At 42.6% G+C, this 126,393-nt stretch overlaps 3 protein-coding genes and 1 pseudogene across 11 annotated transcripts; 3 read left to right on the top strand and 1 right to left on the bottom strand.

The window, feature by feature from the left end:
- Nucleotides 1–5,502: 5,502 nt before the first annotated feature.
- RHOT1 (ras homolog family member T1) lies at nt 5,503–117,569 on the bottom strand. 9 transcript variants are annotated; one of them, XM_058445177.1, is made up of 22 exons: nt 117,441–117,455; nt 96,574–96,809; nt 85,774–85,832; nt 82,804–82,885; nt 81,360–81,403; nt 80,406–80,459; nt 80,208–80,260; nt 76,559–76,667; nt 76,146–76,247; nt 67,502–67,600; nt 66,577–66,685; nt 65,714–65,834; nt 60,472–60,556; nt 59,955–60,100; nt 57,279–57,379; nt 55,445–55,575; nt 54,354–54,437; nt 51,327–51,446; nt 50,053–50,255; nt 48,912–49,007; nt 47,098–47,220; nt 32,647–33,759 (listed from the first exon to the last, which is right to left on the bottom strand). In XM_058445177.1, exons 3-22 carry the CDS (start codon nt 85,804–85,806, stop codon nt 33,642–33,644), a joined length of 2,013 nt encoding a protein of 670 aa, XP_058301160.1. In that variant the 5' UTR covers nt 85,807–85,832; nt 96,574–96,809; nt 117,441–117,455; the 3' UTR covers nt 32,647–33,641. The 9 variants fall into 9 exon arrangements, 8 of the variants coding, with proteins under 8 accessions (XP_032018814.1, XP_032018817.1, XP_032018819.1 ...); XR_004249689.2 differs by lacking the exon at nt 96,574–96,809 and adding an exon at nt 45,505–45,618 and having other exon boundaries at nt 33,730–33,759; nt 117,441–117,569; XM_032162923.2 differs by lacking the exons at nt 32,647–33,759; nt 96,574–96,809 and adding an exon at nt 5,503–5,784 and having other exon boundaries at nt 117,441–117,569.
- Nucleotides 29,963–30,683, top strand: LOC116474464 (ubiquitin-like protein 5; annotated as a pseudogene).
- On the top strand, nt 103,948–105,529 carry LOC116474465 (arginine-fifty homeobox-like). Its single transcript, XM_032162932.2, is given in 3 exon segments — nt 103,948–104,769; nt 104,888–104,962; nt 104,964–105,529. Coding segments are annotated over 3 exon segments (951 nt in total). The 5' UTR covers nt 103,948–104,394; the 3' UTR covers nt 105,465–105,529.
- Nucleotides 113,088–118,225, top strand: LOC131384404 (uncharacterized). The gene is made up of 3 exons (XM_058445367.1): nt 113,088–113,092; nt 117,023–117,054; nt 117,457–118,225. The coding sequence occupies exons 1-3, from the start codon at nt 113,088–113,090 to the stop codon at nt 118,104–118,106; spliced, it is 687 nt and encodes a 228-aa protein (XP_058301350.1). The 3' UTR covers nt 118,107–118,225.
- The last annotated feature ends 8,168 nt before the right edge of the window (nt 118,226–126,393 follow it).

Genomic DNA, 126,393 nt, shown 5'->3' with positions numbered 1-126,393 from the left:
CCTCAGACTCCCAAAGTGCTGGGATTACAGGCGTGAGCATTGCGCCCGCCCTGCAGTAGCATATTTGACTCCTAGAATGATTCTTGGCACATAGAAGGTTCACAAAAAGTGTTTGTTCATTGAATGAACCTGTCCTATTTATACTTCTTCAGGCCTAGAGAAGGCCTCCCCGAGGCCAGAATCCCTGGGAAGTCTGCCCAGCGTCTAGTCTCTTAGGACTTCTTTGGCCTCCTCTGGGGAAGAACATCAATTCAGCCCAGCACCTGCTCCAGTGAGGGGCTGCAGCGAAGAACGACATGGGGTCCACGAGGCAGGTTTTTTGATGATGAGGCCGCGGCAGCAGCAGCAGCAGCAGCAGCAGCAAGACATCCTGGAGCTCCATATTCAGTATGGCAAGAGGCAACGGGCGTGAGGGAAGCAGTCCCGCACAGAAATGCAGGAGCAGCAGTAACAGCAGCCGCCGCTGCCTGCGAGCATCAGGCAGGGGAGTGAGACAGTGGGCACTCAAATCCGTTTCCTCCATCTCTCAGCCACACAGCCCAAGCGAGGCTGTGTGAGAACTTCTCAGTGCACATTGTAAATACCATCTGTCACACTGCCTGCCCAGACGCGGCCTCTCTCCCTGCAAAGGAAGCATTCTTTATTATTTATGCAGAATGCACCCTACTTAAGTATTGTACCACCAGCAGAGAGAAGAAAAAGCCTGGAAGAGTCAAGGACTCCAGGGATCTGCCCTTCGGATAGCAGCTGGTTGGGAGGGGCTTGGTCATCCATCTTTCTGGGGTGGGAGGTTAATTCAGTCGGGCAAGAGCACATCCCTAGGAATTAGGAGGCCTGCATTCTCAGCTTAGTTCTCTCACCAGCTTGCTGTGTGACCTTGGGCAGGCACCTCACCCCCATGGGCCCCCCTTTTTTTTTTTTTCATCTATAAATGCAGGGGTCAGACTAGATGATCCATGATATCCCTTCCAGCTCTAAATTCAATTGGTGTCCCTCTAACCCTTCTCCATCCTGTGCGGGCCCAGAAGCCTGTTCATTACCGTCAGCTCTCCTTCCCAGCTGGCAGGGGAAATACAGTTCAGGATCTGATTTCTTTTTCTTTTTCTTTTCTTTCTTTTTTTTGAGACAGAGTTTTGCTCTTGTTGCCCAGGCGCTGGAGTGTAATGGCGCAATCTTAGCTCACCGCAACCTCCACCTCCTGCAACCTCTGCCTCCCGGGTTCAAGCAATTCTCCTGCCTCAGCCTCCTGAGGCATGCGCCACCATGCCCGGCTAATTTTGTATTTTTAATAGAGACGGGGGTTTCTCCATGTTGGTCAGGCTGGTCTCGAACTCCCGACCTCAGGTGATCTTCGCGCCTTGGCCTCCCGAAGTGCTGGGATTACAGGCGTGAACCACTGCACCCGGCAGGATCTGATTTCTTAGTACCTGAGAGCAGGACAAGGGGCCAGCAGACCTAGGACCTAGGCTCTTGTCCAAGCTCTGTCACTGTTTAGCCTTGTGGCCCTGGGGAAGGCAGTTTCCTAATCTCAGTTTTGTCTTTTGTGAAAGCAGTGGGATGGACTAAGAGATTTCTGGAGGAGAATCCATCTCTAAATTCCATAATCCCCGATTTTGCCTTCCAAAACACTGCTGATAAACATGCTTACAGACCGAGTCTCTAGACATGGAGGTTAGTGAGACATAGTTCTCTGCCCTCAGTGAACTCCAACTCAGGTGGAAAAGGCATGCTAAAAACAACTGCAGCTGCAATGTGACAGGTACTAAGTAGAGATGGGTGCAAAGGATGTGGTGGCATTAAGGGATCCAAGTAGGTGATGCTGGAGCTGGATCTTAAAAGATTGAGTAAGAGTTCACCAGGTGGATGGGGCCTGATGTGTTCAAGACAGAAGGAACTGCATGTACTAAGGCAGGAAGGTGTGAATCTGCATTGGAACTGCCCACTTGTCCACCGTTAGGCTGACAGTGACATTCTGGGAGTCTTTGCATTGACTGCTTCCTCTCCCACCCCTTTAGAACAATCCAGTACTCCCTGGGTTGGGATGAGGGGACTTATGGTTGATGGCTCCATATGGCTTCCTTGCCCATGAAACGCATCACCAAGGAGATGAGTGACTTGAGTAAGTCTCCCTTTCCACATGCCTGTATCTGTTCTCTGAATGAAAATCAGTGAAGCAGACTGAAACTGGGGGGCTGGCTCAAAGGGTCCGAAGGTGACCCATAACTCTTCAGCCTCGCCCACCATCAGGCCAGGTCAGAGGAGGAATGTGGCACTGTGCAAAATGGGGCCCAGTGGCTGACATGGGCAGTCTCGGTTTGTTGGGCATCCTCCCCTGTGCAGCCAAAGCACGTGATCTGTCCTACAGCTGGGGTGGCCTGTTGTGGCTCCTTGGGGAGCTGTCCAAGTCCTCTGCAGAGAGATGGAGTTAACCTGTCCCTTCTCCGTGAAGGACATCCTGCAACAGAAATGCACTTCCCCCAACCCCAGCTTCTCAATGTGGTCACTGTAGCTCTGGTCTGCAGCTCTGGGCTGCAGCTCACTTGCCTGGCTCTGCATACTCCAAAATACACAAGAACGGCAGAGGGGAGACGCATGTATCCGAGACATCGTTAGCTGTGAGCAGCCTCATAGGCTGTGAGCCATGGGGTTAACCAGGCGCAGAGAAGGCCTGTGAAGTGGCAGTAAATATTCTGCTGGCTTGGCTTGCTGCAACAATTTATATCCCAGGAAAAAAGGGGGCCAGAAGTCACGGAAATAACAGAAATGCTGAAGGAAGTGGCACATTTGCCAGATGGTTCCTGGGGCACAATCGTATTTGCAGAGGGACAGTCTGCAGCAGAGGTCCTTTCATCAGAGAGCAAAGACTCTGGCTGACCGCTTATTCATTATCCCAGGACTCATTTGGGGGAGGGTGGTGGGCTGGAGCACACCCACGCTTGTCCTTCCTTCCCGGAACCTTGAAGCTGTGGTTGCCTGAAGCTGAAGTGGCATTCGGGATTGGGCCTCTCCAAACACCCACAGCTCTGCTTCTTTAGACACCTGCCACCTGTGTCTCTTTTTCCCAACTTACACCAGCCAGTCCATTCTCCCAACTGCCAGCTGTCATTTTCTCCTTAGTGCAACTGGTCAGATTTTAGTAAATAACACAGCTTGGGCTCCGATAATATGAATTCAGTTGTGCTGCCAGGGCTGAACTATGAGGCAGTAGGGACAAGGCTGGGACAGGCTAAGTGGGCTTGAAAATATGAGTAACTGGAAGGGCACTTAAAATTATTTGCTGCATTACCACAGAATTTTCAAGAACTCATTGCTTTGTCCTGGTATTGCATATGTCTGTGCTTATCTTCCTCCATTAAACTAGAGACTTTTTTTTTTTTTTTTTTTTTTGAGACAGACTCTCGCTCTGTCACCCAGGCTGGAGTGCAGTGGTGCAATCTCAGCTCCCTGCAACCTCCACCTCCCAGGTTCAAGCAATTCTCCTGCCTCAACCTCCCAAGTAGCTGGAACTACAGGAGCATGCTACCACATCTGGCTAATTTTTTTGTATTTTTAGTACAGATGGGGATTTACCATGTTGGCCAGGCTGATCTTGAACTCCTGGTCTCAAATGATCTACCTGCTTCAGCCTCCCAAAGCTGGGATTCCAGGCATGAGCCACTGCGCCCAGCCTAAACTAGAGATTTTGAGCAGTAGGGAAGATGTCTGTCTTGGCTTTGCTACATTCTTCCAGCAGATTGGTGGTTATAGCCTGAATCATGCTGATGCCCCCAGTAACCTTGGTCACGGGGGTGATGGGGTGAGGGTGAGTGGACAGTCAACACAAAGGCATCACTACAAGCAGAGGCCCTATTCTTGGTGGTCAGCGTCTGCCTCTGCATAAGGACAGTGTCATAGCAGCAGAGGGAGGCTGTGCGTGGTCAGCTACGTATTGAAAGGGTGCCCACCTATTAGAAGTTCTATAATTGTCCGTTTATTGTAACTTGTGTTATATCATGACCTCCTTAAGGAAAGGATGTCTCTGTAATCATCTTACTTTCTCTACAACCTAGTACCATGCTTGTCAGTGCGGCATTGAGAGATTTGGTGGAAAACGTACATATTTATCCATTTAGACTTCCATTTGCATCTGGCAGGATAACCTTCAGCAGGCTGGTTAACCTCAATGAGCCTCAGTTTCCTTGGATTTAAATGAGGTTAATATTACCCATCTTGTGAGGATGTAGGTAAAAAGGATGGGACAGTACTTGGCACAGAGTAGCTCTCAGTAAGCATCCGTTCCCCATTCCTTCCCCGCCCAGTATACTCAATACATGGAGTTGAATAAATGAATAAATTATTTCAGAGATGAATACACTTTGGCATCTTTCTTGGATATATTCACACTCCCCAAAGCCCAAATATTGCAGTTAAAAAAAAACATCCAGTGGCCGGGTGCGGTGGCTCACGCCTGTAATCTCAGCACTTTGGGAGGCCAAGGCGTGTGGATCATTTGAGGTCAGGAGTTTGAGATCAGCCTGGCCGAGATGGTGAAGCCCCGTCTCTACTAAAAATAAAAAAGTTAGCCAGGCGTAGTGGTGAGCGCCTGTAATCCCAGCTACTTGGGGAGGCTGAGGCAGGAGAATCGCTTGAGCCTGGGAGGTACAGGTTGCAATGAGCCAAGACTGCACCACTGTACTCCGGTTTGGGCAACAGAGTGAGACCCTGTCTAAAAAAAAAAATCAACTAGGTAACCAAATTTGCAGGAGGCAGCCATCCTATAGCAGGGGCTAGAATGGTTTCCAGCAGATGGAGAAGCACCTCTGTTGTTTTCTAAAGGGAAATACATGCCTGTAATCCCAGCACTTTGGGAGGCTGAGGTGGGAGGATCATTTGTGCCCAGGAGTTTGAGACCAGCCTGGGCAACATAGTGATACTCCATCCTGACAAATAAAAAATTTAAAAATTAGCTGGGCACAGTGGCAGGCACCTGTAGTCCCAGCTACTCGGAAGGTGGAGATGGGAGGATTTTCTGAGCCCAGGAGTTCAAGGCTGTAGTGAGCTGTGTTTGTACCACGGCACTCCAGCCTGGGTAATACAGTAAGACCTTGTCTCAAAAAATAAACAAATACATAAAATAAAATAATGCAAAGAAACTACATCAGGAAACACGACCGGACACGGTGGGTCACGCCTGTAATCCCAGCACTTTGAGAGGCTGAGGCGGGTGGATCACCTGAGGTAAGGAGTTCAAGACCAGCCTGGCCAACATGGGGAAACCCTGTCTCTACTAAAAATATTATCAGCCAGGTGTGGTCGCGGGCGCCTGTAATCCCAGCCACTTGGGAGGCTGAGTAATGAGAATTGCTTGAACCCGGGAGGCAGATGTTGCTGTGAGCCGAGATCGCGCCACTGCACTCCTGCCTGGGCGACAAGAGTGAGACTCCATCTCAAAAAAAAAAAAAAAAAAAAAGAAAAAAGAAAGAAACTACATCAGGAAACAATGCCACAGGACCTTGTGTTTGACCTCTTTTATTTCTCTCCTTGATACAGAAAGCATCCAGTTAGTGCCTAATAAATGCACACTAAAGGCTTTGCCTCCTTAGAGGTGCTGGAGTAGCAAGACTGGCTGGGAGCCACAGGAAGTCCTGGAGCCACAGTGTCCTCTAGTGGGAAAGTGAGGCCATAGCACCTCACAGAGCTGACTGAGACACACAGTGCGGTGCCAGAGCTGGGCAGTTTCCCTAAAGTGACCTGGATTAGTCTCAGTGCAGGCGCCAGGGCAGACTTCCAGGGCTGTTTTCATGCCTAGGAAACAAAAAACAAACAAACAATACACTTTACAGGACGTGTTTTTCTGCACGTATTACTCAGAAAGCCATTGCAGCCACATTTGTTCCTTAAAAGTCATTGTCAGTCAATTTACGGGTCTAGGCGATGATCATAGGCTAGCATCACAGAAAGAAACCAGATATTTGCTGCCTCTGATGGAAGTATACAGCACCCCTTAAGTATTTTTGCTACAGAATTGAACCTGAATCTGTTCAAGTCTCTAGATCCAATTCACAGGAAATACATTGGTCATTAATGAATAAATATATTTAGAAGAGTATGTTGAATGACACCACAGGGATATGATCAGGAAAATCCATACCATAAGAAACTACAGGACAAATCACCTGGTTTCATCAGGAATATATATATATATATATATTTGATCCTGAGTTAAAAAAATCAAGTGGAAAAAAAAAACTTGTTTAAAGAGTTGGGGCGATACACTGTATATTTGATCTTAAGGAATGGTGGTTTTTTTGAGACAGGGTCTTGTTCTGTCGCCAAGGTTGGAGTGCAATGGTGCCATCAGGTCTCACTGCAGCCTCGACATCCCAGGCTCAATCAATCCTCCTACCTCAGCCTTCTGGGTATCTGGCACTACAGGCCTACACCACCATGCCCGGCTAATTTCTGTATTTCTTTGTTGACATGGGGTCTTGCCATGTTGCCCAGGCAACTCCTGAGCTTTAACTCCTGAGCTTAAGCGATCTGCCCACCTTGACCTCCCAAAGTGCCGGGATTACAGGCATGAACCAACATGCTTGGCCAATAGTTCATTTTTAAAGTGTGAAGATGGTATTGTGGTTTTGTTTTGTTTTGTTTTAAGATTCTTTATACTTTGGAGGTACACACTGAAGTATTTTCAGATGAAATAATGGGCTATCTGGGATTTGTTCAGCATAATTCCAAAATGGGTGGGGGAACAATGAAACAGATTGTCCATGCTGGTAAGTGTTGAAGTTCAGTGGTGGGTACATGTACGTGAGAGCTCATTATACTATTTACTCTACTTTTGTTTTTATTTGGACGTTTTAAAAAATATTTTAAAAAATCCTTACTAAGTTTAAGTTTTACCTTAATTCTCTCTGAGACCCCATAGGTAACTCCTTTAAAAGGCTTATTTTGCTGCCTCTGTGAGAAAACTATTTGACAGCTTCTGTAGGATGGGGTGTTATAGATTGCTTTCACCAAGCACATCTGAGAAGCATGGTGAGAATCGGGTGAACCTCTGTGCTTTAAAACTTGAGGGTCAGGTGCAGTGGCTCACGCCCATAATCCCAGGACTTTGAGAGGCAGAGGTGGGAGGATCGCCTGAGCTTAGGATGTTTGAGACCAGCTTGGGCAATATAAGGAGACTTCACCTCTACAAAAAAATTTAAAAAGCTGGGGCGGGGGGGGGGGGCGTGGGCCTCTAGTCCCAGCTACTCAGGAGGCTGAGGCAGGAAGATTGCTTGAGCCCAGGAGATGGAGGCTGCAGTGAGCCGTGATGGCGCTTCTGAACTCCAGCTTGGGCGACAGAGACCCTGTCTCAAACAAATAAATAAAACAGCACCATTTGAAAGAGCTTCTGTTCTTTTATTTACCCCTGGGTAATAGGGTGGGAAGAGGCCAAGAACCAGTGGACAGATGGTTTAAGGGCGGCTTTGACAAATGCTCTGACTCAAGGAAGCCAGTCGCACATATGCTCTCGGCAATCTCCAGACTGTCTGCATGACCCTCTCTCCTGAGCAGTAACTCCTGACCAGAACTTCCCAGGAAAACCTCAACAAGTGTATAGGTGGATTAAGCCCCTCCTGCCTCCTTTGCAACCATCATTCTCCCCTCTGCAGCAGCTTATATAAACACAGCTGTATCAGCAGCCCGCCAGCTGCCAACTCTCTTAGAAGATATTTGGCATTTTCCTATTCTGGCTAAAAATAAGTCTCAGGCTCTCCTGGGCATCTGCAGGTGGAGTGCTCATTCTGCCATGCTGGAGTTTTCTTAAGATGCTGTAAGTAAGAAACATGGAATTACTTGTATCATGTTCATGGCAGAAGCTCTGCTCCTTCCCTTGGGAAATGGTCACAAGCATAATCAAAGCTGAAAGGAGCCCTTCTGCCTGTCCCTAAAGGTCTTCACTCACTGGGTACTAACCTCGAACATGGCATCTGCAGACAGAGGACATGGGTTCAAGTCCCAGTCCTGCTGCTTAGCTAGGTCTGGGACAGGTTCCTTAAACTCCTTTAGTCTTAGTTCTCTTATAATGGGCATGATAGTAATATCTACACCTCTTGGTTATGACAATTAAATGATATGTGAAAAGGGCTTTGGAAACAGCTCTATAAATGTGCTAATTTTTTTCCTTCTTCTTTTTTTTTTTTGAGATGGAGTTCCACTCTTATTGGCTAGGCTGGAGTACAATGGTGCAATCTAGGCTCATCGCAACCTCCACCTCCCAGGTTCAAGTGATTCTCCTGCCTCAGCCTCCCGAGTAGCTGGGATTACAGACATGCGCCACTAAACCTGGCAAATTTTGTATTTTTAGTAGAGACGGGGGTTTCTCTATGTCAGTCAGGCTGGTCTCAAACTCCCGACCTCAGGTGATCAGCTGGCCTCAGCCTCCCAAAGTGCTAGGATTACAGGCGTGAGCCACCGCACCCTTTTTAGGGATCCCATCTAAAACAAAACCAAACCAAAAACGATGTGATTTACCATATTAACAGACTGAAGAAGGAAAACCATACGATAATTTCAATAGATGCAGAAAATCATCTGACAAAATTCAACATTTATTTATGATAGGAACTCTGAGGTGGTTGCTGTCCCAGGAGCAGCCTGAAGGTGGGCAAAAGGGGAAGGAGGGAGACCAATTAGAAGCCTAGTCCATCAATCCCAGCTAGAGAAAGACTGGGGAGATAATTAGATCATGACGGTGGTGAGAGGTGGCCACTCTGATTATCTTGAAGGTAGGCCCAACAGGATTTGCTAATAGAATGACCGTAGGGAGTGAGGGAAAGAAAGTATCCAATAAGGCTGACTTCGATATTTTTGGACTGATCAACTGAAAAGCTAAAGTTGTAGTTAATAATGATGGGGAAGATGGTGGGCCCAGCAAATTTTGGTGGAATAGATCTAAAGTTTAATTTTGGACATGTTAAGTTTGAGATATACATTCAGCATCCAAGGTAAGATGTCTAATAGGCAGAGGATATATAAATCCAAAGATAAAGAGAGAGACCATATTTGGGCTCTAAATTTGGAGGCTTCAGCATATAGTTGGTGTTTAAATGTAGGAGAGAAATAAAATTACCAAAAATCTGAGAAAAGGCAGAAAAAAGGTGTCAAGGACTCAGCCCTGTGTCCCTTCACCATTAAGATATCTGATAGAGGAAGACAATCCAGCAAAGAAGCCCGGAAAATAGTGGCCAGCGAGGCAGAAAGAAAACCAGAAGATTGTGGAGGCCAGAAGCAGACAGTGTTCCAAGGAGAAAGGAAATGTGTCAGATGCTGTTGCTGAGGATAAGACAATGGCTGAGATCAGATGCTGTTGTTGAGGGTAAGATGATGGCTGAGATCAGATGCTGTTGCTGAGGGTAAGACAATGGCTGAGATCAGATGCTGTTGTTGAGGGTAAGATGATGGCTGAGATCAGATGCTGTTGCTGAGTGGTAAGATGATGGCTGAGATCAGATGCTGTTGTTGAGGGTAAGACAATGGCTGAGATCAGATGCTGTTGTTGAGGGTAAGACGATGGCTGAGATCAGATGCTGTTGCTGAGGGTAAGATGATGGCTGAGATCAGATGCTGTTGTTGAGGGTAAGACGATGGCTGAGATCAGATGCTGTTGTTGAGGGTAAGATGATGGCTGAGATCAGATGCTGTTGTTGAGGGTAAGACGATGGCTGAGATCAGATGCCCTTGCTGAGTGGTAAGGCGATGGCTGAGAACTGATCGTTGGATTTGGCAATGTGGAGGACATTGGAGACCTTTACAAGAGCAGTTTTGGTATGGTAGGGGAGGTAACAAGCTGGGAGGAGTGGCTCAAGACCGAATAGGAACATCAATCTCTTCAAAAATTCTTCCAAAAAATAGAAAAGGAGAGAACACTTCCCAACTCATTCTGTGAGGCCAGTATTACCATGAAAAGTATTACTTGGGGCCCGGCGCGGTGGCTCACGCCTGTAATCCCAGCATCTTGGGAGGCCGAGGTGGGTGGATCACGAGGTTAGGAGATCGAGACCATCCTGGCTAACACAGTGAAACCCCATCTCTACTAAAAATACAAAAAATTAGCCGGACATGGTGGCAGGTGCCTGTAGTCCCAGTTACTCGAGAGGCTGAGGCAGAAGAATGGTGTGAACCTGGGAGTTGGAGCTTGCACTGAGCCGAGATCACGCCACTGCACTCCATCCTGGGAGACAGAGTGAGACTCCATCTCAGAAAAAAAAAAAAAAGAAAAGTGTTACTTGGATAACAAAACTAGACACAGACATCACAGGAAAACTATACAATGATACACTTTATGCTATACATGCAAACATCCTCAACAAAATACTAGCAAACTGAATCCAACAATATATAAAAAGGAGTATATACCATGACCAAACGTGATTTTCCCAGAAATGCAAGATTGGTTCATCATACAAAAATCAATGTAATACACACACTGTATGAATGGAATAAAGGACAAAAAACAAATGATCATTTCAGCAAACAAAAAAAAGCACTTGATAAAATCCAATGTTGCTTCATTATAAAAACACTCAACAAACTAGGAAGAGAATTGGTTTAATCTGATAAAAGACATCTATGAAAGACCCACAGCTCAGCCTGGGCAACATGGCGAAACCCTACTAAAAAATACAAACATTAGCTGGAGGCCGGGTGTGGTGGCTCGCCCCTATAGTCCCAACACTTTGGGAGGCTGAGGCGGGCGGATCACTTGAAGTCAGGAGTTCGAGACCAGCCTGGCCAACATAGCAAAACCCCGTCTCTACTAAAAATACAAAAATTAGCTGGGCATGGTGGCACGTGCCTGTAATCCCAGCTATTTGGGAGGCTGAGACAAGAGAATTGCTTGAACCCGGGAGGCGGAGGTTGCAGTGAGCCGAGATTGCACCACTGTACTCTAGCCTGGGCGACACAGCCAAGACTTCATCTCCGGGAAAAAACAAAACAAAACAAAAAAAACAAACAGAATTAGCCGGGCGTGGTGGTGTGTGCCTGTGATCCCAGACACTTGGGGGCTGGGAGGCTTGCTTGAGCCCAGGAGGAGGAGGTTGCAGTGAACCAAGATCACGCCACTGCACTCCAGGCTGGATGACAGAGCAAGACCCTATCTCAAAAAAAAAAAAAAAAAAAAAAAAAAGAGAGAGAAAACCCACAGCTAACCCATAACTTACTACTGAAAAGAATGAATGTTTTCCCCCCTAAGATCAAGAACAAAACAAGGATGTCTGCTCTTGTCATTTGTACTTAACAAATGACATGGGGGGTCTAGGCCGGGCAATTAAGAAAGAAATATAAATAAAATAAATAAAAGACATATACTTTGGAAAGGAAGGAATAAAACTATCTCTAATTGCAGATGACATGATCTTATGTATAGAAAATCCTAGGCCTGCTGTGGTGGCCCACGCCTCATCCCAGCACTTTGGAAGACCAAGGAGGGAGGATCGCTTGAGCCCAGGAGTTGGAGACTAGCCTGGGCAACATGGCAAGACTGTGTTCCCACCAAAAAAAAAAAAAAGGACAGGAAAGAAAGACTAGCCGGGCACAGTGGCTCACACCTGTAATCCCAACACTTTGGGAGGCTGAGGCGGGCCGATCACCTGAGGTCGGGAGTTCGAGACCAGCCTGACCAACATGGAGAAACCCTGTCTTTACTAAAAATACAAAAAAATTAGCCAGGCATGGTGGCAAATGCCTGTAATCCCAGCATTTGCTGGGAGAATCACTTGAACCTGGGAGGTGGAGGTTGCCATGAGCCGAGATTGCACCATTGCACTCCAGCCTGGGTAACAAGAGCAAAACTCCAAAAAAAAAAAAAAAAAGAAAGAAAGAAAGAATAAAAAAGCTGGGTGTGGTGGCCTGTGCCTGTGGTCCCAGTTACTGGGGAGGCTGAACTGGGAGGATCACGTGAGCCTGGGAGGCAGAGGTTGCAGTGAGCCGAGATCATGCCACTGTACTGTAGCCTGGGCAACAGAGTGAAACCCTGTCATAAAAAAAGAAAAGAAAATTGAAAACATATGCCCATACAAAAACTTGTATATGAATGTTTGTAGCAGCATTATTGATAATAACGAAAAGGTGGAAACAACCCAAAATATCCATAATTTTTTTTTTTTTTTTGAGACAGAGTCTTGTTCTGTTGCCCAGGTGATCTCGGCTCACTGCAACCTCCACCTCCTGGGTTCAAGTGATTCTCATGCCTCAGCTTCCCCAGTAGCTAGAATCACAGGCATGCACCACCACACCTGGCTAATTTTGTATTTTTAGTAGAGACAGGGTTTTGCCATGTTGGCCAGGCTGGTCTCGAACTCCAGCCACAAGTGATCCGCCTGCCCCGGCCTCCCAAAGTGCTGGGATTACAGGCGTGAGCCACCGTGCCTGGCCCAAATATCCATAAATTGATGAATGATAAACAAAATGTGATATTTCCATACAATGAAACATTACTCATCCATGAAAAGGAATGGAATGTTGATACATGCTGATACAAGGTTCGTACGGATGAACCTTGAAAACGTCATGCAATCTGAAAGGAGCTAGTCACAAAGATCCACATATTGTATGATTCCATTTATATAAAATATTTAGAAGAAGCAAATCCGTAGACAGAAAGTAGATTAGTGATTACCAGGGGTTCGGAGAAAGGATTGGGGAGTGACTGCTAATGGGTACAGAGTTTCTTTCGGGAGTGATGAAATGAGATAGTGGTGATGGTTGCACAAGTCTGTGACTATACTAAAAGCTACTGACTTGTACATGCTAAAAAGGCAAATTTTATGGAGTGTGAGCTATATCTCAGGTTCTGAAAAGAGACAGAATAGGAGACACTGAGGAAACTCTTTCAAGCAAGCTATAAAGGGAACAGAGAAATGCAGACGAAGAGATTTTTTTTTTCAGATGGGAGAAGTAATGTTTGTTTGTTTGTTTGTTAATAAATCCAGAGGAAAACAAATCAAAGATCCAAGAAAGGCAGGGGGAATTGTTGGAGGATGCAGACGACAGAGGCCAGACTCTAATGTGCAAGGGAAGGAGCTGCCTGTGGACAGTGTCTCTGTAGTCACAGAAGGGAAAATATAGCAGATATGTTCAAGTCCAGGTAGGTGGGCACACACGGGATGAGAACTGGACGAGATTCTCTTCCAAGTGCTCTCCTTCAGAGAGCTTGGTCTGTTTTCCTTCAACATCTTGCTTATAGCCTCCTGTCTCAAAACGTGCCTGCCAAGAAAGTACACTTGCTTCCAAGACAACAAGCAAGAAAGCAAGCAAACCAATCTCCTAAAATCATCTACCCTGATAGCTTTATTCTTTTCTTTTCCTCAAGACAGGGTCTTGCTCTGTCACCCAGGCACAATCATAGCTCACTGCTGGCCCCAATAGCTTTACAAAGTGAATTCCAGCCAGGCGCACAGTGGCTTATGCCTGTAATCCCAGCACTTTGGGAGGCCAAGGCAGGAGGACTGCTTTAGCTCAGGAATTTGAGCCTGGGCAATCTAGCAAGACCTCACCTCTTCTAAAAATTTTTTAAAATTCGTCAGGTGTGGTGGCATGTGCCTGTAGTCCCAGCTTCTTGGGAGGCTGAGGTGGGAGGAGTGTTTGAGCCGGAGAGGGCGAGGCTGCAGTGAACTATGATCGTGTCACTGTACTCCCTGCTGAGGGGCAAGAGTGAAACCCCAACTCAAAAAAAAAAAAAAAAAAAATGCCATCTCAAACTGGTCATTCTGAGTTCTTTCAACAGTGTTATTTATTTCTATGTTATTTTAATCTATCTTTGAAATTAAATTTTATTATCAAAGAGTAATACTTGCTCAAGTAAAATCCAAAAGGTACAGAAAGCAAATCTCTCTCCCACCTGTCCCAGCCCTCCTCCTTGAGGCCAGTTTATTGTATATCCTCTGAGAGGTAGTCTACACATAATTGCATATTTATCCCTCCTCCTTTTTTTATTAATTAATTAATTAATTAATTTTTGAAACGGAGTCTCACTCTGCTGCCCAGGCTGGAGTGCAGTGTTGCGATCTTGGCTCACTGCAAGCTCCACCTCCCGGGTTCAGGCCATTCTCCTGCCTCAGCCTCCCAAGTAGCTGGGACTACAGGTGCCCGCCACCACATCTGGCTAATTTTTTGTGTTTCTTTAGTAGAGACGGAGTTTCACCGTGTGAGTCAGGATGGTCTCAATCTCCTGACCTTGTGATCTGCCCGCCTCGGCCTCCCAAAGTGCTGGGATTACAGGCGTGAGCCACCGCACCTGGCTCCCTCCTCCCTTTTTAAAATCACAAATAGTATCCAGACTTACCTAGCGTTCTGCATCATGCTGTTGTCACTGAAGATACATCTTGGAGATTGCTTCATATCAGTACATACAGCACTGATACATTCGCTTTCATAACTGTCATGACATCATGGTCCTAAAACATGTTCACAGAGTCCTTGATACTTCTCCTTTCAAGAAGTGGCTCAATTCCCCTCCCCAAACATGTATGCTGGACTTAGTGACATGCTTCTATAGAACAGAATATGGCAGAAACAATGATGTGTGCCCTCTGAGACTAGGTCAAACAAGACAGTGCAGCTTCCTCCTGTTTTCTATCTTTTGGGTCACTTGCTCCAGGGTCAGCCAACTTGCCATGTCATTCAAGTAGCCCTGTGAAGAGAGGCCCATGTGGTGAGGAGCTGAGGCCTCCTGCCAATGGCTAATGTGCTATCTTGGAAAGGGATCTCCCAGCCCCAGTCAAGCCTTCAGGTGACTGCAGCCCTGGTGGACAGTCTGAATACAATCTAATTAGTGACCTGGAGCCAGAATCACCCAGCTAAATTGCTCCCAAATTCCTGACCGACAGAGACTGTGAGATAACATGTTTATTTTAAGCTGCCAAGTTTTGGAATAATTTGTTATGCAGCTATATATATATTTTATATATATTATATATATAAAATATATATATTTTTTGAGATAGGGTCTTGCTGTGTCACTCAGGCTAGAGAGCAGTGGCACAATCTCAACTCACTGCAACCTCTGCTTCCTTGGCTTATGAGATCCTCTCACCTCAGCCCCGAGTAGCTGGGACTACAGGCGTGCAGTCCCACACCCAGCTAATTTTTAAATTTTTTGTAGAGATGGGTAGAGACCATGTTCATCAGGCTGGTCTCGAACTCCTGGGCTCAAGCGATCCGTCCGCCTTGGCCTCCCAAAGTGCTGGGATTCCAGGTGTGACCCACCACACCCCGCCAGCAATAGATAATTAAGAGGCATGTTTAAGATAAATGTGTCCTATCTCCTCCATCATCCCATTTCAATAGGAAAAGCCCTTGGCCAGCCATAAAGCGTGCATGAATATGAGGTACAATGCTTCCTATCCCATTTTCTCTCCCCAGCTTTCTGATGGCGACCAGCACATACCTCTGGGTTTGTTCAAACCTGTTGCTCTCCAGTAACACAGTGTGGTCTGTGGGTCTTTGAGCCGAGTCTGTGCTGGCCCATCTCATATGCTCCCAGTTGATGACTTCCCCCAGAGATGTTGGTGTTTTCATCAGTACTTCCACCAGCAATTCTCTGGGTCGGTGTCAGAACCATGTAATAATAAGTTTTTGAAATGTTCAGGAAGTGAAGTCAGCTAAGAAACAAATTTGGCTTTCTGAGCCCTTTCCCATCTCCGCTGATCTGGGCAGGCCTCCCTGCAGTGTGCAGAGGACCTGTCAACTATATACTCTGAGAATAAAGATTTCTTTTTTTAAAAAAAATCTCATCTTTTCCCTGGAGTGGAAAGGCAGCTAATAGCATTCAGATATTTTGAGATGAAACTGTTACCATGGGAATGTTTCCATATCTCTCCCTTAATAATGATGGGTAGAAACAATGAACAGTACAGCTCTTAGAATTCTAGAGATAAAGGAAACAAGAGGAGAAAAATGAAAGCTGGAAAAACAGATCCCCCTGAAGGACTGATTATCTCACTCGAAACTCTGCTCTGGCTGCATTCTGGGTGAATGTGGGGAGTTTGTAGGTCAGCAGTTTTTCTCTGCTCTGGCTGCATTCTAGGTGAACGTGGGGAGTTTGTAGGTCAGCAGTTTTTCCTCCAAGGTTCAGGGTTCCCATATAGGAGGGAGATCAGTGATCCTGCGGTGGGTGGGGGCTGATTCTTCAGTAATTGCTGGTAAGGGGGTGAAGCTGGTCTCTCCTTCTGAGGCTCTGTGTGCAGGGTGGGGAGTGGAGGAGGAAAACTGAAGAGCTAACAAATCCAGATGCTTCTAAATACTTCTCCATCTTTGTCCTGGCAAGAGGTCAAAGCACTTGAGGAACTGCTCCTCCCTAGGGCCTCAGACTGTACCCTGAAAGTAGAAGCATGCTGGCACACATTTTCATCTTGTAGTTCCAGAATTTCCTATGCTGGACTGTCCTCTACAAGGGCTCAGGGATAATTTCTTAACCAGGAAGGCTCCTCCTCCTCCATCCACTGCTTGAAGCACTGTAGGGGTCCCCTCAGGTCATTGTCAGCTGAGCTCCTGTTTCTCCAGGACTTTGAGAAATCAAAGGACAGATGACTCATTAATGAGCAAAATAATTTATCTCCTGTGACAGGCATTTCACCTTGTCTGCCATAGCCTCATACTCTCTCTCAGAAGGATTTATTTGCATTGGTTGTTTTTACTTTTTGAGAAGGGTCATCCAAATAGAGCCATCCTGCCTATAAAATGAATGGGAATCCAACCCATTAGCTGGGAATTTAAGAACTCATGTTGAATGTGTCAAGATAGGCAGATTGGGTATCCCCTTATTGTAAGCACCCCTTAAATATCTCAAAGATGAAAGAAATGGGTACCATCCCACCAAGCACCCCTGCACACTGTGAACTCACCTAAGGTGAGAACTGCCTGTTCACCGAAATCTTTATCTGTCAATTCCCCGCCTCCACCCCTGACCTAAGTTTGCTTGGAATGTCAGCATCTAGGGATTTCTTTTCTGTTCTTGAGATCGTTAGCTAAAATACAACATAAGCAGCACTTGAACTGTTTCTTGGTGGTAGCAGCTGAAAGCTAATCTTTATAGGAATGTAGCTTAAGGAGCAGAAACCGTATTGGGTTGGGTGAACAACTAGAGAACTAAGTGTCTTCTTTCTCTGAAGCATCTACTAAAGCAATACATATGGTTGTCCCTGTCTCTCCCACCCTCCGGAACCCACATTTTCTGTTCTAAAATTTGTGATCCACAAAGAGAAAAGCAGTTTAAACATTTGATCTAGCATAAATATAAGCTCAGCAGAGGGAGCGCGGCAAGAGGTTCTAAACATAGGTGGCTCCACAGCACAGAGAAACCAGCCAGGAGACACCCAGGCAAGCGTCCTTGGCTGACTTCCCAGGTCCTTTGGCTTTGGGCTTTCCATGGTCCTGACCACATAAGGAAGGCTCTCTCTGCAGGTGACAGGCATCTCCCAATTCTTTCTTGCTGACTGCTGTGCTGGTAGGGCCTCTTCATTTGGGCTTGGGAGGTCATTTTTGGCAAACAGTAACTCTCACTCCCAAAATGTGGATCCTAAAATGTGGAAGAATCCTGATGACAATGTAAGATGCTACAGCTGCACCTGGCTAGTGGCAGAGTTATAATCTGGTACATGTTTCAGCTGCCACTTATACATAACAGGTGAGCACAGCGTTCATGTTGCTTGAAATGAACAACTATTCTGTTCCAAGCACATTATTACACAGCATATTTTTTCGAATTCAGCTCTACTTGACAGTTTTTGTAGAAAGTATGTGTCTCAATTTTTACATACCAAACTGGAGGAAATTTATCCAGTGAAGTGATTACTGATCTTTAGCCCCAGAAGTGTGAGGCACACAGGCACCTGAATTCTTTCAGGCCAAATGAAACCAACTAAATATTCTTTATGTATGAATTGTTATGGTGCAAGGTGAACACTACCTCCTCCATAAAAGCTTTCTGGGAGCTCCTCAACAGGAGGAAATCTCCCCTCTGCTCGAATTCCCATTGCACTTGATTTTTTTTTTTTTTTTTTGAGATGGAGTCTCGCTCTTTCGCCCAGGCTATAGTGCAATGGCACGATCTTGACTCACTGCAACCTCCACCTCCCAGGTTCAAGCGATTCTCCTGCCTCAGCCTCCCGAGTAGCTGGGATTACAGGCATCTGCCATCATGCCCGGCTAATTTTTGTATTTTTGTAGAGATGGGGTTTCACCATGTTGGCCAGGCTGGTCTTTAACTCCAGACCTCAGGTGATCCACCTGCCTCGGCCTCCCAAGGTGCTGGGATTACAGGCGTGAGCCACTGCGCCTGGCCTGCACTTGATTTTATCTCTTATAGTTCTTATTTTTCTACCTATAGTAGATACTTATTTACATATTACCTCTCCCTATTGTATTGGAAGATCTTTGAATCAGGCACCTCCCCCATAACTATTTCATCTCTATTTCTCACAACATACAGCCCAGCACTTTATACAAAGGAGGCTCCAAGTACATGTTTTTGAAGGAAAGAATGACCAAGCAGAACAGAATCCCTCGTGATAAACTAAGTGTAGCAGTAGAAGAGAGATCACTGAGCCCCGGCCAAGAGGCCTAGTTGACCAGACGACTTGAAGAAAGGCTCAGACCCCAAGTCTGAGGCCTGTGACCCCTGGTTCTGAATTGTGCGAGTCCCTGACATTCTGTCATTGATTTTGTGGATGCCCTTCCCCACAGCTCAGTTGTTGGAGCCAGCTCTGTAGGAAATATTTTGGTTGTCCTTTAGCTTTATTTCCTCACTCAGTCCAATAAGCTGCACTGACTTTCATAGAGTTTTAAGGCAAATGGCTTAAAGTTCATTTATTTGTCCATTTACTCATTGATTCAAAACATATTTACTGAGCATCAACTATCTACCAAGTATTGTTCTAGGCCCTGAATATAAAGTGGTGATTAAGACAGTCAAAGACCTACTCTTTTTTTTTTTTTTTTTTTTTTTTTTGAGACGGAGTTTTGCTCTTTTATGCCCAGGCTGGAGTGCACTGGCACGATCTTGGCTCACCGCAACCTCTGCCTCCAGGTTCAAGCAATTCTCCTGCCTCAGCCTCCTGAGTAGCTGGGATTACAGGCATGCACCACCACGCCTGGCTAATTTTGTATTTTTATTAGAGACAGGGTTTCTCCATGTTGGTCAGGCTGGTCTCGAATTCCTGACCTTAGGTGATCCATCCACCTCAGCCTCCCAAAGTGCTGGGATTACAGGCGTGAGCCACTGCGCCCGGCCCAAAGCCCTACTCTTACAGAGTCTACATTGAAGCAGAGGGAGACCCTCAACAAATGAAGGAGCACACGTGGATAAGGAAGGGAGGGAGGGAGGATGGAACAGAGGAAGGGAGGAAGGAAGGGAGTAAGGGAGGGAGGGAGGATGGAAGGGAGGGAGGTAGGGAGAGGGAACGAGAGAGGGAGGGAGGAAGGGAGGGAGGGAGAGAGGGAACGAGAGAGGGAGGGAGGGAGGGTGGAAGGGAGGGAGGTAGGGAGAGGGAACGAGAGAGGGAGGGAGGAAGGGAGGGAGGGAGAGAGGGAACGAGAGAGGGAGGGAGGGAGGGTGGAAGGGAGGTAACGAGATAGGATGAAAGGGAGGGAGGGAGGATGGCTGGTGGTGAGATGCTGACAATCAGGGTGATGTCAGATAGAGTTTTTGTTTGTTTGTTTGTTTTGAGACAGAGTCTCGCTTTGTCGCCCAGGCTGGAGTTCAGTGGTGTGATCTCAGTTCACTGCAACCTCTGCCACCTGGGTTCAAGTGATTCTCCTGCTTCAGCCTCCCGAGTGGCTGGGATTACAGGCACCCGCCATCATGCCCAGCTAATTTTTGTATTTTTAGTAGAGATGGGGTTTCACCATGTTGGTCAGGCTGGTCTTGAACTCCTGGCCTCAAGTGATCCACCCGCCTCAGCCTCCCAAAGTGCTGGGATTACAGGTGTGAACCACCACGCCCGACTGTCAGATTGAGTTTCTAGATGGTTTCTTTACATGATCTGGAAAGGCTCCACTTTGAGGAGGTAACATTTAAACTGAGATGTAAGTGACAAGCATGAGACAGCTTTTCAAAAAAAGAGGGAAGAGCGTTTCAAGCAGAGAATAGCCAGTGCAAAGGCTCTGAAGGAAGCAGGCAATGGGTCCGGAAACAGGTCAGAGAAGCAGGCAAGGAACAGCGCGGTCAGGCTTTAAAAAGCAGGACAAGGGCCAGGCGTGGTGGCTCACGCCTGCAATCCCAGCACTTTGGGAGGCCGAGGCAGGCAGATCACGAGGTCAGGAGATCGAGACCATCCTGGCTAACATGGTGAAACCCCGTCTCTACTAAAAATAGAAAAAATTAGCCAGGTGTGGTGGTGGGCGCCAGTAGTCCCAGCTACTCGGGAGGCTGAAGCAGGAGAATGGCGTGAACCTGGGAGGTGGAGCTTGCAGTGAGCCGAGATCACACTACTGCACTCCAGCCTGGGCGACAGAGCGAGACTCTGTCTCAAAAATAAATAAATAAATAAAATAAAAAATAAAAAAGCAGGACAAGGAAACTGGGTTTTATTTAAGTGTGACAAGAAGACAATGAAAGAATTTAAGTGTAGGAGTGGCAAGATGGCTGCTTAAAGAGAATGGATTTTGGAAGGAAAAGAAGAAACTGGGAAACTGCTGCAGCCATTAGGAGGTTACCCTGCATTTATTCCAGGTGAGAAGTCGTGATGGGCTGGCCCTGGGTGGTAGGAGTGGAGATGGAGATAAGTGGACAGATACATGTTTTGGAAGTAGAGTCAACAGGACGGGGACGATTGGGAAAGGGGCAGTTACTGCTGGGTATGAAGGGTTCTGTTTAAGGTGCTTCAGATATCCATGAAGAAACAGCAGGCAAGAAACTAGAATCAGTTGGTTGGGGGCAGTGGCTCACGCCTGTAATCCCAGTACTTTGGGAAGCTGAGGTGGGCAGATCACCTAAGGTCAAGAGTTTGAGACTAGCCTGGCCAACATGGCAAAACTCCATCTCTACTAAAAATACAAAAAATTAGCTGGACGTGGTAGCGGGCATCTGTAATCCCAGCTACTTGGGAGGCTGAGACAGGAGAATTGCTTGAACCTGGGAGGTGGAGGTTACAGTGAGCCAAGATCGCGCCATTGCACTCTAGCCTGGGTGACAGAGCAAGATTATGTCTCAAAAAGAAAAAGAAAAAGAAAAAAATAAACTAGAAGCAGAGTGTGGATTTCTGGAATGAGGTCAGGGCTGGTGATAGCAATTTAGGAGTTGCAGCTGGATTGTATTTAAAGTCCAGGGGCTGCTAGTAGCAATGAGCTACACCTAATGCCAGAATCTCTGTTTCTAAATAACCATTCTCTAATCAAAGGAACCAGAGTTCCTTGGAGAAATGGTTGATGTTGGGACAAGGGCAAGTAAAGTACAGGATGAGGATGGGAAGTAAACAAGTTGCTTGGAACATCTTGTGATGCCTACAAGTAAGGAAGTGCTCAGAAATAATGGGGTACATGTTGACGAGTGCAGGGGCCAGCGTGAAGGAGCTCCCGATGGCCCAATCTGGGATAAGAACAGGATGAGCAAAACTGAACAACAAAATAAAAAACAATAGTAATGTGTTATGGAGGCCGGGCGCAGTGGCTCACACCTGTAATCCTAGCACTTTGGGAGGCCGAGGTGGGCGGATCACGAGGTCAGGAGATCAAGACCAGCCTGACCAACATGGTGAAACCTCATCTCTACTAAAAATATAAAAATTAGCTGGGCGTGGTGGCACACGCCTGTAGTCCCAGCTACTCAGGAGGCTGAGGCAGGAGAATCGCTTGAACCCGGGAGGCAGAGGTTGCAGTGAGCCGAGATCATGCCACTGCACTCCTGCCTGGGTGACAGAGTGAAACTCCATCTCGGAAAAAAAAAAAAAAAAAAAGAAAAGAGTAATGTGTTATGACCTATAGGAGAAAGTAAATATCCATCATATAAATAAATATCAAATAAATAAATAAGTCAATGGGGGACGGACACTCTTTTACTGTATAACTCCAATTAATAAATACAGGGGGAATAACTGAAGTAGAAAATTGGGAAATACTGCAGTAATAAATGTTCTGGGCAAGATCAGCAATTGTCAAAACCACAGCGACACCATTTCACACTCACTAGAATATTAAATAGTTACAAAAACCAAGACAGGTAAGTGTTGGTGAGGAGGTGGAGGAACTAGAACCCTCACATATTGCTGGTGAAAATGTGAAATGTGCAGCCACTTTGGAAAACAGTTTGGCTTTTCCTCAAAATATTAAACACAGAGTTACTCAATGACCCAGCCATTCCATTCCCAGGTATATACCCTAGGGAAATGAAAATATACATCCACACCAAAACTTGTACACAGAAAAACAAAACACAAAATGAAAATGAAAAAACCAACTTGTGCACAAATGTTCATAGCAGCATTATTCATAACAGTAAAAAATTAGAAATAATCCCAATGTGCATCAACTGAAGATAAAAATATGACATATCCATACAACAGAATATTATTCAGCAGTAAAAAGGAGTAAAGTACTGGTATATGCTACAAAACGGATGAATCTTGAAAACTTTATGCTAAGTGAAATAAGCCAGTCACAAAAGGCCACAGGCTGTACGATTCCATTTATAAGAAATACCCCAAAGGAGTGAGTCCTGTGATTACTTTTGTAACTTTGTTTTGAATGTTTCAAATTATTTCAACACAAAAAGTTTAAAAATCAGGGCCGGGGCGTGGTGGCTCACACCTGTAATCCCAGAACTTTGGGAGGCCAAGGTGGGCTGATTGCTTAAGCCCAGGAGTTGGACACCAGCCTGGGCAACATGGCAAAACCCTGTCTCTACAAAACAATATTGAAAGTTAGCCTGGCATGGTGGTGCACATCTGTAGTCCCAGCTACTAGGAGGAGGAGGTGGGAGAATGGCTTGAACTCAGGGGGCGGAGGTTGCAGTGAGCTGAGATTGAGCCACTGCATTCCAGCCTAGGCAACAGAGTGGAACGCTGTCAAAAAAAAAAAAGGTTAAAAAATCAAAATCAAGGTGCTGAATGAGATCACCTAGAGACAAAGTCTAGATAGGAAAGATAAGGAAACTCAGGACAGAACCTTGGGGTACTCGAGTATCCTAGAGGTTGAGCAGAGGTCGGGCAGCCCACAAGACTGAGAAAGGAGCCAGTGAAATAAGGAAACTCAACTGTTTGTGCTGCCTGCCGAGACAATAAGGGTGAGGGACATTTTATTGGCCCCTGCTATGGTCTGAATATATCCCCCCCACCCCAGTTTCTTATGTTGAAATCCTAACCTCCAAGGTGACAGTATTAGGTGAGGCCTTTTGGGAGGTGATTAGGCCATGAGGGTAAAGCCCTCATGAATGGGATTAGTTGCCCTTATAAAATAGGCCCAAGGGAACTTTTTGCCCCTTCTACCATGTAAGGACACAGTGAGAAGGTGACATCTGTGAACCAGGAATCGAGCCCTCACAAGACACTGCATCTGCTGGTACCTTAATCTTGGACCTCCCAGCCTCCAGAACTGTGAGAAATAAATTAGTGTTGTTTATAAGCTGCCCAGTTTATGGTATTTTGTTACATTGTTATGGCAGCCTGAATAGGCTAAGACAGCTCCAATACTCAAGAGAATCAAGACATTTCTCAGATACATTTAGGAAAAAAAAACTGGCTGCCATCCATGCCTCTCCCACTCCCCAGATGCAGTGGTGCAGCTCTGCTCAAGTGCAGGAGGAAGGGCAGAGGGCTGCCGTCCTGTGGGCCTTGATGTGGGATGCAGACCTCCTATTCTCCTGACAAGGGGAAGGGGAAATAACACCCCCCAGGAACAGATCTCAGTAAATGTGCACAATCCCAATCTTCATTGTTTAGGAGAGAAACAGAAAGTTCAAGTAACTTGCACATGGAATGTGGAAAAGTTGGGATTTAAACTCAGATCTTAGCTCTTAACTCAATCCTTTACTACTGCCCGACCCATAATCTAGTGAATTTCCACTACCACTAAGAGATCATTTAGCTTCCAGGGCTGCTAGTCAGTTCTTTCCACATGGACTCAGTGACTGAGTAAAGCTGCTTCTCAAGAAAGGGTTGTGTAAATCAAGAAAATGAAATTACAGGCCAGATGCGGTGGCTCACGCCTGTAATCCCAGCACTTTGGGAGGCCAGCGTGGGCAGATCGCGAGGTCAAGAGATCGAGACCATCCTGGCCAACATGGTGAAACCCCATCTCTACTAAAAATACAAAAATTACCCAGGTGTGGTGGCACGCACCTGTAGTCCCAGCTACTTGGGAGCCTGAGGCAGGAGAAAGGCTTGAATCCAGGAGGCAGAGGTTGCAGTGAGCCGAGATCGCGCCACTGCACTCCAGCCTGCCAATACAGCGAGACTCCATCTCAAAAAAAAAAAAATGAAATTACAAATAAACAGATTGATATACATACCCCTGGGTACTCTAAGAGTAGGCAAGTGCGTGACAGGCAGGTGCAAAGGTCCAGTACTTAGTTCAGTACTGGGCAGGATGGAGACAGGTTAGCTTCCCCACGTTCAGTTCCTTGGGGTCAGGGAAAAGGACATTTGCCGAGACCTGACTAGTATATCCCTCCCCTGCTTAACACTCTTTAACGGAATCTCTAGAGAGGGCAAGAGAGGATCTTTGGACAAAGCACAGGTGAGGGCAGAGGTGCCATACTGTGCACAGGGGGATGAAGTGGATAGATGAGCACTAAATGCCAGGACTCAGCTCCTGGATGCTGACAGCCAGGCCTTGGCCCTCCTTGAGACCTAAAGGATGAAGAGCTGGGAGGACAGGGTTCTAGAGAGAAAGCATCTGCAAAGGGCTCAAGAGAATGAGTAAGGTGCATTCTTAGAACTGAAGGAAGTTCTCTGTGGTTAGACTGTAGTAGGATAGGGAGAGTGGAGATTTGGCTGCAAAGAAGGTCTGGGTCTGGGTCTGCAGGGCCTTGAGATTTGAATTGGAATTTTCCTAGGGGAAAGGGGGAGACATAGAAGGGGTTGTTCTATTGTTTTATCAAAATTATTCAGATGTATAATTTATCTTAAAAATTTTAACCACTGCACTGCTAGCAAACTTATAGTTTTGTTGCCCCCAAAGATTGGGGGCAAACCTCTTTGACTTCTTCAATGTCTACTGCAGCAGTTCTCAAACCTTCACATGCATCTGAATTGTGGGGCAGGGTCGGGGGCGGGTAGTGGTGATGGTTGTTAACACAGATTTTGCTGGGTCCCATCCTCCAAGTTTCTGAGGCCTCAGGGTCTTGGAGGTCTGGGGTGGCGGTGGGGAAGGGCTGTTGAAAATCATATTTCTTACAAATTCCCAGGTGATGTGATCACACTTTGAGAATCTGGGGGAAAAGTAAGAGATGTAAGAGGGGTTGGGCGCAGTGGCTCACACCTGTAATCCCAGCACTTTTGGGAGGTCAAGGAGGGCGGATCATCCGAGGTTAGGAGTTTGAGACCAGCCTGGCCAACATGGTGAAACCCTGTCTCTACTAAAAATACAAAAATTAGACGGGTGTGGTGGGCGGGCACCTGTAATCCCAGCTACTCGGGAGGCTGAGGCAGGAGAATCGCTTGAACCCAGGAGGCAGAGGTTGCAGTGAGCTGAGATCGTGCCATTGCACTCCAGCCTGGGCGACAAGACTGAGACTCCATTTCAAAAAAAAAAAAAAAAAAAGAAAAGAAAAAAAAGATGTAAGAGGAAGTCAGTAAAAAGTGTGGTGAATGTGTGAAGACATATTCAGCCACTCATTCTCTAGATGGTATATAGAAGTGGCTGGATGCCACTGGAATTACAGAAATCCTGGAGGCAGATTACAGAAGCAGAGATGAAAAATGTTAGTGACAAAACTTTATTCTAGGAGTTCTCCCCCATTAAAGCCCCTGACACAAGTACTTTTCCATTTATAAAATGTGAATAAATTTTAAGAGTATTTTTTCAAAATTAACAACTTAAGAACAATTAAAAATCATAAAGAGTGCTTTTCAAAGAGTAGTTATATCCTTACTTCTCCTCAGTTATCTGTACCTGAAATAAACCTAACCACGTGTCCGCACTCCTCTCAATAGACACATCAATTACCTAGTGACAGCTAGCAGAAATGAAGGCAGAATGCCTCGGAGGAAATGAAAGGCTTCCAGAAAATTTGCTTTGCCAACTTTAACCCTTTTTAGTTATAGAGATGTCAAAACTGTTTAGTGGGGTTTTTCTTTCTTTCTCTTTTTCCCCTTAGGCCTGTTTTTTGTTGTTGTTGTTGTTTTTCACAGACTATATTGCAAATTTACCAAAGGTAGGAACAAAAGCCCAGTCGTTAGGTTGGCTCCTACAGTGGAAGGAGTACCAAACTGGGAATCAAGATACCTGGGTTCCAGTCCTAGCTCGAGGACAAACTAATACTGTGGCTTTGAGCAAGTCACTTCTTGCTGTCACCCAGGCTGGAGTTCAGCGATTTAGGCACACTGCAACCTCCGCCTCCTGGGTTCAAGCAATTCTCCTGCTTCAGCCTCCCGAGTAGCTGGGACTACAGGCACCTGCCACCATGCTTGGCTAATTTTTTGCATTTTTAGTAGAGACGGGGGTTCACTATGTTAGCCAGGATGGTCTCAATATCCTGACCTCGTGATCCTCTTGCCTCGGCCTCCCAAAGTGCTGGGATTACAGGCGTGAGCCTCTGCACCCAGCCGTCACTTCTCGCCTTTTTGCGCTCCCTGTACGCTACGAAAGTATGGAGTTGGACAGATGACCTTTATACTATGTAAGCTATTTAAGCTCTGAAATTTTGGCTTTAAAATTTAAAGAAATAAGAAGCATGATCACATGTTCATGCACACAGGGGGTAAGTTCCCCAGATAACTAGAGTTCAAACTGAACATTCTCGTGGGATTCCTTTACTTTCCACGTATGCCAATTATACAACTGGACAACTGAAAACAAGCATGGATAAAGTGCCAAAAGAACAGTTCCATGTGAGTCCTCAGAAGAAGTGGAATTGATGCTCCCTTTACCTTCTAAGCATCAAACTGCTCTTTGAGGTTAACCCCACATTGGCCGGCGCACCGTGCTCTTATAAACAATATGATCAGTAAAAGTGAAAAAAATCAAACAACTCCTACATTCACTCTTAGTTTTCATACAAACAAAACATGATTACAGTATTTTTAAGTTCTTCCTAGTATTGAACCTTTTCACATTCCAAAACAATCAGGTAATTTTTTTTAATCATTAGTAAATGCTGCTGTGCATTTACTACTATATTTTCATCCATTACAGGGGGCGTTTATGAAATCTGGCTCACTGTCAGTTTCTGTACAGCATGTGAATGGTTTCCACTTTTTTTTTTTTGAGATGGAGTCTTGCTCTGTCACCCAGGCTGGAGTGCAGTGGTGTGATCTCGGCTAACTGCAACCTCTGCCTCCTGGAGTCAAGTGATTCTCCTGCCTCAGGCTCCCGAGTAGCTGGGATTACAGGCATGCACCACCACATCTGGCTAATTTTTGTATTTTTACTAGAGAAGGGGTTTCATCATGTTGGACCGGCTAGTCTCAAACTCTTGACCTCAGGTGCCCGCCTCAGCCTCCAAAAGTGCTGGGATTACAGGCGTGAGCCACCGTGCCTGGCTAGTTTCCACAATTTTAGATGGTTAAGAAAATAAAAATAAGAATACTTTCTGGTACATAAAAATGATACAAAACTCACATTTCTGTGTCCATAAATAAAGTTTCATTAGAATGAAGTAATTCATTTGCTTATATATTGTCTATGACTGTTTTCATGCTACAACAGAGTTGAGTAGTTGTGAAAGTCTCAAATATTTACTATCTGGCCCTTTGCAGAAAAAGTTTGTGACTTATAACTTAAACTACAGTATATACATTCATGTCATCCTAATAAAACTCCTAAGGGTTGATTATAATACACTTATATGGGCCGGGCATGGTGGCTCCCACCTGTAATCAATCCCAGCACTTTGGGAGGCCGAGGTGGGCGGATCACCTGAGGTCAGGAGTTCGAGACCAGTCTGGCCAACATGGTGATACCACGTCTCTACTAAAAATACAAAAATTAGCTGGGCATGGTGGCAGGCGCCTGTAATCCCAGCTACTCGGGAGGCTGAGGCCTGGGAGGCGGAGGTTGCGGTGAGCTGAGATGGCGCCATTGCACTCCAGCCTGGGCAACAAAAGCAAAATTCCGTCTCAAAAAAATAAAAAACACTATATGTAAACTATAAATAGGAAAATGCTGAAAGAGAAACACAGTGTTCTTATGGAATTTGGAATTTTCAATGTATGAAAACGATACTGTCAATTCCTCCTTGTGTGTACATAGCTGACATTCAGCTTTCAAACCCAGAAGGACTAACAATCTCTCAATTTCGCCATTGGACCTCTGCAACTGTCTATGCTAAAGAAGATAAAATTGGCTGGGCATGGTAACAAAAATTAGCTAGGCATGGTGGCACATGCCTGTAATCCTAGCTACTCAGGAGGCTGAGGCGGGAGAATCACATGAAGCCAGGAGGCAGAGGGTTCAGTGAGCCGAATGGCACCACTGGGAGACTCTGTCTCAAATAAAATAAAATCTTGCCTTCTAGGAAGATACTTTCTGAACCCAAAATATCTGGGACAAATGGTCTGACAAGTCTGACTGCCATGGGAGCAAGAGGACATTTTATGAAACTGAGATGCACTAGAGAAACCTGAGATACACAGCTGTGATACTCACAGGTCAGACTTCCACAGAGCCGAGGGCCAAGCAGGTTAACAGACACTTGCTCTCACTGACGGCGACGTTTGATAAAAAGAGTTAAAAAGACACGAATTACTTGCAACCTTAGGGGTTTAAATAAGTGTGTTATTGGACTGTGAATCTGGGGATAAAGGCATTGGAAAGGTCAAGCTGCCTGCATGGGTCATTCTCATACTGTGAACATTAAATTTAGCATCTTGACGTGGTATTTCTCAAAAAGTATCTAGTCCCAAATCAGTTTCCTAAAAACACGTGGACTGTGAAAGTATGATTTAGGAATCTGGTATGTTGGTTAAAAAAAAAATAAAAAATAAGAAGTATTAAAGTATGAAGTCAAACATGTTAATGGAACTAGATTACATACTTATTTTTAGGATTTGCACATATACTTTAAAGGTATCTTTGTATTGACTTTTACTAGTGCAATTCAGACAAAAGGGGCATCAAAACTAACCTAACAGCCAATGATAGGCAAAAAAAAAAGCCAACCCCCGTTGCATTTTGCGGGCCTGTTTAGGAAAGATTTATGCTTTACCACAGAGGTCGGGCACTTACATCTGCTTCCCTCTCTTTATTCATTATTCAGCTGCCTTCATAGATTGGGAAAGTTCTCATTTCATTCAAGACTGGCTCATCAGTAAGTTCTTTTTTTCTTTTCTTTTTTTTTTTTTTTTTTTTGAGACAGGGTCTCACTCTGTTGCCCAAGCTGGAGTGCAGTGGTGCGATCTCAGCTCACTGCAACCTCCACTTCCTGAGTTCAAGCGATTCTCCTGCCTCAGCCTCCTGGGTAGCTGAGATTATAGGCGTGTGCCACCACGCCTGGCTTTTTTTTTTTTTTTTTTGTTTTTTTAGTAGAGATGGTGTTTCACCATTTTGTATTTTTAGTAGAGATGGTGTTTCACCATGTTGGTCAGGCTGGTCTCAAACTCCTGACCTCAAATGATCCGCCCGCCTTGGCCTCCTAAAGTGCTGGGATTACAGGCGTGAGCCACTGTGCCCGGCCTCATCAGTATATTTCTTCTTTGGTGACTTTCCCTGGCAGGTGATGTGCATATATGCACTGATACCTAAAGTCCTCCTACCACTTTCATAGGCCATTTCAGAATGGTCATGTGCTCCCCCAAATTCCTAACATTAGAGCCCACTCCTATCATAGCACTATCAGTGCCAACAATGCAAGAAATTGCTCATTTTTTGGTCAAATGTGAAAGAGAAAGACATGAATAGCAAGAAGCAACAGATCCCTGACATACTAAGGCTAAGTTACTACATTATGCTAGGACTACAAACCTTCAAAGCAATGCTTCTTCACACAACTGCCTTATTCATTAAGGCACTGCAGCAAACAGCCTCAGAATTGCCCATTTGAAAGACAATGCTGAGGAGCTAGTGGCCTTGCAGATTCCAGGCGATTTGAACTCTAGCTAGGATACAAGGCAATTCAAGCTCCAGCTAGGATGATCGAGGTTGTTTGCAACGACCGTATGGGGAAGAAGGTCCACGTTAAATGCAACACGGATGATAACATCGGAGACCTTAAGAAGCTGATTGCAGCCTAAACTGGCACCCGTTGGAACAAGATTGTCCTGAAGAAGTGGTACACAATTTTTAAGGACCATGTGTCTCTGGGAGACTATGAAATCCACAATGGGATGAACCTGGAGCTTTATCATTAAAAGATGAGAATCCTCATCTTCCTGCTGTCCCACTCTCCTCTCCCATCCTCACCCCACACACTGGGATAGATGCTTGTTTGTAAAAACTCACCTTAATAAAGACTTAGATGTTGAAAAAATAAAAATAAAAAATAAAAGACAATGCTTCGGGAAGCTGAGGCGGGCGGATCACCTGAGGTCAGGAGTTTGAGACCAGCCTGGCCAACATGGTGAAACCCCATCTCTACTAAAAATTAAAAAAAAAAAAAAAAAAAAAAATTAGCCGGGCATGGTGGTGGGCGCCTGTAGTCCCAGCTACTCGGGAGGCTGAGGTTGCAATGAGCCATGATTGTGCCACTGCACTCTAGCCTGGGCGACAGAGCAAGACTCTGTCTCAAAAGAAAAAAAAAAAAAGACAATCCAACTGGTGTAAAGTGAAAGATCTCCTTTCGACTCTCAAGTTCCTATTTTCTTCATTTCTCGTTAGTACTCTTAAAGCTTGCATCTCCTGAGCAAACTGTAAAAGCCAGAAAAAGCCTTTTCTTGTGTTCACATTATTTTCTCACATTCACTAGTCTCTAAAGTGGATGCAAAATGAAGAAAATAGGCCAGGCCTGGTGGCTCATACCTATAATCCCAGCACTTTGGGAAGCTGAGGCAGAAGGATCACTTGAGCTCTGGAGTTTGAGACCAGCCTGTGCAACAGAGTGAGACCTCATCGCTACCAAAAAAATTTTTTTAAAAATTAGCCAGGTGTGGTGGCACATGCCTGTAGTCCCAACTACTTGGAGGCTGAGGAGGGTGGATTGCTTGGGCGCACAAGGTCAAGGTTGCAGTGAGCTGTGATTACGCCCCTGCATTCCAGCCCTGGCAACAGAGCAAGACTCTGTCTCCAAAAGAAAGAAAAAACCCATATGTGCCTGTAGGTTAAAGACGAGAAAACAGTGAGCATTCCCTCTACTAATCCGCCCCACCTGGAGTGATTGACAAGTGAGGAAAGGGGCTAGCTTAGCAAGGGGGTGTGTCCAGAGCAAGTGCAAGATAGGGCAGCTGCCCCCTGCCTTCTTCTGAACCAAAGAAATGTAACGTCCCCAAATGAAAAGATGGAGAGAGAATATCTAAATATATAAACACACCACTTATTAACTCTTGGTAAGCTAGCTTCTTACCTCTGCTTCTCACAAACACAACAATCTATAAAGCATATTCATTTAAAGCAGTATTTCAGACAAACTAGAAAAGAACTTGGAAAAAATTAACTGTCATTGCAAACTACACAACGGACATAAATTTGGTAAGTGGGAAATTCTCAGAAAATAATAAAAAATGAGGAGTCAGGCCGGGTGTGGTGGCTCACACCTGTAATCCCAGCACTGTGGGAGGCTGAGATGGAAGGATCACTTGAGCCCAGGAATTCAAGGATGCAGTGAGCTATGATCATGCCACTGCACTTCAGCCTGAGCAACAGAGTAAGACCTTGTCTTATCAAAAAATAAAAAATAAAAAATGAAGTGTCATGTTATTTTGCAAGCTAGTAAGTTATACTGTTACCAGTTGCTCAAGAAGTGTGATCTTGTAAGAAAATGTCCCTCAGAATGGCAAAGAGGAAAAATCATGTTAAAGGAGAAAATAAACATGCAAACAATAGCAGAAACCACATTAATTAGCTATGTGTAGGAGAAAACAATTGGCCTTTTACCAGAATACATTTCTCTACAACTTTTAAATAAATTTCCTCTTATATATATAAATCATACTTGACCTTTTTCCTAAGGAGTTGTTTTTTTTTTTTTTTTTTTTTTTTGAGGTGTAGTTTCGCTCTTGTTGCCCAGGCTGCAGTGCAATGGCGTGATCTTGGCTCACTGCAATCTCCGCCTCCTCCCAGGTTCAAACGATTCTCCTGCCTCAGCCTCCCAAGTAGCTGGGATTACAGGCATGTGCCACCATGCCCAGCTAATTTTTTGTATTTAGTAGAGACAGGGTTTCACCACGTTGGTCAGGCTGGTCTCAAACTCCTGACCTCAGGTGATCCACCCACCTCGGCCTCCCAAAGTGCTGGGATTACACGACTGAGCCACCACTCCCGGATGAGTATTCCTTTGACACAAAATAATTTTCAATATGAGAGATAGAAACCAGAGGACTTCACTCACATCTGTACAGAAATTTTTACTTTAGATGACAAAAGAACTCAAGATCACAGTACACAGCAGTTATTTATTTAAATACTTGAAAAGGCTGATGATGGAAAAAATAGGTTTATCATGAGAGTTTATATTCATTAGATTTTATCATTTAAAAAATTACTGCCTCTAGGTTATCCTAGCCTGATATAGAACACTTGGTGACACATGCAGTTACTGTAATATACTATAACAGACACAGCCATTATAGAATGATTTACACTTGGGATGAAATTCAACAGTAGTAAGGGTGACTCTTTATTTAAACTAAAAACATTGGTAATATACAAATTGTTTTTTTTTTTCATTTCATTGAAAGGGCTATAAAATTCAACATACTGACAAAGAAGCAACATAATCACATAGATAACATCTCTGCTAATTGCTTTTACCTCACTTCACCCTTAAAGGTGAGCTGCACACTCAGCTACACAATTTTCTAGACTGTGCAATGGCTTCAAGGCTGGCCTACCACAACTGACTGAAAAAATGTCATGTTGGTAAGCTGACACTGACTTGTATGTTTTTAAAAACGGAGAGAGAATGGCAAATTGTGCCTTATGTCCTTATAGAACCCAAAGGGTCATTCTGAGTAAATGTGAAATAAATAAAGTGATCCATGAGTAAATACAATCTCTGGGCTAACTTAAACCTAGGAGAGTGAGCCAAGTGAGCACTAACAATACCATTTAGAAATGTCTAGAAACATCATTTCTAGAACTCAGCTTGGGAGACCATATCTTGCCTGAATATGTACATATATTTACAAAATATTCCCTTTTGGCCTCTGGAATTTAGCCATTTTAGTTTGGCTGTTAGCTGTTTTCTTTCCATATGCTAGCCAATACTGTAGTTATAACTATCATTAAAATACTCTTATGCATGAATTACAAATATTAATAAAGTAACTCTGCATGTATAAATATCTCAATATTTCTAGCAGAACTTAAAGCATTCAGAATGTACGTAAAAGTATTTGTTTTTGGTAGGGACAGTATTTCTTTTTATATCATCGCTGTTTCAATAATGCTTTGTACATAGCAAAGCCCAAAACTGCAAAAACAGTAGCACCAAAACTTGCTCGAAGCCAAAACGTGGAGCTCTTGAGGTCAGCTTGTGTCACGTGCCTGCAGTCAGAAAATGTAATTATTATTTAAAACATGATTAGTAGGAAAACCCTATATCAGTTATTTAGCAGTCTACTTTTAGGGAAGTATTAGCACACTTGTCAAGCTAATTGCATACAGTAATGCTTATCAAAAACATTGATCAATATAGCCATGTATATAATTACTTAATCATTACTTTAAGAAAATGACATAATGTAGACACTAATAAAGATAATTAGCTACTTTGTGGGAGCAGACATCTAAATTTGTAAACTTTTTTTCACACAGGAAATAAAGAAGTTAGACGAATCAATCTAGCATTTTATAATACCATCACGGTCCTTCAAAATGAAAATTAAGGTGGTGTTCCCACAATTTTGAGGATCATATTCATGGTTAAATAATGTGCAATCTCCTATCCCCAGGAACTGAAAGCTATTTTGTAAGCAGTTAAGTGACAAGTGACAATACTTTTCTAAGAGAAATGATTAAAGTCAACTTTGGAAACACTGAGCCTCATAAAAATTTACAAAAAAACCCCCAAAAAACCCGAAGGGGGAGGGGAAGATTTATCAGTTTGCATTAATTTGGTTACTGCTAATTAAAGAGAAAAAAAACCAATCCCTGGTGTTAGTCAGACAGGCAGTGATAATGATACCAACTAACAGACATAATGTTAATGTGATGGATTGAAAGGCAATGACATAAAAGAAGCCATAGTATGCATGACAAGAACAGGGACAGCCTGTACCACAAACTGAGTTGTGAGCATGCTCAGTAAGTACCCTCAAGAGTCTCAAGTATGACAGCTTATCATGAAGAGGATAAAGCTCTAAAGAAAAGGTCGGAACATTTTATTTAAATGTCACTGAAGTCTTAGTTACTAAGTGAACACAATTGAGATGATGTAGAAAACTTAAAAAATTGGCCGGGTGCAGTGGCTCACGCCTGTAATCCCAGCACTTTGGGAGGCTGAGGCGGGTGGATCACCTGAGGTCAGGAGTTCGAGACTGGCCTGGCCAACATGGTGAAACCCCGTCTCTACTAAAAATACAAAAAGTGGCCGGGCATGGTGGTGGGTGTCTGTAATCCCAGCTACTCGGGAGGCTGAGGCAGGAGAATTGCTTGAACCTAGTAGATGGAGGTTGCAGTGAGCCGACATGGTGCCACTGCACTCCAGCCTGGGTGACAGAGTGAGACTCCATCGCAAAGAAAAGAAAAGAAAAGAAAACTTACAAAATTAAGAGCTTAGAGAGACTGTCTAGTTTAGGTTATTTTATAACTAAGTTAAACAGATTTGAAGCAAAAGTCAGATATCATTAAAAGACCAAGGCACTGACATATGCAAAAGAGTTAAGAGCCAAGAATTCAAACTGCACAAAACTACTTTGCCTCAGTAATAGTCAAAGTGAACACATTAGTTATCACAAAATAGAGTCTGTACATCCCTAGAAACAAAAGTCTACAACACAAGCCAGAGTGCTCCATGCTTAGCACCACAACAAAGCAAGACACAACACTCCAATTCTCACCCTCACCAGTTTCTATTTAAAGAAAAAATCACTCCTCACATAATTATTTCTTACAAAGCAAAGTGATATCACAGGTTCATTCCAGCTTGCAAGTTAGTTTTTCCAACAGGCAGTGTTTTATTAAAAAAAAAGTCACAGAAGAAAATGCTTAGGTTTTTCAAGCTGGAAAAATTCCAATGAGGCCAACCCATTGGAAATGTTACCTGGCTTCAAGAAAAAGTGGACCATGAGATGACTCCATGAAGATGGAATCTTCTACAGAGCTGACAGCATGCAACTGGTGAGTAATACTGCCTTCGTCGTCTGCTAACAGCATGGCACCCCACTCAGCTACCCGGGCTCTTAACCTTTTATGCACATGCACACAGTTTGCAGTTCACAGCAGAGCTCACAAAAAAAGGGACTCAAAATAACATCTCTCAATTATGCATCCCACACATAAATTGAGTTGCCACCCTATATGATGGATCTCATGTTTTCTATATTTAAAATAAATGTATTCTATAGCAAATTGCCAAACTTAAAAAAAAAAATCTATCTGTATGTACTCTGTTAACAAACACACACCCACCCACCCCAGACAAGGAAACCTAAAGCTGTTATATACATTCTCTAAACATCCCTATGAGGCCGGTCTTGGTGCATCTGAAATACCAAGTCCTTTAAACCAATACCATAAGCAGTACCTGACAACATGTAGTAACCATAAGTATTCATCAGAAATGAGGTTAACAACTATTAGTCATGAAGTTTACAGATGATTATAACTTTGGGTTATCAAAAACTACAAATATATATCTGTGAAAAAATTGAGTCCAACATCCCAAACTCACAGACCACCGTGGACCTATGATGAGAGTAACAAAAGTTTACAACTCCAAGTCAATGCAGACGTATAGAATTTAAAGTCAGAGCATAGGTAAAGGTGCATTAGAGGTTTCTCTTCATCTTTGGCCTCCCTGTGATTATCATGCATCTGCACTGATGGAGATTTTTTATTTTATTTTAAAATTTTTACATTTATTTTTTAACTTAGGAAAAAAGAATTAGGATTTAAGCTAGCTATAATCACATTAAAATCAAAATGATTTCTCAGAGTCTTCAAATATGGATATCTGTTCCACAGAGCTCCCTTGTGGTTTCTTGTTTGTTTACAGAGATGAAGTCTCACTATGTTGTCCAGGCTGATCTTGAACTCCTGAGCTCAAGCAATCCTTCCACCTTGGCCTCTCTAACTGCTGGAACTACAGGCTGGTCTCCCTTGTGTTTTAAGACACATGAAATAACATATTCTGACTGACCCTATTGCTTAGTTTTCTTTTGCATTTCAAGATTAATATAGATACATGTTCAAGATACAGCTAGTTGAAAACTTAAGGTAACTACTAACTTATAAAATATATTTCGATGGCTCCATCAATGTTACAGTAGCTGTTTAAGACACTTTCAGACATGGAAAGTTACTTACAGAACTATTTTACACCTGTACCACCTGCATTTAAAGGCTGCACTACCAGGCTCTATTTATAAAAGAGAGAAAGCATTTAAAATGGAGGGCACGCTTATCATTGCTTAACTTGAATAGAGAATAATGTGGTCTCACATGTATTCCAAAAGTATCAAAAACTAATTCATGTTTGCCCTTTCAGTTCTCAAACAGAGGCAAGTACAGTTTCATAAAGCTTCTGGCTCATTTCTTTCTCTCTCTTTTTTTTTTTTTTTTTTTGAGACAGACGAAATCTCACTCTGTCGCTAGGCTGGAGTGCAGTGGCGCGATCTCAGCTCACTGTAACCTCCGCCTCCAGGGTTCAAGTGATTCTCCTGCCTCAGCCTTCCGAGTAGCTGGGACTACAGGTGCGTGCCACCACACCCAGCTAATTTTTGTATTTTTAGTAGAGACAGGGATTTACCATGTTGGCCACGATAGTCTCGATCTCCTGATCTCAGGTGATCCACCCACCTCGGCTTCCGAAAGTGCTGAGATTACAGGCGTGAGCCACCACGCCTGGCCGCTTCTGGCTCATTTCTAAACTTAAGCAGAAATAATTCTTCCACAATTCAAAAGCATAATTCTTTCAAAATGACTTATAGAAAATATCATATTAGAATAACTTATAGTATCTTACTGCATAGTTTTTCTCTCTAAAGTTTATTTTCAAATATAAAAAAGTTAATATACACTCATTAGAAAATAAGGCAAAGTAAGAAAAAAAATCATTTATGTTACCCAAGGCAACAAATTAAAAGGTCAGGTATTTCCTCTTAGACTTTTTTTTTTTTTTCTTTTTGAGACAGAGTCTCACAGTCTCAGCTCACTGCAACCTCCGCCTCCCAGCTTCTAGTCATTCTTGTGCCTCAGGCTCCTGAGTAGCTGGGATTACAGGCGTGCACCACCATGCCCAGCTAATTTTTGGTATTTTTAGTAAAGATGGGGTTTCACCATGTTGACCAGGCTGGTCTCAAACTCCTGACCTCAAGTGATCCGTCTGCCTCAGCCTCCCAAAGTGCTGGGATTACAGGAGTGAGCCACTGTGCCCAGCCCCTTTTAGACTTTTTCTATGTATTTTTTACACAGCTGCAAACACAATGTGTGTATAATTCTATATATTTTTCACACGTGTTATAAGGTATGGCCTTCTTCATCAATTATGGAAACATTCTAAATAGCTGGATTATATTCTATTCTCCTATTGCTGGCTATCTCCTTTTATTATTTTACTTTTCAGAGACAGCGTCTTGCTCTGTCCCCCAGGCTGGATAGTGCAGTGGTGCGATCCTAGCTCACTGTAGCCTCGAACTCCTGAGCTCAAGTGATCTTCCTGCTTTAGCCACATAAGTAGCTGGGACTACAGGTGTGTGCCATCATGCCTGGATAATTTTCTTTTTTCTTGTAGAGATGGGGGTCTTGCTATGTTGCACAGGCTAGTCTTGAACTCCTGGCCTCAGCCTCCCAAAGTGCTGGGATTACAGGCATAAGCCACCATGCCCAACCTGGCTATCTCCATTTATTTCTGGCCACAAAAAAAAAGACTATCTTTCTACATAAAATTTTTCTTTATATTTAGGATGTTTTCATTAAGATAGACTTTCCAGCATTAAATGTTACAAGGTCAAAAATGTGTATGTGTGTCTATGTATAAAGGTTTTTTTCTAACCTAGTGATATATCAAACTCACCAAACTTTCCTACTGTATGTGGAATAAGATCATTTAGTGAAGCAGTATCTCTTTTTAGAACATTAGAAATAATGACTAAATGTTGAATATAACCCTAAGTAATCATTCGCAGTTTGTTAGAGCTTTCAACTTCTTAGGTGAAAATTCCTGTGTCTGGGATGTTGGCTTTCTGGCTTAGAAGTGCTGAAGGCCCATGAATGTATCAGATGTCAAGTTCTCCTTGACACAGGTGTAGGAGCCAACCAACACATCTGGACTTGGGTTTTATTAAGGCCACTACTTAATAATGCAGAGAGAAGAAAATGTTACAAAATTCAGATAATAAAGAGTTAAACAAATAACTGTGTGAACTGTGAACAGTCATACAAGGCATATGCAGACTGGCCAAAATTCCTATGTACCTTTGCACTGAATATCTTTAGTGCAAGGGCATACAAAATACTTTTAATTAATTCTGCAACTTAAGGTAAATATAAAAACATGAACTGGTTAGGCACAGAGGCTCACACTGTAATCCCAGATCTTTGGGGGGCTGAAGTTGGAGGACTGCTTGAGGCCAGGAGTTCAAGACCAGCCTGGGCAACATAGAGGAAGGGTAAGAATTCAGAAATTGTTACCCAGATATCAATTAACCTTGTCTTAGACTGTAAGCTATTATGCAGAGGAAAAGAAAAGTTCAGTAGAAAATACTGAAAAGAAGCAAAACAGAGAGATTTTACTCAGAGGAGCTCCACTCAGAGAGTCATTTTTATCAGTCTTTCCACACAATTTCTCAGAAATGTATTTGAATTTCCTATTTTTCACTCCTCTCATCTCCCCATCTTATTCTTTCCAAAATACAACTAAGAGATGTACAAATGCACTAATGTGAATGGTCTTCTAATTTTACAACTCTACCCATATATACATCTCAGGTATAGATTTTTAAGATAATACTCTAAAACAACCAATATAACTGTAATACAAGTGTATCTAAAGTTACCAGGGCACAGAGATACCATATTTAGCTTTTTCTCATTTGTAATTACGTATCTCAAGTTGAAAACTGTACTGAGGTCACCAAACTACAGTAAATTTTTCTGTCTTTATTTATTTATTTATTTAGAGACAGGGTCTCGCTCTGTCACCCAGGCTGGAATGCAATGGCATGAACACAGCTCACTGCAGCCTCAACCTCCTGGGCTCAGGTGATCCTCCTGCCTCAGCCTCCCATGTAGCTGAGACCCCAAGTGCATGCTACCATACCTGGCTAATTTATGATTTTTTGTAGAGATCGGGGTCTTAATACAACTTTGTTGCCCAGGCTGGTCTGGAACTCCTGGGCTCACATAATCCTACTGCCTCGATCTCCAAAAGTGCTGAAATTATGGGTGTGAAACACTGTGCCCAGCTCTGTTTTGTTTTTTTTTTTTTCCAGACAGGATCTCATTGTGTCACCCAGACTAGAGTACACTGGCACAAACACAGCTCACTACAGCTTTGACCTCCTGGGCTCAAGCAAACCTCTCACCTCAATCTCCTATGTAGCTGGGACCACAGGTGTGAGCCATCACACCCAGCTTTTTTTAAAAAATGTTTTCATTTTTTTTTATTTTTTGTAGAAACAGGCTCTCACTTTGTGACCCAGGCTGGTCCTGAACTCCTGAGCTCAAGTGATCCTCCTGTCTTGGCCTCCCAAAGTGCTGGGATTAGAAGCATGAGCCACTGCACTTGGCCCTTTTCTATTTTCAAATACTCCACTTAAAAAAAAAGTCTTCTGAGGAGGGGCATGGTGGCCCATGCCTGTAATCCCAGCACTTTGGGAGGCAGAAGAAGCCAGATCACATGAGGTTAGGAGTTAGAGATCAGCCTCGCCAACATGGTGAAACCCGTCTCTACAAAAAATTAGCCAGGTGTGGTGGTGCATACCTGTAATCCCAGCTACTTGGGGGGCTGAGGCAGGAGAATCGCTTGAACCTGGGAGGTGGGGGTTGCGATGAGCTGAGATAGGGCCACTGCACTGCAGCCTGGGCAACAGAGTGAGACTCTATCTCAAAATAAATAAATAAATAAATAAAATAAAATAAAATATTAAAAATTAAAAAAAAGTCTTCTGGACTCTCTGCTTCTATTTCTCCAAATGTTTCAATCTGGTGAAGTATTTTTTCTTTTTTTTCCTTTTTTTTTTTTTTTGCTCTGTCACCAGGCTGGAGTGCAGTGGTGCGATCTTGGCTCACTGCAACCTCTGCCTCCTGGGTTCAAGCAATTCTCCTGCTTCAGCCTCCCGAGTAGCTGGGACTACAGGTGCGCACCACCACGCCCACCTAATTTTTGTATTTTTACTAGAGACGGGGTTTCACCATGTTGGCCAGGATGGTCTCAATCTCTTGACCTTGTGATCCACCCTCCTCGGCCTCCCAAAGTGCTGGGATTACAGGCGTGAGCCACGGCACCTGGCCATATTTTCTGTACCTACTTTTAAAAATAATGCCACTACTGCTAATAACAATTTTAATAAGGACAATTCTCCTAACTGAGCCAATAGGCATAAAATATTTTAATAGGATATTTATTAGGATAAATATTTAATAGGATAAAATAGGTTAAGGAATCAATATACAGTGTCTAGCAGCTTCAACACAAACCATAAGCAAGCTGTTAACTGAGCACGCCTAAATAGTAACATACTTTGGGAAAGGACACAGGTGTGCACTAATGTCAAGAAATGCTTCACCAAGCATTAGAAGAATCTGAATTCACAGATGACCATGAATACGAAGGAAACGCTCCAATATCTATATGTTAACTAGTTAATACTTAAAGATCAGATAAGGCAAACTTCACCTTGTCATGTCCTTTAATATATTAACCAAATGACAAAAAATTTAAAAATTATAAGCAGCAGCAGCTTACTTAATGAAAATCTATAACATAAACTCTTGTATAACTTTAAATATATGACTATGTATACAAATTCACAAACAGTCTTATAAGGACCTTCATACAAGGAAATAAATAAGTTTCATAAGAAACTAAAGCAGGACTTCTTGGATAAAATATTTTACTATAACGTAATATCCCAAGGACTCTTAGATTTCCAACATTTAACAACATTAGGATTTTTAGACACCTATCCTCTTCGTAAGGCAATCCTATGAAAAAGCAGTTCATTTTTGTCTGACAAAAATAAAATCTTTTCTTCAACAAAGGGCTCCTATATCAAGTAACGAATTCAAACTACATAAAGAAGTTGCATGATTATTAAAGCAATATGGGTAAATGAAGTAAGTCATTAATGAGTGGCTTAAAAGTCACACATATATTTAATCTAAAAATACATTATAAATAGGGTAAAAAATGCAATAGGTATGATGTCTATCCATCATACTTTTGGGTCTCTGTAAATATTCAGTGTGAACTATGCACTTGGTTGTCAAAATAAAATGCTGCTACTGAACTTAAGAAGTAACATGAACCAACAACTTATATGGCTAATGCAAATAATAAAATAGAATGAAAGAAATCCTAAAACCAAAATATGCACAAAGGAAATCACGCCCAAATAATAAACTGTAAAATAAGCAATATTTGATTAAATAACAGGTTAGAAGTGGTGAGATTATACACAAAAACCTAGCTGGGAAGGAAATTGAGAGTATTAAAAAATGACTAAGTGACACAAACAAACAAATGAAAACAAATACCTAAAAAAAAAGGACAAATTAAAGTTCACGACACACTACAATCTAGTAACATTCTCATGCAAAGCAGGAGTGTTCTCAAGTCAGAGTAATAAATACTTAATAAAAATCCTGGGTAGTTCAAACCAACAATCAAGCTCATCTATATATAATCACTTTCAAATTTAAAAGATATTTAAAATTTAAAATATATTCAAAAGGTCTTTTTCTCCAGTAACATAATTTATACCACTTGAAATGAAAGCAGTCCCAAAGATTAAAATCATCTGACCACATGTTAATCATCCTCCACATGTATTTAAATTCAAATAATTCCAGTTATTCATAAATTAGTCTAAAGTAAAACATAAACCTATCCAGATCTGAGTGAGATCATAATTACCAAGAGAAAGATTACATGTGAGATAGATGTGTGTTTAACACTACTCTCACATATCAAAGTTAATATACATTCAATTAAATTGGAAATAAACATTTTTAATTCATTCTTTCTATATTTAAAATATATAGTGTCTAGTAAATAAGTTCAAGAAAAAAGACAATTTTTTTCTCATAAAAGGAAAAACACTTGCAGAAATTAACCTCTTGAAACTGCCTAAATTCATTATCAGGTTATATAGCACTTTCCTTTTTAGCATGAAGGACTAACATCACTGAAAATATAACCAAAGTTAAAAAACGTTTTTCTTAGAGAAATAATATTTAGAAATATGCTTAAAGGCAGGTTCCATATATTCTTCATTTTCAAACTTTGCCCCAGTTCACAGCAGGTTCCTATTCAAAGCAGGTACTTAAGTACTCTGAATGAATAAATCACATCAAGGTGGGGTTAGGGGAGAGTGGGGTAATAAGAGAATGTGGTCTCAAACATGTATCATATCTGGTAGTAATTTCTATTTCAGTGACCAAAATTTTTACAAGCACACTAAAACAATGTGCTGATTTGAGACCAATACTTGTCTACTAATTTAATTATTTGTAGACATTCAATGAAACTTTTTACTTAAATAAAAATGACAGCTGGGTGCGGTGGCTCACACCTGTAATCCCAGCACTTTGGGAGGCTAAGGCGGGCAGACCACCTGAGGTCAGGAGTTCGAGACCAGTTTGAGACATGGCGAAACTAAAAATACAAAAATTAGCCGGGCAAGGTGGCACATGCCTGTGGTCCCAGCTACTCCGGAGGCTGAGGCACGAGAATCACTTGAACCTGGGAGGCAGAGGTTGCAGTGAGCTGAGATCATGCCACTGCACTCCAGCCTGGGTGGCAGGGTGAGACTCCATCTCAAAAAAAAAAAAAAGAAAAAAAAAAAGACAAGCCATTTAGAACTGCTCTTTCACAATTCTAAATCAAACACTAAGCATGGTAGTTCTGATATCTAAAAACAAAGACTTAGGACCTAGTGTTAGGTGAGAACCCTCCCTATGAATAAAGTAAGTGAAAAAATTTTAAATGACTTTTACTTAATTAGTCAATCAATCTTTTTTGTGCCTAACATTAGGATATGTCTAACACAGGAAACCAATAGTGACCAACTAATAACAGCTGCCAAAACCTGAGAAGTAACAGGGAAAGGTGGTTCCATTCTCATTCCACCACCCAATAACTTTTTCAAATTTTTCATGGGAAAGGAGTAAAGTGGTGGTGGTGGTGATGGGACCAGAGACATTTTCATTCTGTAGGTGTCCTTTTCCTTGGCCTCCATTTTCACTAGGCCACACCTTAAGACTGAGGTTGCAAGCTGGTAGACTATAAACATGCGTTGTTCTGATTAGTACTTTAAAAATTTGTTAATTAATTGCTAATCTCTAAATATCTGGAAATTTCACACCAAAGCCTTGATTTCCAGTCTCTTGTAAAACCAGAAAACCTGGCAACACCAGACCTGTACAACAACAAATGGCCAGAGCTGAGTGGTGGCTGCCTCTTTTAGACAGTGCCTGTCACAGTCCCCACCTCTCCTTGTTTCTTATACTTGGCCACCTTCATTCTTTTACATTATCCATCCAGGACTTGTGGGCACTGAGTTTTTGGCCCCCACCTACCTATCTTACTTACCTTTCATAAACTAGAAGAAACTCCAATACACAGCCCCTAAAATTCCACTGTACTTCTCTTAAATGATTGAAATACTAACGGAGATAAGGAAGGAGTGTTTGAAAAGTATACTGGTTCCTCTACTTGTCGTTTTCATTCTTTCCATTCTTGATTACCAGATGTCAGGATGTGTGCTGACATTACCATTAAATTACTACCAGTTTATAAATAGATATGACCAAAACTTACTGATTTCTCTTTGAGGGCCACTGTATAATTTACTATGCGCAATATTATTCATTTAATGCACATCTGTCCTATTTCATTTGAAAGCTAACTAAATCAATTTTATTTGAAAGCTAACTAAACCAATCTAGGAATAAAATTGTCACCAGGGACATAGACAATGAATCAATCTGTAATTACGGACAATCAAGAGTTTCTAGAATAGGTAATAAAATAGGTGGTTTGTGACCAGCAATTACGGGGAGCCAAGGTGAGTTCACCAAAATAAGACATCAAATAGATGTTGCTTGTTAATTAGATAAAATTATGATATTAGTAGATCAGAGGAATATAGAAGAAATTATATACTGATTTTAGAAAAATCCTTCATGAAATATCTGATAAGACGGGAAGATAAAATGTGGGCTGGATAATAACATATTTTTCATTGACTGAAAAATCCTTCCCCAAGAATTTTGAACCTGTCATTGACATAGAGTTCTCTGGTGGAACACTATAGGGCTTGCTCAGTTTAGCACTCTCTCTCTCTCCAACCTCTGGGTATTCAACATCATTTTTTATCAGTAACTTGAAAAACAGTACATATCTACCAAATTTGCAAATAACACAATGCTTAGAGAGATATATAATGGGACAAATGACAGAAATAATGTTTGAAATGACTGAGCTAGAACAAATGGGTCAAAAAGAAGAATATGACATTTAATAGAGATATATATGTATCTGCATTTAGATTTAAAGCATCAACTAAAAAATGTCAAATACACATTAGAAAGGAGGAGACATCTGTCTCTTCATATGAAAAACATCTGACTTTAATTAGCCCCAGGACAATATATGTCAACAGTGGGATGGGACTGCCAAAAAGTTAATTCATGTCCTAGACAGATGCTGTCCTAATTGTGAAACACAGCTGCCCACTGTTCTGGACTAGTCGCACTACAACTGCAACACTGCTTTCTATTCTTGGTGGCACCTTTTAAGAGGTACTGTGAAAACCTAAGGGGCTTTCAGATGAAGACAACCAGGAATGATAAGTTCACTAAACCATCTAATTTAAGAAAAGGCTGAAAGAAATGGGGATGTTCTACCTGGAGAAGAGAAAATTAGGGGAGACATGATGGCCGTCTTCAAATGCCTGAAGGATTGCTATGTTGAAGAGGGAGTAGAATAGTCGTATGTTGTTCTAAAGGGCAGAACTAAAACTAAAGAGAGAAAGTTATAGGGAAAACATTTAGTTAAAAAATAATAAAAGCAAAAGCAAAAATGCTTTCCAATGAGGCAAGCCATCAGCAGATAAACAGCACTCTCTCAGGAAGGCTTGCAGGAAGGCATTCTAACAGGAGGTTAGGCCAGATGAATTCTAGAATCTCTTCCAACTCAAAGATTCCCAACACTGGAGCACCTGAGTGTTGTTTGGTTTGAACTAGCCTTGCATTTTCTGTCAGTCATCATGAGAGAATCTGTCTATGTTACTACTTTACAAGGTGCTAAAGCACAGAAGCAGAACTTTGCCACCAAATGAGTGTGGTGATCCCTTCAAAGCAGTCACCTGAGATGGTTGCATTCTTATTCCAGAGCCGCTAGTGCTCGAAACATCACTGAAACTCTTAGAATGCCTTCAAAATCAGTTTCTGACTCACAGAAGAAATGAACTCACTGTTTCATAGACACATCCGCTATATTGCTGGTGGATACAAACTATGGTCATTTGATACAGTTAAAGTCTAGCCCTCAGTGAGTGTCCACTGGTGAGCCAAATAACTGACCCATTTCTAACCAAAATTGAATATTTAGCTTGATCTTAATCAAGCCCAGCTCCCAATGACTTTTAAATGATTTCAAAAACCTAATGCATACACATATGACATCAGGTACAAATTAGTATTCAGCTCTTAAATGCTCAAAAAATGTAAAACTGATTTGAACAAAGGTAGCATGATCAGAATAAGAATACAACCTTCCAAGATTATTGCTTTGAGGGAATATATGCATCCTTTTTTTTCTCTTTCTTTCTTAAAAGTGTATTACTCCATAGGATTACTTCATGCTTTTGGTTCAATTATAAAGGCCTAGAAAAACAGTACTACAGATCTTTTTCTCTTTTCCATATTCCCTTGAGTTCTTAAAGTTGGTTATTATCCTCATGTCTAGAAACCATGTTCTTTCAAATAAACACTCCAGGTACTTAAAAGCAGATTATAATTATAAATGGTTTCAAGCATAGAATATTTTTTCAAACTCAAAATACTGTTTGCATTACTATGGTTTTAATGAGCTATATTATTTCAATGTAAGCTGAGCACAGTATAATATAATATCTTTCATTTGGATTAATGTGTCTTTTCTTTACTATAAAAGTCCTAATTTATTAACTCACAGCTAAAAAATTTTAATTTCCCTATACATATTATCTTTTAATAGGAAAGATGATTTATCTTCCTTATGAAAAAAACATCCAAAATCTTATTTTATAGTCCTCTAAATATACCTATTAATTTAAAAACATTATTAAGGATTCTTCCAAAACTAAACATTGTCATCACAGTGAGAATTTTAGTGGAAGTTAGTTGGGCATCAGTCAGCTTGTCTTTGTAGTGAGTGTCTGTATAATAAATAGTTATCCGCTTTATTCTTTTGTATTTTAACAGAATGCCTGGTACCCAGTAAATAAAGTTAAGAACCTGTTAAGAACTGCAGTGAAGATTTTGTTCTTTACAGATTGCAGCAAGTCTGAGTTGAGGAAGTTCTGACAGATGCAAAATGTACACCTGTTGCAGGTGCACATACAGCGTAACCGGGCATGGCTGCGAAAACACACAGAAGGACAGGAGTTGAGTTCTTACTTACAAATATGGCACAAGTCAGGGTGTGCCAACTTTAAAAAAAAAAGACTTAGGCATAAGCAACACTCTTTGTAGAAAGGAAAAGGACAGTATGGGGCATGCTAAAGTTGTGCAGAATTCCACATTTACCAAAAACATAATAAATAGTAATAGTTTCCTCCTCCCTCCCTGTAGAAAATCTAGGGAAAATTAGCTGATACTTTTGCTTTTTTTGGAGGGGGGATGGAATTATTATTACATGAATTTTTGTGGAATAAATATGCACAGCAATAGATGGCACCCTCATCTAAATAAATAAAAAGAAAAACTGAGTAAGCCATAAGCACCCACCAAAAGGACAAAGTTTGCTAGCGTTTAAATAACCATTCCCTCCTCCTCCTCCCTCAGCATACACACATGCCTGAAAACCAGGAAGGAGAAGAATGATAAATATACAAATGAGCCAAAAGACAAGTATATTCAACCCTGAGAAGGTGTGAACAACAAGGTCTTTAATTCATCAAGCACCCTGGCTCTCAAAGGAACTAAATCAAGGTGCTTTATAAATTTCTACTCAAATAAAATATAGGGTTGATTTCATCTGCTACTCAAACACAGCAGCTATGTATGACGGTATGAAACTCTGGGTAAGGATGTAAAAATTAACAATGGATCCAGTTGAAATTAGATATGAAATTTAGGGAGGCTTTCTGACTCCTTTCTGGTTGAGGAGAGTTGCACTAGTTGGTGCAGGCACAGGGGGCAACCCATTTCACCTCGGCTCTAACTACCAAAGTAGGGGGTCTCCAATGACTGTTCAGTGGTCAGAGCCACTCATTCATACAAAGCCATCACATCACCCATGAAGAGGTACTGGTTCAGAACCCACTCAGAAGAGCGCCGCCTGATGAATCAATGACATCACTTCCTGTAACACCTGAACATTTTTTTATAGGCTTCTCAGTCAAAAGACTGGCCCAATCTGACTTGGCTTAGCTTATGAGATCTGATGAGACCACAGCACATGGTGGCACGATTGTGACGATTAGCAGCATTCCAATAATGCCTAATTCCCAACATGAAGAAAAACAAGAATTAATTAAAAAAAAAAAAAAAACTTGTATAGGCTCAAGACATTCCTTTTTCTTTTTTTTTTTCATTTTTTTTGACTTGTGATGAGGAACAAATCACTGCTACTAAGTCACCGCCAGCTGTCATACTGGAATCCATCTGTTATTTTATAAATCAAATCTGATTCTTTAACATACACAAGGCTCCACCCACCAAAAAGGAGAGATGCAAAGTATGCTTAGCAACAGGGAGATGCTTCATGAGAAGTAGTTTGGGATTAACCATATAAACAAGTAGTCCATGTATGTACATTTATCATATAACACACACACACACACGCACACACACAACAGAATTACAGTAAAATGTTTTAAAAATGCAGATGTAAAAACACAGTTGCAGTTACTGTAATTACAAGATTAAAGAAGTACATTTATGTAGTAAGGAAGACAACGTAATATACAGCTAGGCAGGAAGCCTGACCAAGCAGTGCGTTTCTACATAATTACTAAATGTTAATTATGGCAGGAAAGGAGATTTGGTCATTCTCTAAGAAAATATCAACAAAATCCCACAGAAGTCATAAAGAAAAAGTAACTTACAAAGCAGTTTTTAGAAAGACCCAGATTTTTCTCAAATTCTCTATTCTATCAGTGTGGCCCATGTCTCGGGAGAGTCTGTCTCTGTAATGATCCTCTCTGTAGATAACATACATGAGAGTTTTAAAGTAAAGGTAAAACATAAATAAGGTTTTGGTTATTCTATAATAATAGGAATGACTTGTCTTCGAATACAAATAGAAATTCAAGGGTTTGTTGCATCTAAAAAAAGTATTAGGTAATAAAATAGCAGTAAAGTTAACTCTGACGTTAAAAATCTGTACAAATCAACACCTTTTTGAAAAATGTCATTCTTGGTTTATAGCAATGTTTGATTATTACTCTATGTTACACTGTAGTTTTCATAAGAAGAAAAATAATTTAGAGACTAACATAAGAATAAGTAGAATAAGCTATAAAGTCCTGAGAAACGCACTGCCTGAAAAACTATTTTGTTACAAAACAGAATTTATACAAACACACTACTTGAGGCGAATGCCATTAAGAACCATGCAATTTTAAGGCAGTTAGTAAACTACAGAGATGACCACAGTTATGTGCTTGTGCATATGCATGTATAGATATATAATAAATGTACATGAAATTTGTGGCTCATAACACTTAATGTAAAACATTTATACGGTAGAAATTCTAATTACAACTACTCTTTACAGCACTTAAAAAAGACATATCCTAACTCAAGCATACCCATAATTTCAACAAAAATTAATAAAAGATTTTAGAAAACTTCATATACCTAACGTCAAAAACAGAAAAATATAAACTTTCTGTTCATATGAAAATGCTTTATAAGCATAAAAACAACATGATGCCAACCCCATTTTATTCCAGTAAAACTATTTTTTAATGCTGGGTAGGGGGTTGTGTTTTATTGTACTATTCTATTAAGATAGTTACAGCCTGCTCAAAAATATACAGATATTGCCAGAAGCACTGTTTATATCATTTTATTATGGCATTCAAATCAAACTTGCATTTACTCAAATTTCTACCTTCTCATTACAAAGTATCTTTCTGTTGCTGAACAATTCCTATGTGACAAAGATATTCCCTTCATGGCTAATAATGGCATGCAATGTTATGAACCATGCAACATGAAAATGAAGACAGAGCAAGTACTTACGGATACATGGCCATTGTTGTCAATTTAACAAAGATATCTTTACTGGGGGCATCAGCAGTATTGCAAGTGAAGGCTTGTGGCGGAGGCATTTTGTGTTTCCTGCAGAAATCAGTAGGTGAAATACTATATTCTTGTTTAACTTCATGCAGGTCTGACTTTGCAGCTACGATTAAGCAAGGTATTCTGCTGTCCATAAAGTGTTGCTATGGAATAAAAAATGAAATCAAAATCTGATAATAACTTCAAAAATTACTATTTAATTAAATGTGAACCAAGCATTTCCTCCAGATGGGCAAAGCAACAGTAGTTTCAAAGTGAAAAAATGAACCAAAAGGCAAAGATTGGCAGTGGTCTAGGTAAATCTCATATAATAAATAAGATCCAGACCACTTTTCCAATGCTGATGACAAAACAGACTATACTGATTCTTTAGATTTATTACAATTAAAAAAAACATGTAATTAAAAACACACATTAAACACACATATTTTGAAATATAAAGAAATCCACCTAAATTCTTTTATAAAAACTACTTTCATTTTTTAATATCACCTCTAGTCCTTGAGCACATGCATTTATATGTGTGTTTGTACAGTTGCAGTCATGCTGGACATAACCACTGAAAAATGTAATACTGTGTCCTCCATATTCTTCAGAATTCAAAACTATTTTTAATTTTACGTTTATTGTTTTTAATTTTTTAATTTAAATATTGCCTGATATTCCACTAGATTATTTTATCTTACTTCAGTAAATCATCGTCCATTGTTAGCCATCTTATTTCCAGTTTTTTCCTATTAAAAACAATGCTAGAATAAACAGCTTTGTACATACAGCATTTTACTCCTATTGAATCTTATTGATAGATCCCTAAGTGACTGACAGACTTTCTAAGCTTCAGGTTTATCCCTTTCCTCTGGCTGTTATTCTTGGTATATTTGGCAATATACAATCCATATGTATTACTCTTTTTTCATCAGAGAGAAGGCAGACATATGTAACTTTAACAGCCAGGAAGACCTTGCATTAATGTAAAAGTTCTCAATCAGGAATGCACCTCAGAATCACATGTCGAAAACTTTTAGAAATATATATGTCTGAGACTCTACCACTTTAGAACAAAACCAGAACCTTTAGGAATAGGGTAAAGATGTATGTATTTTTAAAATACACATGATTTTGTTGCATTTTTGTGGTTAGGAAACACCACACTGCAATTCCATAAAAAGTCCATATGAAGTTACATTCAGTCATAGTCCATAGGAGCAACAAACCTTAAAAATCCTGGCACAGTATTCAAAGGATTTGGGATTGCTGACATCATATACCAGGCACACAACATCACAAATGATCTCAGCTTCAGTTAGAAATTCCGATTCTGAGATATCATGCAACTTGTAAAAGAAAAAGATAATGAAAAATATAAGTTTCATAATATTGATATATTAAGTCATGATAGCTTATCACTTCCTTCCCTGGACTTCCTAACTTTAAAAGTACTGGTTAAGCATAACTTTTCAGGCCATTTTTAAAAGTAGAAAGTATAGAAAAGGCCAGGCGCAGTGGCTCACGCTTGTAATCCCAGCACTTTGGGAGGTCGAGGCGGGCGGATCACGAGGTCAGGAGTTTGAGACCAGCGTGGCCAACATAGTGAAACCCTGCCTATACTAAAAATACAAAACAAATTAGCCAGGTGGGTGTGGTGGTGAGCGCCTGTAGTCCTAGCTACTTGGGAGGCTGAGGCAGGAGAATGGCATGAACCAGGGAGGCGGAGCTTGCAGTGAGCAGAGATTGTGCCACTGCACTCCAGCCTGGGCGACAGAGCAAGACTCCGTCTCAAAAAAAAAAAAAAAAAAGAAAGTATAGACAAATAAGTATATTCTGATTCTGCAGACTAAAAATGGTGATTAAGATTCTGTGGAAGCTTAGCCAGGCACAGTGACGTGTGCCTGTAGTCCCAGCTAGTGGGGAGGCTAAGGCAGGAGAATCACTTGAGCCTGGAAAGCAGAGGTTACAGTGAGCCGAGATCATGCCACTGCACTCCAGCCTGGGTGACAAAAGTGAAACCTTGTCTCAAAAAAAAAAATAGATTCTATGGAAGCTAGTATTAGTGAGGGACTAATGTGTGGGGGCAGGCCCTCTACATGCATTGTTTACATTCTGCAGATAAGGAGACGGGCTAGAAAGATTAAGTCAGCTGCCCATGGTACACATCTAAGAAGTCATCAAATCAAAATTTAAACTCAGATATGATTCTCAAATCTATTTTCTTTCTACCACACCACCTTTTCTCCCCATTAATCAAAAACAAAAAGCAAATGACTCTTTACAGTAAGGTCATTTTTGTTCTGTTTCACTGCCACTCTTCGGTGCTTATTATAAAATTTCTTAAATATTCCATCTATGATATAATGATCTCCAACAAGAGTAAAATTCAGGGGTGGGCACTGTGGCTCACACCTGTAATCCCAGCACTTTGGGAGACTGAGGTGGGCAGATCGCTTGAGCCCAGGAGTTTGAGACCAGCCCGGGACAGCATTTCTCCATGTTGGTCAGGCTAGGGTGATCCACCCGCCTTGGCCTCCCAAAGTGCTGGGATTATAGGCGTGAGCCACCACATCTGGCCCATATAACACTCCTTCTGCTGTATTTCATAGTGTCTTTTCAGCCCTTCTTTTGTACTTTTTTTATTGTTTGTTTGATTTTATTGCTCCTTGCAGAGCAGGGCTAACCCATAGGCAGTGTGCCTAGAGTAGCCTATACATTTTTAAGGCTAACATATTTGTTAAATATTCCCTTCCCTGCTAAATAAACTTGATTCAGATTATAGACAAACTACGAAGCACTAGCAGGGTTTTCATATTAATTTCTAGTCAATAGTACGGGAAATAATTTAAAAAAAAATAGAAGTATGCAGCCATAAATAAAGAATGAGTTCATGTCCTTTGCAGGGACATGAATGAAACTGGAAGCTGTCATTCTCAGCAAACTAACACAGGAACAGAAAACCAAACACTGCATGTTCTCACTCATAAGTGTGGGAGTTGAACAATAAGAACACATGGACACAGGGAGGGGAACATCACACACAGGGGCCTGCCGGGGGGGTGAGGGGCAAGGGGAGGGAGAGCATTAGGACAAATACCTAATGCACGCGGGTCTTAAAACCTAGATGATGGGTTGACCTATGCAACAAACCTGCACATGTATCCCAGAACTTAAAGTAAAATTAAAAAAAAAAAAATAGAAGTAGAAGAAAGTAAAAGGAGAGTTCAGTTTTTTCAACTTCTTTTTTTTTTTTTTTTTTTTTGAGACGGAGTCTCACTTTGTTGTCCAGGCTGGAGTGCAGTGGCACAATCTTGGCTCACTGCAACCTCCGCCTCCCAGGTTCAAGTGATTCTCCTGCCTCAGCCTCCTAAATACCTGGGATTACAGGCACGTGCCACCACGCCCAGCTAATTTTTGTACTTTTAGTAGACAAGGTTTCACTATGTTGGCCAGGCTGGTCTCAAACTCCTGACCTCAGGTGATCCACCTGACTCAGCCTCCCAAAGTGTTGGGATTACAGGCGTGAGCCACCATGCCTGGCCCATTTTTTTCAACTTTCTTATTGTGGTATAGCTAACATACAATTAAGTGTACCAACAGATGAATTTTTATTTATATCTAAACTTATGTAATCATCACATAGATGAAAAGACTTAAAATTCTTTTTTTTTTTTTTTTTTTTCTGGAGATGGAGTTTTGCTCTTGTTGCCCAGGCAGGCGTTATCTTGGCTCACCACACCATCCGCCTCCTGGGTTCAAGCGATTCTCCTGCCTCAGCCTCCCGAGTAGCTGGGATTACAGGCATGAGTCACCACGCCCGGCTAATTTTGTATTTTTAGTAGAGACGGGGTTTCTCCATGTTGGTCAGGCTGGTCTTGAACTCCCGACCTCAGGTGATCCGCCCACCTTGGCCTCCCAAAGTGCTGGGATTACAGGTGTGAGCCACCACGCCCAGCCAAAAGACTTAAAATTCTAATGAAAAAACCAGATGAAAAAAAATAAAATCAAGCTTGGCATGGTGGCACATGCCTGCAGTCCCAGCAACTTGGGAGGCTGAGGTGGGAGATCCCTTGAGCCCAAGAGCTCGCCAGGGTAACATAGTGAGACCGTGTCTCTAAAAAAAATTAAATAAAAAAAAAAATCACACACAAGTTCTACATAGAGTCATTCAATTGAAGCCAATTTGTTTTCAAAGAGCCATTTAAAAATGTACCCAATAATTAGTAATTTTTGTATACCACAGAATTTCTTACCAACAAGTATTTCTCTTGTCCATATACATAAACAGTGTTAATCGCATAGTAGGATTTATGATCTTCACGAATTTTCTTCTGCCTCTGAAAACAGAACCGAAAATCTCAATATCTGCAGTAACTAGTTTTCAACAATACACAAACACCTCTGTGTATATGTGCAGGTGTGTTATAAATAAAAAGGCATTCTTCCCTACACTATGTACTATTTATCAGTACAAAGGAGATATTGATTTTATGTTTCTTAGTTCTTAAGACCTAAAATAAAAGATGTATTTGTTCTGCATAAAGTACAAGCAGTAGCTAAAAAGGAAGGAAACTATCCGTATTACCGAAAGTATATTCTAGAGCCACCTGCTGGCAATCTTCATTATACTATAATTTGGTCTGATCGAGATTAATACCCATCTAGAAATATGTCGGCAGGGTATGGTGGCACATGCCTGTAATCCCAGCACTTTGGGAGGCCAAGGTGGGAGGATCACTTGAGCTCAGGAGTTCAAGACCAGCCTGGGCAACATGGCGAAACCCCATCTCTACTAAAAATACAAAAATTAGCTGGGCCTGGTGGTTCACGTCTGTAGTCCCAGCTGCTCTGGGGGCTGAGATGGGAGGATCACCTAAGCCCAGGTGGTTGAGGCTGCAGTGAGCCATGATCACGTCACTGAACTCCAGCCTGGGCAACAGAGCAACACCTTGCCTCAAAAAAAAAAAAAAAAAAAAAAGAAGAAAAGAAATATGTCTTCTTCTTCTTACTCAAGGGAGTAGTAAGAACTAGATATCAATATTCAATTCAAAATATTACTGTGCATTTACTTCATGCCAAGGACTGTGTTAGGTGCTTTCACATCTGTAGTCATTTAATGCCCATTTAAACACTGGTTAAAAAAAAGACAAATGATAGCTAATATCAACGAAACAAAGATAAAGACAGTTCAACAGGATTATTGTTATATTTAGACTGTACTTGACTAATACAGCCCATTGAGTTCTAATAATTATCTAAAAAGGTCAATGGTTATGAAAACATTATGTAAACTTGTAACTATAAAAATTTGTTGGATAAAATTGTATTTTACGAGAACTCTCACCATTAAGTTTCTTCCAAGAAGAGCCTGAAGAACTCCACTTTTCCCACAGTTTTTCACTCCAATTACATTACATCTGAACACATTTCTTTGAGTTTGTTTTTTCTGCAGGTCTATCTTTTTATCTCTTGTTACTAAAAATAATAATAATAAAAAAACCCACTAAATATGTACCACTTAGCTTCACTGAGCCTCCATTCCACCTTTTGCAAAATAGGGCATTGCTGTTTATTATTTTTATGAAGTAGGTGATCTATAAACAAACATATTGTACAACAGTCAAGCTGTATGTGAATGAAGTACACAGAATGCAGAAGGGCCCCAGTTAGTGGAAAATATGCATTTCTGAAAGTCGACTGGAATGTGAATTTCAAGTAACCAAACATTTATTTCATCATAAAATAGTATATTTTCATAAGGAAAATATCCTACAAATGAATGAAAATTACTAAGAATATGGCCAACATTATATTCCATCTAATTTTTTCTGTGATAAACTGTCACATATTATAAAATAAAAGACGCTATTTCAAATCTGCACTCTCTTGGAGCTGGATCCATAAAACGGAAAGGGACACACACTTTGGGGTTAGCCATCCTTTCAAATGTAAACTGTAAAAGAGGCATGCCAGAAAACAATGCTGTATCATTAGGACAGCAGGCATCCCTTCCTGAGGTAAAGAGACCTCCTTAAAGCCAGGTGCAGTGGCTCACGCCTGTAATCCCAGAACTGTGGGAGGCCAAGGGGGGCAGATCACAACATCAAGAGATTGAGACCATCCTGGCCAACATGGTGAAACCCCGTCTCTACTAAAAATACAAAAATTAGCTGGGCATGGTGGTGCACGCCTGTAGTCCCAGCTACTTGGGAGGCTGAGGCAGGTGAATCCCTTGAACCCAGGAGGTGGAGGTTGCAGTGAGTCGAGATCTCATCACTGCACTCCAGCCTGGTGATAGAGAGAGACTCCATCTCAAACAAACAAACAAACAAACAAACAAACAAACAAAAACAACCTCCTTAGGCTATACCTGAAGACTGAACTACAACAGACCTCACCAGAGATACTAGTGATAGTAGAAAAAAACTGAAAATGATAAAAATATATAATTATGGGATAGTTAAGTTATAGAACATCCATATTGTGACACATTATATATATAAAAGTACACTTATTGATACAGAAAAATGTCCACAACGTGCTGAGTGAAAGAACCTCATGGCTGGCTAGTGACTGTTTTCTTATTCTCTGGTGTTGAATTAAATACTGTCTAATTGGTTAAGTATTTTAAAGGGTACCTGCTCTGTCAATTTAAGAAAGGCTGTCTTCTTGTGCTAGGGCTTCCCGTAAGATATGGCAGATATTCCACCAACAGGGATATAAGAAACTCTTGAAATGATCAGTTCCTTAACTTGCTATTTCCATACATATGGTTTACTTTAAGTGGTGCACATTGCTTGGCAAGAATGCCTGGCTTACAAGATTTGTGAAAGCTGTATTAATACAGAAAACAGTTAATACGCATTATTTTTGATGTTTAAAGAAAATTAAAATGCAAGATCAACTGGTAAATCCTTTAATGCCCACAGCTCTTCCTAATTTTCACCAGTGGAATAACCCCAGGGAGTAGACTTGAAGCAAAGTCTCTACTCTTTCTTTTCATAAACAATAAAATCAAGCACCTCAACACAAAAGAAATGATCTGATCACAAGGAAAACTAATAGAGCGTAGATAGAAGACTAATGAAGATGAGCTTATTCTTACTCTTTGTTACATTTGAAAATGGAGTCTTAAAAAATATCTCTAATCATGAGCTGAACAGTATCTAGATACTTACCTGTAATAGCTGAAGCTTGAGACTCTTGCTCAGTCAATATTGAATAGCCTAGATAGCCCAAATACTCCAGGCACCGCTGTACATCTAAATAAGTCGTGAGCCTATGAAAGAAAAGAGTTTAAAATGTGTAAAGTTCCTAAATGAATATTTATGGGGAAAAAAAGCCAATAGCTAAAAAAACTTTATGCACCAGACCTAGATAATTTTTGTCTAGACTACTTTAATTTCCTATGTGCCCAACCACAGTTTTTCTTACACTGCCATTCTTTTTTTTTGAAAGATAGGGTCTTACTTTGTCGTCCACGCTAGAGTGCAATGGCACAAACACGGCTCGCTGTAGCCTTGACCCCCTGGGTGGAAGTGATCTTCCTGCATCAGCCCCCCAAGTATCTGGGACTACAGGCATGTGCCCCCAAGTCTGGCTAATTTTTTTTTTTAATTTAAAAAAATTTTTTAGTAGAGATAGGGTTTCGCCATGTTGCTTAGGCTGGTCTCGAACTCCTGAGCTCAAGTGATCCATCCACCTTGGCCTCCCAAAGTGCTAGGATTATAGGTATGAGCCACGTTGCCTGGCCCTACACTGCCATTCTTAAGGCAGAGAAGAAAGGGAGAAGAATGCAAGATGGTGGGTAATTCCTCTCTCTACTCCATCTGCCCAGAAACACCAAGGCTACAAACATAAGCGGTGAGTGGCTGGTAAAATCTAGATAGAGTGGGGATATTTTATGTGATCTACCTTCCAAGTTAAAAACAAACCAAAAAAAACAACCTCCCTAGGCTATAGCTGAAGACTGAACTACAACAGACCTCACCAGAATACTAGCAATAGTAGAAAAAAAAACCAAAAATGATAAAAATATATAATTATGGGATAGTTATAGAACACCCATATTGTGACACATTATTTAACATTAAGATATATAAAAGTATAATTATTGATACATAAAAATGTCCACAATGTGCTGAGTGAAAGAACCTCACGGCTGAGGCAGGGGAATGGCTTGAACCCGGGAGGCAGAGTTTGCAGTGAGCCAAGATCGCGCCACTACACTCCAGCCTGGGCGACAGAGTGAGACTCCATCTCAAAAAAAAAAAACTTCTCGCCTCCTCCTTCTCTTTCTTTTGGACTGAGGCCCGTCCCCTCCGGAAAGAGGGACCCTCTGCACGGACTGCCTGCCGGCCGCCCCGTCTGGGAAGAAGTGAGGAGCGCCTCTGCCCGGCCGCCCCGTCTGGGAAGTGAGGAGCGCCTCTGCCCGGCCGCCCCGTCCGGGAAGAAGTGAGGAGCGCCTCTGCCCGGCCGCCCCGTCTGGGAAGTGAGGAGCACCTCTGCCTGGCCGCCCCGTCTGGGAAGAAGTGAGGAGCGCCTCTGCCCGGCCGCCCCGTCTGGGAAGTGAGGAGCGCCTCTGCCCGGCCACCCATCGCCTGGGAAGTGAGGAGCGCCTCTGCCCGGCCACCCCGTCTGGGAAGTGAGGAGCGCCTCTGCCCGGCCACCCATCGTCTGGGAAGTGAGGAGCACCTCTGCCCGGCCACCCATCGTCTGGGAATTGAGGAGCACCTCTGCCCGGCCACCCATCGTCTGGGAAGTGAGGAGCGCCTCTGCCCGGCCGCCCCGTCTGGGAAGAAGTTAGGAGCGCCTCTGCCTGGCCGCCCCGTCTGGGAAGAAGTGAGGAGTGTCTCTGCCCGGCCGCCCCGTCTGGGAAGAAATAAGCAACGCGTCTACCCCGTCGCCCCGTCTGGGAAGTGAGGAGAGCCTCTGCCCGGCCGCCCCGTCTGGGAAGAAATGAGGAGCACCTCTGCCCGGCCGCCCCGTCTGGGAAGAAATGAGGAGCACCTCTGCCCGGCCGCCCCATCTGGGAAGAAGTGAGGAGCGTCTCTGCCTGGCCGCCCCATCTGGGAAGTGAGGAGCGCCTCTGCCCGGCCGCCCCGTCTGGGATGTGGGGAGCGCCTCTGCCCGACCGCCCCGTCTGGGAGGTCTACCACGGAGGCCAGAAGCAATGTGGGGGCTGGACGTGGTGGCTCACGCCTGTGGTCCCGGCACTCTGGGGGGCCGAGGCGGGTTGATCACTTCAGGCTAGGAGTTCGCGACCAGCCTGGCCAACATGGCGAAACATGAAAAATACAACAGACCAACCAACCAACTCAGTGACAACAAAACAGGTCTACCCGGGAGTCATACTCTAATTTTTTCTATTTTCCTCCCTTTCTGATCCTTTATCCCACTTTCTTTTTCTTCCTCTTCCTTCTCCTTCTTCTTTATTAAAAAAAAAACAAAAAACAAAAAACAAAAAAACAAGCAAACAATAACAAAAAAAAGCAGTCTTCAGTGTCAAGTAAAATATGCTTCACCCCATATTCTGAAAGAGTAAGAATTGTGCAATAGCAATGACATTTCCAATTCCCTTAATCAAACAAAAAAGTGCTAAAATGTAGTTCAATTTTCATATAAGACTTACTACTTTTTCCCTGTACATCATCCAAAAGAAAACAATCCCTTCCTGATAAATTTATAGAACATTTATAGTTCATCTTAGAGATATCAGCAGCTAATCTTGCTTAGAGGCAATTATGATTGAAGCATTTCATAAGGCCTCACAAGCTTACAAAGTGACAAATGTAATACACCATAATTTTAAACTATTTGTAACTCTAGAGGAAAGAGGTGAGCTCTATACTCACGTCCACTGGGAAAGGAATCCCTGGTAGGTTATCCAGCCTCTTTCATTGGTACAAACTGTGTTATTCACATCTGGCCCCCAAGGTATGTAAGGGAAAACTTTAAATAAATCTTTAAGCTCATCAGGTGACAAAGCACAGTCTCTATCCTGAAGAAACACAAGGATACAGAATGTTTAGATATCTAATAATTCCCAACTCAAAAGCCCCCCAATCTAGTAAAGCTATGCTTTTTAAAACTACTTAATAAATGACAAGAAATTTTACATTTTATCAAGAAAATTCCTCACATGTATGTAAGAAAACATACTATAAGAAAGTCTATTAGAAATTAGACATTTTCACCTTGAGAAAACAACAAAGGTAAACAGCAGAAAATATTTTTGCGAATTTAACTTAGAGAGGTTAAGCAGTTTTTGGCTATGTAACATACACATCCCATAGCTCAGGGAACAGAGTTATATCATCCATAGAAAAATATTTTACTATATATTATGGAAAATTACAGCTAAAGGCTTACCAAATCATGCTTGTCAAAGGTGCTTTGGAGAAACAAATATGCATGATGATTTAATTCAGTAGTGCAATCAGGAGGTATTTTCAGACTGTTAAAAAAATTCAAGAGTAAAATAAATCATTAATCAAATTTTAAAATTTAAGAAATTAATATAAAATTGCAACAAGTCTTTTGTGAGGTAACACCATTTACAAGAATATCTTCACTTGGTATCATTTAGACTTTCCCAAGGAAACTCTCTGGAGTGATTTTGGCACTCTTTGGAAGAGTCATAATAATGCTCGTTCCAAAGTAACAACATTTTCTCTTTTTCTCTTTTTTAAATTCAGACAGGGTCTCACTCTGTGGCCCAGGCACGATCACAGCTCACTGCAGTCTCGACCTCCTGGGCTCAATCAATCTACCTATCTCAGCCTCTTGAGTAGCTGGGACCACAGGCGCACACTACCATGCCTGGCTAATTTTTTGTATTTTTGTAGAGATGGGGTCTCACCATGTTGCCCAGGCTGGCTCAAACTCCTGGGCTCAAGCAATCCACCCACCTTGGCTTCCCAGTAAGTGTTGGGATTACAGGCATGAGCCACCATACCAGGCCCATTTTCTTAAATATCAGAAAAGCAGGTTAGTATAAAAAATTTACAAATAATACTGATTTACCTGTCATGGGTTTGTTCTTCCTACAAATTGTAAGTCATACGTATGAGCTTCATATTAATTCCAATATTGTAATGAGTGGAAAATGATGCAAAGAGAAGTTATTTCTACCTGACTTGACCTTTTGGACCCACCCTAAATTCGGTTTAATAAAGATTAACCAAATGCACTGAGTGCTGGGCATGGTGACTCATGCCTGTAATCCCAGCAATTTGGGAGACCGAGGCAAGGAGGATCACTTAAGCCCAGGAGTTCAAGACCAGCCTGGGCAACAAAGTGAAATCCATCTCACAAAAAATTTAAAAAATTAACTAGGCATGGTGGCACATACTTGTAGTCCCAGCTACTGGGGAGGCTGAGGCAGGAGGACAGGTTAAGCCCGGGAGGTTAAGGATGCAGTGAGCCGTGTTTGTGCCACTGTACTCTAGCCTGGGTGACAGAATGAGACCCTGTCTCAAACAAACGAACATAAAAACAAACAAAAAACAAATGTACTGGCTGGGCGTGGTAGCTCATGCCTGTAATCCCAGCACTTTGGGAGGCTGTGGCAGGTGGATCATTTGAGGTCAGGAGTTCGAGACCAGCCTGGCCAACATGGTAAAACCCCGTCTCTACTAAAAATATGAAAATTAGCTGAGTGTGGCCAGGCGCGGTGGCTCACGCCTGTAATCCCAGTACTTTGGGAGGCCGAGGCAGGCAGATCACGAGGTCAGGAGATCGAGACTGTCCTGGATAACACGGTGAAACCCCGTCTCTACTAAAAATACAAAAAAAATTAGCTGGGCGTGGTCCCTGTAGTCCCAGCTACTTGGGAGGCTGAGGCAGGAGAATGTCGGTGAACTCGGGAGGTGGAGCTTGCAGTGAGTCGAGATCGCGCCACTGCACTCCAGCCTGGGCGACAGAGAGAGACTCTGTCTCAAAAAGAAAAAAGAAAATTAGCTGGGTGTGGTGGCATGCACCTGTAATCCCAGCTACTTGGGAAGCTGAGGCAGGAGAAGTGATTGAACCCAGAAGACGGAGGTTGCAGTGAGCCAAGACTGTGCCACTGCACTCCAGCCTGGGTGACAGAGTGAGACTCCATCTCAAAAAAAAAGCAAATGTACTGAGCTAGGTACTAGGAAGACAAAAATAAGACAGGCTCCCCACTTCTAAGGAACCACAAACAAGTGGGAGGTGGACCACAAAGACATTTCTTTTTTTTTTTTTTTTGAGATGGAGTCTCACTCTGTCGCCAGGGCTGGAGTGCAATGGCACGATCTCGGCTCACCGCAACCTCCACCTTCCAGGTTCAAGCGATTCTCCTGCCTCAGCCTCCCAAATAGCTGGGATTACAGGTGCCCGCCACTACACCCAGCTAATTTTTTGTATTTTTAGTAGAGATGGGGTTTCACCATGTTGGCCAGGCTGGTCTCGAACTCCTGACCTCGTGATTCACTCACCTCAGCCTCCCAAAGTGCTGGGATTACAGGTGTGAGCCACCGCACCCGGCCCCCAAAGACATTTCAACAGAATGAGGCAGGGGCTAAGTATGTGCAAGCCAAGGATGCTAGGGAGCCACATGAAAGGGAACATCTCTGGCCTGGGAACTGGGAAAACCTCAACACTGCTGGGAAACATTGTCATCTGAATTGAGACTTCAAGGATGAGAGGCATTAATTAGGTTGGGGCAAGAGGGAGAGAGGTGAAAATACCATGGACAAAAGCCTGGTGTAGAAAAGAACATATGCTTGGTGGACAACAAATAGTTTGGTATTGACTTCCAGAATGAAGGCAGGGAGTGTGCATGAGGAGAACAGATCATGAATGACCTTGCAAACCATGTTAAGAAGCTTGGACTTTAGACCAGGTGTGGTGGCTAATGCTTGTAATCCCAGCACTTTAGGAGGTCGAGGCGGGAGGATTTCTTGAGTCTGGAAGACAGAAACCAGCCTGGGCAACACAGGGAGACCTCATCTCTACATAAAATTTAAAAATTATCTGGGAATGGTGGCCATGTGCCTGTAGTCCCAGCTACTTGGCAGGCTGAAGTGGGATGATTGCTTGGGCCCAGGAGGCCGAGGCCGCAGTGAGCTGTGATCATGTCACGCCACTGCATTCTAGCCTGAATGACAGACCGGGCAAGACCCTGTCTCAAAAAAAAAAAAAAAAAAAAAAGCAGCAGCTTGGGTTTTATCCTGTGTCTTGAAGGGAAGTGACAGAGCCAAATTTTTATTTATTTATCAACTATTCTAGCAGCAATGTGAAGGATAGAGGCAGAGGGTTTCATAAGGATAGAGATATTCATGTAGTAGCTCCAGGGAGTTATTTTGCAGAAAATTAAAGGCAAAGAGGATTAAAAAAAACTGAAAGAGATGATTAGTGTAAGCCACAATGCCATAAGACACGGAATTTCCTAACTGTCATACTTAAGAAAGCGATAAGCAACCTCCCATAGAATTCATCTATTCACATAAATGACACAGAAAAGAAAACCTTATGAGAGAGTCCTATAACAAATTCATTCATTTAGTATGTATTTATTGAAAAATCTAGGAAATTAACTTGAGCCAAGATTTAGTAACTCAGTCAAAGGAAGTTTCAATTTAGAACAGATTAATGGACTAGGAATCTAATCAGAAAGAACTTTGCTTCCTCAATAATGGAGAAGTAAAAAACAACAGTCTTTCTGAACCATTACATAGACAGCTGAAGGTGCTATGCTAAAATAAAAGAGCACCATGAAGGTAATGTGCCAATGAAAAAATGAAGAATGACTGAAAACTCTGAGGCCAGATCCTGGGAAGTCACCATCCATGAAAAGCTCGCTTCCCTGGGGTACAGAAGAGGGATCCTGCAACAAGGCAGTCTCTTGTTTGGGGATGGCACTGGGTCCATTTTTAAACAAACAGAACTTAAACACAGCATTATCAAAGGAAAATAACCGGCCAGGCATGGTGGCTCATGCCTGTAATCGCAGCACCTTAGGAGGCTGAGGCAAGAAGATCATTTGAGGCCAGGAGTTCAAGATCAGCCTAGGAAATATAGTGAGACCCCTTTTCTACAAAAAAAAAAAAAAAAAAGAAAAAAAAAAAGCAAGCAAGCAAGCAAGCAAGCAAGCAAGCAAGCCAGGTATTGTGGTGCACACCTATAATCCCAGCTATTTGGGAAGCTCAGGTGGGAGGATTGCTTGAGCCATGGAGTTTGAGGTTGCAGTGAGCTAGCCAAAATGAGACCTTGTCTCTTAGGAAAAAAAAAAAAAAAAAAAAGGCCGGGTGCAGTGGCTCACATCTGTAATCCCCACACTTTGGGAGGCCGAGGCGGGCAGATCATGAGATCAGGAGATGCAGACCATCCTGGCTAATACAGTGAAACCCCGTCTCTAATAAAAATACCAAAAAATGATCGGGCATGGTGGCTCACGCCTGTAATCCCAGCACTTCGGGAGGCCGAGGTGGGTAGATCACGAGGTCAGGAGACCGAGACCATCCTGGTTAACATGGTGAAACTCCTTCCCTACTAAATACACAAAAAATTAGCTGGGCCTAGTGGCGGGTGCCTGTATTCCCAGCTACTCGGGAAGCTGAGACAGAAGAATCGCTTGAACGAGGTGGGGAGGTTGCAGTGAGCCAAGATCGTGCCACTGCACTCCAGTCTGGGCGACAGAGTGAGACTCCGTCTCACAAAAAAAAAAAAAACAAAAACAGAAAATTAGCCGGGCGTGGTGGCAGACGCCTGTAGTCCCAGCTACTCGGGAGGCTGAGGCAGGAGAATGGCCTGAACCTCAGAGGCGGAACTTGCAGTGAGCCGAGATTGCGCCACTGCACTCCAGCCTGGGCAACAGAGCGAGACTCTGTCTCAAAAAAAAAAAAAAAGAAAGAAAAAGAAAAAGAACCACAAATAAGACTAGTCGTTTAGGAAAATACCTACTTCAACTTAAGCTGAGAACAGGCTATAAAACTGAGGGAGAAGAACAATGTAAGAAAAACATTAATCAACATATTTCTGAGATCTCTTGACTCCCAAAACAAGTTTGTGTTGTCTAGCATCTTATTTTTCCTTCCTCAGTAAAATGAACAAAAAAAAGATACTTGTAGTCTCCACAAGAAGAGGAAAAGTTTGAGCCATGAGGGAATCAGTGGTTCTCAACTGGGGATAATTTCCCTTCAGAGGGCACATTTGGCAATTTCTCAACAGTTTTGGTTGTCACAACTGGAAGTGTCACTGACATCTACGGATGTGGTAAACATCCTATACTGCACAGGACATCCACAACAAAAAATTGTCTGGTCCAAAATGCCAATAGTGCTGAGGTTGAGAAATCCTGCTATAAAGCTCTGCTATAACTCTAAAATATTCCCAATTAGCTTGACGCCCACCTCCCCATGTGTGCTAAATCAACCTTAAAAATATTTAGCAAGTAAAATCATTACAAAACCAAAGGTGACTGGGCATGGCTCAATGCCTGTAATCACAGCAATTTGGGAGGCCAAGGTGGGAGGACCACTTGACTCAGGAGTTCAAGACCAGCCTGGGAAACATAGTGGGAGCCTGTATCAATAAAAAACTAAACAACAACAACAAAACAAACAAACAAACAAACAAAGGTACATACAGGGGGAACAAATATTCAGGTGTCAAATCCAGATCATCATCATAACCAAATCGTCGAAGCACAGTCCAAGTAGTTTCGTGTCTCCCTCTCTGGATAAAAAGTGTGTGTAAAAAGAGAAAACCTGAAATAAAGTAAATTAGTAAATAAAGGGTACAGAGTCATATAGGAGAAAAGCATGTAACATAATGGCAAGAACCAGATTCATGAACATAAGGATGCTAGCTTTGCATTGTAAAGCTCAAAACAAAACAAAATTCACAAGTATCTCAACGAAACAGAGCTGATTTCAGAATTGTTTCACATATACACCCAGCTCAGCAAGAGAGAGCACTGGGGGAAATGGCCAACAATGCATCTCAAGGAATATACTGACATGCGCAAAGTTATACGAGAGTAGTGTTCTACAGATCTTTGAGCTTATTTTTGTCATGGAAAATTCTGGATTTCAATCTCATTAACTTCACTGTGCCTCTAGAATATATTCTCCAGGGAACATTCTATACTGGTAAATTTGACTCATAGACAAAATTCCCTAAAAATAATGACTATTTAAAGGCTGTTTATGAGTAGGAAAAATTTTAAGATACTTTTTTTTTGTTCCAGATACCTCCTTCCCTCAGGTGGACCTCTGTATCCTTGAGATCCAACCAATTTCCCTACCTCTAATTTATATTGGTAGTAAAGATGATAATCCCCAACAATGGCCTGTCCCTCCCAACTCGTAAATATCCAAATCAGACTTTAGGCATACTAGTAAATATTAACCTTTCCTTAAAGTATAAATAATGCAATAAAGACCTTCACCTTCTGCCAAATTTTGAAAATATTAAGTTTCAAAAGGGGGGAAAATACCATTTACCCACCTTTCAGGGTCAACCCACTGTCAGCCACACCATCACTTATATGTTTTCTGACTACATTCTTGACATCCTCCAGAGCTTGAGGAGCTAATGGAGTGTTGAAACAAATCCTCTAGCAAAAAACATAAAAATATCTTTAAAAACAAACCAGCATTAAAACCACAAATAATATAAAATGATAATCTACAAAGCAATATTAAATCCAAGAATTGCAACCAAAGAAACATATTCTACATTAGGAATAGTCACCACTTTGTATTATTTAAGTAAAACATGGGCTGGGTGAGGTGGCTCACGCCTGTAATCCCAGAACTTTGGGAGGCTGAGGCAGGTGGATCACGAGGTCAGGAGATCGAGTCTACCCTGGCCAACATGGTGAAACCCCATCTCTACTAAAAATACAAAAATTAGCTGGGTATGGTGGTGCATGCCTGTAGTCCCAGCTACTTGGGAGGCTGAGGCAGGAGAATCGCTTGAACCCGGGAGGCGGAGGTTGCAGTGAGCTAAGATCGCGCCATTGCACTACAGCCTGGGTGACAGAGCGAGACTCTATCTCAAAAAAAAAAAAAAAAGTAAAACATGTCATACTTAGAAACATTCCCAATTCCCTCCATCCTGTTTCTAAAACATAGGGCTCTTTGTGTAGCTATGTTATTCAAAACCATGAAAGCAAAACGATTAAGAGTTCAGCCTCCAAGTCATCCTTAACACACCTACTTTATACCATAAAATGAAGCTATCAAAATCCCCTCAATTCCTGGACATAAGAGAGTTTAGGCATATATAGGTTGATGTGAAAGATAGTTTTATGAGAAAGAAACTTATGTTTATAACATACCGTTCTTGTTGTTTAAGCTAACACATTTTACAGCTTTCAGCAAAAAAAAAAAAAAAAGATACACAAATGTCTGAAATAAAGGACCATTACCTGAAAGAAGTTGAGTTCAGCATCATTGAGAGTACCATCATTATCTTGATCAGATATTTTAAATATACGAGTAAGGGCTTTTATACAAGCTGGTTTCATCTATAAATCATTGAGAAAAGAAATAATTGTTTTAATTGTTTAAACAGTGATTTTCATAAGCAATGCTGAGAATAATTCTGATTTTTACATAATATCAAATACAACCAACATGAAAAAATGAACTAAAGCAAAGCCATTTACTTTTATATGAAAGCCTTTTTAAGTAAATGAGGCAATATTTGCTGGTACTGATATTTGGAATAGTCAAGCTCTCCCCTTAGGACCACAAATCCTCTAAGAACAGGCAAAAGAGAAGTTCATCTTTAGGAGGGATTCATTTTTCTAGTCACAGAAAGAAGAACTATTTATTTATTTATATCTTCCCTCATTCCATAGAGGATATGAACTGACTTTTAAAACTACTAAGGACTTTCCCCTCAACTTCTGATTTCTGACCATCAACCTTCTGGTAGCAGAATGAAATTTGTTTTGATCTTTTCCCTGTGTGTATGTTAAAGCTGGGAAATAAAATATTCACTTATTCACAAACAAGTGGCAAAATTATCACTGGTTAATAAGTGTAAAAAATTTTTACTAACTTCCTAGTATAAGAATTATTTATACTTTAAAAAGAATTTTGCCTTTTGTGACTCTAAAACTTTTATGACTAATGCTGCTGGAAATATATTCTGACAATTTCCTTCATTTTTGTTTTATGATTCATCATGGATAGAATAAATATATGACTATTTTAAAATAAGGCCCACATGCTTCTACACTGTATAACCACTATAGGGTAATCACTGTCAACAATTTTGAGAATAAAACTTCAAGGAGAGCTTTGAATTTCATCTAAGCTTGGAGATAGATCTCTTATGGTTCTACCTAAATCAGAGAAATGAGATGTCAAGGTGAGGAAATATAAACTTATTAACTTACAAAATGGTAATGATGACAGCTTTGATCACGCTATCAAACTCAAATGCAGAAAAGAAATTCTTTAAAAAATAGGAAAGAAAATAATTATCTTCCAAACATACACAGTTAACCCCTTCTATTCTTGTTTTAAATGGGGTCTCCGGGAGAGTAATTTGATATAGTGAGAAAAAGATAAAACTTAAGATACAAAGAGAAAGAAATGAGAAAAAGAAGTCAAACATTTAGAAAGCATTTGAGGCTGGGCACGGTGGCTCACACTTTTAATCCCGGCACTTTGGGAGGCTGAGGAGTGCAGATCACCTGAGATCTGGAGTTTGAGACCAGCCTGGCCAACATGGCGAAACCCTGTCTCTACTAAAAATACAAAAGTTAGCTGGGTGTGGTGGCATGTGCCTGTAGTCCCAGTACTTGGGAGGCTGAGGCAGGAGAATCACTTGAACCCGGGAGGCAGAGGTTGCAGTGAGCCGATATTCCATCACTGCACTCCAGTCTGGGAGACAAAGAAAGACTCCGTCTCAAAAAAAAAGAAAGCATCTGATGGCGCTTCCCTTATAAAAGAGTACTAAATGGACTATAACATCTATAATCACGTGATTTATTCTTTAAAATAATGAATGGTAAGATAATGCTTCTATAAATGCGATCCTAATGTTAGTCATTAAAGATGAATAAACACTACATTGTCATATTTTATTTACTCTCCTTTTAAAAAAGTTTAGTAATTTAAATGTTTCCAAAAGAAGCAACAGCAAGAATATACAAAACAGAACCTAATGATAGCCTTTTATTTTGTCTAAGTGATTTTTCCTCACATAATAAAGGGGTACATTTTCAAAAAGTAATTTTAAGAAAAATAAACAATGCACTTTTCTTCTTTTTTTTTGAGATAGAATCTTGCTCTGTTGCCTAGGCTGGAGCGCAGTGGTGCGATCTTGGCTCACTGCAACCTCTGCCTCCCAGGTTCAAGCGATTCTCCCGCCTCAGCCTCCCGAGTAGCTGGGTCTATAGGCACATGCCACCAAGCCCAGCTAATTTTTCATATTTTTAGTAGAGACGGGGTTTCACCATGTTAGCCAGGATGGTCTCGATCTCCTAACCTCGTGATCTGCCTGCCTTGGCCTCCCAAAGTGCTGGGATTACAGGCACGATCCATTGCACCCGGCTAACGACGCACTTTTCATTAAAGCTTGAAATGCAAAGCTAAAGAGCTCTAAGGTATTGGCCCAATGTCATATTTAAAAACTAACCACCTGAAAATGTAACACCAAAAAAGGACTACTAAAAAGTATTAAAAATTCTACTTAATAAAGCTATAAAAAATTATGGTATTTGGCTGGGCGTGGTGGCTCACACACTTTGGGAAGCCAAGGCGGGCAGATCACTTGAGGCCAGGAGTTTGAAACCAGACTAGCCCACATAATGAAACCCCATCTCTACTAAAAATACAAAAATTAGCCAGGCATGGTGGTGCATGCCTGTAATCCCAGCTACTTGGGAGGCTGAGGCAGGAGAATCATGTGAACCTGGGAGGTGGAGGTTGCAGTGAGCTGAGATCGTGCCATTGCACTCCATCCTGGGAGACAGAGTGAGACTCCATCTCAAAAAAAAAAAAAAAAAGAAAAGATATTATTGTTGTCTAAATAAAAGATTCCGTTATAGGCAATTTAAAGTTTGTACTTGTGTAAAACAAGGTATAGTTTAAAAGTTGAAAATTTTACCTCTCACTCAGGTCCACCTAAGAATTGAGTAACAGATGGTGGTAGATATTTTACTCTTGTGGGATGGGGGCGGGGATGAGGGATTAACAGATTAGCAGAACTAATAACAGGCCTGAGAACAAAGTAACAATTAAAAAACTGAGAACAAACTAATAGGGGGATTTCATATACTGCTAGGCTAAGGCCTCAGAGGTAAATTCTTGTAACAGTTCCCATAGTATTAAGACTGTTTCCCAAATTTCCTTTATCATAAATACAATACCTAGCTGAATCAGAATGGAATCTACGTTTTTTTTTGTTTTTGTTTTTTGTTTTTGTTTTTGTTTTTTTCTTGAGGTGGAGTCTCCTCGCTCTGTCGCCCAGGCTGGAGTGCAGTGGCGCGGTCTCGGCTCACTGCAAGCTCCGCCTCCCGGGTTCACGCCATTCTCCTGCCTCAGCCTCTCCGAGTAGCTGGGACTACAGGCGCCCGCCACCACGCCCGGCTAATTTTTTGTATTTTTAGTAGAGACGGGGTTTCAGCGTGGTCTCGATCTCCTGACCTCGTGATCCGCCCGCCTCGGCCTCCCAAAGTGTTGGGATTACAAGCGTGAGCCACCGCGCCCGGCCTGGCACGTTTTCTGTGAAGGGCCACATAGCAAATATTTAGGCTTTGGGGCCAACAGGCAAAATCAAGCATGTCATGTAGGCACTTACGTAGTAAGAAAGAAACCAAACTTCTACAAAGTTTTTTTGACAAAACTCAAAATATAACCGAGTACAGTTTTGCAATACAGATTTATTAATGAGAAGAATGAAATTCTTTTTGGAAGGAAAACATTTTGCTTTGTTGGGGTTCAAAGTTAGTGTTGTCCACCATGAAAATTAATTGCAAATGTTTATATGTTAATGCTGATCTGTAATGAGATTTTACGTGTCCCATCGTTGAAAATGTCTTTTTGCACAAATATATACTGCCAATACTGGTACATATCCACAAACCTATGACTTTATAGAGCACAAAGTATTTATAAAATTATGTTTGATTATTTTCTTGATGTTTGCCTTTTAGCGTGTGATTACACTGCAGATTAATCAATTCCAATTGAAGGTTAATGGAAACTCAATTGCATAGTTAAATGGATTATGAAATACGGAAATTTCCTTTGCATTTGCATCAAGGTCTAAAAAGATGATGCTGGAACTGTAATTTGAACCTGGAAAATTTATCTGCTTTCCCATCTAAAAAAAACACTTTATTATTCTTTTCATGTTTTGGCATGATGGGTATGCAATGAATATAAATAAAAGGTCCTGGTACAGTGATATACATAGTACTTGAAATGGTGTCTAGTGTGTCAGTGCAATTAGTAGTGCACTCAGCAGCAGTGAGAAGAGATGAGAGCAGTACACATAAGCTCTGTTGAAACTACTAAACTTTGCCTCTGTAGCACGCAAACAGCCACAGATAACATAAAAGAATGACCGTGGCTATGTCACAATCAAACTTTATTTTTATGAAATGATAAAATTTGGATGTAACATAATTCTCACCTATCATAAAATATTATTTCTTTTGACTTTTTTCAATCATTTAAAAATATATGGCCAGCCACAGTGGTTCATGCCTGTAATCCCTGCACTTTGAAAGGCCAAGGCAGGCAGATCACCTGAGGTCAGGAGTTCGAGATCAGCCTGGCTAACATGGTGAAACCCTGTCTCTACCAAAAATACAAAAATTAGCTGGATGTGGTGGCACATGCCTGTAGTCCCAGCTACTTGGGAGGCTGAGGCAGGAGAATCGCCTGAGCCCAGTGAGCTGAAATCGCACCACTGCACTCCAATGTGGGCAACAAAGCGAGACTCCATCTCAAATAAATAAATAAATAGGTAAATAAATAAATAAAAATATAAAATGTTTCCTTAGTGTACAGACTGTGTGAAAATAGCTGGTAGGCCAAATATGGCCCATGAGTCATTCATTGCTAACCACTCACTTATACTATAAACTTTTCCTGAAAGATATCTGCAACTTTTTATTCTTAAAAACAATACCTCTCCTGACAAACAGAATCAAAGCAACCACCTCAAGCTGGGTGTGGTGGTGTGGTGACTCACACCTGTAATCCCAGCTAGTCAGGAGGCTGAGGCAGGAGGCGGCCAGGAGTTCAAGACCAGCCTGGGCAATATAGCAAGGACCTGTTTCTTTCTTTTTTTTTTTTTTTGAGACAGAGTCTCAATCTGTAGCCCAGGCTGGAGTGCAGTGGTGCAATCTCAGCTCACTGCAACCTCCACCTTCCAGATTCAAATGATTCTCGTGCCTCAGCCTTCCGAGTAGCTGGGATTACAGGTATGTGCCAATACACCCAGCTAACTTTTGTATTTTTAGTAGAGACAGAGTTTTGCCACCTTGGCCACGCTGGTCTCGAACTCCTGGCTTCAAGTGATCTCCCTGCCTCAGCCTGCCAAAGTGCTGGGATTACAGGCATGAGCCACTGCACCCGGCCCCCACTTCTTAAAAGAAAAATTACCTTTAATAATAATTTAAAAAAAGACAACCCAACTAAAAAATGGGCAAAGGCAGCTACTCGGAAAGCTGGAGCAGGAGGACTGTTTGAGGCTAGAAGTTCAAGACCACCTTGGGCAACTCAGCAAGACCCCATCTTTACAAAAAAAATTAAAAATTAGCTGTGTGTGGTGGCATGCACCTGTAGTCCCAGCTACTTAGGAGGCTGAGTGGGAGGACTGCTTGAGTCCAGAAGGTTGAGGCTGCAGCAAGCCATGATCATGCCACTGTACTCCAGCCTGGATGACGGTGAGACCCTGTCTCTTTAAAACAAAAATGGGAAAGGACTTTGAATAGGCAATAGACATTTCTCCAAAGAAGATGGCCAATAAGCACATGAAAAATTACACAACATCATTAGCCATCAGGGAAATGCAAATCAAAACAATGAGATCCCAACCACATCTACTAGGATGGCTATAATAAACCAAAAAAGAAAAGTAAAATAACGAGTGTGGCAAAGATGTGGAGAAACTGGAGCCTTCATACACTGCTAGTGGGAATGTAAAATGGTCCAGTCATTGTGTAAAATAGCTGCTGGTTCCTCAGTATGTCAAATATACAATTACCATGTGACTCAGCAATTCAACTACTAAATGTACTCAAAAGAATTTAAAACAGGCCAGGAGTGTTGGGTCATGCCTATAATCCCAGCACTCTGAGAGGCTAGATGGGAGAATTGTTTGAGCCAGGAGTTTGAGACCAGCCTGGGCAACATAGTGAGATCCTGACTTTACAAGAAAATTTAAAAATTGGCTGGGCACGGTGGCATGTGCCTGTAGTCCCAACTCCTCGGGAAGCTGAGGTGGGAGGATGGCCTGAGCCTTGGAGTTTGAGGCTGCAGTGAGCTATGATCACACCACTGTGCTCCAGCCTGGGCCACAAGTAAGATCTTGTCTCTAAATTTAAAAAAAAAAAAAAGGCCAGGCATGGTGATTCACACCTGTAATCCCAACACGTTGGGAGGCCAAGGTGGGTGCATTGCTTGAGCCCAGGAGTTTAAGACCAACCTGGGCAATATGGTGAAACCCTATCTTCTACTAAAAATACAAAAATTAGCTGGATGTGGTGGCATACACGTGTGATCCCAACTATTTGGGAGGCTGAGGTGGGAGGATCGTTGAAGCCAGGAAGTCGAGGGGGCAGTGAGCCGTGATTGCGCTACTGCACTCTAGCCTGGGTGACAGAGTAAGGCCCTGACCCAAAAAAACGGAGAATAGGCCAGGAGCAGTGGTTCACGCCTATAATTCCAGCACTTTGGGAGGCCGAGGCAGGAGGATCACCTGAGGTTGGGTGTTCAAGACCAGCCTGACCAACATGGAGAAACCCCATAACTATTAAAAATACAAAATTAGTAGGGTGTAGTGGCGCATGCCTATAATTCCAACTACTCGGAAGGCTGAGGCAGGAGAATCACTTGAACCTGGGAGGTGGAGGTTGTGGTGCGCAGAGATTGCACCACTGCACTCCAGCCTGGGCAACAAGAGCAAAACTCTGTCTCAAAAAAAAAAAGAAAAGAAAAAGAAAAACTAGCCAGGCATGGTGGTATGTGCCTATAGTTCCAGCTACTTGAGAGGTTTAGGTGGGATGATTGCTTGAGCCAGGAATTCGAGGTTATAGTAAGCTGTAATCATGCCACTGCACCCCAGCCTGGGTGACAGAGCAAGACTCTGTCTTCAAAAAAAACCAAACAAGTGTTCAAACAAAAACTTGTATTGAATGTTTACAACAGTCTATTCGTAATAGCCTAAAAGTAGAAACTACTCAATATGCATCAACAGATATAGGGATAAACTAAATATGATGTATCCAGCTAGGTGCAGTGGCTCACACCTGTAATCCCAGCACTCTTGGAGGCAGAGGTGGAAGCGGGAAGATTGCTTGAGCCCAGGAGTTTGAGACCAGCCTGGGCAACATGGCGAAACCCTGTCTTTACAAAAAATAAAATAAAAAAAAAAATCAGCTGGGCATGGTGGCGAATGCCTACGGTCCTAGCTACTCGAGAAGCTAAGGCGGGAGGATCGCTTGAGCCCAGGAGCTTGAGGCTGCAGTGAGCTGTCATCACACCACTGCTCTCCAGCCTGGGTGACAGAATGAGACTCTGTCTCAAAAAATAAAATAAAATAAAATAAAATAAAATAAAATAAAATAAAATAAAAAATAAAATAAAATAAAATAAAATAAAATAAAATAAAATAAAATAAAACCCATCAAAAACATGGTGTATCCATAAAATGATTATCGGGCCATAAAAAGAAATGAAATACTGATATATGCTATAACGTGGATATACCTTGGAAATATTATGCTAAGTAAAAGAAGCCAGAAACAAAAGGTCACATATTGTATGAGTCCATTTATATAAAATGTCCAGAAGAGGCAAATCCACAGAGATAGAAGGTAGATTGGTGGTGGCCAGGGGTTGAGTAACGGGACAATAGGGAGTGACTGCTAATAGGTACAGGGTTTCTCTTTGGGGTGATGAAATGTTCTGAAATTAGACAGTGGTGATGATTGCACAACTTTGTGAATATACTAAAAACCACGGAATTGTACAACTTTAAGAGGATGAATTTTAAGGTACTTGAGATATATCTCAAAAAAATTTAGTTTTTCAATGTCTATGGCAAAATATTAAATTTTGGATATTTCAATAAAGAGTTACTGTGTTTCTTAGCTATAAAACAAAAGGGGCTGGGCACAGTAGCTCACGCCTGTAATCCCGGCACTTTGGGAGGCCCAGGCAGGCAGATCACTTGAGGTCAGGAGTTCGAGATCAGCCTGGACAACATGGTGAAACCCTGTCTCTACTAAAAATACAAAAATTAGCCAGGCATGGTGGCGCATGCCTGTGATCCCAGCCACTTTGGCAGGCTGAGGCATGAGAATCACTTGAACCCCAGAGGTAGAGGTTTTAGTCAGCCGAGATTGAGATCGTGCCACTGCACTCCAGCCTAAGTGATAGAGCGAGACTCTGTCTCAAAAGAAAAAAAACAAAAACAAAAGGAGTAGTCATTGTATTACGTTGTGCCTATGTCAAAAAACTATATAAGATTTTTATTTGTGTGTGTTTTTCAGTTTGTAGATTTTATAGTAGCAAAACAAGAAGACCATTAGCTAAGTCTTTGGAGGACTTTTTTGTTGTTATTGTTGCCAATTCTTGTTTGTTTTAATGGCACTTCCTGAAGCAGTACTTGATTACATTCCATTGTTGTGGAAAATATTACGAATATTTAATATGAATGTCATTGAAGAAGAGTACCTGGAAAATGTAACCATTTAATAAGCAATAAATTTAAATTTCAGCAGTTTAATCTCTACACAAATACTTAAGAGTTACTAAAAATCACTACCATACTACAGTTACTACATACACATTCCAGCCCCTATAAACACAGCCTATTACCTCCTTCTCCTCCGGGCAGTACAAGGGCCCTGTAGGATGAAGAACAGCTTTCTGTGCGTAATAAAAGAGCTCTGATATGTTCTTCAGGTTTTTCGCTGAACACTGAAAAAATAAAATTAAAATTTTACACTCTGAAATCAATTATGAGAGCTAAAAACAATTTTCAAACTATCAACATAAGGCAAAATAAAGATTCCTTGAAAAAAACGAAAAATGCATCTTTGTGGACATCACAATATGAATATCTAGAAAGAGCTCAGAGGCCAACTGCAATCTTCTCTGTTTTATTTGGTTTACGTGACTTTACAAAGAGCAGGAAATTTATCCCATCCCACATTGTCCCCCCCATTTAAAACCCCAATTTAGTAAGAATTCATTAAAAATAAATTTTCAAATCAAATTATGAGGCATACCTCCACACAGGTTTCTATTTCTGTATACTGGTTCATAATAGGAAGGATGGTCTCCATACTACTATATTCCACCAGATCAGATTTGTTCCCAACCAATATTAAAGGCAGCCTAAAATAAACAGGGCACATTGTAATAAGGAAGGCAAAAGACATTAGATTTATATTTTAATTTACACCATAACCCATTCTAACTAAAAAGCTTTTATTTAATCTTCTCAACAACATGAACCTTCCTCTACAGTCACGTCGAGCCTCCAGATAGCATGTATTTACTCAACGTGTTATCTGTTGAGCACTTATTATAAGCCACATACTGCTCCAAGTATTAAGGACACAAGACAGAAGGTCCCTACCCATTCAGTTTTGTTTTTTGTTTTCTTGAGACAGGGTCTAGCTCTGTTGTTCAGGCTGGAGTGCAGTGGCAGGATCACAGCTCACTGCAACCTCAAATTCCTATGCTCAAGTGATCCACTTGCCCTAGCCTCCCTAGTAGCTAGGACTATAGGCATAAGCCACCACATCCAGCAAATTAAAAAATTTTTTTTTTGTAGAGAAGGGTCTAGCTATATTGCCTAGGCTAGTCTCAAACTTCTTGCCTCCCAAAGTGTTGGGATTATAGGCATGAGCTACCATGCCTGGGCAGATCTATAAACCTGACCATTCCAATAGTGAAAAACAGAAAATGAGCAATAAGCAAATAAAATAATTTCCAATTCAATAAGTACTATGCAGGAAATAAGTAGGGGGATAGACAGTAGGAAGGAGCTAGTTCTGTATAATAATTAAGGAAAACCCCCTATGTAAAGGTGACATTTGAGCCAAGGGGTGAAGGATAAGACGAAATCTGCCATGTAGAGTCAGGGAAGAGGAAGCCAGGAGGAAGGAATGGCATGTGCAAAGGCCCCAAACTGAAAAAACATCCTGATGGGGCCAAACAACAGGAAAATGCCAGAATGGCTACAGACTACTGAGAAAAGAGAAAAAGGTATAAAATGGGGTTAGAAGGAGGATCAAAGGTCAGACACGTAAGGACTTAAGCTGCAGTAAGGAGTGTAGGTTTTATTGTTAGTGTAAAATGGGAAGTCATTGAATGGTTCTAAGAAGGGGGTTAACATTTTTAAATGCAGTGATTTTTTAGAGCTATATACTGAAATATTTACAGCATGAAAATAATGTCTCTATTTGCTTCAAAATGATCTCAGTGGGAGGTGTAATAGATGAAACAAGACTGGCCATAAGTTAATTGTTGAAGCTGGATAACAGGTGTGCACCTCAGTATGTTACATTTTTTCACTAACAAATTTTTAAAAATATAATAGTAACTTGGACTAGTGACAGTGACAGTAAAGATGAAAAGGAAAATATTCGAATTTCAGATATATTTTATAAGACAGAAACAGCTGATAGGTTAGATGTGAAGATTGAGGGAAAAGCAGAAACCAAGAAAAATACTTAGGTTTTGGCTGGAAAAAAATGGGTAGATCTCAGAAGATACAGAAGATTGAGAATGATATTTTGTGTTTGTTTTTGGCAGGGAGTAGGCAGGGAATTAAAGATTTTGTTTTAAATAAGTTAAATCTGGTAAGTCTGTGGGGAAAAATCTTAATGGGGATATTAAGGAGGACCAACCTAGTGGAGAAATGTTGTGAATCCTGCAAGAGAGCTTGGAGGGAAAGCCAATCATCCTGCTGGAACTCCAGACTGCAAAAGTAGCACTTGAAAGCATTTAGCTTACCTAACCCTTGGTGTGCCCTTATGCTTGAAAAGACCGACCACCACATAGCCCAAATATAAATTCCTAACAGAACCAGGAGGGTTTCCAAAAATGTAGTGGTTTGTAACCAAAGGTGTGCATCAGTGGCTCATGCCTGTAATTTCAGCACTTTGGGAGGCCAAGGTGGAAGGACTGCTTGAGACCAGGAGCTCAAGACTATCCTGGATAACATAGTGAGACCCCGTTTCTGCAAAAGTTTTTAAAAAATTAGCCAGGTGTGATGGCACGCACTTGCCATCCCAGCTACTTGGGAAGCTGTCATGGTAAAGCCAAAATTGTTTAATTCAGTGGTCCAAGCTGGTGCTTGATAGATTGATAGATCTTAGCAAAACTGCCCTCTTTTTTTTTTTTTTTGAGACAGAGTCTCGCTCTGTCGCCCAGGCTGGAGTGCAGTGGTGTGATCTCGGCTCACTGCAAGCTCTGCCTCCCGGGTTCATGCCATTCTCCTGCCTCAGCCTCCTGAGTAGCTGGGACTACAGGCGCCTGCCACCACACCCGGCTAATTTTTTTGTATTTTTGTAGAGATGGGGTTTCACTGTGTTAGCCAGGATGGTCTCGATCTCCTGACCTTGTGATCCGCCCGCCTCGGCCTCCCAAAGTGCTGGGATTACAGGCGTGAGCCACCGCACCTGGCAAAACTGCCCTCTCTTAAAGATTCCCTCCTAGAAATGGCTCAAGCAAGAGCAAGAAAAGCAGATATTAGGAGCATATGGGTATTGGATCCCCCAAGGCAGCCCTGTCCAATACAACATTCTATGATGATGGAAATGCTCTTTATCTCTACTCTCCATTACTGTAACCATTAGTCACATGTGGCTATGAGCACTTGAAACGTGGCTAAGTGTATCTGAGGAACAAGTTTTAGTTTTATTAATTTTAATTAATTTAAAGTTAAATCACCACAACTGACGAGAGGCTACTGCATTGGACAGCACAGCTCTAAAGGGTCATTCTTTCCTTCCCACCTTGTCAAATCATCACAAAGTTAAAACCATGATAAAAGAGAAGCCATACAATGCCACAGCATTGCTCACAGCACATATAATGTCATCTCAGTCTCCCTTCCAAAATATGTAAGACAGAGGGTTAATGACCATAGTCATATGTTTAGAACCAGATCTTTAGAGTTTCAAGGCACGAAAACGTCCAACTAAAAGAGAAATCTAAAAAATTGAGAAAAGGACCAAATGTGTACAATACATAGATTATTAGTCTGATTTTCCTACTTAAAAAGATTCAGGCTGGGCACAGTAGCTCATGCCTGTAGTCCCAGCACTTTGGGAGGCCAAGGCGAGCAGATCATTTGAGGTCATGAGTTCGAGACCAGACTGACCAACGTGCAAAACCCTCTCTATTAAAAAATACGAAAATTAGCCAGGCGTGGTGGTACATGCCTGTAGTTCCAGTTACTCAGGAGGCTGAGGCATGAGAATCACTTGAATCCGGGGGGCGGAGGCTGCAAGGAGCCAAGATTGCGCCCCTATACTCCAGCCTGGGCGACAGAGCAAGACTCTGTCTCAAAATAAATAAATAAATAAATAAAACTGAGACTTTTCAAGCAGCAGTTTGAGAAAGAGAAATCTAAGATTTATGACCAAAATAATCTGTCTGAAGTTGTGAATCATTATGATATCAGAGTTCTGTTTCTTGCTTTGCTCTCAAGTATATTTACTGCCTCAAATGAGTCCCCCCAAAAAAGGCATGTGGGTGTGTGTATGAACAGACAGAAAAACTGATAGATAAGGCAAATGTGGCAAAATGTTACCTAGTAAATTTAAGTGAAGGATTTAGGGAAGTTCAATGTACTACTTCTTGTACGTTTTCTGCACGCTTTAAACTTTTTAATTATAAAAAGTTTGAGAGAGGAAAAAATACCTGCTGTCTTTGTCTGTTCTTTCATTTATGAGAGGAATCCATCGACTTGTTACCTAAAATGAAAATTAACAAGCGCTTAGCCATGATAAGGATCTTTACAAAACACTCTTCCCTTAGACCCCTAAAATTCTAAACTGAGGATCAACTTTGGAAGCACTCCACTGAAACCAACTATAGTGAAAAAAAGATCACACCTACCTTATCAATAGAATGCTTGTTGTTAACGGCATACACTATACAGATGACATTAGCCTAGAAGAAAAATTAACAAATTAATGGTATCTAAAAATAATAAAAACACAGACAGCTCTTAATTAGCAACTTGTTAATATATTTGGGTGAAAGGAAGAAAAAATTTAAACGCTAAAACAAAAAAAACAAAAAAAGAATTAGCTTGCCTCTAAGAGAAAATGTTCCTAAGGACTTAAAGCAAAAACACATACTCAGTAACAGCCATAACAACAAAGAACTGCAAAAGAACTTTTGGTAATTAAGAGAATGAAAAAGGGGTGGGGTGTATCACTTGAGGCCAGGAGTTTGAGAACAGCCTGGTTAACATGGCAAAACCCCATCTCTACTAAAATACAAAAATTAGCTGGGCATGGTGGTGCATGCCTGTAATCCCAGCTACTTGGGAGGCTGAGGCACGAGAATCACTTGAGCCTGTGAGATGGAGGTTGCGATAAGGCAAAATTGCACCACTGCACTCCAGCCTGGGTGACAGAGTGAGACATGGTCCCCCAAAAAAACACAAAAACAAATAAACAAGGCCGGGCGTGGTGGTTCACGCCTGTAATCCCAGCACTTTGGGAGGCCGAGGCGGGCGGATCACGAGGTCAGGAGATCGAGACCATCCTGGCTAACACAGTGAAACCCCGTCTCTACTAAAAATACAAAAAATTAGCCGGGCAAGGTGGCGGGCGCCTGTAGTCCCAGCTACTCGGGAGGCTGAGGCAGGAGAAGGGCGTGAACCCCGGGGGGCGGAGCCTGCAGTGAGCCAAGATCATGCCATTGCACTCCAGCCTGGGCGACAGCAAGACTCTATCTCAAAAAAACAAACAAACAAACAAAAAGAGAATGAAAAAGGCAGGCTCATAAAATCATCACTGTTTTTCTACACAAAAACCCACACCTCTGTTTTTTAAAGCTCACCTGTGATATTTCTTGATGAAGTTGTTCATCACTCTGTTCTGCTTCTACAAATGACAAAAAGTCAATGTTTCATATTGCAGACATTTTCATAAAAACTAATGGCCAAGCTAAATTCTATGCAACACCCATCTAACATCCCTCAAAATGACGTGGTGTAGCCAACACAAGGGAAAGCCAGGGGAAGGAAAAGGTTCAAACATGATAAGGCAGCTGGCACTGAAAGACAAGTCTATAAAAGGATAACTCAGGCATGGAACAGCAGAAGCATTGTGTAATAAATCTAGGCCAGCATCTGATCCAGAGTTGAAAAGGGTTAGGCAAAGGACCTCAGAAATCCAAGCTAGCAGACTGGGTGCTGAAGAGTCAGGAGCTTGGACAAAGAGTCTATACACACAGGATCAAAAGGCAGGTGAGATTCTGGGTAATACAAGCTTAAGATCTAGATAGCAGGTGGGAGTAATAATAACCAAGACCCAGAGGCAAAACTGTAGCTTGATAATGAAGTGATGAGAATTCCCTCTCTAGCATGTATCTTTAGCTAGAACTGGTCTCAATGGGCGGGTGTGCCTGCAATTCCACGGATGCAGGGATATGAATGATATAGCTAGGATAGAAAGCAAATAATTGAAGAGCAAAGCAATTACTGGCATATTGATTTAGACCACCTTAGGTTACATATATCTTCCCCTAAAAATGCCTGTTACTTCTGACATAATAACTAATATCATACATGAATTCAATGGTATTTTATACTATGCTAAGTAACAGGCCATATTTTTAATATCTTTCCATATATTAAGTAATCAATGGGTTAAGGCTTCAATTCTAATACTGAGGTGAATCTAATTCTATGGCTATACATATTGAAGAATAATTCTGAAATAAATCTAGTTACGAGACTGATTGTAGCAGAAGGCATTCACCTCCCTCAGCTTCCAGTACAGTGCTGTCCAACATACAGACAATGCAAGCCACATATATAGTTTTCAATTTTTTAGTAGCAACCTTTAAAAAGGTAAGTAAAAAAGGTAAAATTAAATTTTCATTTAACCCAAAATATCAAAAATGTTTAAATTTCAACATGTACTCAATAGAAAAATTAATGAGATATTTTACATCCTTTTTTCATACTAAGTCTTCAAAATCCAGTTATATTTTACAATTAACAGCACATTTTCATTCAGAACAGTCATATTTCAAGTGTTCAACAGCCACAGGTATTATGGAACCCAACTTAGTAATCTGGGGATGAAGAACTGTCAGATGGAGGCACCAGGTGGGTATAGGGTAGAGGTTGACAGACATAAATGAGGTAAGAATTGTAAAGGATCATTTATTGCTACAGAGAAAAGACCACCTCTCTGAACATTTGTAAAAGCTCAGTATCTTTTTTCAAGTCTATTAAATTAACCTACACCTTCATCTACAAGAGGATATTCATTACCTGAGTAATCTACAATGTGTGTTGGAACTCTCTCTGGGGTGACATCAGCTGGAATGGTGATTTCTTCTGCCCGGGGAGGAACCTTCATTTACAAACAAATATAGAAAAAAAAAAAACACCTTTGAATATTATCACTCAAACTTGTAACAGATGATATAAATTTATCTACACAGGTTGAGTGTTTCTTTTCTTTTCTTTTCTTTTTTTATGTTGTCTCACTCTATGGCCCAGGCTAGAGTGCAGTGGTACGATCTCTGCTCACTGCAACCTCTGCTGCCCAGGTTCAAGCGATTCTCCTGCCTCAGCCTCCCGAGTAGCTGAGATTACAGGCGCCTACCACTGCGCCCAGCTAATTTTTGTATTTTTTTATTTTTATTTTTTTATTTATTATTATACTTTAGGTTTTAGGGTACATGTGCAGAATTGCAGGTTTGTTACATATGTATCCATGTGCCATGTTGGTTTGCTGTACCCATTAACTCGTCATTTAGCATTAGGTATATCTCCTTAGTAGAGACAGGATTTCACCATCTTGGCCACGCTAGTCTTGAACTCCCGACCTTGTGATCCACCCGCCTTGGCCTCCCAAAGTGCTGGGATCACAGGCTGAGTATTTCTAAGCCCAAAATCTGAAATCTGAAATGTTCCAAAATTCTAAACTTTTTAGCACTAACATGATACTCAAAGGAAATGCTCATTGGAGCATTTCTGATTTTCGGATTACGGAAATGTGCAATTAGTAAGTATAATGCAAACATTCCAAAATCTGAACAAATCTGAAATGTGAAACACTTCTGATCCCAAGCATTTTGGATAAAGGATGCTCAACTTGTATTAGCCCCTCTCACCAATACCCATTTGTTGTATATATAAGTGTTTACTTTTGTCCTTTACCACAGATGCAAATATATATTAAAACTGTAGGATAAAAACATTTTAAATGCATATTTCTATCTACGTAGACCCAATACATTAAGGACACTTCAGATCTGACACAGACTCAAAGGATTCTTGGATTAATTTGGTGTTTCAGTGTCAGATTTTTAAAATATGTTGTTTTCATTCTATTTTGTTGAAGGCTGAAGATACTCTGCAAATGAGGAGGTATTTAAATCCACAACAATCTGCAAATAAACCAACAGGTTATCAACATTCATTTCCTCTAGAAAATAATGGACTGGCTTACATAAGCCTTATGTTTGTTTGCTTGTTTTTCATTTATTTATTTTTTTTTTTTGAGACAGAGTTTTGCTCTTGTTGCCCAGGCTGGAGTGCAATGGCACGATCTCAGCTCACTGCAAGCTCTGCCTCTGGGTTCAAGCTATTCTCCTGCCTCAGCCTCCCAAGTAGCTGGGATTACAGGCATGCACCACCATACCTGGCTAATTTTGTATTTTACTAGAGATGGGGGTTTCACCATGTTGGCCAGGCTGGTCTTGAACTCCTGACCTCAAGTGATTCGCCCACCTCAGCCTCCCAAAGTGCTGGGATTACAGGCATGAGCCACCACGCCCAGCCAAGCCTTATGTTTAATGATTCCATTTTTCACAAGGACTGAATTTTTAAAAATTAATTAAAAACCCTTCTAGATTACTTATAATCCCTAAAAAAGTGAAAAAATAAATTTAAAAAAACCAAAAACACAAAACCCTTATCTACAATCAAGAGGACTATGCTAAAACAATTCTAAACTAAAACTCTCACAGAAAACTTTTAGGTGTTATACCCAGGGTAATTATAAATTAATGTTACTGATTCTACAAATAATGCATGAAAATATACTTCATTTCTTAAATTAAGTAATTACTTATTTAACCATCTTGTCTAAGAGAAAAAAAAGCAAAAAATAATAATAAATAATCTTTTGGCAGCTGTAAATGCTGAAAACACTACCACATGATACGTCAAATTCCTATTTGAACAATGAAATTATACAGATATTCCTATCTAAACTAGAGTAAAGGAAAGATAAATGCAAACTGTGACACTAATGATACCTACTATGCAAGAAAGAGGGTAATTTGAAATCATTTTCATCCCATTGCACAAATTTCATTCCCTATAACTATATGCTAACTTTATGTAAAGTTTAGCCAACAGCTCCTCACTCCAGAGCTTCCAAAATGTAAATTTATTGCCAGTAATAATAAAACCACCTTACTACTTTTGGTGGCACTTCCCTGCTATTAAGTTTATCTCATTTGAGACCCATAACAATCCTTTGAGGTAAGCAAAGGTGGAATGAGTTTGTTTCATCATTTGTAAAATGAAGCAGGTAGATCATATTAAAGGTTTTCAAATATATGTATCATAATTCTAGTGGTTCTGACAAAAACACCTCACAGACCGGGGAGTGTCAGGCAGAAGGCAAGTAGGGATTCACACCTTTCCCCTTAACTTCAACTCACAGAATGCTCATTATCTTTTTTATATTTTGGGTTTATGAGCAGCATTTTATTTTTAAGAAAGGGTTACAGAGCTTATATGACATTTATATCCCTTTCAGCTTCCATTTTATAGATGAGACAACTGAGACACAGAGAATACAAAGGTCCTAGACAAAATCAAAGGAAGAAAACGCAAAAGACTTAGGTGAACTTAGGACATAGGCTGGTTATTTCTCCTATACTGTATTTCACAGATATAACTGATAAACAAATATTAGCTTTTTAAAAAGTCTCAACTGGCAGGGCACAGTGGCACATGCCTGTAATTGCAGCACTTTGGGAGGCCGAGACAGGAGGATTGCTTGAGTCCAGGAGTTGGAGGTTGCAGTGGGCTATGATGGCACCACTGCACTCCAGCCTGGGCAACAGAGTGAGACCCTGTCTCTAAAGAAGGGAGAAAAAAAAAGTCTCAACTGTCCAAAAGGAAGCACATAACACATGCTAAAAGAGACAGAGTTCAGTTCATTTTAATTTGATTTTGATACATTTTTTAAAATTTAAATACGGAAATCAAAATGTTTACCTCTTCTGGAAATTCTTCACTGACCAGAGACATAATCAGTGATGTCTTCCCAACTCTAGCTGTGAAAAGAAAAATCGTTTCTTTAATAAAGTGTTTAGGTTCTACATAAGCTCAAGTTCGGCAACCACATAAGGAAGTCTGTTACTCATTAGCTAAAATCTAAGGCATCCAAATTATCAAGTTGTAGTACAATACGTAAAAGCATATCTTTATGTTTAGAAAAGTCACATATACTCGTTTTTAAAAACTTGCCAAAATATATTCTGTAAAAGTACAAATCCCTCCTAACATCCTCTACTAACATTTTAATATTCTCCCAGATTTTTCCTATACTTATATTAACTTGCAGTATTTTACCACAATGGAATCATAGTTATCACACTACTTTGCAATTTTCTTTTATCACTTAATTATGCATTTGGGCAGTATTTCATGTCAGTGCATAAAAACTCCTAGGAGAAGAGAAGACAAAAGTTACTGGTTAATGGGTACATAGTTTTTGTTGAGGATAATAAAAAAGTTTTAAGTACAGATAGTGGTGATGGTTATAAAACATTATGAATAAATTTAATGCTGCTGAACTGTATACTTACGAACAGTTAAAATGATAATTGTTACATGTATTTTAACCAATTTTTAAAAGCGGCAATAATAAACCCATTTTATATTAATATTTTTTTAAATCTTTTTTTTTTTGTGAGATGGAGTCTCACTCTGTTGGCTAGGCTAGAGTACAGTGGCGCAATCTTGGCTCACTGCAATCTCCACCACCTGGGTTCAAGAGAATCTCGTGCCTCAGCCTCCCAAGTAGCTGGGATTATAGGCATGTGTCATCACATCCAGCTAATTTTTGTACTTTTAGTAGAGACAGGGTTTCCTCATGTTGGCCAGGCTGGTCTTGAATCCCTGACCTCAGGTGATCTGCCTGCCTCGGCCTCCCAAAGTGCTGGGATTACAGGCATGAGCTACAGCGCCCAGCCATCCTGCATTATTTTTGATAGTTGTATTAGAATCCACTGTATGATGTATTATAATTTATTAAAATACACTCTTAACAAGGAACGTTGGAATGGTTTCCAAGTTTTAACTTTTTTTTTTTTTTTGATTCAGGGTCCCACTCTGATTGCCCAAGCTGGAGTGTGGTGGTGCGATTTTTTTTGGCTAACTGCAGCCTCGAGCTCCCCAGGCTCCGGTGATTCTCCCACTTCAGCCTCCCGAGTAGCTGGGACTACAGGCAGATGCCACTACAACCAGCTAACTTTTTTGTATTTTTAATAGGGACAGGGTTTCGTCATGTTGCCCAGGCTGGTCTCAAACTCCTGGACTCAAGCAATCCACCTGCCTCAGCCTCCCAAAGTGCTGGGATTACAGGTGTGAGCCACCGCACCTGGCCCTAAGTTTTCACTTTTATAAACAATGCAATAATTAGTATTTCTACAGAATAAATTCCTAGAAGTAGAACTCAAGTTAGTGCACAAGATCTTTTTTATTTTTAACTGATGTTGTTAAATTATCTCTAAAAACGAATAAACCAATTTACATCCTCATAAACAGAATATCAGAGTGCTCATTTCTCTGCATCTCTCCATTCTTTCTTCCATAGAGCATCATATTTAAAGGGTTAGTAACAAGGTAAAAGCAAAGAAAGTCTCCTGTTACATTTTCTATTCTAGCAATTTTTTTATACACAAACTTTAAAATCTTAACTTTTATTATGAAATTTGACTTCTATTCCCATCACTTTCTGATCATATAATTACTATTGTTAGACATCCAAGTCATCAACTAAATCCTTTTGTGAATCTAGAGGAAAACAGTCCACATGCTTACTAATCTCTGCCATTATCAACAAATTACAGTTTCCAAAATTAAAGTCTAAATATAAAAGAAATGAAATTTTTTGAGTTAAGAAAAGTCACATTCCCTTCTTAAATGATTAAAAGTCAGGGTGAACACAAGTCACGTCTCTGGGAAAATAATGAATGTCTGGAACACAGGAAGGAGAGTGAAAACAGCTTAGAGAGGGCTATGAACAACCAAGTACCGCTGGTAGACGGATAGATTAGATGATTTAACAGGTGTCTTCTAGCTCTGATTTCTACAGGCCTTTTCAATTGACTTGTGTAAGAAGGTTTAGGCCTTTTTCAAATGGCTGACCACAGGTCACATTTCACGGAGTTCTGATGATGTCCGTGAATCCGTCATCATAGAACTGCTAGAATCTAGTTAACAATGTCAGTTTATTCATTTCCCCAGAAAATTTTCAGATAAAGAACCTGGGATCCAGAGACAGTCATTTTCTTCAAGTCTTATTAAAAGATTAGTTGCAGATTTAAGAAAATAACCCATCTCCTGATGGCCAAGCCAATGCTTTCTCTTTCTTATGCCATACTTTAAAAAATATTGCTAATACAAGTTAACAACACCGAAAGGGAATGGTGACCTCTAAAGCCATGTATCAGAATAACTTATGAGGCTTATATATAATATATATAAATATATTATATATATAAATATTATATATTACATATGTGTGTATTATATATTACATATGTGTGTATGTGTGTGTATATATATGTGTGTGTGTGTGTGTGTGTGTGTGTGTATATATATATATATATATATATATATATATATATCTGGTGCAGTGGCTCATGCCTATAATCCCAGCACTTTGTGAGGCTGAAGTGGGAGAACTACTTGAGGCCAGGAGTTCGAGACCAGCCTAGGTAACATAGTGAGACCCTATCTCTACAAAACAGTTTTAAAAAAATTAGCCAGGTGTGGTGGTACACACTTGTAGTCCCAGCTACTTGGGAGGCTGAGGCGGGAGGACTGCTTGAGCCCAGGAGTTGGAGGCCACAGTGCACCATGATCTTACCATTGCACTCCAGCCGGGGTGACATGGTGAAACTCTGTCTGGAGGAAAAAATATATGCATGTGTATGTGAGAGAGAGAGAGAGAGTGTGTGTGTGTGCATGCGCACTTTTCTTTTTCTTTTTCTCCTTTGAGATGGGGGTCTCTGTCACCTAGGCTGGAGCACAGTAGGATGATCATAGCTCACTGTAGCCTCAAACTCCTGGGCTCAAGCAATCCTCCTGCCTTAGCCTCCTGAGTAGCTAGTACTACAGGCCATGCCGCCACATCCAGTGAATTTTTTAATTCTTTGTAGGGACAGGGTCTCACCATGTTGCCCAAGATGATCTTAAACTCCTGGCCTCAAGCAATACTCCTGTCTTGGTCTCCCAAGTTGCTGGTATTATAGGACCCAACCAAGATTTTCAATGTAGATGAAACAGCCTTATATCAGAAGATGCCATCGATAGCTAGAGAGCAGACATCAATGCCTGGTTTCAAAGCTTAAAAGGATAGGCTGACTCTTGTTAGGGGCTAATGCAGGTTGTTGCCTTTAAGTGGAAGCCAGTGGTCATTTGCCATTCTGAAAATCCTAGGGCCCTAAAAAATTATGCTCAATCTGGCCAGGCATGGTGGCTCACACCTGTAATCCCAGCTACTCGGGAGGCTCCACTAAAAATACAAAAATTAACTGGGCATTGTGGTGGGTGCCTATAGTCCCAGGTACTCGGGAGCCTCCACTAAAAATACAAAAATTAACTGGGCATTGTGGTGGGTGCCTATAGTCCCAGCTACTCAGGAGGCTGAGGCAGGAGAATGGCGTGAACCCGGGAGGCGGAGCTTGCAGTGAGCCGAGATTGCACCACTGGACTCCAGCCTGGGCGACAGAGCGAGACTCTGTCTCAAAAAAAAAAAAAAAAAAATTATGCTCAATCTATTCTGCCTGTGCTCTATAAATGGAATAACAAAGCCTGGATGACAGCACATCTGTTTAGAGAATGGTTTACTGAATATTTTAAGCCTACTGTTGAGACCTACTCCTCAAAAAAAAAAAAAAAAAAATTCCTTTCAAAATATTACTGCTCACTGACAATACACCTGGTCACCCAAGAGCTCAGATGGAGATGTACAAGGAGATTATTTTCGTGCCTGCTAACATGACATCCAGTCTGCAGTCCATGGTTCAAGGAGTAATTATAACTTTCAAGCCTTATTATTTAGGCTTACTATTTACAAGCCTATATATAGCTGCCATAGATAGTGATTCCTCTGATGGATGTGGGCAAAGTAAACTAAAAACCTTCTGGAAATAATTCACCATTCTAGATGCCATTAAGAACATTCGTGATTCATAGGAGGAGACCAAAGTAACATTATCAGGAGTTTGGAAGAAGTTAGTTCCAACTCTCACGTGACTTTGAGGGATTCAAGACCTCAGTGAAGGAATTGCAGATATGGTGGAAATAGCAAGAAAAGAGCTAGAATTAGAAGTGAAGCCTAAAAATGTGACTAAACTGCTGCAATCTCATAACAAAACTTGAACAGATGAAGAGTTTATTATGGAGCAAAGAACGTGGTTTCTTGAGACAGAATCTACTGGTGAAGATGCTGTGAGCAATATTGAAATGACAACAAAGGACTTGGAATATTACATAAACTTAGTTGATAAAGCAGCAGTAGGGTTTGAGAGGACTGACTCCAATTCTGAAAGAAGTTCCACTGTGGGTAAAATGCTATTAAATGGCATCACATGCTACAGAGAAATCTTTAGTGAAAGGAAGAGTCAATCGATGCAGCAAACATCATAGTTGTCTTATTTTAAGAAATTGCCACAGCCACCCCAGCCTTCAGCAATCACCACCCTAATCAGTCAGCAGCCACCAACCCTGAGGCAAGACTCTTCACCAGCAAAAAGGTTACAACTCACTGAAGGCTCAGATGATCATTAGCATTTTTTGACAATAAAGCATTTTTAAATTAAGGTATGTACATTTTTTAGACATTACATTACACACTTAACAGACTACAGTACAGTATGAGCATAACTTTTTTTTTTTGAGATAGAGTCTTGCTCTGTCACCCAGGCTGGAGTGCAGTGGCACAATCTTGGCTCACTGCAACCTCTGTCACCAAGGTTCAAGCGATTTTCATGCCTCAGTCACTCGAGTGGCTGAGATTCCAAGCATGTGCCACCATGTCTGGCTATATTTTTTTGTATTTTTAGTAGAGATGGGGTTTCGCCTTGTTGGCCATGCAGGTCTCAAACTCCTGGTCTCAGGAGATCCGCCCACCTTGGCATCCCAAAGTGCTGGAATTACAGGCATGCGCCACCGCATCTAGCCTATAAACATAGCTTATATGCACTAGGAAAACAAAAAAATTTGTGAGCCACTTTACTGTAGTAGTGTAGAACCAAACTCACAGTATCTCTGAGGTATGCCTGTTTATTTATTTATATATGAGTACAGACTAACAGATTCCTATATCATCCTATTATTTTATGGTTTGTCATTATTTGGAGGTTCAAGTTCCATTTTACTTCTAAAAATGACATTTATGCAGGTATAAGTCAACATGTGCAACAGGATCCCATTTTAAAGATAAATATGTACGTGCATAGAAAAAACCCTGGATGAATATATTATACTAAAGTGGTTATCTTGGAAAATAAACACAAAGTTTTTGTAACTAGAAAAGATCAGTAACTTTTTTTTTTTTTTTGAGACAGGGTCTCTCTCAATCACTCAGGCTGGAGTGCAGTGGCACGATCTTGGTTCACTGCAACTTCCGCCTCCCAGGTTCAAGCCATTCTTGTGCCTCAGCCTCCTAAGTAGCTGATTATAGGCATGTGCCACCATGCCTGGCTAATTTTTGTACTTTTTTTTTTTTTTTGAGACCAAGTCTCGCTCTGTCGCCCAGGCTGGAGTGCAGTAGCGCGATTTCGGCTTACTGCAAGCTCCGCCTCCTGAGTTTACGCCATTCTCCTGCCTCAGCCTCCCAAGTAGGTGGGACTACAGGCGCCTGCCACCGCGCCCGGCTAATTTTTTGTATTTTTAGTAGAGACGGGGTTTCACCGTGTTAGCCAGGATGGTCTCGATCTCCTGACCTTGTGATCCGCCTGCCTCGGCCTCCCAAAGTGCTGGGATTACAGGCATCAGCCACAGTGCCCAGCCCTGTTTTTTGTTTTTTTTTTTTTTTTTGCTGTTGTTGATAGTAGAGAGGGAGTTTCACCATGTTGGCCAGGCTGGTCTTCAACTCCTGGCCTGAAGTGATCCACCTGCCTTGGCCTCCCTAAGTGCTGGGATTACAGGTGTGAGCCACCACGCCCAGCTTATTTATTTATTTTTGAGACAGGGTCTCACTCTGTCGCCCAGGCTGAAGTGCAGTGGCGTCATCACAGATCACTGTAGTTTTGACCTTCCAGGCTCAAATGATCCTCCCACCTCAGCCTCCTGGGTAGCTGGGACTACAGGTGTGCACTACTATATCTGGCTAATTTTTTGTATTTTTAGTACAGACAGGGTTTCACTATGTTGCCCAGGCTGGTCTTGAATTCCTGGGCTCGACATCCACCGCCTCAGCCTCCCAAAGTGCCGGGACTACAGGTGTAAGCCACCACGTCCAGCCTCAGTAAGTATTATTTTTAAAGTCCATTTTTGGTATTAAAAATTGGGATGTTAGGCTGGGCACGGTGGCTCACCCTGTAATTCTAGCACTTTGGGAGGCTGAGGTGGGTGGATCATGAGGTCAAAAGATCAAGACCATCTTGGTCAATATGGTGAAACCCTGTCTCTACTAAAAATACAAAAATTAGCTGGGCATGGTGGCACATGCCTGTAGTCTCAGCTGCTTGGGAGGCTGAGGCAGGAGAACTGCTTGAACCTGGGAGGCGGAGGCTGCAGTGAGCCAAGATCACGCCACTGCACTCCAGCCTGGCGACAGAGCAAGACTCCATCTAAAAAAAAAAAAAAAAATTGGGATGTTAAAAATGACAACTAAAATTTACCCAAAAGTTGACAGGTTAAATGCATTCTTTCATCCTTTGATAAATATTTCTTGAGCAATTCTATAAGGCAGGCACTATTTTATTTTTTTTTTAGATGGAGTCTCACTCTATTGGCAGGCTGGAGTGCCCTGGCGCAATCTTGGTTCACTGCAACCTCCGCCTCCAGGATTCAAGCAATTCTCCTGCCTCAGCCTCCCTAGTAGCTGGGACTACAGGTGCACGCCACCACATCTGGCTAATTTTTGTATTTTTATTAGAGACGGGGTTTCACCATGTTGGCCAGGATGGTCTCGATCTCTTGACCTCATGATCCACCTGCCTCGGCCTCCCAAAGTGCTGGGATTACAGGGGTGAGCCACCACGCCCGTCCGCCAGGCACTATTCTTGATCCTGGGGATACCACTGATCATGGCCACTAGGTCCTCTCTACTTTTACATTACATTGTAACAGACTTAGACAGTTACCACCAATATAGTTAACATTTTGGTTTTTTTTTCCTTTCTTTTTTTTTTGAGATGGAGTCTTGCTCTGTCACCCAAGCTGGAGTGCAGTGGCATGATCTCAGCTCACTGCAACCTCTGCCTCCCAGATTCAAGTGATTCTCCTGCCTCAGCCTCCCAAGTAGCTGGGATTACAGGTGCGCACCACCACGCTGGCTAATTTTTGTATTTTTAGTAGAGATGGGATTTGACCACATTGGCCAGGCTGGTCTCGAACTCCTGACCTTGTAATCTGCCCACCTTGGCCTCCCACAATGCTGGGATTACCAGGCGTGAGCCACCACACCCAGTCTTGGTTAACATTCTTTTTACATATCTGGATAAAAAGAAAAATTTTTTAAATGTACCATCTCCGATTCATCATTCTTCTGCATTTAGCCATCAAGATCTGTCAAATTTTCCTTTGAAATTTTTAATATTCATTCCTTCTCTCACTGTTCCCCTATTTCCCTAATTATGGTACTTTTATTGAAAAATCTCCCAGTCCCAAATTTCCTATCCCTTTCTCCAGTCTCTCTCCTCATTAATCTACCAACAATACAAATGCTGGTCCATTTTTCTTACATGCTCTTTTCATTTTCTAACTCACCTGATCAAATGCTTTCTTTGACTCTCAATTATCTACCACATCAAAATGAAATCATTCTACTTGCCTTTGAATATCATAAATAATCTATCCCTAGCTCACCTACCTAATCTCATTTCCCACTATCCCCCACTCAATTTGCTCAAATAAGGCCATTCTGCATTGTTTAAGTGCAAACAAGCCACAATAAATCCTGCCCACCTCACACAGTTTCCCTCATCTAAACATCATTCCTGCTTTCCCCTCTACTTTTCCAAATGTTATTAATAATTATCTTTCAAGGATGGTTCAAATTCTACCTATAGCTCTTATTTCCTCCACTTCCTCCTTTGAACTACTTCTGTGCCACATAATTTATATTAAATTATAACTTAAATTTATACCCAAGATACATACTTAATATGTATGAGTCTACATTGACACAATAACCAAATATTTGGAAACATTTGGATAGTGAACAAAATTTTCCAATTTTACATGAATGGGAAAAGGGCCTCTAGCACATCAACCAGACTGAATCATCTGATTTGATTTCACCTGGCCCAAGCACAGTGGTACTGCTGTATTTTCAGCATCACCACTAAGGAAACTGGTTCCACCTCTTGGAGATTCTGGAACTAGCATTCAAAGATTTTCTTAACAGCAACCGGAGAACTGGGAATAACAGGTAACTGCTGAGGCAGTTAAAATATAAACATATGCTAAAATTACTGTGTTCAATTTGTTTTTAGTAAAAAATAAAATGTTAAAATTTCAAATAATATATAGTAGGGAATGATATAACATAGAATACATCTGGTCTTTGTCCCCAGCTTCTGGTACAGAGCATCAGAATTCCTTGGAATTTCCTGAATGATAGGAGTGTCTTTTATTACGATTAATGAGTCCCTTTCAACCATACTTGAGTTCATCCTAATGAGGTGACTCATGTGGGGAGGAGGGGGCAACAGAGCATGCTAGCAGGATGGGAGCTGGTCACCAGAAAAACCAACTACATGATTAGAGGGTCAGAACTCTCAGCCCCACCCCAAAACCTCCAACAGGGAAAGAGCTGGAGTCAAGCACGTGGCCAATGACTTGAATCATGTCTACCTACTGAAAACCCATATAAAAACTCCGAACATCAAAGCTCAGGAGAGCTTCCTGGTTGGTGAACAGGTCAATGTACCAGGAAGGTGGTGCACCCTGACCCTACAGAGAAAGAAGTTCCTGAGCTCGGGACCCTTCCAGGCCTTTCGCCACGTACCTCTTCAATCTGGTTGTTCATTTGTATAATCGTGAATATAGCACTTTCCCGAGTTTTGTGACTCACTCTAGTCTGAGGGGGTAGTAGGAAGCCCTGAATTTGTGGTTGGTCAGGCCAAAGTGCATGCTGCTGAAGTAAGGGCAATGTTGTTGGGAACCTTGCTCTTTAACTGGTGGTGAAACTGCCTTTGCAAAATTATGACAGTAAGAGAAATCTGACATAGTCGACTCCATCTTGCTTCTAACCTCCAAGCTGTCCTTGGTCATTCCTGGGAATAGGCCAAGATAACCTTCAGAGGAATTTAAGTTTACTGTTTAATCTTAAAGCAAGAATGATAATAGCACTTCCTAAAACTAAACCACCTTTGTAAAATTAATGAAAGGCCACAAGGTTAGGATTATGTGAGCGACCTGAATTCTGCTAAGATATAGGTGTAAATGATAACCAACCACTGTTCTGGAGGTCAGGAGATTTGTAACTTCCCCAATTACTCCTGTGAATAACATCACTATAATAGAGCCTACAATTGGCATTTTGAGATGTTTTTCATATTTTTGCATTTCTGGTGAAGGACTGACTCTACCAGGACCCACAACTTGTGACTCAATCGATCCTGTGGCCCCCAGTCAGTGGCTGACTGAGTACGAGGAATGTTTTCCACATCCCAATGATTTCATCCTCAACCAATCAACATCCTCCATTCTCTAGCCCCCTGCCCACCAAACTATCCTTGAAAAACCCAAACCTCTGAGCCTTCTGGGAGACTAATTTGAGTGATACATCTAGTTCTCCTGCATGGCCAACCTTGTGTTAATTATTTCTTTACTACAATACTGTGGTCTCGGTGAATTGGTCTGTCTGTGTAGCAGGCAGAAGAACCCACTGGGCAACTATAGTGGATCTGAAGCTAACTCTGAGTGGTGTCAGTGTTACGGGATCCTTGGGGTGTCATTTCACCAACTGGAAACTTCTGTGGCCAGTGATGCCTTTGTTCAAGTTTTGCTCTGGCCCACTGGACTCGTTCCACCCACTCAGCCTGGCAGGCTGTGCTCAACTCACACGACCAGCCTGGATCCCACGCCTGCCAAAGGTGAGCCAGGCACAAAGTGGTGAGGGATATGTGAGCAAGCATGGGGTCTGACCACTGTGCACAGCCAGGCACGCCGGCTGCTGCTGTGGGGTGGGCAGCTCCAGGTGCCAGCTTGGGCACCATCTCCCTGCGAGGCTGCAACTGGACCAGGCGCATCACAAGCAGCTTCCACAGCTGGCACTGGAGAACACAGTGGTGCCCGGAAGCTTGGTGACTCCAGGAACCACAGGGCCCCAAAGAGGGAGTCACAGCCCTGGCTAAGGGAGCTCCCAGGTCTGGGCTCCCTGAAGGACTGCAGCTCTTCTCCCCTTCTCTACGCTCTCAAGGTAGCAAGCAAGGGGCATGTTTCAGCCCTGTTTGTGTTACAGCTCTTTTTAGCCCCACCATTCAGCAGGTCCTGAGTTCTTGTCCTGCATCCAGGAAGAATGAGGTAACAGACAAACGGAGGGTGAGCAAGACAAATAGGAGCTTTACTGAGCGACAGAACAGCTCAGAGGAAACCCACAGTGAGTACCTCCTCTCTGTAGCCAGGGTGTCCCAACAAGTGTTCAGTTCTCAGCAGAGAGGATAGCTCCTCTCTGCTTGGCAGGCTGTCCCGAAGAATGTTCAGCTCTCATCAGAGAGGGTAGTTCCTCTCTGCAGGCAGGTCATCCCAACGTCTCTTCAGTTCTCAGGAGAGAGGGTAGCTCCTCTCTGCAGGCAGATCATCCTGTCATCTCTTCAGCTCTCAGCAGAGAGGGTAGTTCCTCCCTGTAGGCAGGTCATGCCATCATCTCTCTTCTGGTCTGGCAGAGTCCGGGGGGGCTTTTTATGGGCCTCAGAGGGGAGGAAGAGTGTGCCGGCTGGTCCATGGGCAGCCATGGGAGGACCCACGCCACAAGTTCCCACACTGGTCTGCGGGATCAGCAGCCCAGCCCCCGGGCTTCAGGCCCTCCCCAGTCTGAAGGTGGGGCTTCACGGGGGACCTGCCCCTTTCTGCCCAGGAGCCTGTCTGCCTCCTGCTGGCATTCAAGGCGCCAAGGCCATGCCAAGGGGTACCTGCAGGCCTGCGCCAAGCTGCCCTCAGCCCCTATCTCAGCCTCCCTCCCATGCTCGCCAGTGCCCGAAGTCTGGAGGAGGCCAAAGTGGCAGGGACCTGGCATGTCACCACTGCCCCAAGCATGCGCACACCCAGCCAGGCTGCAACAGCACCCAGGCTTGGCCCCAACCTCGCTCTGAGATCAGAACGGGCACCAGGAGCAGGGAGAGGCCAGGCAGCAGGAGCAGACACCTCCAAGCCCACAGGCTTCCTGGGCCCCTGAGACTGCAGAGATGCCTGGGTCCACAGCCACGGCTGGGCAGCTGCAGCTGCAACTGGGAGGTGGGGCTCCTGCCTGCTTCCAGCTCCTGCCAGCTCCATGGAGCGCGGCACCGCTCAGGGCCCAGCTCCACCTCGGGGCCCCTCTCTGTCCACCCCTCCATGCCTGATCGCACTGCTCCCCTGCCAATGGGTAACTCGGCCTGGCCCCATCATGGTGACTCTCGGGGTATCAGGCTCCAGGGGGCTCCCAGGTGTGGGCTCTGGGGACTACATGCCTCCTCTCCATATTTTCCCTGCAGCAGCAGCAGGCGAGGTACAGGTGGCGTGGCAGCCCTGGCCAACCCCGCACAAACAAACCCGATGATCTTGAGGCTGGCCCCACGAGTCCCAGCTGTGCCTTCAGCCAGGTGCTCATGGGCTCCTGAGACATGGTGTGCGGAGAGGTTGAGGCCATAGTGGAGGCTCCAGGCCTGGAAGCAGGTCCTGCCTGGCCATGTGAGGTAGGAGTGATGCACTCAGCTGCCTCAGGGATGCAGGGCACAGGGGTCCCACCACCACCACTGCTGCCACCGCCTGCGCCTCCCTGCTGCAGCTGATGGCCACTCCAGATGGCCACCACTGTCATCATTAGAAATGAATTGAATTGTATGACACTCAGTTGGTATAGGAAAATTGGTGTTGGAACTCAGAGGGTACATGAGCTCTGTATTTATCAAAAGAACTTATAGCTAAAATCCTGAGAAATGGCTGGGCACGCTGGCTCATGCCTGTAATCCCAGCACTTTGGGAGGCTGAGGTGGGCGGATCACAAGGTCAAGAGATCAAGACCATCCTGGCCAACATGGTGAAACCCTGTCTCTACTAAAAATACAAAAATTAGCCGGGCGTGGTGGCATGTGCTTGTAGTCCCAGCTACTAGGGAGGCTGCGGCAGGAGAATCGTTTGAAACCAGGAGGCAGAGGTTGCAGTGAGCTGAGATTGCATGGCGCCACTGCACTCCAGCCTGGTGACAGAGCGAGACTCTGTCTCAAAAAACGACAGAGGGAGACTCTGTCTCAAAAAAACAAAAAACAAACAAAAACTGAGAAACACTGTAACAGATTTTTTATCCAAGAGCACTAGTTCCACCTAGACACATGTGTACCCTGCCTGTAACAAACTAGGGAAAACACTAGAACATGCAGGGTATTAACTTATGCTTCCACGTGACCCATCTTTTTTGTCTAGACTCCTACTATTAGTTCATTTTATAATTATTGACCTGATTGTCTTCTAAGAACAAAGTTTTGTCTTACATACTATGTGGGGATAATATGGAAAATATATTAAATAAGACAAGGCTGAGCACAGAGTGGCTCATGCCTGTAATCCCAGCACTTTGGGAGGCTGAGGCAGGCAGATCACTTCAGCCCAGGAGTTTGAGACCAGGCTGGGCAATGTTGCAAGATTCTGTCTCTATAAGAAATACAAAAACTAGCTGGGCCTGGATTCCTAGATACTCAGGAGGCTGAGGTGGGAAGATCACTTGAGCCCAGGAAGTTGAGGCTGCAGTGAGACATGGAAGAGCAAGACCCTGTCTGAAAACAAAACACCCAATCTATAACTTGGTCTCTAGGAGGAAAAAATAATCAGTGATCCAATTAAGACACAGGTATTCTTTTTTTTTTTCTGGGGGGCAGGGTGGGAGCGGGGGACAGTCTTGCTATGTTACCCAGGCTGGAGTACAATGGCACGATCTCAGCTCACTGCAACCTCCGCCTCCCGGGTTCAAGTTGATTCTCCTGTCTCTCAGCCTTCTGAATAGCTGGGATCACAGGTGTGCGCCACCACACCTGGCTAATTTTTGCATTTTTAGTAGAAACGGGGTTTCACCATGTTGGCCAGGCTGGTCTTGAACCCTAAACTCATGATGCGCCCGCCTTGACCTCCCAAATGCATTACAGGCATGAGCCACTGCGCCCAGCCAACACATGTATTCTTAACTCTGATTCATTTGTGTAATATCTAGGCAACCTTCCAACATATCACCAGTGATCTCCTGAAGGACTTCTTAAACCTCCTTGATGTCACATTTCCTACCAGCTACTGAAGATCTCCAGAAAGATTAAGAAACAAATATTTCATTATCACCTATAGGAAACTCCTCAAGGGCAGAAAACATGTCTTTCTTGTTTACTGTTGAATAACAGTAGCTCCAGCTCCCATGGCACTTAATAAATGCAGCTGTATAGCTTGGTGGTTAGGAGCACAAATCTGAAACTCAGGAAAGCGGATGATTACTTCAGAGGGAAAGAGAGGACAATGTCATGGGAAGGGAGCTTCAAATGATTGGTAATACTTTATTTCTTAAGCTGGGTGTTGGGTATTTGTCATATTATTCTTTATTACCTTTTACATAAATATTTAATCAAAAAAGAAAAGAAGAAAAAACAGGCTTTGGAACTACACAGAATTGAGCTGAAATCTTAGTTCCAGCACTTACTAGCTGTGCTTCCTCAGGCAAGTCATCAAGCCTGCTCATTCATCTATAAAATACTGGCCAGCCTCATAGAATTGTTAAGAGGATTAATCAAGATGAGAGCTATATAATGCTCCGCACAACACCTGTCGCACATTAAGTACACAAATGGTAAATATTATGACGACGATCAGTTTGAATTAAGGGTGTTAAAATGAGCACTGGCCTGGGGCAGAAAATCTGGATTCAGGAACCGGCTTTTGCCATTAACAGTATGACCCTGAGTTACAACTCTCTCTGGGCCTCAATTTTTCTCACCAGTTAAATCAGTTAAAAAAAGAAAAGGTGGGGATAGGTGGACTAGATGTTATCTAAATGCTTACAGCATATGCTTAAACTTCCATGGAGCACACCTAGAAAACAGGTCTGTAACATGAGAAAAAGTGCACATTAACATTAAGGGCTGGGCATGGCAGCTCATGTCCATAATCCCAGCATTTTGGGAGGCTGAGGTGAGGGGATCACTTGAACCCAGAAGTTCAAAACCAGCCTAGGCGACACAGTGAGACCCCGTCTCTACCAAAAATAATTTTAAAAATTAGCCAGGCATGGTGGCGTGTGCTTGTAGTCCCAGCTACTTGGGAGGCTCACCTGAGCCCAGGAGGTTGAGGCTGCAGTAAGCCATGATCACACCACTGCACACCAGGCTGGTCCAGGCTGGGTGACACAGCGAGACCCTGTCTCAAAACACACATTCACACAACACTAGGTAAGATATAGTACCCTAGAAATGGCAGAGAGATCTGCAAACTGTATCTGTTTTAACTGTGTGTGGGAAAGTGATTTGGCAGAAACATTCGTCTAGCTACAAGAACAAAGTAGAACTCACCAAGCCAATGTTGGGTCCCGGAATTTTCAGATCTTGCCAACTTACGTGCAACATCTCATAACCCTTTTTCCTGAAATAACTACATTTATCATGCCCTTGCTTAAGGTCCCAGCAATCCCAAACCTTCAGCTAGCTCAAGGTAGTATTCCTGTCAACATTCATAGTAGCTCATCCTGATTCCAGATGATTATGCACGATGGAAGCAAAACACAGATGCTCCTTCACTTATGATGGGATTTCTTCCCAATAAACCTATCATAAGTTGAAAATATAAGTTAAAAATATACTTAGACCAGATGCAGTGGCTCATGTCTGTAATCCCAGCAGTTTGGGAGGCTGAGGTGGGAGAATCACTTGAGCCCAAGAGTTCAAGATCAGCTTGGACAACAAAGTGAGACCCTATGTCTACAGAAAATAAAAAATTCGCCAGGCATGGTGGCACACACCGATTGTCTCAGGTATTCGGGAGGCTAAGGTGGGAGGATCCCTGGAGCCTGGGAAGTCGAAGCTACAGTGAGCCATGATTGAGCCACTGCACTCCAGCTTGGGCAACAGAGTGAGACCTTGTCTCAAAAAAATTTTTTTTTTTTTTTTTTTTTTGAGATTGAGTCTCGCTCTGTCGCCCAGGCTGGAGTGCAGTGGCGCAATCGCGGCTCACTGCAAGCTCCGCCTCCCGGGTTCACGCCATTCTCCTGTCTCAGCCTCTCTGAGTAGCTGGGACTACAGGCGCCTGCCACCACACCTGGCTAATTTTTTTGTATTTTTTTTTTTTTTTTAGTAGAGACAGTTTCACTGTGTTAGCCAGGATGGTCTCGATCTCCTGACCTCGTGATCTGCCCACCTCGGCCTCCCAAAGTGCTGGGATTATAGGCGTGAGCCACTGTGCCTGGTCTTTTTTTTTTTTAATTTCTCGTAGAGACGGGGTCTCCCTATGTTGCGCAGGCTGGCCTCAAACCCCTGGGCTTAAGTGGGTCTCTTGCCTTGGCCTCTCAAGTGCTGGGGTTACAGGCATGAGCCATTGTGCCTGGCCCCTTTTCTCTTTTTTTTTTTTCAGAGACAAAGTCTCACTATGTTGCCCAGATTGCTCTTGAACTTCTGGGCTCAAGCAATCCTCCCGCCTTGGCCTCCCAAAGTTCTGGGACTACGGGTGTGAGCCACCCCACCTGTCCCCTGATTTTTCAACTTTACAATTGGTTTATATGAATAATACACAGCAGACAGAGCTCTGTGTGGATCACAGAATGCCTCTGTTATGAAGTCCCATCAAGTCCACCAAGCCCTGTACTTTATGTAATTTATTTTAGTAGTACTATAACTCCCAGGTACTCAAAACAGCAAGGCCTTTTAAAGGATACAATGCCTGTATAATTTCTGTAACCTCTGAACTTCTGGGCCTTACTATTCCCCGTAGATATGTCTGCTTTTCCTGGAGTGTCTCCATAATCACAACTACCACCAGCATGGATATTTCTAGGAACTTTTGCATTTCTAAAGAGCTATCCTGGATATTTTACACTTTTTTTTTTTTTTTTTTTTGAGACAGGGTCTCACTTTTTGCCCAGGCAAGAGTACAGTGGCATGATCATAGCTCACTGCAGCTTTGAACTCGTGGCTCAAGTGATCCTCTCGCCTAGCTTCCCAAGTAGCTGAGACTACAGGTGCATGCCACCTTACCCAGCTAATTTTAAAAATTGCTTGTACGGATAGGTTCTCATTATGTTCCCCAGACTGGTCTCAAACTTCTAGCCTCCAGCTATCCTCCTGCATTGGCCTCCCAAAGTGCTGGCATTATAGGCATGAGCCACAGAGCCCAGCTACCTGGATATTTCAAATATCTTCATATTCTCATCCTTCATCTACTATATTAAGAATGGCAAAAATGAAGCTGACATTCAATAATTCAGTCCCACTCTAGGTCCATAAGAAATGTGCCTATCTTAATATGCTTAAGACACTGATTCTTCTCATAATCCCCTTTTCAGAATTATCTTTTTAAAATTTTGCTCACGTTCCACCAGTCTAAGGCCCTCACCAGTTTCAGAAAGAAAAAAACCCACCTTTTAGTTCACAGTTCAAAAAATGTTAAACAGGCCAAGTGAGGTGGCTCACGCTTGTAATCTCAGCACTTTGGGAGGCTAAGGCAGGCACATCACTTGAGCCCAGGAGTTCTAGACCAGCCTGGACAACATGGTGAAACTCTATCTCTACAAAAAATTTAAAAATTAGCCAGGCATGGCGATGCATGCCTATATGCAGGTATTGGGAAGGTTGAGATGGGAGAATCATCTGAGCCCAGGATGTCAAAGCTACAGTGAGCCATGATCACGCCACTACACTCCAGCCTGGACAACAGAGTGAGGCCCTGTCTCAAAAAGAAAAAAAAAAAAAAGGATAAATAATGTGATCAAAATTAAGCCAATCCCCAAGACTGAAAGGCTACTGGTTTCCAAGAAAGCACTTGTTCCTTAATCCCAATCACACAGGATCTCTTAGCAAAATTCAGGCTTTCAAGAGATGTGTTGTTCCCCTTGAAGTTCCCTCCCTCACCATGGCCCTTAAAACTCATCCGTTCTTCCTCATCTCTCTCTCTTTTTTTTTTCAGAGCAGAAGTGGAAGTTTATTTTAAAAGGCTTTATAAGAGGAAATAAATGAAAAATCTGCTTGCTAGAGACCCAAGCGGGTGCCTGAAGGTCCAAGAGAAAAAAGACCCTCATCTCTCTTCTTAAAACTCATTAGAACAAACTTTTTCCCAGTCACAGTCCCCTTCTGCTTTTCCCATGGACTCCCTATATCTGCAATGATATTTTCAGAACAGATAACCAACATTATGAGGAAATTCAGATTTCTTCACAGCTCTGCTCATTAGTCTGAAGGGCAGTTCTGGCTGCCTGTGTAGCAGCAGGCTCCTGCCAAAGTACAAACCTGCCACCAGGTCTATTCCAGCAGGGCAGGCCTCAGAGATAGGAAAGAAAACACTTTGACAGGAGAGGAGGTGTCATAAAGACAACAATAATCAAGTAGCTTTACTCACGCTTGAACATACAGACACACAACACAGTGGTAACAAAGAGTGGGGGCAATTCTGTTTAAGTTATTTGTATCAGTCACTATCTTTTAAAGTGTGATTTTTAAAAATTTATTCATATCCTGCCTTATCTGGAAAAGAATTTGAGGTAATTTAGCACTCACTACATTATAAAAAATACCAGCTAGTTTGTGAAGTAATTGTACAGTAAGATCTTCTAAAAATCAAAGAACATGAATCTCTTCCACATTAAAATCCAAGAGTGATTTCCTTTTTTTTTTTGTTTTTGAGTCAGAGTCTCGCACTGTCGCTCAGGCTGGAGTGCAATGGTGCAATCTCGGCTCACTGCAACCTCCGCCTCCCGGGTTCAAGCAATTCTCCTGCCTCAGCCTCCAATGTAGCTGGGATTACAGGCGCCCACCACCATGCCCGGCTAATTTTTTGTATTTTTAGTAGGTATGGGGTTTCACTATGTTGGCCAGGCTGGTCTTGAACTCCTGACCTCGTGATCTGCCCACCTCGGCCTCCCAAAGTGCTGGGATTACAGGCGCGAGCCACAGCTCCGGGCCATGATTTCCTTTTTTAAAAAAGTTCATTGAGAGAGAGACATACCACGCAGGACTGAAAATGGTCTAAGGGGATTCATGACAGATTTCAGAAACCATGATGAACAGAATGGCCCCAGAGAATCCCCAACTAGACCCTTTCATCAACAGGAATGATTCCAACATGAAGGTGATACCACCACAGGATCCAGCTAGTCCCAGTTTCACTCTGTCATCCAAGCTGGAGTGCAGTAGTGCAGTCTTGGCTCACTGCAGCCTCAACTTCCCAGGTTCAAGTGATCCTCCCACCTTAGCCTCCCAAGTATCTGGGACTACAGCAATATGGAGAAGGCATCAAGAACGTACTTCATTCACCCGCCAACAGTATGAAGAGCTAGAAGCTCTGTTTAGCCAGACCATGTTCCCAGATAGAAATCTTCAGGAGAAACTAGCTTTGAAACTCAACCTACCAGAGTCAACAGTCAAGAACCCAGTGTCATGATGAATTGGAGAAGACGTGAAGATGATAACCTGGCTGTTTTCACTCAGGAGAAGCCTAGAATGCCTTCTCCAAGAACAGACCACAATCTCCCCTCTTCCTCCACTCCCAGGTTTGGTTTAGGAACCGGCGATTCAAATTGAAGCATCAGCAGCAGCAGCAATCAGCAAAGCAACCAAACCAGATACCTTCCATTCAAGAAGAATGTGCCCACCTCCCCCAGAACATCCCCCAATGCTTATGCTTTTTCTCCCGTGGTTTCAGATTTCTACAGCTCCCTTCCACCTCAGCCCTCAGACCCTTCTAATTGGGCATGGAACTCTACCTTCACTGAGAGTCCTACAAGTGACTTCCAAATGCAAGATACTCAGTGGGAGAGGCTGGTGGCCTCAGTTCCTGCTTTGTACTCTGATGCCTATGACATATCCCAAATCATAGAACTGTACAGTCTTCCTGATGAGAATGAGATATCCAGCTATTCTTTCCACTGTCTGTATCAGTATCTCTCACTCACAAAGTACCAGGTAGGAGGACAGGGTTCCTCTCTCAGCACCTTTGCTGGTCTAGCTGTAGGCCTATCTCCCACACAAACCTGGCCCAGTATAAGGCAAGGCTTTGAAGACTACAGTCTAACAGACAGCCTGGAATTCCAGAAAACCTCCAATATGGTAGACTTTGGATTTCTCTGACCAGAGTACTAATAAATATGGACCATTTAGAAAAGAGGTCTTCTTGCATCTTATACATGAAAAAAAGTAAGTTCATTAGCAGCAAAAGTTCAAAATTGGAGAGAGAGACAGATTACAGTGAATTTACAGAAAAAAATAGCACATTTTCATCCGTATCATTTTTGTGTTTCCTTTTGGAAGGGCAGTGAAATAACAGCTACTTTAATAAAGGATCAAACAAATGTGACTTAGTTAAAAAATGCTTCAAAATCTAAACTAGGGCTTTTTGCTCTCCTTAGGGTCTCCCTGCCTAACCCTATGTGAGACTATCAAAGGAATAATAAAGCAGCAAGTGTAAAAGCCACTTTTAAGCTATTTTTTAAAAATTAATATTTTGGCCAGGGGCAATGGCTCACACCTATAATACCAGCACTTTGGGAAGCTGAGGCACCTGGATCAGTTGAGGCCAGGAATTCAAGACCAGCTTGGCCAACATGGCAAAACCCATCTCTACTAAAAAAATACAAAAAATTAGCCAGGCGTGATGGCGCATGCCTATAATCCCAGCTACTAGGGAGTCTGAGGCAAGAGAATCACTTGAGCTCAGGAGGCGGGGGTTACAGTGAGCTGAGATCATGCCACTACACTCCATTCTGGGCAACAGAGCGAGACTCTCTTCTCTCTCTCTCTCCCTCTATGTGTGTGTGTGTGTGTGTGTGTGTGTGTGTGTGTGTATGTGTATATATATGTGTGTGTATATATATATGTGTGTGTGTATATATATGGAACTGCTGGGCTCAAGCAATTCACCTGCCTCGGCCTCCCAAAGTGCTGAGATTACAGGCATGAGCCACCACAGCCAGACTATGCTAATTTTAATTGAGAAATAAATAAGAGTGCCTTAAAGATAATGAAATTTAATGAATATTAAATTCTAAAAACTATTTAAATATGCTTACAATCAAAAAGGTATCTTAATAATAGCAAATATGATATAAACACTACATATTTTTAACTGCTTCAGAAAATAAAGATTGTTTATGAGGAAACAAAAATCCCAAGCTCTTCTTAAATTATACTAATTAAACTTTATATTTACTATAAAAATTATAGGACAAATGCATATAAAACATTGTATTTCATAATAAAACATAAATAATTACAAATAAATTTTATAATAAAATGTATAAAATGTAATATAAATACATTTGATACAAACATTTAGTATGTTATTAATATGGAGGACAACAAAATTAACCTTCATTAGCCAACCGACTAATGGTCTCTATTTCTTCTATTTTGCCTGAGAAATATTGAAGTAATCTATAAAAACTAAAAGCAAGACCACAATTATCCGCAAGGACAGAGGGCCTTCTGATCCAGTTCAATAGAATATGCCACAGTTCTGAGACTCCATGCTTCTAAGTAGGTCATCCATGGAAAACATAATTCATCACTATAGAACACATTATCTAGATTTATCCAGGCTACAAATTTGTCTTTTCATCATATCTTTTGAACATCTAGTTCCAAATGACAGCAAATTCCTAATATTCATGAAGCAGAAATAACATTCTCTGGTTCCAATTACCACTCTACCAGCCATACTGGCTATTTTTCTTGATAACAAACACCCCCTGCTTCAAGTGGCAAAGAGACCTACTCCTCATTTTTATGTTTCTTTAGTAAGAAGCCTTGTTGGCTCTTCCTAAGTTATTGAAATTAGAATACACTGGGGGGAGGAAGGTAACTATGGAGTTACATTTTTAACTGGAAAACTTTAGCATTTGGCGAAATAGCTAAACATTGTTCCAAAGGACAATTTCATTGCCCATATGCAGATGATGTGGCCTGCAGAACAAAAGCTATCACTCAGCAATCCTTCTCCTTCAAACGAGATCAACACTAGTAACCAACTGGTGAAGCAATAAAAGACAGCAGAGAATAGGTTTCAATGCATATGTGAGGATGGTATAGAAAGGACTCTGTATGAACAGAATAGACTCTTTATGCAGAATGGATTCTATGGCCAGGGATGTTTGAACTTTGGCTTTCTCTGCATTTAAAGACAGCCTAACTTCTTTTATCTAAGCACTAAATACTTTTTAAGGAATTTTCTTTTCTTTTTCTTTTTTGTTTTTTGAGACGGAGTCTCACTCTGTCACCCAGGCTGGGGTGCAGTGGCATGATTTCGGCTCACTGCAAACTCCGCCTCCCCGATTCACGCCATTCTTCTGCCTCAGCCTCCCGAGTAGCTGGGACTACAGGCACCTGCCACCACGCCTGGCTAATTTTTTGTATTTTTAGTAGAGACGAGGTTTCACCGTGTTAGCCAGAATGGTCTCGATCTCCTGACCTTGTGATCCGCCTGCCTCAGCCTCCCAAAGTGCTGGGATTACAGGCGTGAGCCACTGTGCCCGGCCCTTATTAAGCAATTTTCATTAAAGCCTGCACGCATCAGAAGTGGGCCCAGAAAAGATCCATTTCACCTCAATGGGTGTTTGAACATCCCTGGCCATAGAATATTACCCAGGTAGTAAACACAGTGTAATTGAAACTGGAGCAGTTTAATCTTTTTTTTTTTTTTTTTTTGAAATGGAGTCTCACTCTATCGCCCAGGCTGGAGTGCAGTGGCGCAATCTCCGCTCACTGCAACCTCCGCCTCCTGGGTTCAAGTGATTCTCCTGCCTCAGCCTCCTGAGTAGCTGGGATTACAGTCACACGCCACTATGCCCAGCTAATTTTTATATGTTTAGCAGGGACAGGGTTTCACCACGTCGGTCAGGCTGGTGTTGAACTCTTGACCTTGTGATCCACCCGCCTCGGCCTACCAAAGTGTGGGATTACAGGTGTGAGCCACCGCGCCTGGCCAGTTTAATCTTTAAATATCATTCCAACAAAGACCAGAATGGAAAGCAATGTGGCTTTTTTTTTTAATAGTTAAAAAAAAGTAAAGGCAGGGTCTCACTATGTTGCCCAGGCCAATCTCAAACTCCTGGGCTCAAGCAAGTCTCCTGCCTTAACCTCTCAAGTGCTGGGATTAGCAATATGGCTTTAAAATGATCTTAGGCCAGGCACAGTGGCGCATGACTGTGATCCCAGCACTTCAGGAGGCCAAGGTGGGTGGATCACTTGAGGTCAGGAGTTCAAAACCAGCCTGGCCAACACGGTGAAAACCTGTCTCTACTAAAAATACAGAAATTAGCCAGGCGTGGTGGCATGTGCCTGTAATCCCAGTTACTTGGGAGGCTGAGGCAGGAGAACTGCTTGAACCCGAAAGGCTGATGCTGTAATGAGCCGAGATTGTGTCACTGCACTGCAGCCTGGGTGACAGGGTGAGACTCTGTCTCAAAAAAATAAAAAAAGAGCAGGCCAGGCATGGTGGCTCACACCTATAATCCCAGCATTTGGGAGGCTGAGGTGGGTGGATCACTTGAGGTCAGCAGTTTCAGACCAGCCTGGCCAACACAGTGAAACCCAGTCTCTACTAAAAAAAAAAAAAAAAATTACAAAATTAGCCAGACGTGGTTGGTGCATGCCTGTCATCCCAGCTACTTGGGAGGCTGAGGTTACAGTGAGCCGAGATGGCACTACTGTACTCCAGCCTGGGCGACAGAGCAAGACCCTGTCTCAAAAAAATAATAATAATAGGCTAGGCGCGGTGGCTCACTCCTGTAATCCCAGCACTTTGGGAGGCCAAGGCAGGCAGATCATGAGGTCAGGAGATCAAGATCATCCTGCCTAACATGGTGAAACCCCGTCTCTACTAAAAATACAAAAAAAAAAAAAAAATAGCCGGGTGTGGTGGTGGGCACCTGTAGTCCCAGCTACTCGGGAGGCTGAGGCAGAAGAATGGCCTGAACCCGGGAGGTGGAGCTTGCAGTGAGCCAAGATCACGCCACTGCACTCCAGCCTGGGCGACAAAGCGAGACTCTGTCTCAAAAAATAAATAAATAAATAAATAAATAAATAAATAAATAAATAAATAAATAAAATAATAATAAAGAAAAATGATCAAATTTTTATGACAAAGAAGAGTGGTTTGGAAAACAAGGAAAGTCTAAACAAACTGAACTAGCTTGAACTCATTCATTCTTTTAAGAAATACCTGAGTGCCTCTTTTGTGCCAGGTCTGTTCTAGCCACTGGGGATACGGCAAGAAGGAAGACAAATCCCCTGCCTTCATGATGATTCTTTTCTAGCCCAAGAGATAGGACAAAAAATGTACAAATATACATGGTTATGGGGATAATGCCTAGGTCAGAGCCTTCTTATAGACAGAGCAATGAAGGAGAGAGTAGCATAAAAGAGAAGTAAGGGCTAGATTGTGGAGGGCCTTATAGGACGGCATTAAAAAGTTTGGACTTTATTCTAAATGAAAGTAGAAATCATTGGATGATATACATCTATTTTTTGAGAAAGATCCTCACCCTGTCAACCAGGGCTGGAGTGCAGGGGTGTAGTCACGACCCACAGCAGCCTCGAACTCCTGGGCTCAGGTGATTCTCCCACCTCAGCCTCTCAAGTAGCTGGAACTGCAGGTGCATGCCACCTCACCCAGCTAATTTTTTGTATTTTTTGTAGAGATGAGGTTTCGTCATGTTGCCCAGGCTGGTCTTGAACTCCTGACCTCAAGTGATCCACCTGCCTCAGCCTCCCAAAGTGCTGAGATAATAGGCATGAGCCACCACACCTGGCACATTAGATGATTTTTAAGGTGCATAGCAGAATCTGAGATATTTTCTAAATATGAATCTGTATATATTCAGGACAGCTTGAATCTATACTTCAGGGTAAAAAAATTAAAAATAAAAAAAAATGAATCTGCCTGCTCCATGGAAAATGGAGGAAAGCAGGAGCAGAAAGACTGGTTAAGGGAGATATTGCAAAAGTCAAGGCCAAAGCCAATGGAATTTTGAACTAGTTTGGCAGAGGTTGCAATGATAATCAGAGTTAGACAAACCAGTTAAAGAGCTGCCAGATTCATTTTAAAAGAAGATAACAGTTCCATTTTCTTAATAAACTTAACTAGTAGAAAACAAATATATCTCAATTTAATTTAAAAAAACTAACCTGTTTACTATTATTTTTATATATATATATATATATATATATATATATATATATATATATATATATATTTTTTTTGAGACAGAGTCTCATGCAGTGGTGTGATCTCAGCTCACTGCGACCTCCATCTCCTGGGTGCAAGCCATTCTCTTGCCTTAGCCTCCTGAGTAGCTAGGATTACAGGCGCGTGCCACCACAGCTGACTAATTATTGTATTGTTAGTAGAGACTGGGTTTCGTCATGTTGGACAGGCTGGTCTCAAACTCCTGACCTCAGGGGATCTGCCCACCTTGGCCTCCCAAAGTGTTGGGGTTACAGGCATGAGCAACTGCGCCCAGTCATTAAAAATTAATTTTTTTTAAGAGACAGTCTTGCTCTGTCACCTGGGCTGAAGTGCAGTGGTGTGATCATGGCTCACTGCAACCTCGACTTTCTGCGTTCAGGCAATCCTCTCACCTCAGCCTCCCCAGTAGCTAGGACTACAGGTGCACACCACCATGCCTAGCTAATAGTGCTGTGGTTTGTTTTTTTTGTTTTGAGGCGGGGTCTCACTATGTTGCCCAGGTTGGTCTCAAACTCCTGCGTTCAAGCAATCCTCCTGCCTCAGCCTCCCAAAGTGCTGAGATTACAGGAGTGAGCCACTGTGCCCAGCCATTAATATTTAAATTTTTTGTAGAGACAGGATCTCACTACATTGCCCAGGTTGGTCTCGAACTCCTTGGCCTCAAGTGATCCTCCTGCCTCAGCCTCCCAGAGTGCTTGGCATACAGGTATGAGCCACCTCATCCAGCTGTGTGGGAGCATTATTAAAGTTTTTTTTTCAGACGGAGTCTTGCTCTGTTTCCCAGGCCAGCACATCTCGGCTCACTGCAACCTCCTCCTCCTCCAGGGTTCAAGCGATTCTCCTGCTTCAGCCTCCAGAGTAGCTGGGACTACAGGTGTGTGCCACCACACCCGGCTAATTTTTGTATTTTTAGTAGAGACGGGGTTTCACCATGTTGGCCAGGCTTGTCTCGAACTCCTGACCTCAAGTAATCTGCCTGCCTTGGCCTCCCAAAGTGCTGGGATTACAGGCATGAGACACTGTGCCTGGCAGATTTTTAAAATTTTGTTTGTTTATATTAGACAGAGTCTCACTCTGTCACTCAGGCTAGAGTCCAGTGGCACGATCTCAGTCACTGCAACCTTCACCTCTGAGGTTCAAGCAATTCTTCTGCCTCAGCCTCCTGAGTAGCTGGGATCACAGGAGCACACCACGATGCCCGGCTAATTTTTGTATTTTTAGTAGAGACAAGGTTTCACCATTTTGGCCAGGCTGGTCTCGAACTCCTGACCTCAGGCAATCCACCTGCCTCGGCCTCTCAAAATACTGGGATTACAGGCATGAGCCACCATGCCCAGTCTGTTTTTTTTTTTTTGAGAGAGGCTATTGTTCTATTACCCAGGCTGGAGTACCATGGCACAATCTCATCTCACTGTAGCCTTGACCTCCCAGGCTCAAGCAGTCCTCCCATTTCAGTCTCCTAAGTAGCTGGGACTAGAGGCATGTGCCACCATGACGAGCTAATTTTTTTTTATTTTCTCTAGAGACGAGGTCTTGCTATGTTGTCCAGGCTGGTCTCGAACTCCTTGGACTCAAGCTATCCTCCCACCTCGGCCTCCCAAAGTGCTGGGATTGCAAGTGTGAGCCACCGTGCCTGGCCTTGTTTTTTTTGTTGTTGTCATCACAAGGTCTTTGCCCAGGCTGGAGTGTAGTGGCACAAATATGGCTCACCAAAGCCTCAACCTTCTGGGCTCAAGCAATCCTCTTGTCTCAACCTCCTGAGTAGCTGAAACCACAGGTGTGTGCCATCGTGCCTGGCTAATTTTTTAAAATTTTATTTTATGTAGAGATGGAGAATCGCCATGTTGCCTAGGCTGATCTTTAACTCCTAGGCTCAAGCGATCCTCCCACCTCAGACTCCCAGTGTTAGGAAAACAGGCATTAGCCAGTGCACCTGGCAAAATGTTGTTTTTTTTAAGGAATAGTAGCTGACTTTTGATTTGGCCTGATTTGTATTTGGTTTGTTCAATAATTAAGATGCGGGCCGAGCACGGTGGCTCACGCCTGTAATCCCAACACTTTGGGAGGCAGAGGTGGGAGGATCACCTGAGGTTGGGAGATTGAGACCATCCTGGCTAACACGGTGAAACCCCTTCTCTACCAAAAACACAAAAAATTAGCTGGGCGTGGTGGCACATGCCTGTGATCCCAGCTACTCAGGAGGCTGAGGCAGGAGAATCGCTTGAACCCAGGAGGTGGAGGTTGCGGTGAGCCCAGATCACGCCATTGCACTCCAGCCTGGGCAACAAGAACGAAACTCCATCTAAAAATAAAAAATAAAATAAAAAAAATAAGATGCAGATAATATTTAAAACACTTTGGCTTTCCTTGCAAATAAATACCTTAAAAATATATATATAAATAGTAACTTCTTTGATCTAAGCACTAAACAATCACTAAGCAATTAGTTAGCATTAAAACCTGGATAGATGAGAAGTGGGCCAAGAAAAGATCCATTTCACCTCAACAGTATGGCGTAATGGTTTAGTCAACAAAATGTTGAAACCATTCACAACTATTTCAGAGCTTTGGTGAATGATGCTGCTACTATGGTTCAGAGAAAGACACTGACAGCAACAAAATATCACTGTGCAACTACTGAAGTGATAGTGAATGAATGAAGAGGCTTTACAACAATAATACAAAGATACTTCTTTTTCTTTGCTTTTCCTGTTCCTCTCAATTAAACATGTTAAAACTACATCTGAAAACTAGACTCGCTCAAACAGGTAAGCAACAACTCAAATCACTACTACTTTTTTCTAATGTCAATGTTGTTGATAAATACATGTATCAGATCACTACTAAAATAGACCTAGCATTTTTTTTTTTTTTCTTTGAGACGGAGTCTTGCTCTGTCGCCCAGGCTGGAGTGCAGTGGCGCGATCTCAGCTCACTGCAACCTCCGCCTCCTGGGTTCACACCATTCTCCTGCCTCAGCCTCCCGAGTAGCTGGGATTACAGGCATGGGAAACCACGCCTGGCTAATTTGGTATTTTTAGTAGAGATGGGGTTTCATCATGTTAGTAAGGCTGGTCTCGAACTCCTGACCTCAGGTGATCCACCCGCGTTGGCCTCCCAAAGTGCTCGGATTACAGGCATGAACCACCACGCCCTGCCAAGACCTAGCATTTAAAAGTGCTACACCTAGGCTAACAGCTGCCAAATATTTACATTATATCTCACAGAGTAAAGCCTCTAACATTTCCCCCCAAAATATCAGCCTTTAAAATTAAAATTACATATTCTGATTAAGAGTAACTCTATTTCTAATATTTTTAAATGTAAAAAATAACATATATGATTGATGGCCTAAGGCTTTTGGTACCATCCTCTAAGAAAAGTGTCTTCAATCAGCCTGGCCAACACGGCGAAACCCCGTCTCTACTAAACATTAAAAAATTAGCCAAGCATGGTGGCACACACCTGTAATCCCAGCTACCGGGGAGGCTGAGGCAGGAGAATTGCTTAGACCTGGGAGGCAGAGGTTGCAGTGAGCCAAGATCGCGCCATTGCACTCCAGCCTGGTTGTCAGAGCGAGACTCCATCTCAAAAAAAGAAAAAAAAAAAAGTGTCTTCCTGTGGCTGACCATGGTGGTCGTCACCTGTAGTCTCAACTACTCTGGAGGCTGAGGTAGGAGAAATCGCTTGAGCCCAAGAGATTGAGGCTGTGGTACACTATGATCGTTCCTGTGAACAGCTAGCGTACTCCAGCCTGGGCAACATAGCGAGGACCCATCTCTTTAAAAAAAACAAAAAAAAAAAAAAAAAAAAAAGGGTCAGGCGCAGTGGCTCACGCCTGTAATCCCAGCAATTTGGGAGGCTGAGGCGGGCAGATCACGAGGTCAGGAGTTCAAGACCAGCCTGGCCAACATGGTGAAACCCCATCTCAACTAAAGATACAAAAAAATTAGCCAGGCATGGTGGCGCGCACCTGTAATCCCAGCTACTCAGGAGGCTGGGGCAGGGGAATCACTTGAACCCAGGAGGCAGAGGTTGCAGCGAGTGGAGATAGCGCCACCACACTCCAGCCTGGGAGACTCCATCTCAAAAAAGAAAGCTTTCTTTCTCAAAACCTAAGGCTTTCTCTTGTGTCAAGTTGCTCACTATAATCAGAAAACTCTAGCACATACATACAGTTTTACCAACTTTCTTATTGCTTTCTACAGAACATGGATCATAAGTTTTCTAACAAATTTTGAGTCCTTTCATATATTCCTAAATAATACTGTTAATGCTTTTATTTATTTATTTTTTGAGACGGAGTCTCTCCCTGTTGCGCAGGCTGGAATGCAGTGGTACGATCTCGGCTCACTGCAACTTCCGCCTCCTGGGTTCAAGCAATTCTCCTGCCTCAGCCTCCCGAGTAGCTGGGACTACAGGCGCACACCACCACGCCCAGATAATTTTTGTATTTTTAGTAGAGACAGGGTTTCACCATGTTGGCCAGGATGGTCTCAATCTCTTGACATCGTGATCCTCCCGCCTTGGGTTCCCAAAGTGCTGGGATTACAGGCGTGAGCCACCGCACCCGGCCCAAGTAATACTGCTAATGTTTTAACCTACATGTCCTAAGGATGACATATTGTTTGTATGTGTAACACTTCTATTTAGATTTTTTTTTTTTTTTTTTTGTGAGACAGTCTCACTCTATCGCCCAAGTTAGAGTGCAGTGGTGCGATCTCAGCTCACTGCAACCTCCACCTTCTGGGTTCAAGCGATTCTCCTGTATCAGTCTCCCTAGTAGCTGGGGTTATAGGCACCCACCACCACACCCAGCTAGTATTTGTATTTTTAGTAGAGATGGGGTTTAAACATGTTGGGCAGGCTGGTCTCAAACTCCTGACCTCAGGTGATCCACCTGCCTCGGCCTCCCAAAGTGCTGGGATTACAGATGTGAGCTACCATGCCCATCCTATTTAGATGTTTTACACACTAATGATATTCAAAATATTGATCCTATATTCAAAAATAAACCCAAAACATAGACTCTATTTTTAAAAAATTAGTATAAAAATTATTGTACTATAAAACTATTTCATGGCCAAGCGTGGTGGCTCACACTTGTAATCCCTGCACTTTGGGAGGCTGAGACAGACAGATCACCTGAGGTCAGGAGTTCGAGACCAGCGTGGCCAACATGGTAAAACCCCATCTCTACTAAAAATACAAAAAAAAAAAAAATTAGCCAGGCATGGTGGCGTGCGCCTTTTGTCCCAGCTACTCAGGAGGCTGAAGTGGGAGAATCTCTTGAACCCAGGAGGCAGAGGTTGCAGTGAGCCAAGATCACGGCACTGCACTCCAGCCTCGGTGACAGAGCGAGACTCTGCCTCAAAACAACAACAACAACAAACTATTTCATCATATATTTAAGGACCAGTTTTTCAAGCAAGTCGTCTACTCACTTTCCCTACCTTGCTCCAAAAGCATAAGCGTGAATTATATGTTAAATAACACCTTCCTGAACTTTGTCAAGGAATTCCATGAAAAATACAGATTAAGATATAGTTATAAATAAAAATTAAAATTTACAACTGCAAATCAAAAAGTAAACTACGGCTGGCTAAACTTACTCCTAAATTCTAATTCTAAAGGAAGATTTCTCCAAACAGCAGGTGGATGAAATTTCAGTGAACTCAAAGAACACTATAGAAGAGGGTAAAAACGTGTTAACTTTCTCCTTGGGATTCCATCATGGTGACCCTGAGGGGTTACCAAGAAAGAAATAATGGTTTAGAATAGAATGCTTCGAAACAGCAATGGCAGACTATTAACGAATGTATTAACACTTTAAAACAAACAATCCAGTTCTCCCTGGCCCACTTTCTTATTTTAGTCCTAGCAACTGAGTCACATAACTTGCACAGTGATATCAAGAAGTCCTCGCTGTTGTGTCCTCATGTCAGTGAACAGAGGCAACTCTCCTTTATTATATTTTCAAAAGGTGAAATGTATGAAATTTCTGGGTGGGGGGAGATATCAAATGTCTGTGTGCCTGTGGTTATTAATAAGTTCACTACCAAGTAACTATGGAATAAATAATGCTTAAAAAGAGGGCAAAGATTAGGCTTTAGGGTAACAATAATTGGACCCTCCCCAGATAATTCTAATTCATTGAGCGCTTGCATAACTCGAAGTTGAGAAAAAAATTTTGATGAAATATCTCGAGTACGAGGAGTTAGTTCAATGCAAAGCACAAGTATTGCTAAAAAGGATCCGGCCCTTTCCACTACTCATATCTTAATGTCAATACATAGAGGGAGTGAAGACTGCGAGTGCCAAAAAAACGCAGAAACCTGACCTTGCCCACAAGTCGATAGTTCTGCAGCCCTCCCCCAGCTTCCCCGGGAGCCGGTTCACGCAATCCCTATTGGTCAGTCTGCTTATTCCGGCACCTGCCTGGCAGTGACAAGGGAATCTCCAGAAGAAGACAAGAAGGTCTGAAAGGAGGCGGCCTGGGAAACTGTGAGGCCCAGAAGGACAGGGTTCGAAGAGCAAAAGGAGGAGAGAACCTTCTGAGGGATGAGGTCGGGCGGTTAGGGGCTAATGGGGACATGGCTTGGGAGGACGGCTGGGGAACAGGGAAAGGAGATCTCTGGAGGGCCCAGGTGAGGTGACAGGGTGAGGGCCGCCGGCGGGCAGCCAAAAGAGAAGAGCAAAGGGGGCTGGAAGGCCTAGGAACGCGGAGAAAGGCGAGCGGAGCTGTGAGGCGCGAGAAGGGCCGGGGCTGCAAAAGTTGCGGCTGCAGGGGCGACAGGGGCCACAGGGGCTGCAGGGGCAGGGAGGGCAGGGACTCAGGGGCCGGCCAGAGGGTGCGGACTCACGTTCTCCCACCAGCAGGATCCGCACGTCTTTCTTCATGTCGGCGGCTCTCGGGGGCCGGCCTCCGCCCGCATGCATGGAGTGGACTCCTCTCACTAGGAGCGCCCACCCCACGGCGCCACCTGCCAGCCTCTTCGGCCGCCGAGGCCCGCCGTGCCGCCCCCTCAGTTGCTTCCCCGCAGGAGAGCCGGGACGGCACCAGCTCCGCCTCCTCCGGCCCAGCGGGCTGCGGCGGCGGCGACGACGGCACGCGGCGAGGGACACGCGCTTTCGGAATGCGAACGCTCTCCGTGCTGGAACAGCGCTCCCGCTGTCAGGCCGTGGCAGCGCAGGCCCAGGGAGCCTCGCCCACCCTCCTCCGGGCACCGCGACCCCGGAGACACTTGGGCCAGGAATTTGAATGGCGGATTCCGTGGTTTAACCCCGTTTATTTTATAGATAGGGACAGAAATTCCCTGTTCAAAGTCACACAGCTAGAGCTTGGCAGTGACTCTCACCAGACTATAAACTCCGGGAGGGCAGCGATCAGCTTGCATGGTTTTCAGCTGCGTCCCCACGTTATTGGACAGGGCCCTCAGAAAATGCTTGATCGAGTAGGGCGACTGGCTCCCAGGATCCGGCGCTTTCCACTCCCCAAAGCCCGTCACCCTAGTTGCTTTTGCCTGTGATGCTTATAAAATACGATTATAAGATTCGTTTTTACGCTGTGTGAACAGACTCCTTTCTTTATAACCAAACTAAGTGACTTGTTTTCTGTCTATGTAGTTTATTTTATGGCAGGGTTTTCGGACACTCTTCTTTACTCAGGCTTACCCAGTGTAATGCTAGACACGGAGGTGGCACTGGATAATAAACTCTAAATGATTTTTCTGACATTGCCTTAATTTTCTCCTGACCCTCTCCATCGGGAGGAATTTGTTGTTACATGCTTAATGCTTGGTACACAATGGCAAATATATATATACACATACGCGTGCGAATATATATCACATCCCTAATGCTTGGCACACAGTGGGAAATATAAAATACATAAATTAATGAGGAAGCACTATCTGTGCATAATGTACATTTTTTCTATCTTAAATACTACATAATAAACACTTACAGGGAATGAAATGCGCGTAATATCAATCTCCCTTTCTCCTAGGAGAAGTCATGTGGTCTCTTGCAGCAGTTAAGAGTTGCTGGCAAATTTCCTGGGTTTGAATCTAGGCTCCACATAATAGCTCTGTGATCCCGACTAAGTGCTTTTATTTTTACTTCTCTCAGCCACTGTTCCTTCTTCTGTAGCATGGAAATAATGATAATAATACCTTCCTCTTGAGATGGTTGTGAGTAATAAATACTATAATACTTGTCAAGCATTTGGTACAGTGCCAGACTCAGAGTGTGTGCCCTACTGATCTCAGCTATCATTATTATCATATAAAAAAGTCACTAAAAAGTTGTGATCCGCAGGTTTTTTGTTTTGTTTTGTTTTGGTTTTGGTTTTGTTTTGAGACGGAGTCTCGCCCTGTCGCCCAGGCTGGAGTGCAGTGGCGCAATCTCGGCTCACTGCAAGCTCCGCCTCCCGGGTTCACGCCATTCTCCCGCCTCAGCCTCCCGAGTAGCTGGGACTGCAGGCGCATGCCAGCACGCCCGGCTAATTTTCTGTATTCTTAGTAGAGAAGGGGTTTCATCGTGTTAGCCAGGATGGTCTCGATCTCCTGACGTCGTGATTCGCCTGCCTCGGCCTCCCAAAGTGCTGAGATTACAGGCGTGAGCAACCGCGCCCAGCTTAATCCACAGGTTTTAAGGCAAATGTGTTGTTGTGTTTACTGCAGAATTTCACCGTCTTAGTTATTTGATGTCCATAAGGAGCATAGGGGAGAAAGCATTTTCAAAAACAACTCTATCCCTGTCCGCGTTAGGAAAAAGAGGGAGATGGGAAAGGCATACTCCTTGTTCACTGGGAGATAATGAAGTCACGTTCCTGGGTGGATGTAAATAAGGTGCTTTCATCTCCCTCCTCCCTCCACACCTCAATGAGTGGAAATGTGAAATTCAGGAGGCTTAGTTACCTGATCTTTCAGGGAAAAGTAGCCCTCAGAATTTTAGTGTTACAAAATGTTTGAGTTGAAAGAACCCTGATAGAGCTCCTATTCCAATCCCGTTACTCTGTAGATAAAAAAAAAGCAAGGCCCACAGAGACACAGTGACCTGGCACAGGCGGCATGGCTGAGGCTGAGCTTTGCTCTGCCATTCCTAGTGCATGACTCTAGGCAACTCATGTCACCTAGTTGTGCCTCAGTTTCCTCTCTACCAAGTGAAGGCTGTGATCTCTTATGAAGTTGTTTGGAGGAGCTCATAAAATAATGTATTTTATGTAAATAATGTATTTTATGTGAATAATGTAATGAATTGTAAATATTTTTCCTAAAAAACAAACAAACAAAAAACAAGTTACACAAATATCAGAGCACAGAGGACAAAAAGCCTTTTACAGAGGGGCAAATTTTTTTTTTTTTTTTTTGAGACGGAGTCTCGCTCTGTCACCCAGGCTGGAGTGCAGTGGCGCGATCTCGGCTCACTGTAAGCTCCGCCTCCCGGGTTCACACCATTCTCCTGCCTCAGCCTCTCCGAGTAGCTGAGACTACAGGCGCCCGCCACCACGCCCGGCTAATTTTTTGTATTTTTAGTAGAGACGGGGTTTCACCGTGGTCTCGATCTCCTGACCTCGTGATCCGCCCGCCTCGGCCTCCCAAAGTGCTGGGATTACAAGCGTGAGCCACCACGCCCGGCCCAGAGGGGCAAATTCTTTAGGGCACTGCTTGCACCATGCAGCTTTGTAAAGAATCTAGATCCCTAAGAGCTCTCAATCAGCGTTGCCAGTTAATGACAATGTTGATTCGTTGGGGCTTCTCCAAGAGGGTGAGCAGTAACAAGGTCTTCATGAGGTTGTAGATGTGTACTGGGTAATGTCTGGTAGGCAGGGGCTGGGAAAAAGAATTTATTTAGAGGGACATCACAGATACAATATTGCAAAGAACTCCTTTGTAAATAAAACTTACTTGAAAATCCATATCCAGCCAGGTATGGTGATTCAACACCTATAATCCCAAAGCTTGGGGTAGCTGCGGTGGGAGGATCTCTTGAGGCCAGGAGTTCAAGACCAGCCTGAGAAACATCGAAACCCCATCTCTACAAAAAATAAACAAATTAGCTGGGCGTGGTGGCATGCACCTGTAGTCCCAGTTGGGAGGCTGAGGTGGGAGGATCATTGGAGACCAGGAGTTGAAGGCTACAGTGAGCTATGATGGCACCATTGCACTCAAGCCTGGGTGACAGAGCCAGAGTCTGTCTCTAAATAAAAAAAATAAAAATCTGACTAGGCCGGGCACAATAGCTTACACCTGTAATCCTAGCACTTTGGGAGGCCGAGGCGGGTGGATCACTTGAGCTCAGGAGTTCGAGACCAGCCTGGCCAAAGTGGTGAAACCCTGTCTCTACTAAAAATACAAAAATTAGCTGGGTGTGGTGGCACAAGAGAATCGCTTGAACCCAGGAGGTGGAGGTTGTAGTGAGCTGAGATCGCACCACTGCACTCCAGCCTGGACGACAGAGTGAGACTCCATCTTAAAAAAAAAAAAAAACCTAACTTAAGAGCTGCAGATAAGAGGCGATATCAAGCACTTTCAGCAAACAGTGGATATGGTTTGGTACAAACTGAGGCCAGCACTTGCTAAAGTTGGGGAGAGGGAGTCTGGTATGCCAGGGTTTGCCTCCCCTGCAATGTAAGTTTCTTTCTACAGTCTGCAGCCCTCTCCTGATCATCTATACTTCTGCCAGTCTGGCTCGCTGACTTGCCTTGAACCTTATGCCCTCCTTATGATGTTAACAGACATCCACTAGGGGTCACTCTGATGTTCTCCTGGAGACATCACAGGTCGGTGGTTAAAGCAGGGAAGCTTGACTGGGACCTGCCTGAATAACATAGGGAGACTCTGTCTCTACAAAAAATTTTAAAGAATTAAGCTGGGCGCCGTGGCTCACACCTGTAATCCCAACACTTTGGGAGGCCGAGGTGGGCAGATCCCCTGAGGCCAGGAGTTTGAGACCAGCCTGGCCAACATGGCAAAATACTGTCTTCACTAAAATTACAAAACTTAGCCAGGTGTGGTGGCGGGCGCCTGTAATCGCAGCTACTTGGGAGGCTGAAGCATGAGAATGTCTTGAACGCAGGAGGTGGAGGTTGCAGTGAGCCAAGATCGCATCACTGCACTCCAGCCTGGGGGATTAAGCGAGACTCTGTCTCCAGAAAAAAAAGGAAAAGAAAAAAAAATTAAAGAATGAATTGGACGTGGTGGCACACATCTGTAGTCCCAGCTACGTGGGAGGATGGCTTGAGCCTAGGAGGTTGAGGCTGCAGTGAGTCGTGATTGTACCACTGCACTCCAGTCTGGGCGAGAGAGTAAGACCCCATCTCTTAAAAACAACAACAACAACGAAGACTAAGGATGCTGGAGTCTGCCTGCTAGGTCTGAACATCAGTTGTGCCAGTTACTAGCTGTGCATCATTGGACAGATTATTTAACTTCTCTGTGGCTCATCTGCCAAATGGGAATAACAATAGGACATACCTCATGAGATTGTTGTGAAGATTAAATTAGTTAATATAATAGGAAAGGCTGGGCACGGTGGCTCATGCCTGTAATCCCAGCACTTGGGAGGACGAGGTGGGCAGATCGCCTGAAGTCAGGAGTTCGAGACCACCCTGACCAACATGGTGAAACCCCATCTCTACTAAAAATGCAAAAAATAGCCAGGCATGGTGGTGGGCACCTGTAATCCCAGATACTTGGGAGGCTGAGGCAGAAGAATCACTTGAACCCAGGAGGTGGAGGTTGCAGTGAGCCGAGATCACGCCACTGCATTCCAGCCTGGGTAACACAGCAATACTCCATGTTAAAAAAAAAAAAAAAAAAAGAAAAGAAAAGAAAAAAAAGAGATTCATTAGCGGGGCATAATGGCATGCACCTGTAGTCCCAGCTACCTGGGAGGCTGAGGTGGGCGATCACTTGAGCCTAGGAGGTCAAAGCTGCAGTGAGCTGTGATTGTGCCACTACACTCCAGACTGGGTGACAGAGCAAGAACCCGTCTCAAAAAAAAAAAAAATATATATATATATATATATACATATCTATATATATATATACATATCTATATATGGAAAACACTTAGAATTGTGCCTGGTGCGTGGTCAGTGATATATAAATATTGGAAGAGGGCGATAGGAAAGACACACTCCTTGTTCATTGGCAGATAATGAAGAAATATTCCAGGGAGGATGCAAATAAGGAGGTTTAGTCTCCCCCTTCCCACCCACACATCAAATAAAATAAATTATAAGGGAAGTGGCTTCTGTACACCTCTCTGAGCTTGAGGACAGAGCTTCATGATGACACATACTGCAGCAAATCACAAGCCAAAGAACAGAGTTGTTGGCAGTGAATTTACTGTTGGGATATTACAGATTGAATACAATGTATTAAATAGATTGGATAAGGCCAAGAGGACAGATTGGTATCTAGAAGGCACTGATGGAATTTTCCTCTAGAATGCCAGGAAGGAGCTCTACCCTCACAATACAGGCTTCATGCCTCGTCAACTGTGCAGGGGAGGAGGTCAAAGCAAAGTGCTTTTGCCAGGAGATAAGAGGATCCATCTTTACGCCTAGCGACACAGCCTCTCTCTGAGTCCCAGGACAGCAGAACACCCAGGGCAAGTGGGCAGGCCTGCTGGGTAGAAGATAAAGTCTGTGTTAAATGACTGACATTGGGTGGGAACAGGGGCCCCGTCTCTGATTGGTGAGTTAGACACAGTCCTGGGCAGGAAACCAAATTAAGACTTGGCTTGGCATCAGTCCCATGCTTCAGACCCATCTATCTTTGGTCTTTCAAGTTAAACCCAAAGCAGCATCCATCATCTGTGTTTTCTTCACTTTTGTGTCCCATCCTTCCAGGACGCCTTGCTCCTTTTCCTGCTGGGCCCACTCTGGTGGAGTGGAAAAGTCCAATGCTTTGATACCAGGTAAATGCCGTATTTTATCTTGCCTTTTAACACACTCGTTCTCGGTTCATTGTTCAAACATCCGTGTCTTCGGCATAGTCAGTCACAAGGGTCGGTCTCTAGAGGACATGGATTCTGCCTGTTTGCTTGATTTGGCTTGAAGGTACATCACTCAGCACAATTACTTATTAAAAGGCATTTGATTATAACTGTCAGTGTTGAAAGGAAATTTCCAGACAAGAGCTTCATCTGTTAATGAGGTTGCACCCAGTGTTCTTTTTAATTTTCTTGAGCTCCTTTCAGATAAATTGGAAAACAAATACCCTCAATTAAGACATAATTGATATTGAGAAGCCTACCTCCAAATGGCCTGAATGTCTATGGAGCAATTAAGAGCATGGGCTCTGGAGTCTACAGTTTATCTCCAATACTGCTAGCTGTGTAACACTGACTAGCAATGTTGGGCAAGTGACTGACCTCTCTGAAAAATATAAACCTCATCTGCAAAATGGAGCTATTTCATAGGACTCTTCTGAGGATTAAATAAAACGATGCAGGTAAAGCATTTGTCACATTGCTTAAAATGTAGTACATGCTCACATATCACCTTTAACAGCTACATTTTAAATTAGGAATTCATTTGCTGATTTACATCATCTTCCCAAGAGTAAATTGATTAGCCTGCCTACTGTGGGTGGCAAGCCACCCAGGTGCCAAGGCAAGAGACTGAGGACATGAGCTGTTCCAGTATAATAAAATATAAAACAAGAATAGTTATACCAGGTATAGATCTTAGATATGATTATATATGAATATAATTAATCACTAGTTAGTAGTACTTATTCGTTATTCCAATATTATAATAATCTCACTCTATAATCATAACCTAGGAAAAAACAGGCCATACAGAGATAGGAGCTGAGGGGACATAGTGAAGAGTGACCAGAAGACGAGTGTGAGCCTTCTGTTATGCCCAGACAGGGCCACCAGAGGGCTCCTTGGTCTAGCAGTAACGCCAGCATCTGGGAAGACACCCGTTGCCAGGGGGACCCTGGTCTAGCAGTAGCCTAAGTGTCAAGGAGAAACACTTGCTACTTAGCAGACCGGGAAAGGGAGTCTCCCTTTCCCCGGGGGAGTTTAGAGAAGACTCTGCTCCTCCACCTCTTGTGGAGGGCCTGACATTAGTCAGGCTCTCCCGCAGTTATCCGGAGGCCTAACCATCATCCTGTGATGCTGTGCTTCAGTGGTCACGCTCCTAGTCCACCTTCATGCTCCATCCTGTACACCTGGCTCTGCCTTTTAGATAACAGTAGCAAAATTAGTGAAAGTACTAAAAGTCTCTGATATGCAGAAATAATGGCGTAAGCTGTCTCTCTCTCTCCCTCTCTCTCTCTGCCTCAGCTGCCAGGCAGGGAAGGGCCTCCTGTCCAGTGGACACATGACCCACGTGGCCTTACCTATTATTGGAGATGGCTCACTCTCCTTATCCTGCCCCTTTGTCTTGTATCCAATAAATATCAGTGCAGCCTGGCATTCGGGGCCACTACCGGTCTCCACATCTTGGTGGTAGTGGTCCCCGGGCCCAGCTGTCTTTTCTTTTGTCTCTTTGTCTTGTGTCTTTATTTCTACACTCTCTCGTCTCCACACACGGGGAGAGACCCACTGACCCTGTGGGGCTGGTCCCTACAGCCTACCAAATTGTAAACTCTGAAAGGCAAAAATGCATTTAATTTTTAATCACTTTAGAGACATTAAAAATTTTGCTGACTTCTTTTTTTATTCTTTGAGACAGAGTCTCACTCTGTCACCCAGGATGGAGTGCAGTGGTGCAATCTCAACTCACTGCAACCTCCACCCCACCCCAACCTCCACCCCCACCCTTCCATCCCCCACCCCTGGGCTCAAGCAATCCTCCCACCTCAGCCTCCTGAGTAGCTGGGACTACAGGCGTGCACCACTATGCCCAGCTAAGTTTTTTTTTGTATTTTTTGTAGAGATGGGGTTTTTATCGTGTTGCCCAGGCTGGTCCTGAACTGGGCTCAGGTGATCTTCCTGCCTCGGCCTTCCAAAGTGCTGGGATTACAGACATGAGCCACCTGGCCTGCTGACTTTTTAAATCTTTTATACATACATACACACACAGAAACATATATATATTCTCAAGATTTTTTAAGACCACAATCCTTTTCTGTCAAACAAAAAAATTCCATGGAATAGCACATTTATAATTTATTTTCTTGCTCTTTCGTAAAGCAAGAAAAAAATTATCATTTCTGTTTACCTCTGCAAAGAAATCAGCAGAATTAAATATAGTATAAGAAAATAATTCAAAAGAAAAAATATAGATAGATAAATATGTACAGTCAGCCCCCCATATCCACGAGATCTACATCTGTGGATTCAACCAAATGGGGAAAATACAATATTCTCAGAATGCAGAACCCATAGTTACAGAGGCTTACTTTTCACATCTGGGGGTTCAGCAGGGCCAACTGCAGGATCTGAGCATCCTCAGATGTTGGTATTCAAGGGGATTCTGGAACTAATTCCCCTTCAGTATGGAAGGATGACCATGTATATATATAGTCATGCACCACACAACAACATTTTGGTCAGTGATGGACCACATATATGAACGTGGTCCCATTAGATTATAAACTGTATTTTAACCGTATCTTTTCTGTGTTTAGATACGTTTTGATACACAAATGCTCACCATTGTGTTACTGTTGCCTACAGTATTCAGTGTAGGAACACGTTGTACAGGTTGTTGCCTAGCAGCAATGGGGGATGGTTTTGTGGCATTGAGCCGTTAACCTGTGGGATCGCCAGGTGTCAGAATTGAATTGAATTATAAGACATCAAGCTGGTGCCTGTTACAGAATTGCTTGTTTGGTGTGTGAGGAA

Source organism: Hylobates moloch, unplaced genomic scaffold (assembly GCF_009828535.3).
Source record: "Hylobates moloch isolate HMO894 unplaced genomic scaffold, HMol_V3 SCAFFOLD_10, whole genome shotgun sequence".
Lineage (NCBI taxonomy): Eukaryota > Metazoa > Chordata > Mammalia > Primates > Hylobatidae > Hylobates > Hylobates moloch.
This window is presented reverse-complemented; position numbering and strand designations above follow the sequence as displayed.

Bases quoted from the DNA above. Each gene is read 5' to 3' on its own strand.
- LOC131384404 (XM_058445367.1), top strand. The intron at 117,055-117,456 runs GTCTGAAAGGAG...TCCCACCAGCAG, and splicing joins CTCCAGAAGAAGACAAGAAG to GATCCGCACGTCTTTCTTCA.
- RHOT1 (XM_032162927.2), bottom strand. From the start codon at position 117,516: ATGCATGCGGGCGGAGGCCGGCCCCCGAGAGCCGCCGACATGAAGAAA. The intron at 85,833-117,440 runs GTGAGTCCGCAC...TTCTTTTCACAG, and splicing joins GATCCTGCTGGTGGGAGAAC to CTAGAGTTGGGAAGACATCA. The intron at 80,261-80,405 runs GTAGGTGTGATC...TTTTCATTTTAG, and splicing joins ACAAGCATTCTATTGATAAG to GTAACAAGTCGATGGATTCC.